This window comes from Bos indicus x Bos taurus, chromosome 7 (assembly GCF_003369695.1).
Source record: "Bos indicus x Bos taurus breed Angus x Brahman F1 hybrid chromosome 7, Bos_hybrid_MaternalHap_v2.0, whole genome shotgun sequence".
NCBI classification, from domain to species: domain Eukaryota; kingdom Metazoa; phylum Chordata; class Mammalia; order Artiodactyla; family Bovidae; genus Bos; species Bos indicus x Bos taurus.
The window spans coordinates 107,186,134-107,305,837 of record NC_040082.1 but is presented as its reverse complement, the minus strand read 5'-3'; the positions used below and the strand labels follow the sequence as shown (position 1 = coordinate 107,305,837).

Here is a 119,704-nt window from a genome sequence, read left to right as displayed (position 1 = left end):
GGTACATACTGCAGGCTGCAAGCGAGGGGGGCTCTAGAGGGGAGAAGGGCCAGTCAGGATAGGATAGGCTGTCCCTACGCACAGCCTCCTGCCAGAGCAATCTCCTCCTGCCTCACGCAGGCCCCTGCAGAGTATCCTTGTCTGGACACCCAGGTCTCCCCTCGAGCCTAGGTTCCATATGCTGTGGATAAGCTTGTGGCTAATCTTGGGTGTGTGTGTGTGTGTGTGTGTGTGTGTGCATGTGTGCAAACGTGGCACGTGGGGGCGCTTGGTCCACGGGTCTGTGCACGTGCATGCATGTGTTTGTGTGCCTGAGTGTCTGCCTGCATGTGTGTGCATGCCCATGCAAACGTGTACATGCTGGTGCATGCATGTGCATGCCTGTGCACACTGTGAGGACAAAGTTATCCCTCTCCTTTCCTGCCACCTGCTCTGCCCAGTGACCACAGTCTCTCCTGCCCCGTCTCTGGCATCCTTCAACGGAGGCAGGGGAAGGCCTGTCCTGTCAGACCACATCCTGGGGAGGCAGCCCAGGACCACAGGTGGCCAGAGGCAAGTCTGGGCTCGAGCCCAGGTTGGCCTGCTGGGTTTGGGGCAAGCGCAGGAGGCAGGAGATGGCTGGGGGATTAGGTAAGGAGGTGCGGTTAGGTAACGTCTCAGACGGGCCTGCACATTGGGAAGGTATTCAGCTGGGTCCCACCTGCCTTCCAGGATGACTTCAGAGACAGCTTGAGCGGGGGAGGCAGATGAAGTGGGGGGAAGGGAGGAAGGGGGAAGAGGGGAGGAGAGGAGGAAGAAAGGGGAGGAGGCAGAGGAAGATGAAGGGGAGGAGGCAGAGGAAGAAGAGGGGGAGGGAAAGGGTGGAGAAAGTGAGGCCGATTTACCGTGGCCAGAGAGCCCAGACAGGCCATGGTGGGGCCCTGTTTCATCTTGCTGTGAGACCCTGGAGGCCCCGGGACCACAGGGGCCGCAGGAAATCATGCTCGCTCCCTGTCGGGGTTGGGCTGGGCCACACAGAGCAGGTGCTCAGGGCGCAGCCCAAGTGAGAAGGAGGCCCCCAGGAGGGCTGAAGGCCCAGAGCACTGAGGTACTGCAGGCTGGAGCCTGTGGGTGGGTCAGGGTGGGTGGGTCTGGACCCCAGCCCAGTGAGCACACAGCCCCCATTCCTGCCTGGCCTGAGCCTACCCTGCCCCTCCTGGGCCTGCCCCCAGCTACGGAGGCTCTTGGCTGCTGCAGAGACCACTGGACAGATGGATGGGGGACAGGGTGCGCTGGGCTTGTGTGCTGGTGCCTGGACACACGCCTCGCTTGACTCCTGCTTCTCAGTGCTCCCCCCAGTCTCCTGTCTCCACATCCCTCCTCTCAGAGCCACCTGAACCTGTGACTGGCCTCCCCGCCTCCTCCCTCCCCACCTGGGCTCCCCGCAGTTTCCTCCCCAGTGCCAGGCCACTGTGTCTTTTCTGGAAGCAACCTTCCCCTCTGAACCCCTCCTTGATCACTGCCCAAGGCCTCTTCTCTTGGGACAGGACCCTCTCAGCCCCCTGTCAGCACTGAGGTCAGGGGCCTGATCCCCAGGCAGGACAGATGCTGGACAGAGCCAGAGCCCCTGCTCTGGGCAGTGGGCTGCACGCTGGGGGCCCATTTGACCTGTATTCACCTGAGCTCCCAGGCAAAGGGAGACCTTGGTCTGGGAACAAGTGTCCTGACGCTGCGTGGTCTTGCCTCTGCCTGGTTCTTGAGCCTGTTTCCCTTGGAGATGGAGCTGGGGGCTCAGGGGCAGCTTCATCCCTTACACCAGCAAACACCTCAGTGGATGGAATGAAGGAGGTCTAGCAGGTTGCCACAGAAACAAGGCCAAACAAATAGTCCCCCCAACAAGCCTGCAGGGCCCCTGTGGCAATGACCTCATCTGCCACCAACCCTGTGCTGTGGGGGGTCCTGGGCTGGCAGTGGGGGAGCTTCAGCATCCTGTGTTTGTGTGGGCCCTCGTCCATGGAAACGGCTGGAGCTGGGGAGCAGAGCCGGGAGGCTCCTGCTGTGGTTATTAGCTGGGCAGCCAGAGGCCCACCTCCCAGAGCAGGGAGAGAAGAGGAGGGGACAGAGGGGAAGGGAGGGGAGGGGAGAAGGGAGAGGAGATGGGTGGGAAGCAGGGGGAGGGAGGAGAGGGAAGAAGGCAGAGGAGGAGGAGGCTGGGGGAAGGGTAGGGGAGGAGAGGGTGGGAGGCAGAGTAGGAGAGCAGGGGTGGGGAGGGCAGAGGAGGGAGAACACGAGGGCGGTTGGGATTGATGATTCTGGAGTGGGTAGCAGCAGGCCCTGCTGCCGTGGAGGGTGAGAAGACAAGAGCAGTACACTGGGCAGGTGGGGCAGCCTCACAGCCTGCGTGGGGAGAGCTGGGATGCCCAAGGCCTAGCATGCGCCTGGGACCTGGGGGCAGGGCGGGCTGGAACCAGCCGGCCACGTCTCAGCGTGGGTTCTCTCCAGCTTGGAAAGAGAATCTGCGACCCTCCTACAAAGTGCGGCTGTCATCTACTGCTACAGAGTAAGTTATTGGGAGCTGTGATTTAAAGCCCCGGGCCAGGGGTCACAGGGATGTCTGGGAGTCTACCTGCCGCATTCCCGTGTGTCTTGCACTGGTTCAACAACTGTTAATTCAGTCACGTTTGACTTTGATTACTCTCAAGAAACATAACACACCTATTTTTACCTTTTGAGAATATGTTGGTGACACCCCGACACTTAGCCCGTGTAATTCTCCAGTGTATCTACCCGCAACAGGGACACTTACCCACGTACCTCCCTCCTGCCTTCACACTGACCATTCAACATTAGTGGGACAACATCGTTGCATAGCTGTGTTTGGTTTGTTTATCCAGGCTGTGCTGGGTCTTTGTTGCTGCTCCGGCTTTTCTCTACTTGTGTCCAGCACGGGCTACTCTCTATTTGCAGAGTGCTGGCTTCTCACTGCAGTGGCTTCTTTCGTTGTGGGGCAAGGGCTCTGGGCACGCGGGCTCAGTAGTTCTGTCCGTGGACTCTGGAGCACAGGCTCAACAGTTGTGGCACACGAGCTGAGTTGCTCCAAGGCATGTGGGATCTTCTCAGACCAGGGATTAAACCCGTCTCCTGCACTGGCAGGTAGATCCTTTACCGCTGAGCCACCGGGGAAGCCCTGCTTTTGTTTTCTAATCCAGGGCCAATCAAGGATGTAGCTGTGCGCCCCTATGGGGACACTGAGGGCGTCCCTGTGTGAAGCAGTGACTGCTCTTTCTCTGCCTGTGTAGGCATGTGGTCTCCCTGTGACTGGTGAGCAATGCAGTCCATCAGTGGTCCTGGGACTCGTGGATACTCTGCTCTGAGTACTGATTGCTCTAGTGCCTGTGAAAAGGCAATTTACAAATTCCATTATTCCTGCTACATTTATTACATGGCACTGTTCTGTGAAGAAAATTTCCCTCCCCAGCTTTTGTTTGCCTTCCCATTGTCAAGAACATACAGATTTTTATTTTTTGGTCCAAAACCTCACAGTGCAGTGACAGTGCTCCTCTTCTACTATTCACACTTTTCCAAATTTAGCTAGAACCCTCCCGCCGCAATCCCCCCCCACCCCCGCCACCACACTGTCTTCTTTCCTATCCGTCTATGCAGACGTCCTTGCTTTCTGGACTCCAGAACTTTTAAACAGAAGTGAAAGTGTTCAGAGAGTCACTCTGGGGACTCAAGAGACATATTTCTAAAAAATGTTATCAGAAAAAACAGAAATAATTGGGCACAGAAAGGAGTTGTCAATTAACTCATCAGTAGCATTAGAAAGATTTGTGAAGGAATTACATAAAACAAGAATAGAATCTATTGGAAAAGGAGCACTAAAGATGAAAGTGAACTATTGGAAATGAAAATATGGCTAGTGGAATAAAAAAGCTTTTAAAATTAAAAATGGAAGATAAAGCTCAAGAAATCTAGTGAGGGAAGGTCAACTTCTCGTTGAATATCTTTCAGCCAGGGTGGTCAGCTGTTCTGGCCAAGGAGATGTGGTGACAAGTTCCTGTGGAGAGGGCTCTTTCTCTAATGAAAAGGAAATGCTTGCTTAAGAAAATGCCCGTTTTTCTCATCACCTGTATATCCTTCCATCCTTTTCCTTGCTCACACACAGGCTGTGATGGAGGAGTCGCAACAGTCATAATGGAATCATGAGTATGGAAGCCACACAGGAAGGATGAAAGGACAAAAGTAGAAGAGGCTTAGGTCCCCAGTGACCTGGCAAATCTCTTACTCTAAACCTGCTCTGCCTCTGCTATTTCTGTTGCATGTACATGATTTAAATCAAATGAACTTGGGAGGGTAGGACTCTCTGCTTCTACTGTAGACGGCATGGGTTCAATCCCTGGTCAGGGAACTAAGATTCTACATGCCATGCGGTGCAGCCAAAAGAAAAAACGAGTAAAAATAAACAGACAAATAAATAAGTAAAATAAAACAAATGAACGTCTGTTTGCTTAAGCTCCTGCTGATTGGGTTTTCTTATCTGCTACCCAGGTCATTCCTAACTCACGCGCACGTAGAGCCCAGAGGATTAAACAGATAGGGGATATCATCAGCAATGGAGGGTGTTAGATTAAAATGGAGCCGTGGCTTCCAAGTTCTGAGGGATAGTCGTCTCCAACCTAGATGTCCACGGCTAGCCAAGCTTATATAAAAAACCAGACCAGAGGCATTTGGGGCGGGCCAGTTCTCAGAAAGTGCACTTCTGTTACACACCCTTTCTAGTAAACTATTTGATGTGCTGCACAGAGCAACTAAAGGGATGTAGAGAACAAGGCTCCACCCAAAGAGGGGGAGGAGACCTTGGGATGGCTGGGGCTGGGGCGGGGACCCAAGAGGCGTGAGCTGGGTGGGGTGCAAAGAAGATGGCAGGTGTCCCAGGACTGATGAAATTCAGGATGTGTGGGTCCTCATGAAAAACAATGCAAAACAGGTCCGTCCCTCTGCTTAGGTCCAGCCACTGGAAAGACAGCTTCCCTGGTGGCTTAGCAGTAAAGAACCTGCCTGCACTGCAGGAGACACAGGAGATGCAGGCTCGATCCCTGGGTCGGGGAGATCCCTGGTGGAGGAAATGACAATGCACTCCAGTATTCTTGCCCCAAAAATCCCATGGACAGAGGAGCCTGGTGAGCTACATTCCCCGAGAGTCACAAAGAGTTGGACACGACTGGAGACTGAACACACACACTGGAAAGACAAACCAAAGTATAGAGCTTAGAATGGGAGATTGTTGGTCAAAAGCATGGGTTGAGGGGAAGGTGTGAGTTTTGAGCCCATTGAAATGTAAACAAGGAAGTGGGCAAACTGTAGAAAGCTGGCAGAGTCAGGACACCATGGCGGGTACACGAGTACTGGGCCAGGCTGGCAGAGTCAGGAGACTGTGGCGGGTACATGAGGAGTGGGCCAGGCTGGCAGAGTCTGGAAACTGTGGCGGGTACATGAAGAGTGGGCCAGGCTGGCAGAGTCAGGAGACTGTGGTGGGTACATGAGGAGTGGGCCAGGCTGGCAGTCAGGAGACTATGGCAGGTACAAGTGGAGTGGGCCGGGCACAGGGACAGACCCTGCTCAGACACCGGAGCTGGCGAAACGGAAACCAGCCCAGTGCCCTCATCTCGCATACTCTCTCTCTTAATCCTAGAGGGATTATTTGGAAACATGCACATATCTCATGTGTTGAAGAGACATTTATCCCAAGTTCAGCAAGTAAATCTTTGCATCTCATTGGCTCCCCCTTCCTCCTTCCTCCCTCCTTCTCTTTGCCTTCTCCCTCCTCCTTCCCTCTCCCTCCTTTCCTTTCTTCCTTCCTCTTTTCTTCATTTACATGGAAAATAATTTTCACCGTTAACACTATTAATCCAATTAGGCTATAGATAGTTCTGCCTCTGTGTTGATACCTGGACCATGTGTGATGCCTGGAACTCTACTTTCTGTTAACAAGGTTTACTGCTGAATGAGAGTCTGGGGTCATGATTTACTTTCACAGTTCACTTTAGTTTTGTTTGTTTAAAGAAGATACATTGCTTTAACCAATCTCATCTCTTTAAAAAGACATGGTGAAAGTGAAGGAGGTGTGGACAGTCTCACCGATGCTCTGAGGTGACAAGAGATGAAAGGAAGGACAGGCAGGTGGATTTGGCCCCAGCAAGTAAGTGGCCAGGCCACAGAGGGCTTCCTGGGAAAGGCTGAGGGCCAGCGGGGCAGGAATGCAGTCCCCTCATGGAGCCAGGCTGGGAAGAGACGGGGAAGAGGGTCGTGGAGTCCAGAAGACTTTTCTTTAAAGAATCTTCACTCACTCACTCACTCATTGCACAAATGCCTTTCAAGCGCCTGATATGTGCAGATGCTGACATTAAGGATGCAAACAGTAGAACCCAAGCTATCAGCTTAATGGAGGAAAACGTGTGTGTGAAAGCTTTATGGACACACCACAAGAGCACAAACCATAAGGAAAAAAACAGATGGCTGATTGTATTTGGAGAAGGATTTCTGCTGGCCACTGTGAAGAGAGTAATGGGAAAAGATGTCTCCAGTTTCTGTTCACAGAGGAGCCCCTGCCAGTGCCTGAAGAAACATACCACCCAACGGGAAACAGGCTTGGAGTGCGAGGTGTGAAGATGCTCGGAGGGCCTGGCAGAGTGAGCTCCCCAGCACTGCTCACCATACGGAAGGACTCACACCCGAGTGCTGGTCACAACTCAGGTGAGCGGGGAGTTGCAGGGGCAGAGAGCGTTGTCTCTCTGGTCTGCACTCTGCCAAGCAGGTCCTCAGAGAGCGCGCCCCACGGAGCCCAGTAGCCTAGACCAGAGGAAAAGGTCAGGTGTAGAGCAAGATCTGAACTGCAGTACACAAGTGGGCACAGGATACCGTATCCATTACCACGTGCGGGGCACATTCCGCACAACAGCAGCCTCGAGACAAGAGCACAGGGAGAGAGTGCCCCCGTGACCGCACCACGTTCTGGATGAGAAGGAAGAAGAACGCAAGAGAGAGCAGCTGACCATGCAGGAGAGAAGCCATTCTTACAGACTCAGCTGTGGGGAGGGCAGTGGGGAATAGGAGAGGGAAGTTGAGGAGGAGCGGAGGTGAAAAGGGCTGCTGCGTGAACTTGTGAATGCGTGTGAGTGTGTGTCAGAATATGTGCGACTGTGCATATCACACACATATGTGTGAGAGTGTGTGAGTGAGTTGCAACTGCTCAAAGGGACACAGGGACACAGGGCAGTGGGGCTGAGAGGGACAGGGCATGTGGGTCTAGGGCTGCTGTTAAGTCAGTGTTTCTTAGCAGATCACCAGGGTCTGGGCCTGGAAGCTTCCGATATGTGGAGCTGGGTAGCCTCCCTCCTGTGGGCCATACACTCAGGTTTACCCAGGGGCTGGATGGTGTGGACCAGCGTGGGAGAGCAATGAAGACCCAGCCTTGCCAGCTCAGAGTCCGGGCCCTCAACCCACAAAGTCTCTGAAGAGTCCTTGCCCAGGGAAGGGCGCTGGTCCTGGAAGGGTGTGGCCTTGAGTATCAACTGGACCAGTTTTTCTCTGTGGCTGTGATTTAGCATCGTATCCACAATCCTGGTGCTGCTACCTGCCCCGTGTGTGTTTCAGAGCTCGCTTCTGGGGTGTGGGTAGATGTGTGTGTGTGCTAAGTCGCCCAGTCATGTCCAGCTCTTTGCGACCCCACTGACTGTAGCCTGCCAGGGTCCTCTGTCCATGGGGATTCTCCAGGCAAGAATATTGGAATGGGTTGCCATGCCCTCCTCCAGGGGATCTTCCCCACCCAGGGACTGAACCCACATGTCTTGCATCTCTTACGCTCCCCAAAGTTCACACAGCAGATGAGGGGAATGGATAAGCCCCTGCTCTAACCAGCAGGCGGCTGCGACGGGAGCGCTAAAGCGCCGGCAGCTGTGACCCGAGCGCTAAAGCGCAGGCGGCTGCGACCGGCGTGCTAAGCGCGGCCGAGAGGAGCCACCCCACGTCCGAGGTCAGGGGCAGAAGCCGGGAGGACCCCATGCCCGAAGGGCGGCGGCCAAGAGGAGTTACCCCACATCCGAGGTCAGGGGCAGCGGCCGAGAGTACCAGACTGCGACGGCGCAGGAACGGTGGAGAGGAGCTACCCCGCATCCGAGGTTAGGGGGAGCGGCCAAGAGGAGTTACCCCGTGTCCGAGGTCAGGGGCGGCGGCCGGGAGGAGATACCCCACGTGGGCCCCTAGGCCCGAGGCCAAGGGCGGGAGGCGGTAGGAGCTACCTCACGCCCCCACGCCCAGGCCAGGGGCAGCGGCCGCGAGGAGCAACCCCACGTCCAAGGAGCCGTGGCTGCACGGGCGCAGGAGGGCCTAGAGGAGCTATCCCACGTTGAAGGTCAGGAAGGGCGGCGGTGAGGAGATACCCCTAGTCCAAGGTAAGGAGCAATGGCTGCGCTTTGCTGGAGCAGCCCTGAAGAGATATCCCACGCCCAAGGTAAGAGAAACCCAAGTAAGACGGTAGGTGTTGCAAGAGGGCATCAGAGGGCAGACACACTGAAACCATACTCACAGAAAACTAGTCAATCTAATCACACTAGGATCACAGCCTTGTCTAACTCAATGAAACTAAGCCATGCCCGTGGGGCAACCCAAGACGGGTGGGTCATGGTGGAGAGGGCTGACAGAATGTGGTCCACTGGAGAAGGGAATGGCAAACCACTTCAGTATTCTTGCCTTGAGAACCCCATGAACAGTATTAAAAGGCAAAATGATAGGATACTGAAAGAGGAACTCCCCAGGTCAGTAGGTGCCCAACATGCTACTGGAGATCAGTGGAGAAATAACTCCAGAAAGAATGAAGGGATGGAGCCAAAGCAAAAAGAATACCCAGCTGTGGATGTGACTGGTGATAGAAGCAAGGTCCAATGCTGTAAAGAGCAATATTGCATAGGAACCTGGAATGTCAGGTCCACGAATCAAGGCAAATTGGAAGTGGTCAAACAAGAGATGGCAAGAGTGAATGTCGACATTCTAGGAATCAGCGAACTGAAATGGACTGGAATGGGTGAATTTAACTCAGATGACCATTATATCTACTACTGCAGGCAGGAATCCCTCAGAAGAAATGGAGTAGCCATCATGGTAAACAAAAGAGTCCGAAATGCAGTACTTGGATGCAATCTCAAAAACGACAGAATGATCTCTGTTCGTTTCCAAGGCAAACCATTCAATATCACAGTAATCCAAGTCTATGCCCCAACCAGTAACACTGAAGAAGCTGAAGTTGAACGGTTCTATGAAGACCTACAAGACCTTTTAGAACTAACACCCAAAAAAGATGTCCTTTTCATTATAGGGGACTGGAATGCAAAAGTAGGAAGTCAAGAAACACCTGGGGTAACAGGCAAATTTGGCCTTGGACTATGGAATGAAGCAGGGCAAAGACTAATAGAGTTTTGCCAAGAAAATGCACTGGTCATAGCAAACACCCTCTTCCAACAACACAAGAGAAGACTCTACACATGGACATCACCAGATGGTCAACACTGAAATCAGATTGATTATATTCTTTGCAGCCAAAGATGGAGAAGCTCTATACAGTCAGCAAAAACAAGACCAGGAGCTGACTGTGGCTCAGACCATGAACTCCTTATTGCCAAATTCAGACTTAAATTGAAGAAAGTAGGGAAAAGCACTAGACCATTCAGGTATGACCTAAATCAAATTCGTTATGATTATACAGTGGAAGTGAGAAATAGATTTAAGGGCCTAGATCTGATAGATAGAGTGCCTGATGAACTATGGAATGAGGTTCGTGACATTGTACAGGAGACAGGAATCAATACCATCCCCATGGAAAAGAAATGCAAAAGGGCAAAATGGCTGTCTGGGGAGGCCTTACAAATAGCTGTGGAAAGAAGAGAAGAGAAAAGCAAAGGAGAAAAGGAAAGATATAAGCATCTGAATGCAGCATTCCAAAGAATAGCAAGAAGAGATAAGAAAGCCTTCCTCAGCGATCAATGCAAAGAAATAGAGGAAAACAACAGAATGGAAAAGACTAGAGATCTCTTCAAGAACATTAGAGCTACCAAGGGAACATGTCATGCAAAGATGGGCTCGATAAAGGACAGAAATGGTATGGACCTAACAGAAGCAGAAGATATTAAGAAGAGATGGCAAGAATACACAGAACTGTACAAAAAAGAGCTTCATGACCCAGATAATCATGATGGTGTGATCACTGACCTAGAGCCAGATATCCTGGAATGTGAAGTCAAATGGGCCTTAGAAAGCATCACTATGAACAAAGCTAGTGGATGTGATGGAATTCCAGTTGAGCTATTCTAAATCCTGAAAGATGATGCTGTGAAAGTGCTGCACTCAATATGCCAGCAAATTTGGAAAACTCAGCAGTGGCCACAGGACTGGAAAAGGTCAGTTTTCATTCCAATCTCAAAGAAAGGCAATGCCAAAGAATGCTCAAACTACTGCACAATTGCACTCATCTCACACACTAGTAAGGTAATGCTCAAAATTCTCCAAGCCAGGCTTCAGCATATGTGAACCGTGAACTTCCTGATGTGCAAGCTGGTTTTAGAAAAGGCAGAGGAACCAGAGATCAAATTGCCAACATCTGCTGGATCATGGAAAAAGCAAGAGAGTTCCAGAAAAACATGTATTTCTGCTTTATTGACTATGCCAAAGCCTTTGACTGTGTGGATCACAATAAACTGTGGAAAATTCTTCAAGAGATGGGAATACCAGACCACCTGATCTGCCTCTTGAGAAATTTGTATGCAGGTCAGGAAGCAACAGTTAGAACTGGACATGGAACAACAGACTGATTCCAAATAGGAAAAGGAGTTCATCAAGACTGTGTATTGTCACCCTGTTTATTTAACTTATATGCAAAGTACATCATGAGAAACGCTGGGCTAGAAGAAACACAAGCTGGAATCAAGATTGCAGGGAGAAATATCAATAACCTCAGATATGCAGATGACACCACCCTTATGGCAGAAAGTGAAGAGGAACTCAAAAGCCTCTTGATGAAAGTGAAAGTGGAGAGTGAAAAAGTTGGCTTAAAGCTCAACATTCAGAAAACTAAGATCATGGCATCCAGTCCCATCACTTCATGGGAAATAGATGGGGAAACGGTGGAAACAGTGTCAGACTTTATTTTTTGGGGCTCCAAAATCACTGCAGATGGTGACTGCAGCCATGAAATTAAAAGATGCTTACTCCTTGGAAGGAAAGTTATGACCAACCTAGATAGCATATTCAAAAGCAGAGACATTACTTTGCCAACAAAGGTTCGTCTAGTCAAGGCTATGGTTTTTCCTGTGGTCCTATATGGATGTGAGAGTTGGACTGTGAAGAAGGCTGAGCGCCAAAGAATTGATGCTTTTGAACTGTGGTGTTGGAGAAGACTCTTGAGAGTCCCTTGGACTGCAAGGAGATCCAACCAGTCCGTTCTGAAGGAGATCAGCCCTGGGATTTCTTTGGAAGGAATGATGCTGAAGCTGAAACTCCAATACTTTGGCCACCTCATGCGAAGAGTTGACTCATTGGAAAAGACTCTGATGCTGGGAGGGATTGAGGGCAGGAGGAGAAGGGGACGACAGAGGATGAGATGGCTGGATGGCATCACCGACTCGATAGACGTGAGTCTCAGTGAACTCCAGGAGTTGGTGATGGACAGGGAGGCCTGGCGTGCTGCAATTCATGGAGTCGCAAAGAGTTAGACACAACTGAGTGACTGATCTGATCTGATCTGATCTGATCTAACCAGCAGAGGCAGTGGTGGTCACAGCCAGTGACATCTCTGTGGCCCTAAGGGGAAGGGCGATTTTCACGCCAAATAGCTTACCGTGGTCTCACCGGATGAACAGTGACTGAGGACGACACGGAGGCCGTAAAGGCTTTATTACTGGGCACCTGGGCCTGTGTGCTCTCCCGCTGCGGCCTGGGTCTGATTTCTGCCAAGTATGTGATTTGTCGTGCTGGGGAATGTCTCAGCGGCTGAGGCTGAGCTGGATTCCTGTATCCCCTCAGGGCTGGGAGGGAGCTGGGGCCTTGCTTCTGTTCCCCTAACCCTGCTGAGAGGGGCTGATAGAGTCAGTACCAGCGGTGGAGCATGCAAGCTCAAACCCTGAAGAGAGTAAACTCGGATGCCAGGCAGGCCCCATGGAAGCTGGTTCTCCTATCGGGAGGCAGCTGTGAGGGTCCCCCAGCCCTCCACCCTCTGCATGTTCCTGAAGGGAGAGCTGAAGGTGGCTGGGAGAGTGCCAGGAGGGGCACACTTTGGGGGCCCCTTTTGGGGGCCCCCGAGGAGCCTGGCCTGCCCTGTCACACAGATGGGGGAATCCTGGTGCCCCCTGTGCTGGCAGTGATGCAGCTTTCCAGGCTGGGTCTCTGTGTATGCGTAGGGGCGTGCTGGCAGGGGCTGTCCCCTAAAGCACCCCACAGTTCCTCCCCGCTCTGTGCTATGGCCCAGGTGGCAGGGCCCTCCAGGGCAGCAGCTCAGGCGAGGGCCCAGCTTTGGAAACTCTGGGGCCCAGAGCGTGGGGAGGGTGGGTCCTAGCCTTCTGTGGGAAGTTCTGGAGTAGCTGAGGCTTGGACGGCAGCGGGGACATGCTCCAGTGCGTGCTGGGAATGCAGGGCCTTGCAGACCAGCCCACAGTGCACTTGTTGAATCTAGCCCCTCTCTGGGCCCTGAGGCTAGGAGCCACCCAGGTCATGGCCAGGAAAGGGCTTGGCTTCTGGCTCAGCTGGCTCTCTGGACCAGTCTGCCATTAGGATCATCGCCGGGGCCACAGACCAGATGCCAGTGCAGGGAGGGCTGTGTCCCCAGACCCAGGGCAGGGCTGTGTCCCCTAAATCAGTCCCCAAGGCGGAGCTCCATCTCGCACATCCCCATCCTCAGGTGCTATATTCTCTCAGGCTAGTTTTTCCTGAATTTGTAGCTCTCCCAGGTGGTATCTGAGACCCCAGAGGTCTTGGAGAGGTGAAGGGCAGGTGGCGTTGATGGACACTCCACAATGCCTTGAGTCTCCTAGTCCCTCAGCCTGGTACAGCTATAGCTGTCAGGAGGCTTTTCTTGCTCACTTAGGGCAGCCCCAGCCCCTTCTGGGGGCTCACACGCTCCTGAGATGGCGCTCCTGACTTGGCCCATGTAGCTGCAGCAAGGAGTTCTGGGTACGGCCCAGGGCGGCTCCTCCTGCTGGGGGCCTCTACCCACTGGGAGTATCGGCCAGTGAGCACTTGAGGCCACCTGAGCCCCCTTGCCCCTCTCTGCTCTTCTCCCACCATATCTCCATCCAGGGATCATAGCTGCCCTGGTCTCTGAGGGCCCTGGGGGGACTCTTGCCCCCTGCAGTGGCTCCAGTAATGGGCTCTCTTCTGTGTTGGCCCAAGACTCTTGTCTTGAAGCAGTTCTGATGGTTCCAGGATGAACAGAACCCTGTCTAGTTGTCTGGCTTTGGGACCTGCTGGAGGGTCCTTCCAAATCTTGCATCGGGGAGAAACTCAGGCCCAGAGGACTGGAGCCCTCCCAGGTTTAAGACCAGGGATGCCTCAGCATTTTGGGCCCCAGGCCCAGACAGGCCCTCATCTCTTTGAACTCTGGGTGAGTGGTGTCAGCAAAGAGCACTCAGAGCTGACCCCTCAAGCATCCACAGCAAATGTCATGGCAACCAGGGAGAAGAGGAACCAAGGAACTGATGGAAAACAAGCTCTGAGATCCAAGGGGGATCCTGGTCTGGATGAGGGCTAGGAAAAGTCAACAGAGGGAAGCAACCACAGAGCAGGGGGTTCCACCCACCATGACTCTCTTCTTCCTTTCCTTGCGGATGCTGGAGAGAGGGTTAGTCAGCTGGGCTCAGAGGCAGCAGGGTGCCCTCATCTGCAACCCACACTGGACTTCTCTTCTGGACAACCCCTTCCATGCCACATGTCCCTGGTCATCCGCACCTGTGAGGTGGTTGCTGTGGTTGTTCAGTCGCTAAGTCGGGTCCAACTCTTTGAGACCCCATGGACTATAGCCCACCAGGTTCCTCTGTCCATGGCAAGAATACTGGAGTGGGTTGTCACTTCCTTCTCCATGGGATCTTCCTGGATCAGGGATTGAACTCGTGTCTCCTGCATTGACAGGTGGATTCTTTACCGCTGAACCACCAGGGAAGCCCAGTTCCCACCATCTCTCCCCACCACGTCTTCTCCTCCAGGCCTCAGGTGCAGAAAGCTCGAGGCTGTCACTTCCCTTGTGGGTCAGCCCAGGGCCACACCCGGCTGGAGCCTCAGGCCTGCCCTGATACTCTGGTCCTGGTGGCCAGGGTCCCCTCCTTTCCTGTGGCCTGCTCCCCTTCAAGGCTTCTGAATTCTGCCTGGACCTCCCAGCTTCTCATCCCACAAGACTGAAGGCTGCTGCTGCCTCCTCCAGACTCTTCTTGACGGCCTGCCTCAGGCCGAGGTGCCTCCCTGGGCAAGAATGTTTCTTTTCTTAGTGGGATGGGCCCATCCTTCAAGCCCACAGGCAGAAGGGGACTTTCTGGGATCAGGGTGAGTTGACCTTAAAAGAGAATGGTGCTGGGGTCGACAGAAATCCTGGCATTCCGCCCATCAGAAGCAGTGCCTCTCCAGTTGGACTTGTGCACAGGGTGAAGCCTAGTTGGCCCCATTTGCAGCCCGAGAAGCAGCTTCAGAGAGGGACAGAGGTTTGGGCTGGCTGTCTGGAACTCAGAGTGGGTGGGTGGGGGGTTGAACAGCCCCACAGATTGCCTGCCTGCCGTTCTGCACTCCAGTTCCAGGAGTGGGGGAATATTTATGTAAATACTGCATGCTGCTGGATTCTGGCAGGGTGAAGTCATCCTTCTCTAGCTGGGGGGAGCAGAGCTGGCCAGGCGGGCTGGGAGGGGCCGGGATTGCACCAGACCCACCCTGAGTGGGGTCCAGTAAGGGAAGTGTTGGCGCACCTGGAGTGGCAGAGACAGACCCTGGAGAAGGAAACACAGAGACGCAGGCTGCAATGAGTGTGTCACGACAGAGAGGAACTTGGAGGCTTCTCCCACAGCCTGTAGGGTTACTCGCCAGGGTGACCGGGGCCCTGCTGCCAGCCCTGTGCCCAGTCGGACGCCTGGGTGACTTGGTCCTTTTCTAGGATACTGTGAATCCAGAAGTAGGGACCCGTATGTTGTTGGCGCTCCATAACTGCACGAGGATGAATGAGTGAACCGCCGACCTAACGCCCAGAGTCAGCTGGTGAAGAGCCTTAACGCTGATGCAGTGGGAAGACTGGGGATGTGAGTGACAAGGCTGTGGTGCTGGGGAGGGGTCAAGAGGGGCCCGGGGCCTGAGGGCACCCACAACCTGGCCACACCCTGCAGGGCACACATTTCTTACTGCCTGGCTGCTGACTGGCCTTTTCAAAGCTGCATTCTGTAGATGTGAAAACTGAGGCCCAAGGCCATGATATGCATGCCACTGGACAAAGAAGGCAGCTCAGAGGAGAGAAGAACAGACAGCTATCTTCATGCCAGACCCAGTCATGGGTACCAACCAACCTCGGGGGAGAATGTTCTAGACAGTGACTGGGACTCAGGAGCAAAGGAATAAGTAGTTCAAGAAATGGGTCAGGGAGGGGGAAGGCTGGCCGCCTCGCATCACCTGGACACAAGTATGTGTGGTTGCCCAGGTGTGCTCCATGGACACAGCTGTTAGGTTCGTGCTCTCTGGTGGCGTGGAACCCAGAGGGGCTCCCCTCTCCACAGCGCTGGGCAGATTACTGCCCCTCCTGCCCAGGGTGGAATTCGGGTTTCTCACATCCGAGGCTGGGGAGCAGACAGTGTCCTCGTCCTAGGCTAAATGCCTGGGGTTTGGACCTTGCATGCGGGGAAGTTTGCCACAACAATGGAGCATCATGTGGGATCAGCTAGCCCCGACACTGCAGCCCTCCCCATAGTCCCTCAGCAGAGAGAGAGGGAGAGACAGACAGACAGAGTCAGACAGACATAGCAAGAGAGCAAGCAATGTGTCAGGTGTTGCCGACCCAGGAAGCATAACCAGGAGAAGCCGAGGTGATAGGGTGGTGACAAAGGTCTGGTCCTCATTGTGATGCTGGCAGGGGGCCCTAGGAGGTGGGTTGGAGAGAGTTGAGTTGGGTGAGGGTCTGTGCATCGCTCATGGCCTAGTGGGCCTAGTGGGAGCTTCTGTGTGTAGAGGGGTGTCTGGGAGACCTGGGGCTCTGTGCTCTGGCCTCCCACCCAGGCCTGGGTCCTCGTATTCCCTAGCCTACCTCCCTGCATCAGCAGCTCAGGTAAGGATGTTACTGTCCTGGGACCCAGATGTTCACGCAGCATGTGGGAGCTGAAGACGGGCAGCTTCTCCTGCCTGGGCCCAACCCCTGCGGGTCTCTGTGTCCCCCTCCCCTGCTCCCCCAGCCTCCCTCTACTAGAGTCAGGGATGTGAGGACTCGCACAGAAGTTAGCATAATAGATGCTCATAGAGTTTGCTTGGTGGGTGAAGGGTGGTCTAAGGCAAGCAGAAGGGGTGGGAGGCGAAGAGGCTGAGTCTGGGAGCAGTGTGCTGAGCTGAGACAGACTGGGAGCATGTGTGTGAGCATGTGCTACAGGAGCCACGCACACACAGCAGTGTGTGTGCATGTCCGTGTGCAGGAGTACCGCAGTGTGAGTCAGATGCCGATGGCGAACTGGAGGCAAACGAAGTGGGAGATGCCAAGCACGTCGTGTCCCTTGGGGAAGACAAGGATGGGCCTCTGTGCCCACGCCCACCAGCCTCCCGTGGAAGCTTTGATGCTCTGGTTTCCCAGAGAGTGGGGACCTCCAGTAGTCCATATCTGTGCACTTCCTAGCCCACCATCCCTCCCCATCCCTTCTCCCACTCCCTACCCAGCTCCCACCCCCAGCCATCTCACCTCACACTTCACCCCCACTCACTTGTCTCTCACCCTCTGCCCATCCCCACCCACCTTACTCATTTATACTCGGCCATACAGAAACTAAGCCTTCATCACCCACTAGTCCTTCTGACAGTCCATCTATCGTCTACTCAGCTCCCAGGTCTGGCTTGCTGTGGGCCCTAGGATGTGGTCAGTGGGTTCAGGCCGACTGTACACCCGGGCTTCCATCGCAGGTGTCTGTCTCCAGGCAGGCTGGCGCTCGATGCTGGTCCTGAGCTTCTTGCTGGAAGGATTTTTTGTTTGTTTGTTTCGTTGGGTCTTCGTTGCTGCATGTGGTCTCTCTAGCTGCAGAGAGCAGGGGTTCCTCTCTAGTGGGGTGGATGGGCTTCTCCCGTTGCAGAGCATGGAGTCTAGGTGCATGGGCTTTAGTAAATGTGGTGCACGGGCTTGGCCATTCCACGGCAGGTGGGATCCTCCTGAACCAGAGATTGAACCTGTGTCTCCTGCATTGGCAGACAGATTCTTATCCACCAGCCAAGTCCAGAAGGGTCTTGCTCCTAATGTTTTCACGAGGCCCACCTCCTCCTTTCTCCGCAATGTGGCAGCCTCAGTATCTCTGCTGTCACCTCAGGGCTCTCCCTCCCTCAGATGATAGGTTCCCCAGATAAGCTGGGCCTCTGCTCACCCGGTATCCGCCTTAGCCTGGTGGCCTTCTATAATGCTCCTGGCAGAGAGTACTAGAGGTGGGAGGGGTCCCAGGAGAGGCTAAAATCTCGGCATGCCCTGTCTCCCAGGCTGTGGACCCAGAAGTTGTGGAGGGCTCTTTGAGAGGACCTCAAATCTCCAGATTCTAGGGGAGCAGGCCATGAAGTCTGAGCTCTTGGTTTGCTTCGGAGAGCAAGTGGCCACATGCTGCCTGGTCCAGCGTCCTGGCCCTGGGGCACCAGGCAGTTCTGCACATCTGGGGCAGAGCCATGAGCTGTGGGTGTCAGGGAAATTTGGTGAGTGTTTTCACAGCCCAATGTGCACCCAGGACAAGCAAGCTCAGAGGGCCGTGTTCACTGCCCCAGTCCCCTTGCAACTTACTGCCACCATCTACATCAGGGGGCCCAGATCTATTTTCTCTTGAGCCATCAGAGAGTGCTTCCTGGAGGAGGGATCACGGAGAACTGAACAGCCTTACAGAGGGGTGAACCCTAGAAAGGTGTGACAGAGGGAACAGGCTGGGCCAGGCTAGATTTGAGGACAGCGTGGGAGGCCGGACCACTCTCTCTGGGACCTGTTGAGTCCCTGACCTGGGGGCTTCAGAAGAAGCCCTGAGTTCCCTGATGTGTGTGCATGTGAGTGTGTAGTTTTTGTGCAAGCTTCTTGTGACTGACAAAAGGTGTGGTCATGTGCAATGTCGTGGTTTTGTATGTAGATTCCTGGTGCCATGCGTGGTTTCTGCATGTGGCTTTGTGGTTCCATGATTGGCTTTGTAGCTTTGTGTATAGCTTCACGATTCTATGTATGGCCACATGACTGTGTGTATATGTACCATCCCCTTTAGGCAACCCTGTATGTGTGAGTGTGAAGTCGCCCAGTCATGTCCAACTCTTTGTGACCCCGTGGATGTAGCCTGCCAGGCTCCTCTATCTATGGGATTCTCCAGGCAAGAGTACTGAAGTGGATTGCCATTTCCTTCTCCAGGGGATCTTCCCGACCCAGGGATCAAACCCACGTCTCCTGCACTGCAGGCAGACACTTTACCCTCTGAGCCACCAGGGAAGCCCTAGGCAACCCTAGTGGAGGACAATTACTTGGGCCCACTTTACAGGTTGGTAAACTAAGGCAACAGGAGGTTTATGATGCATGAAATCCCAGGGGTTTTGATGGTCGGCTCTGCTACCTCCTGCCGCCCCACTTCAGGGTTGACAGGTGAGGAAGGAGACCCATGGGCATGCATGTGTGTCCAGGGCTGGCAGGAGGGTGGGCTGGCCTGCAGATGGAGCCTTGGATCTCCTTTAGGACATGTACCTGGCTGCTCCTCAGGCAGGAAGCTGGGCGTTTCACTGGCGCCCACCTGTTAGCCACCCTGACCCCTTGTGCCAGGAAGTATTTGCTGAGGAACAGATGTTTCGTTCCTTCAGTCAATGGTTCATCCAATCACCCATACATCCATCCATTCATCTACTAATTTTTTTATTTGTCCATCCATCCATGGATCCATCCATCCATTCATTCATTTGTTCACCCATTCATTTATTCATCCAATCATTTGTTCGTTGTCTAGCTTGCTATGAGGCTGACACTGACCCTTGGGAACAGCCAGGCTGGGGGTCACTCAGCCTGGAGAAAGGACGTGATTTCCACCCGAGGCTCACAATGTGGGTCTAGTCCTGGCAGACCTGAAGTGGGAGACGGTGCCCCCAGAACTGTGGGCTGCTCTGGGACGTAGGGAGCTCCCCATGGTGGGGGACATTGCAGGGATCTCTGGGTAAGGGTCAGCTGGACACAGAGTCCTAGGCTGAGCCCACATCCCAATCATCTATGCGTCCCCACTCAAGGGCCCCCACTTTCTCTCCTTGCTTTCAGCCCCTCACTCCTTAGCTCAGGAAGTGAGGGATTTCCCACCACATGGCAGATGGTTTGGAATCTGTCAGTGGTTGGCAGGCCCTCACCCCCAGGACTCACTGAGCCTGAGGGGCAGCATGGGGACGTGCGTCATCTCTGGCCTCCAAGCCTGGCTGGGGAAACCTGTGGAGGGGATCTGTGTGGCCAGGGCTCCCCCGTAAAACACAGGTCCTGCACTGTGCCCCTCTCTCCCTTGCACACTGGGGTGAGGGCTCTGTGGGCATCTACTGCCCTGACCCTTGCAGCAACCCCAGCGGCTCGCCTGCTCCAGCCTTGGGCCTCTGAGCCTGCAGAAGGATGTCTGCACTAGCGTTGCCCTGCATGGTCAGACCGCGGCTTGCTTCCCTCACTCCTCCTAGGTCCTGGTTCCAGCCACTTGGGACTCAACAGGTGCCTCAGGGCCCAGACAGGGCCTGGTTTCCTGCTGCATGTACCCCTGAAGCCCAGAGTCCAGCCTCCTGTGCAGCATATTGGCAGATGAAGTGCATGTTCCCACTAGAGGTGTCCTGGCATGGCCACAGGCACACAATGGGTGATTTTGCGGACTCTTGTTCACGTGGACCCCCACCTGCCCACTCTGGAATGCCCCTTCCCCTTGGCCCCTTGAAGCACCCCACCCCCACTCGCTGCACCGCTCAGACCCAGTTCATCACGTCCTCCCACAGCTCCCACCCCGGACTGCAGTGCTCTGCCGGTCTGTGGCCCCAACGGGCCTGGTGTGACTCTCCCTCAGCACCCCCGGGATCCTTCTGTCAAGTGTCATCTTCTCAGGGACATTTTCCCGAGCCCCAGTGCCATTCTGAGTCCTGGCCTGCCTGCCCTGGGCCTCAGTGAGGAGTGGCAGTGTCCCATCCATCCTACCTTGGGTTGAGGCTCCTGGTGGAGTCCCTGTGGCCAGAGATGAAGGCAGGGGTTGGGAGGAGGCCTGTCCCCCTGCCTGGGAGAAACTTCTATGGGAGAAGAAAGGCCCTCTCTGTGGCCCATTCTGTCTCTTGTCCGCATTCCCTTCTTCTGACCTGCGGTAGAGACATGAGACTCAGCGTGCAGCAGCCGTCTCTGGACCACAAGGAGAGAGCTCAGCCACTGCATTGACCTGGGCCTTGCCTGGCCTGGCTTAGCCGCCTCTGGCCCCTCTAGCAAGACTGGATGCATGTTGCTGTGGTCCCTGCTGTTCAGAGTGTGGGCTGCACACTGGCCTCACCAGGCTCTCAGCAGCCCCCACACCTGGCAGTCAGAATCTGCCTTTCGACACAGGCCCAGGGTGGGGTGGCAGAGAGTTCTGCATTCTGTCTTCTATGTCATTCCTAGCCTGCGGAGGAGGGGTGCTCTATTGGTTTTCCATGGGGGATGTACTGCCTCAGGACTTTCTGCCTCCTTCTAGGCCCATGCAAGGGAGATTTTAAGAATCAAATTTCAATGTTTTTAAAGAAAAACAAATGTAGTTCATTAATACTTGAAAGTTGGAGGTGTTCTGAGTGGTAAAATGAATCCAAAGGGAATAAATGAAAAAGGAGTGTGAGCTCAGGGCCGGCTCTGCTTCTTCTTAACTTTGAGCAGTTTAGGGCCCCCACTTGTGCATCCACTCTCCTAGGAGGGCTCGGGCCCCTGACAGAGGGTGGACATGGACATCACATCCAGTGCCTTGGGTGGCCCTTGCCACAGTCCTGTGTGGTGGCATTGGTTTGCCCATTTCCTGGGTGCATGCATGCATGCTAAATCACTTCAGTCATGCCCAACTCTGCGACCCTATGGACTGTATAGCCTGCCAGACTTCTCTCTCCATGGGATTCTCCAGGCAAGAATACTGGAGTGGGTTGCCATGCCCATCTCAGTGGATCTCCCGAGCAATGGACTGAACCCACGCCTCTTATGTCTCCTGCGTTGGCAGCCAGGTTCTTTCCCACTAGTGCCACCTGGGACGTATTTCCTGGGTGAAGACATTAACACTGTCAGAGTGAGAGAGGCTACAAGGAACAGGCCCTGCAGCTGGGACTCAGAACTCTGCTTGGCCTCCTCAAGTGCAGTAAGGGGATCTGTGGACAACTGGGATCCCTGCAGCTGCCCCAAAGGCCAAGAAGGACTCTCTGAACTCCAGTGGTCCCAGATCTGTCCCTGAGTAGAAGGCCTCGTCCTCTTGAAAGGGTGATGAGGTGGGAGCCCTTGGGACAGGCTGCGTGGGGCAGGGCCAAGACACTGGGTGGCGTCTTTGTGTCCTCCATGGGCTTTGGTGAGGCCTGCACGTGTGGGAGGTATGGGTGGATGGGCCAGGGGCCACGGCTCTGGAGAAGGGGGAGGCATTATTGTTAATGCCCTTCCTACCACCCTCAGGAGCTGCCCGGACCCTTCTGACCCTCATTCTGCCCTGTTCATTTCTCCCAGGTTCAGACTAAAGCCCCTGACCTCGAAGAACCACCCTCCTTCAAGTCCCCCACTACCCAGAGGATCCTTCCAGCTTTGTGAACTCCTATTTGCACTGCGAAGCCCATCTCAAATGCCTTTGGTCCGGGCTTCCTTCCCTGACTATACTCCCTGAAGGGAGGACAGACTCTCACCCCCAGATGAGCGTCTAGGCCCCCAGATGCTGTTCTATCCTGGTCTGCCCCCTCTGCTTCCTGCTGGTGTGCCCCAGGGGCTTGGCAGGGACAGAGTAAATGAACCATTTAGTGACTGAAAGAATGACTGAACTGATGGATGTCAGGAGGACATCCAGGTAGGGAAACGGAGGCTTGGAGAGGGGAGGGAGCAGGCTAAGGCTCCACAGAATGCTTCCATGCACTTCCTGTCCGCTCAGCCCACAGACAAACGTACTTCATCCTCTCCTTTGTGCTGGCTGACAGCTCAGACACTGCTCTTGGGGTACTTGGCTTACAGGGGCAACCAGACACCAGACAGCAATTTCCTTTGCCCAGTGAGGCTCCCAGTGAGGACTGGGGGGCCAGCCCAGAGGCACTCAGTGAGAAGAATCCTGCCTGTTAGATCTAGCCCTTGCACAGAACACAAGAAATTAAGCCTTGGGGACCCAGATGGACTTTGCCCTCCAGGCCAGCCTCATTCGACAGCTGAGACTTGGAGGAAACAGAGGCTTGGACTGGTTCTTCATGCCCACCACTGCCCATGGAGTTCCTGCTGGAAAAGGAAGCTGAGATTGGAGTTAGTTGAGATCCAGGAATCCAGGGGACTGTGGGGGTGAGCATCAGGCCCTGCCTGGGATGCCTAGGGTCCTGGGCTGCTGCCCTTGGGACTGAGAGTGGTCACAGTGAGGATGGCCAGGTCCACCTGGATTTGGGAGAGGGGAGGCAGATCCAGGGAACTGCCTGTGTCCCTGTGCAGTGGTCCATCCAAACGGAATGTGCCCCTCGTGGTTGCACAGTACCACAGGGGGATGAGAGGTGTGAATGCCTGAACACTGGTCACCCACTGGACTCTGGGCCTCTGGGCCATGTGGGCTCCAGGGTGGGTGGGCATGTAATTCATGAGAAGCCTGGCCGGGGGCTCTGCCCCATATCTCCTCCTCCTCCTCCTATCAGGCCTTCTCTCCTTGGGTCCCCAAGGTTCTCCTGCCCTCCAAGCTCCCAGGGGCCCCCATGTCACTGAGGTGGCTGGCATAGGCTCCTGAATGGGCGTTCCTGTGCATTTAGACCTCTGTGTGCCCACACGCCATGAGCATGAGAATGTGCTCCCTTCCCGACTGGCAGAGAGAAGGGCCCCACAGGAGGGCATGCAGCTGCAGGCTCTATGACCCACGGGAGCAGACGGCACGTGGGTGCAATGTGTCCTGAATGGACCATGGGCACCGTGCCCCCTGGGGGTGTCCTGGGTGCAGGCCGCATCTGTGCTGCCAGGCAGTCCGATCTGTGTTCTGTTCTGAGCCTGCAGGCTGCAGCCACCCTGCCCAACCTTCACCAGAGAAAACTCATTCTTCAAGCCGTGTTTCCAACACATAGGTTTATTTTTTTAATGTCCAAGAGAAACATGTCCAAGGTGCTCCAGGGGATAAGTGGTTTCCTTCGCCTTGTTTCTGTTTTATCTTTGCTGTTTCCAGATTGTTTGAGAACTGGGGATGGGTGGGCAGAGAGGCTGGGGGCGGGGACCAGCACCAGCAATCCCCACGCTAGAGGACCCCTGGACTGGGTCTGGAAGGGTGGGCATTTGGGGACCCCCTACATGCCCCAACATGGTCTAGATCCTAGACTGGCCTCCCCCTGCCCCTAGGACTCCATACTGTGGACTCGTCCTGCACCCCCAGTGGTCTCTCCCCACCTCTGGGTGGCTGCTCCAAGGAGGAAGTGGTCAGGGAAGTTCCTGCAGGAGGAGGTGCCTGCTGCGCCAGCACGGTGCCCTCTGGGTTTGCAGAGGTTAGCATTACCAGGAAGAGGGACCCTTGGAAAGCCCTAAATGCCAGGCTGGAGTACTCAAGGCTCAACCCCCTCTGCCCCCGTGTTACTCCCCACAGGCTCTTTACACACCTTCCTCAGGGCTCACCCGCCTGCGGCAGCTCCTGCTCCTCCTGGGGGTTTCTGTGGCTGAGGCTGCAGTGCTTGCTCTGGCCAAGGTCACCTCTGCTCAGGCTCTCACACTAAACCTGCATGTGCTCAGGGAGGCTTATCTGGCAGCAAGGCTTCCTCCCTTCTCCCAGCTTTCTGGGCTAACCACTTGATGGTCATCCACTTTAAATATGTCCATCCCAAACTCCCGAACTAAAGGAGTGAGTTATCTCTTCCCCTACAGTTTTCCCTGGCAACCATAAGTTCGTTCTCTTAAGTCTGTGAGTCTCTTTCTGTTTTGTAAGTAAGCTCATTTGTATCGTTTCTTTTCAGATTCCACATATAAGGGATGTCATACGACCTTTCTCCTTCTCTGTCTGACTTACTTCACTCAGTTTGACAATCTCTAGATTCGTCCACGTTGCTGCAAATGATGTTATTTCATTCTTTTTAATGAGACATAGCCCTGAGACTTCTGACGGCCCTTGGCCCCTCTGCCCTTTCCAGAGCCTTGGAGTAGCTTGTTGAGCTAGTCATTGAGAGTCCCTGGCCCTGGCTGTGGGTCCTGGCTCCATAGACTTGCCCTGGGACTCTGAGATGTGGCCTTGAGGGGTTTATCTGTCTCCCCTTTGCTCCAGGATGCTGGCTGTATGCCTGATGTGTGAGGCTCACCTCTTCTGGGGTAAGCCTCCTCCCTCCCTAGGCCACTGTGAGGGCCCTAAGCCATTCTTCTCCCTCCCTGTGAGCCTGGGCGGGGCCACTGCCTGAAGGCCAGTGTGGGGAGGCCTTGGGGAGGAGGGGGAAGACCTGAGTAAGGACGGAGAGCAAGCCTGGTGCAGCAGCAGACACAGTACTCTGGGAGCCGGACTTGGAGTCTGGCCTTATCCTGAGGGCAGGAAGCCACTTAGAGGTTAAAAAAAATTTTTTTTTTCCTGTTCATAAATGTGATACAAGCTCTTGTGGACTTCAGAAAAGCAGAAAAAAAGGCAAGCCCTGCACAGCTCCCTTGGAGAACCTGGAGTGCCTGGAAAAGCCATGCAAGGGTCCTGGGGTGCCCTCTGCCTCCTTGCTCCCCTGCCTTCAGTTGGACTCCCTCTCCCCGTGAACTCCCAGAATTCCCTCCCAATCTCCTTTTTGGCTGGGTGTGATCCAGAACCACAGCGTTTCCCTCCCAGTCCTTGCCCTGTGGCCTGCAGGCTCGGGTCCAGGCCAGCTCGCTAAGTGGTGCCCACAGTCTTAGAGCCAGCACCTGCTGTCGGCCATCTGGTTCAGGATGGGGGCTGTGTGAGCCCCGCTCCGGAGACGCAGCTGTCCCAGCAGCAGCGCTTGCCCTACTCTGGGTTCTCAACTGGGCAGGAATTGGCGGACAGCTAATCCCTGCACCATGCGGCCACAGGGACCGGAACCCGTGGGGCGCAACCACTCCTGAGCTTCCTCACAGCATGGCGGGGTGGGGAGGGGTCCCGGCAAAGGGAGAGTGAGAGAGCACAGGTCCCAGCCGAAGGCTGCGTCCCCTTCTTGGAGGTCACCCTGAGCGCCCTTCCGTGTCTGAGAGCACTCACACGGTCCTCACTCTCACAGGAGAGCCCCCATTTCCTGGCAGGGAAATGCAAGGGTCTAGTCCAGTACGCAGAGCTTAAGATACCAAGGTGCTATTGTGGAAAACTCGACGGGCCCGCGTGTACAAGGGCGCATGGCACCGGCCTCTTAGTGTCCACACCACAAGAGCCTATTGCCGGCAGCTGCCCTGGCAGTAGAGACCCCGCCCCCAGGGTGAGCTCTGCCAGCTTTCCTTGGCCTTTGTGCCCTTCATACTTGTCTTTTCTGTCCCATTCTGTAGCAGGGGCCTTGCAGGCAGTTCTGTTCCCTTGTCCTTCGAGGGTCCTGTCCCAGTATCTTCTTTTGAAGTCCTGGTTCTTTCTTCTTGGCCGTTGTTAGATGTCCTGTGAAAATTCCATCCTTGGTCTGCTGTCTGACTCTCCACCTGGCCCAGCCCCACACTGCCTTGGCTGAAGTTCCGGTTGGCTTTGTTGCCTCTGCCATCCTAGGACCCCAACAGGACTTGGCATGTGTGAAGGGCTGGTGAGCATCTATGGGGCCCACAGCAGCCCAAGTTGCCAAAGTGAGGGGCCCTCCCGGGGGGTGGCATTTACTGTGTATGTTTCTGTGGACTCCCTCCAATGCCCTCCCATCGCCACTTTCTCCTGCCCTCGTGTGCAGGCTTCTGGATTATAGCTGCCTTGCTCACAGACTCCCCTACTCCTGGCCTCCTGAGCCCTGGTGTGCTCAGGAACCTCACAGAGCACCCCCGCCCAAAGTCCGAAGTAGCCTGGGGCAGGCTGACCCCACCTCCCACCCCAGCCTCCTTAATGATGCCTCACACTCAGAGAGGGTCCTCCACCCTGGGCCCCTAACAGGCAGAGGTTGAAGGACACCAGGGTTGGAAGACAGGGCTGCCACGGCCCCAGGGACTGGACTTGTGTCAGGGACATCTCACGAAGGGCTCTATCAGCCTCTAAGCCCCAGGGTCACACCAAGCTAGAGCCTTCTCAGCTCGGGGCCTGAGCCTGGACTCTGCCCATCTATAGCCAGCCCCAGTGGGGAGGCCTGGGGCCCTAGGGGGCAGCCTCTTGAGTCCCACCTGCCCCTGATGGCCACATTCTCCTGCCAGCCTGGCCTGTGTGATTCAGGCCAACTCCCTAACCCTGTTGGGACCCTCAAAGTATGTGAGACCCCAATGTGGGTAGCACCCCAAATTCAGGTTCTGCTGGCCATTGATTGGGAACTCAGGACAACTGGCTGAAACTGACCAGACTGTGCTTGAGGCTCTAGAAGCTGGAGCCTGGTACATATGGGGCCCGTTCAGGAAGGCTTCAGAGGAGGGGTCCCCCGCCTGGAGAGGCACAGCGTGTACATGGGTGAGTGGAATCAGGAGCGTGTGCTCTGGGCACACGGGGTGGCTGCCCTGTAAACTGGTGGTTCGGGTCTTCACGTTCTCCCAGCCCTAGAGGGAAAGGGCAATCCCTGTTGACTCCAGGGCCTGGCTGGCCTGCGTGTCAAGACAGATGATGCTGTGAGATTTGTCCAGGTGTTTTACAGGGCTTTGCTCACAGACTCTGCAACTTCCTTCCTCGCAGACAAGGGAGCTGTCCCAGGGGGATGCCATGGGGAGGATGTCTGCAGCTTCCCCAGCACTCACGTCGCCCTGTCTCCCTGCTGCAGCCAGCAGTTGTCGTGAGTTCAAGGGCCATGTCTCCCTGTGACAAGGCTACCTGCATTGGTTTGGCCTCCTCTGGTTCCCACAGTGGCTGCAAGCCTTCCTCTGCTGCTCGCCCACAGGGCAGCCCCACCTGCAGCATACCCCGGCACCACCCTGGTCCAAGCTGCAGATTCTCTGGAGTTCAGGGGCATGCCTGACACCACCCTGGTTCTGCTTCCTCAAGAAGGCTCAGCGTCCTGGCTGCCCAGGCTCCCCGTGCACTCAGCACAGCATAGGCGCTGACATGTGTGTTATTTCACCTGCTGGATCCCGGCATTCCAGTGCAGGGCCGGGGAAGGTCATAAAAACGTTGCGGTAACCTATATATTATTTTTATGCTGGTGCTTAACATGGTGACTTTGACACATGTGCGGGAGCGCTGTTGTAAATCAGGCCCCTGGGCCCACGGTGTGCACATGCAGGGCCACCCGCACCTCTCTCGTGTGCTCTGACCTGGCGGCTGCCCCTGAGTCTTTGGGCTGACACTTGAGGTCCTTGGGTCGGTCTGGGGTCCATATGCCCGCTGCCTCCACCTTGTCTCTAATAAAGCTTCCCTGAGTTCAGGAGCAGGGAGGGGGGCTCAGCTGGTGACAGACTCCACCAGCTCCAAGCCAGAAATTGAGGGAACGCCCATGCTGCACTTGGCAGCCATGCACACACGTGGGTGCTGGTGTGCATTCTCCTGGGTGTATATGTGAGTGTGTGTGTTCTCCTGGGGGCTGTGCATTCTCCTGGGTGTATATGCGAGTGTGTGTGTTCTCCTGGGGGCTGTGCATTCTCCTGGGTGTATATGTGAGTGTGTGTGTTCTCCTGGGAGCTGTGCATTCTCCTGGGTGTATATGTGAGTGTGTGTGTTCTCCTGGGAGCTGTGCATTCTCCTGGGTGTATATGTGAGTGTGTGTGTTCTCCTGGGAGCTGTGCATTCTCCTGGGTGTATATGTGAGTGTGTGTGTTCTCTTGGGGGGTGTTCATTCTCCTGGGTGTATATGTGAATGTGTGTGTTCTCCTGGAGGGGGGAGTGTATTCTTCTGGGTGTATATGTGAGTGTGTGTGTTCTCCTGGAGAGGGGAGTGCATTCTCCTGGGTGTATATGTGAGTGTGTGTGTTCTCCTGGGGGGTGTTCATTCTCCTGGATGTGTATGTGAATGTGTGTGTTCTCCTGGAGGGGGAGTGTATTCTTCTGGGTGTATATGTGAATGTGTGTGTTCTCCTGGGGGGCATGTGTTCTCCTGGGTGTTTGTGCATGCATAAAGAGTGTACACACTCTACGTGCATGAGTGTGTGTGCATTCTCCTGGAGGTGTGTGCAAAAGTGTGTGAGTGTGCAAGTGTGTGTGTGCAAGGGTAGTTGAGCAAAGGCATAGCACTTCCATTCACTCTAGGCCAGACTTCACAGTTCTGCATGAGTTGCCCTCTGCCCAGATGGGCCAGGACTACCTCTCCAAGCCTTATGTGGACAAGGCCCCCAGACCCTCAGGCATCCCCTAGCTCCCAGGGTAATGGCTGCAGGCTTTCCCCTGGACAGACAGATGCGCAGCTGCTCCCCAGAGCTCTGGGGCACTGTATGGAGTCAGGGTCTCCTCACTAGCTCTCTGGGCCTCAGTTTCCCCATCTGCGCACAGGACTGGTGCTGGCATTGGTAGGTGAGGTAAGGGGGATGGGGAGAGAATACCACTCCATTTCTGAGCAAGGAGCCTGGAGAAGCCACGGTGGAGAGGTGGACAGGGCTGGATGTGCAGCTCTGTCAGGAAAAAGGCCCTGAGAATGATTTGGCCTTCCTCATGGGTGGTACATATGGCAGGTCAGGGCCTCGGGCCTTCCTTACCTGGCCCCTGACTGTGGACTCTGTATGCTGCCCTATGATTCACTGCACTGGGCTGAGGCCCCAGGCCCTGAGTGCTGTGGCCCTTCCTGCCCTGGCACCTCCTGTAGGCTCCTGGGAGCCATGGCATCCAGCGTTGCGTCCTGAGCCCACTGCCCTGGTTGGGTGTGCCCTCGTCCTCTCTTCCCTCTGCCTGGGAACCAGCTCTCTTGCACCTTTTAGGGGTCCTCATATCACACCGTGGCTATGGTACAGGTGGACAGATATCCCTACCGGCTTTCTGGGGGGTGATCGGGCATAGGACTGGGAGCTCTAGGACCTAGCCGCTCTGTGAGCTGCGTGCCTTGGTGGGCCTGGCACGACCCACCCTGAGGGTGGCAGATCACGCCCATGGACACCTGGAAAACCACCTGGCCGTGGCTTTAGGGCAAATGTGTTCTGGGTGAGCAAGAAACAGCCCCAGACTGAGGGGCCAGCACAATGGCCAACAGTCATCTACTGCCTGTTTTTGGAGTCTGGTCAGCAGTTCTGGCTTGAGCCTCTCACTAGCAGCTGTCTTCCGAGAGGTCTGACTTGTGACTGCTGGGCTGGAGGGCTGGTGGCCAAGGCCTTGGTGTCTCTCCACAGCAGTGATTGAGCAACAGAGTGGCGGTTGTCCCCCGGGCAGGTGTCCAGGGGCCTCGGCAGTGTTCATGTCACCTAGGAGTCGGTTGGTTGCACGACCACCCCTAGCTCAGGTTAAAATAACCCCCAAGGGCATGAGGGCTAGGAGGCCCATCTTGGAGAATGGCTGCTTTCATGAGAGAAAGCTCTTCATTGACTGCTTAGTAAAAGTATCTGGCAACTGACACTGAAGGGATGCCAAGCAGGGTCTGTGACTCGGGGCTAGGCAAGCAGCGGTCTCCTAGAAAAGGTTTCATTCCTTCCTGAGCCCAGGAAGGATGGTTGGAAATCCCAGGCCCAATACTGAGGACAACATGGAGGGGCTGGGCCCAGGGTAGGAAATGCTGCTGATGCCTCCCATCGAGAGAGCCCCCGGCTGCACCACAGGGGCCAGGATCTGCCTGTGTCCCCTCTGTGCCCTCACCCTTGGTAGGTCCTTCCTTTTCCTGCCCTCTCTCCCTTCTGGAGTCACTGACCTTCAACTGGAATGCAAGGGAGGCACCCTGGGGCCTTTGGCCTTGGAAACCAGTCCACAGATTAGGGTGTCCTTGGAGGATTCTTGCCAAGAGGCTCTGAGGACCCTGGGAGGCTTGGGGGAGGGCCCAGGGACAGCCTGGTCCCAGATATTCTCTGAAGGATAGGGGTGAGATCAGAGGTCCTTCTGGAAAATGAAAAGGAGGCGGACAGAAGCCATTCTGGGTAGCAGAATAGCCAGCTCTCTCCGTCTCCACCCAGGGGGCAGCAGAGTGGTTGGGATGACGTTTCCAGGAAACCTTAGGTGAGTGTGGCTGAGCCTGCGGCAGGGCAGGAGCTTGCTAGAGCTGAGCTTGGAGGTAATAGAGGGAAGGCAGCTTGCCAGTGCCTTGGGGAGGAGAGTCCAGAGGCAAACAAAGCAGGATGGAGGCGGGGCTCTGAGATCCAGAAGGCAGGCCGAGGCAGGGGCTGTAGGGGGCTTGCTGGTTGGAGGGAGGTGGGAGGCAGGTAGTTCTGGCTTGGAAGCGACCACCTAGGAAGGACCTTTCCTGAGTGGGGGTCCTGGGGAGGGCGTGCTGGCCCTGAGTGTTTGTGGCTTAGGGGGAAAAGGGGGAGAGAAGTGGCTTCTCCCCAGCTGGCAGGAGAGTGGCCAGGACACAGCTGGCCTCAGGGATGCTTGGCTGGGTCCCAGGGTGGCTGGGTGGGTACAGAGAGGAGGAGGTGAGAACAGGCCTCCCGTAGGGGTGCTGAGTGCAGCTCCTTGGGATGTGGGGACACGCAGGTGGTGGGGGGTGCTGAAATGACAAGCTGCTTGCGCAGAGTGCTGGAGAGGAGGCCCTCCGTGCCGGCAGAAGGACAGGACCCCGGGGAGACAGACACACCTGTCAATGCGGGCCTGCTGCTGGGCTGAGGTGGATGGAGAGCTGGCCCTGACCCTCCACCCTCCTGTGCTCTGGTGTGTGGGCATCTAGGTCACGGACATCAGGGCTCTGGACACCTGGGGCCTGGTACCTCTGGGCCTAAGGCAATCTCATCTGTCTAGTTAGTCCAGGCAGAGCTGTGGTTTGGTGGAGGTGACATGTCTCCTGTGCCAGACCCAGTGGGCTGGGCTGGGTCTATTCACACAGGATTGGCTGAGGATGTTTGTGTGGTGGGCATTGGGGGCAGCAGAGATTAGGTCTGCAGAAAAAGCAGAAAACATTATGAAACAAATTGACAGTAATTTGGAGCAAATGTCTGATGCTGAGGCTCAGATGGGGGGCCCTCCCCAATCTGAGGGAGGCCTCACATTCCCACCACGCCCCACACTACCCTGCAGCAGCCAAGCATCGTCCCATACACCACTATCACCCCACACGGCAAGCCCTGGGCTAGGGGATGGAGACCAGCCTCCTGCTCCACCTAGTCACCCCCACGGGATGCAGGAATGATCCCTGAGCCCCAGTGCCCAAGTGTGACTTGGTGCTCCCGGGCCCCAGGGGGCATCTTGTCAGGGCCCAGGACGGTGGCCCCACCTTGCTTCTGGATTCCCGGGGCTGTCCTTCACTTTGCCCAAAGTGGAGGGGACCGTGCCACCCCGCCCGGCCTACTCAGGCCTGCTCTCCAGCTGACCCAGGCTCTGTGTGCATGCGTCTGGGGGCTTCCAAGGCCGGATGTGAGATCCAAGGGGACCCAGGAGAGTCGGGGCAGCTTGTGGCACCGGTGGCCTGGTGAGGGAGCTGGCCGAGAGCTGTGGCACACACTCACGCATTTTAAAAGGAGACAGGAAGTGGTATCTGCCTCCACGCCACTTCATTTTATTAGAAAGAAAGAGGAGAAAGACAAACCGTGGCTTCTGCAAGGGCCACACAGGTGGCAGGAGGCAGCTGGTGGAAGGGGGATACAGACTGCTCACTGAAAGTAGCCCCCCTGATGATGCTGGCTCCCACCCCTCACAGGGTGGCCCAAGCGTGCGATGAGCACCAATGAGTCCACCGGCCTCAGGCCAGGTCGCCACGCTTACTGTCTACCTGCCGCCCCGGGTTTTGGGACTAAAGCCCAGGGGTCTTTGGGGGTGAGTCTTGCCTGCCCTTACCTTCCTGGCATAGTTGTGGTTGAAACCTGACTTGTCATGAGATCTCTTTAAGCCACCACATACCCTCAGTGAAGGCTCTGCTGTAGCCATGGGGCCTGTCAAATAGTGGTTTTGGGGTGCTGCTGACCTCTTCAGGGACCTGCCTCTGACCTCTCACCTCCAGGTCTACCCAGGGGTCAGTTTGCCCCTGGTGTCCAGCTCTCTCCTGTCACCACCTCAGACAGACCTTGGTGTACTTTGCCCTGTCTCTTTGGAGTCTACCTACAGGGACCCCAGAAGCCACAGGTCCGGGTGTGTGTGTGAGCGGTTGGAGGCAGTCACAGTGGGAAAGAGCTGGAGGGGGCCACAGCCCAGCCCAGCCTAAGCAGTGGAGGCTTGCAGCTCCCTCCCTGCCACCCCCACCCTCCCCAGGTGGCACACCCATGGGCCTGATGGCAGGCAAAAAGGGACTGCTCTCCTGGACTGCTGGGAGGAGGAAGGAGGCAGAGACGAGGGGGAAGAATCAGACTTGATGTCCTTCCCTGGGCTGGGCCTGGATTCTGGCTCCCATTCCAGGGACTGTCTGCTCCCGGGTAAGGGATGGGCTCAGGCCACGGCAGTGGGTGGCAACCCAGAGACCCCAGTGGGGCCCAGGGAAAGAGACGGGCTGAGGACCTGGAAAAAACACTCTCACTGAGAACACAAACAGGGCTCACCCTCTGCCAGATGTTCCTGGAAAACGTTTAGGACCTGTATCAACATATGAAATTCCTATCAAACTTTCATTAATCGGAGCCCTTTGCTGTCAGTCCCCACCTGATCCCTCTGGACGTTCCTGGGAGGGGCCTGAGCCTGGGTTACTGGGAGGGCTTGAGGTAGGGCAGGGCTGCCGCTGTCCCACAGTCAAGGCCAGGTTGGCTGCGGCTCCCCCGGCTGCAGCAGCCAGAACCAGGCCCGCTGAGTGACCGAGACCGGAGATGGAGTAACTGTCGTGCTTCCGTGGGTCATGAGCCCACACTTCCCATGCTCAGAGCAGCTCCTCTCCCACCCACCCAACCCAGGACTGCTGTCGGCTGCTTCCAGAGGTTCTGGACTTTGCACAGTGGGGATGCTTTAATGGAGTAGGAGACTCATAAAGAACCAAAAGCCCCACTTAGGACACTTAGGAGCTGAGAGCTGGGCTGGCTCCACAGTTAGGGAGAGGGAGGCTTAGGCAGGACTTCTGGAGGGAGGAGGTCCTCAGGAGGGAGTTTCTGGGGAAGGGCTTCCTGGGGAGAAGGGTCCCGTGGGGGCTCTAGTCAGCCCCTCCTCTCTAGGACTAAGCCACTGGGACCCCTCAGACCTGGCTATCCACCGGTCTCCACCCCACTTCTTCCCATCCTGCACATGATCCCTCCCTTTCCAGGCCATCACAGGATCGAAGTTCTATCCTGTTCCTGGAGGGAGAGGGGCTGGGCTCATTTTGTCCTAGGAGAGCATCCCAGAGATCTTCATGGGGTGGGAGGAGATGGGAACCAATGCCGTTATTCCACACGGAAAGATTGGCTGCTTTCTCTTTTTTTTTTAGTTAACTTATTTTTTATTGAAGGATAATTGCTTTACAGAATTTTGCTGTTTTTGAAGACTGTTTTCTTAAAGACTGTATGTATGTATGTATGTATGTATGTGTTTTTGCCAGCTCTGGCCAGGGCCAGGGAGATTGTGTTGCAGGAGAACAGCCCCCGCCCCATCAGGGTCACCCCAGCTGACTCAGAGCTCTCTGAGATGGAGACGGAGGGAAGGAACACTGTGTGGTCCCCTCAGGTTCTGTCCTGGCCCCAGCCTCCAAGTTCCTGAGGCTGGGTCTGTTTTGGGCATTAAGGTAAGTGGAGAGTTGCAGCGGATGGGGAGCATGGGGCGGGTGCAGTGCTGTTTTTGTGATCGGCAGGGCCTGTGTGTGCCTGGGCCCCTGGGGAGGAGAAGCCTGAGAGAGTCCCTCTCACTGAGACCTTGCTGGGTGGGGTGGGGGCACAGAGCAGCCCACGTTTCCTTAACCCCCACAGTGCCTCTCCCTACTTGGGTCTTTTCTTCTGCTCTGGGGGATGTGGGCCAGGCAGAAAGGTAGAGTGCAGCCAGGATTCAAGTTGGGGGCTGGGGGTTATTCAACTGATGCCCCGCTCCCCCCCTCCACATCCGTGCTTTGGGAGTTCCTGAGACTCAGTGGTCAGTGAGACCTTGGACTGTGGATTAGAGGGCCGGCATGACCAGGACAGAGCTGGGGGTGCAGGACTTAAACTGGGCGTTTAAGTTTGAACTTAAGAAGTTCAAAGAAGTTCTGGGACAGTTAAGGGTAGAAGACTCCCCTGCCCCCCGCCCCCCCCCGCACCCTGCAAACTCCACACACACAGGGGTGGTCGGGGAGTACAGACACAGTATGTTGGTGAAGGGCTCCTGTTGCCCTTTCCACCCATTTCTCTGGGATCAAAGTCTTTCCTCTCACCCTTCTGAAGGCCACAGTAGGGTGTCAGTCCCCAGCACTTATTAAGCACTGACAGTAGGCAGCACCCCAGCAACGATGACCAGGAGGAAGGAGAGTCCTGGTGAGAGAGGTCCTTGCGTGGACCGGTGGGGTCCAAGCCAGCATCCTGGTCTGCATTCCACCTTGTTACTCATTTACAGACGGGGAGAGGGTGCATGCCTTGGGGTGTACAGGCGTTTTTCTGGGACAGACTCCTTCAGCATAAGGGCTGGCAGGACAGCACACCCACAGCAGCAGGCACTGTGCCTGCGGTCTGCACAGAGACTTACATTAAACTTAAATCTGCAGCTCCAGGCCCACCCTGCTCACAGCAACCTCATCCTCTTTGTCCAACATCCCTGGAGCAGGGAGAGCCCGAAACGGAAGGAACCAGAGGAAGACCAGGTGGTGGGGAGGCTCCCAGAGCGGCAGGGAGAGATGAGGGCCTTTGGGATACGGAGAGTCCGCAGAAGAGGGAGGGGTGGGACAAGGGGAGGGGCTTGCGGGGAGTCCTGGGAAGGGGGCCGGGCCAGGAGACCCAGTTTCAGGGGCTGGGGGGAGGGAGGGGGCGTCCCAAGAAGGGATGGGGCGGAGGATCCCGCAAGCCTGGCGGCAATCCCAGCCGCATCGGTGGTCACAGCAGCTGGCCAGGGGCGGGAGTGGGGCTGGCCGCCAGGGTTCAGATGTTCTCTGCGGTACACTGGGATGTGGTGTAGGGGTGGGGCCAAGGACAGTGCCGACCGCCAGCTCAGCCCAGAGCTGCAGACAGGGGCCCTTTGCCTCACAGATCAGGAGGTCCTGGAGACCCTGGGAGGGGAGGGGCTTGCCTGGGACTGGGAGGGCGTGTTCCAGACCCTAAACCCAGCGTCCTGCTTAATCCAGACGGAAAGGGATCCCTCGTTATCGAGGCTGCCGTCCCACACTTCAGATCCTGCCTGGGTGCCGGGAGAACCGGAGACCTTGGTCACTTTCAGGAACTTCAGCTGAACTGGCCTGAGGAACCATCCACTCAGAAGTGATGGGCCCTGCAGGAGATCCAAGTGACCCTTGTCCCAGGAGGGAACTGCCATCCTAGACCGGAAGCACAACCAAAGGGACAGACTGGGGTCTAGGCTGGCTCTCTATGACCCTCCTGTCTCCAGCCAGGGGCAGGAGCAGGCCTGGCCTGGACATTTGTCTCACTGAGTAGGCAGGGAGGGGGGGATGCCTCCCTGTGAAGTGAAAGGCTTGGTCCTGAGCTTGACGGAGCACAGCCTTCTCCCTGACCCAGGTACAGCTGGCCTTCCTAACCCTTGGGCCTGACGGAGGGTCTTCTCAGGCTGTTCTGTGAAGAGGGCTTGTGCTGGACCAGAGGAGACCTTTCTGCTTTTGTCTCCTGCTCTGTCCCCACGCTTTCTTGTCCATCTGTGCAATGGCCCTCCCCAAAGGACACACCTGCCCCAGGGACCTTCCAAACTCTGCCTGGTGCGGACAGGGTCCTCGGCGGACAGGGTCTGGGGAGGGGCCCCAGACGTGGACACTGGCTTTGAACACTGTTCGTAACGCTGAACGTGCTATGGTCTTTCTCACAGGTAAGGATGCCACTTCAGAGAGGATCAAGTAGTTCGTTACACCCAGGTCCTGACAAAACCAGCTTCAGGCTCCCTCTGGGTCCTCTCACCTGTGAGGTACAGGGAGGTGGCCGGCAGAGCCACGGCTGTGAGAATGCAGGTGTGTGCAGGTGTGGGGAGAGAGCAAATCTGCCAAGTTGGCGTGTTCAGGCTCTCGCCACATGTTTTGTAAATAATGACTATGTGACAGCTGAGCTCATTGTAGCACTGTGCATGCAGGTCACGGGGTACTCGCTCCGTCACGGCCTACTTTGTGCTGTAGAGATATGTGAACTCCACCTAGAAAGTGGTGGCACTCTACTGCTTCAGCACAGCTATGTCCATTGGGTCAACCAGGAGAAGAGAGACTATAGCGTGTCTGCAGCTATGGCTACTGCGTCAGCCAGGAGAGAATGAATGTGTCTGCAATTCCTAGGGCTCCTCAAGTCTCCTTCCAGCCTCTTAGCTCAGGCCTTGCCTACCCTGGGTTCAGCAAGCAGTGCATACAGTGTGAACAGCAAGACAATTGGAGTCACGAGCAGGATCAGCAATACAGCAGGTAAGGCTGGCATGTGGGGCTGTGTTACCCCTCAAGCTAAATGCTGAGACACCGGCTAGGTCTTGGGGTGGGGGGTGGAGGGGCTATCTGACTCTGGGGATTTAAGGGCCTGAGAGCCTTCTGTTGAGCTGTGAGAATTTCTGACGAGCACAAGTCTTGTTGACCCCTGCCCTGACCCACCCTTGACACTCCTGTGAGGGATTCAGAACCTGGAGGGGAGTGAGGAGTCAGCAGGTCTCACCACCCCATGACTCAAGTGCTCTGCACATGTCCCCATCAGACAGAGAGACAAACAGAGGTTCAGAGGCCGAGCTACCAGCCTGGGCTACAGTGGAGGTGGTGCTGGATAGTGAGGCAAGGCTGGCCTTGGATGCCCTCCCTCTCCTCCCACCTCATAATCCTCCCTGACCCCACTCCTCTGTCAGCATCGCATGCAGCCTTGCAGAGGAGCCTTTAGCCTGCAGTTCTCCTACCCCATCAGTGCAAGGGAAGCCTGCATTTGTCCTGGCATCTGCATGGGTGTTAAACACTTAGACACTATGTGTCCCGCTGGAATTGGACAAGCTTCTGGCCACACCCGAGTGGCCCACCCACCCACAGCTTGGTACCCCTGAGCTGGTCTAGAACCCAGAACTTTCCCAGTGGCTGTATCTAGAAGGTGTGAGGATGGTGGCCAAGTAGTATTCTGCCTGCAGTGTGCCCAGGACCCTCATCCTGCTCAGGAAGTGTGAGCAGGACACAAGACTACCTGGCCCTTTGGTTTGTCTGGTTTCACTTTTTGGGGTTGGTATGTCTCATGAGGACTCAGATCCTTGATTTTGCTGGATCTGAGTGGAAGAGGTAGCCTAACTTAGCCATCAGGGACCAGACAGTCCTGGAGAGACCTGTGTCGCTCCACTTTGAGACTGAGGCCAGGCCCTCCACCCATGCTGTCCCAGCAGCTCCCAACCCTGAGTTGGCCCCTGACCTCCGACCTCTCCAATCTGGACCTGGGCAGCCTCTGCTTCCCCTAGTCCCTAGACACCGCACAGGGACGGGAGCTTGTTCCGATGACCCTCCTCCCTGCCCCATTCTGTCTTCTGACCCCCTGCTCCATACTACCCCTGATCCCCCTCCTCTCTCTTCTTTTCTTCCTCTCTCTGTTTCTTCCTTCCTCCCTTTCCCCTCTCCTCACCATTTTTCTCCTGCCATTCTTTTTTCTTCTGCCCCGCCTCCCTCCTTCCTCACCTCCCTCTTCCTCCCTTCTCCTCTTGTCCTATTTTCTGTGCCCTTCTCTTGCCCTGGCCCAGGGCCTAGGACCCTCTTGCATGGTTGAGGGCTCAGACAACAGAGTCCCTCACCCTCACTGTGGAGTGCCCCCACCGACCCTAAGTCTTACTGCACACCTACACGTGGGGTGCACAGATGCCTGCTGCAGAGAAGCAAGTTGATGTGGGAGACTCGGGGGATGTCCCTCATCCCAGCATGCCCAGGCACGGGAGGATAGCCCACTGTCGGCCCAGACTCTCATGTCCCTTGGAGACTGGGGATAAATCAACTTCCATGGCTCATCCTTGAGTAGCCTTCAGAATCTTTGGCTAATGTTAGAAACTACTTTATATACAGTATGTTTTGAAAATGTCCAGGAAAAGGGATGTTTGTCAGTGTTTAAAGGCCACGTGACAAGCCCCTGCTTCATGAGCCTCTATTTCTCCCCACGGCTGAGCCCGCCCCAGGATCTGACAGCGGCGCTGCCTCCCTGAGGGGCGTGGCCACCCACCCAGGGCCCCCACTGACAGGTGTCCTGCCCTCTCTCCTGGACGCAGGCCTGCCAGACCACCTCCAGCTTCAGGACTGGGAAGGGCCAGGAGTGCACACTGGCTCCGCCCACTTTGGCCCCGCCCACACCATGGAAGCGCCCGGCCCCAAGCCTAGTCCTGTCGGCAATTCAGAGAGAGCCCGCCCACCAGGGCCCCATCCTTGACCTGGCCCCTCCCCAGCCTGGCCAGCCCGCAGAGAGCCCTGTAGACTCACTGCAAACTCCCTGGAAGCAGGAGTGGATGTTGTGAGCACCAGCTGTGGGTGAGGACGGAGCTGCTGTACATGGCAGGTACGGGGGTCCACTTACTGCCTCGGTGACGTGGTCTTGAGTCTGTGGGGCACACAAGTGCTGATGTTGGGGCGCACATGGGGTAGGGGAGGCGTTTTTCGTAAGCATGCAGCATTCATGAATGTCCGCCTTATAAAGAGACCTCAGCGTCCTAGGCCCCTCGGGTCTTCAGAGACCTGTGTGCGTCTGCTCTCACTGGGATTGGCAAGGAGGCCGAGGGGATGACAGGCGGACAGGCTGCACCTGCTCCTCGTACACTTGCTTGTCGAGCCCGTCGGAGCCTCCAGGACGGCTGCCCATCGCCTGGGGACTCCTAGGCTGGGGTGGGTGGGTAAGATGGACAGGATGCGGAAATACCAAGCTCACCAGCAGGCAGCCAGCAGACGAGGAGCAGGGGCCCAAGAGAGGCTCACACCCAGGAGGACGGTGCCGCGGCCACGGGGGAAGGTCCCTGAGGGGCCCCTGCTCCTGGGAAGGCTCCGGCCGTGCGTCCTAACCGTCTTGGCCGTGTGCGTGATTTATGACATGATTTTGTGATATGCAGGTTTTGCACGTTTTGATTCCTGGCTACATTTTTTTTGTGATGGTTGTAGCTGCTGCTGTAAATAGTGTTTCTCTAGTATTTTCTGTTTGCTCCTGTATAAAATCCAAATGACTTCTTATATGGTCTCAAATCCATGCACCTTACTAAATTTCTTTAGAAACTCTCCAAAGACATAGGGACTGAAAAAATTATCTTGTGATATTACCTTCTGATTGAATTGTTTTGCAGAGACCTTGGCCTATATGACACATGGTGTTGGAAATTGTTTCTTATGGCTTAAGAGATGGGGAATTTTTATGGAGGCTGCCAGCACCTGGGAAGTTTTGCTGCTGCTGCAGCAAGAGGGCATCTGCTCCCCGGGCAAGCTTACGTGATGCCTTTTCCATCAGTATTGGCCTTCTCTGCTATGAGTTCTCTCAGAGTCAGATATTCCTTTTTCTTGGACATCTGGCCAATATTTGCCTGATATATCTCTCCCTGTGTTCTTGCTTTCAACTTCTCTGCGTTCCATTGTTATATTGTTTTGCCTGAAAACAGCATAGAACTGGGAGTTATAGTTTTTTGTTTTAACCCAATATGATCCTGTCTTTTAGATGTTAAGAACGGCCCAGTATTTACGTGACTATTGATATATCTGGATTTGTTTCTTTCAATTTGTCTTCATTTCCACTTTAATTAGTTCTTTTCTACTTTCTTGCCTTAAATGGAGATTTTTGTTTTGATACTCCCTCCCACCTTTATTGATTTTTGTCTATACAGGCTTGAAATTTATACATGCTGATTCTAGTCCTTTGGTGCTGCCTCTTGAGCTGTTTAACCTGACTATTAAGTTAACAGAGACTTAAATATTTGATTACCTCCAAGGCAATAAAAGTACATTACAATGTTTTAGCTCCAATCATAGTTTTTCCAACTTAGTATTACTGAGTGTTTTAGTTCTTTAACCTCACAAATTAGATGTTGTTTTATTGTCTTATGGACAGAGGTTGTTTGGATTCGTCCACGTATTACTGTTGCGTTTGTTGATCATTTCTTCTTACACACTGGACTGTCCTTCCAGGATTATTTTCCTTCTTCTCAAAGCACATACTTGAATTCCTTGAGAGCCAACTCTGGTGTTAAATTCCCTCCATTTCCCTGAAGTCATTTTATTTTCCCTTTGTCCTTGAGGAGTAGATTTGCTCAATACACAATTCTGTGTTTGCATTAATTTTCTTTCAAAACTTTGTAGCTCTTATTCTCATGAGCTGAACCTATTGCTGCAAAACCAATTACGTCAAAACTTAGCTGTGCCACGTCGTGGTAGGTCGCTTCAGTCGTGTCCAACTCTGTATGACGCTATGGACCAGGCTTCTCTGTTCACGGGATTCTCTAGGCAAGAATACTGCAGTGGGTGGCCATGCCCTCCTCTAGGGGATCTTCCTGACCCAGGAATCGAACCCGAGTCTCTTATGTCTCCTGCATTGGCAGGCCGGGGTCTTTACCACTAGCACCATCTGGGAAGCCCTAAAACTTAGTTGCTTAACACAAAAATAATTTTCCATGGTTTCTGTAGATCAGGAATCTGGGAGTAGCTTAGCTGTTCTGTTCTGCCTTAAGATCTGTTGTGAAGTTGGATATTGTTTGAAGGCCTGGAGATCTGCTAGAAGCATGGCTGTTGGTTAAAGGCCTCAGTTTCTCTCCATAAGAACCTCTCCATAGGTCTTCTAAGTGTTCTCCTTCCAGGGTGGTTGACTTTCTCCAGAAGTTGCAGTCCAAGAGACTGAGGTGGAAGTACGAATGCTCTTCAAGTTTTAGCTTTGGAAGTCACACATCATCACTTCCTCAATATCCTTTTGGTCACAGAGCCAACCCTATTCAGTGTGGCTGCTGCAGGCAAAGTCGCTTCAGTCACTGCGACTCTTTGCAACCCTATGGGTCATAGCTCTCCAGGCTCCTCTGTCCATGGGATTCTCCAGGCAAGAATACTGGAGTGGGTTGCCATTTCCTCCTCCAGGGGATCTTCCCGACCCAGGGATGGAACCCGAATCTTTTACATCTCCTGCATTACGGGTGGGTTCATTACCCTAGTGCCGCCTGGGAAGCCATTCAGTGTGGGAGGGGCTACAGAAAGGCACAAGTGAAGTGAGGGCTCAGTTCAGTTCAGTCACTCAGTCGTGTCCGACTCTTTTCGACCCCATGAATCGCAACACGCCAGGCCTCCCTGTCCATCACCAACTCCAAGAGTTCATCGAGACTCACGTCCATCGAGTCAGTGATGCCATCCAGCCATCTCATCCTCTGTCATCCCCTTCTCCTCCTGCCCTCAATCCCTCCCAGCATCAGAGTCTTTTCCAATGAGTCAACTCTTCGCATGAGGTGGCCAAAGTACTGGAGTTTCAGCTTGAGCATCATTCCTTCCAAAGAACACCCAGGGCTGATCTCCTTCAGAATGGACTGGTTGGATCTCCTTGCAGTCCAAGGGACTCTCAAGAGTCTTCTCCAACACCACAGTTCAAAAGCATCAGTTCTTCGGCGCTCAGCTGTCTTCACAGATTCCCAAATGAATCCTTAATCACTTTCTCTTAAGAGATTCCAGGTAGACACAGATTAGATCCTCCCACTGTATCCCCTTGTGCCGCTTAATCTCTTTTTTGTGTGTTTTCCACCTTCTCTTCTCTGCTGCATTCTGGGTAAATTCACTGAATACGCCTTCTGCTTCCTGACTTCTCTCTTCAGTTGCGTTTAATCTGCTGCTGAACCCAGCTACTGTGTGCACATTTCTTTAAAATTTCAGTGATTATATTTAACTTTTCAGAAGTTACATTAAAATATTCTTTTTAATATAAATTTATTTATTTTAATTGAAGGTTAATTACTTTACAGTATTGTATTGGTTTTGCCATACATCAACATGAATCCGCCACAGGTTTACACGTGTTCCCCATCCTGAACCTCCCCTCACCTCCCTCCCCGTACTGTTAATTCCTGAAGGTTTGCTTTTATACTGTGCAATTGCATCCTTTATTTTTCATTTAAAAAAAACATTTCACTTGAAAAAATAACATCCGTACAGAAAATTTCACAAAACGAGATTGTACAGCTGAAAGTTATCATAAAATAAATGCCTTTATGGTGAGAACATCACCCAGATCAAGAAATAGAATGCATCTTGCAGCCCAAAAGTATCCTTATGCTTCTAATAAGTCTCTCTTTCTTCCTCCTTGTAACTTTCTGTAGGCAACCACTATTCCAACTTTATAATTTTATTTGCTTTTTTAAACACCTACATTCTTAAACACCATAGTTTTATGCCTGTTTTCTGAACTTCATGTAACTGGAACTACACAGTACATGTTTTGTTGTGTTCAGCTTCTTTTATCTAATATTAGAGCTGTGAGAGTCATGCGTATTGTTGCTTGTTGTAATTTATTTTCATTGCTGCATCGTATTGTATTGTGTGAATACACCACTCTTAAAAATACCTTCTTCTGTTGCTGAATGTGTTTTTTTCCCTGTTTGGGTCGACTGTGAATAATGAGGCTATGTTTTGCCAAATGTTTTACTTTCATTTCAGGTTCAAAGGATTCATTAACCAAAAAAATAACTCATTACAAACAAACAATTTCAATATTTAATATACAATCATGTAACTTAATTTTAGTATACAGTCATTAAAAGAAAAGAGAAATAGAATCAATAGAGAAGAGTAATAGCACATACATCACCGAATTGGGCAGATCAACACCCAGACTTAAACAGCATGCTGGGAGTTGTGTGTGTGTGTGTGTGTGTGTGCACGTGTGCATGTGCTCAGTCAGTCGTGTCTGACTCTTTTGTGACCCCATGGACTATAGGCTGCCAGGCTTCTCTTTCCATGGAATTTTCCAGACAAGAATACTGGAATTGGTTGTCATTTCCTTCTCCAAGGGATCATCCTGAACCAGGGACCCAACCCACATCTCTTGTGTCTCCTGCAATGGCAGGCAGATTTTTACCACTGTGCCTCATGGGAAATCCAGCACGCTGGGAAGTCCCTCAGTAACAGCACTCTGGAGTCCTGATTGGGAGAAGGCCCTGGGTAGTGTGTCCACTCCATGGGTGAGACTTCAAATTGCAGTGCTGGGGGCTCCCACTTATAATCCCAAGCTGCAAACTGACACCAGTAGTTTGTGTGCAAAAGTGCAGCTCTGGTTTTACTAACATTTTACAAGGCTGTCTGTTTTTATGTTGTGAGTCATATGATTTTGCTAAACCCTGGGTGCAGTTGGCCAGACCTCCAGGGGCTCAAGAATGCCAAGACCCACACCTGAATAGGTGTGCTTGTGCGCAGACACGGAATCCGGGCAATGTCCACACAGGCCAGAAGCAAGATCAGAGGTCTGCTCTTCTGCTTCTGAAGCCTGAACAAGACTTTCTCCATTTTAATTTCCCTAACCGGCCATGAACATAATTTATTTGTATTTCTTGTTGTACGTGTGCATGCATTTCTTTGGGGGTATTAACCTAAAAATGGATTGCTGAGTCAAAGGATGGAGGCATATTCAACTTTAGCAGATAGTGCCAAACAATTGAACCAATTTAAATTTTTTCTAGAGTGCACAAGAATTTTCATTGTTCCACGTGGCTAGTTTTTTTTTTTTAATATTAGGTATTGTGGTGGATATGGAGTTGTATCTCATTATTATTTAAGCTTGTATTTCCCTTATGAGTAATGAATTGGTTATTTAAATATCCTCTTTCAAGAAGTGTCTATTCAAGTATTACCCATTTCTCTATTGGGTTATCTTTTTCTTGATTTTTTGGAAGCTCTTCATATTTGTCAGTTTTGTGAGTAATATTTTCTTAAACTTGATGGTCTCTCACTGATTCAATGTGTGGGTGCTCAGTTGCATCCAACTCTTTTCAGCCTCGTGGACTGTAGCCTGCCAGGCTCCTCTGTCCATGGGCCTTCCCAGGCAAGAATACTGGAGTGGACTGCATTTCCTTCTCCAGGGGATCTTCCCAACCCAGGGATTGAGTCTCTTGTGTCTCCTGCACTGGCAGGTAGATTCTTTACCACTGGGCCACCTGAGAAGTCCTGGGCCACCTGAAGAGTGTCTTCTGATGTCTTCAGTAGCGTCTTCTGATGAAAAGAACATTTTAATTACAATGTTCAAAATTTCATATTTTCCCTCATGGTTAATGCTTTGTGTGTGTGCATGTGGGTGTGTGTGCTTAGTCACTCAGATGTGTCTAACTCTTTGTGACCCCATGGACTGTATTCTGCCAGATTCCTCTGTCCATGGGATTTCCTAGCCAAGTATACTGGAGTGGGTTGCCATTCCCTTCTCCAGGGGATCTTCCTGACCCAGGGATTGACCTCGGGTCTCCTGCATTGCAGGCAGATCTTCACTGTCTGAGCCACCAGAGAAGCAGTAGTAGTATAGGAGGAGGAGAAAGCTAAGCCAGGATATGTTCTGCACTGAAGCCCAGAGAGAAGTCCTTGTACGAGAACTGGTGGCAGAGTTGCTGCAACCTTAAGACAAAGGGCTGGCCATCCTGGTCAGATCCTCCATGGTCCCAGGTTCAGGTCAGCCTTGTAATGGGGGTGGTGCTAGCTTCCCAGACCAGGCACTCCCACTTGGACAAGGATAACCGTCTTGAGAAGAGCAGCTGTTAACTGCTCCAGCCAACACTCACAGCAGCTGGCTGTGGGCACACCAGCTGCTACAGAGGATCTGGGAGAAAACCAAGGGAATCTACCACATCCTCACTGCTCTTATTAAATCCGCTCTATCTGGCTAGCTTCCTTGAGATTTTGTTGGTCACACGTTCTTAGGAAATGTTGAAAAGGACAGTTAGTGGGATACATCATGCTCCTGCTGCTGCAGTAGGTCCTAAGCCTGATGATACTCCTCATCCTCACCCTCCCCATTCGATGTCCTACTGACATTTGCTGGCCTTTGTGGTTTGCCTGGGGGCAAGGGATAACTCAGATTCTCATCCTTAAAGAGTATGAGACACTCCTCAGGCTATAGTGACTTCATTTGCCACTTACAATCACAAATAGGCATTTGAAGAGCAAAGGACACCCCTGGGGATTGCCTGGGTCTAAAACATATTCTTTCTGACCCTGTTTCCATTATGTAGCCCCAGCCCAACTCCTCAGGATGACCAAGGTTCATTAGCCCTGTCAGCAGAGGTACTCAATTTGGTAGAAGCTATCACTTGAAATCTAGTGGGACTCTTACTGCACTCCCTGGTAGAATTCTCTTTTTTCAAAACCTAAGATCTCTGCACCATAGAGCAGACATTGATTTAAAGTACATGCCACATGTAAAAGAGTCGGTGGGAATTTGCTGTATGGCTCTGGGAACTCAAACTGGGGCTCTATGACAACCTAGAGATGCGGGATGGGGTAGGAGGTGGGAGGGAGTTTCAAGAGGGAGGGGACATATGTACACCAGTGGCTGATTCATGTTGATGAATGGCAGAGACCAATACAATGTTGTAAAACATTATACGTATATATATAATTATATATATATATATACATTATACATATACATTATATATATACATATATATATACAACATTATATATATAATGTAAAAAATTATCCTTCAATTAAAAAAAATAAATTTTAAAAAATAAAGTACATGCCACATTCTGAGACATAATGCCCCGTCCTTGCAGAGTTTTTACATCTAAGCTGGTACCTCATCTGTATCTTTTGGAGGCCAGTCAAAGACAGCTTCTGACTGGTGGGAGAGGTGGTGGGTTCTTTGGTCATGTTTTAAAGGGGACACTTTGGTGAGAGTCTGTGGGATCCTGTGGAGGTAAATCAGACATTGGTGAGCTGAGATTTGTGTTGGCTGAACCACTGCAAGTTGGAAAGGCAAAGTCAGTCCCGGTCAGAATGAAACCTGTCCAGCTGCGGGCAGTGTGGGCCTGAGTTGGCTGGCTGGTTTCTTTAGGAGGTTGTGCAGGGTCTCAGCTTTGGTCTCCCGCTGGCCTCCATGAGCTCCCTGCCCAGCACTTGATGGTGGTTGACTCTTCTGCAGTGGCTGCGCTCAGGTGGCTTCAGCATGTGACAAAAAACTCACAGTTTTGTGCCCTTTCCCCAGAACTCCTGCTTCCTACACTCCCAATTTGCTCCTTACCTAACTTAACCATTTGCTGCTCATATTTAGCTGGATTTCCTGCTGCCTCCATGGGTCCCTTATACTTTTATCTTGGGCCGCAAGGTAGATGGTCTTAGGAGGAGGTCCATGCATTAGGAGGTACCCATCACCACTGTTTTCAGGGTTTTCTCTGGGTGCAGTAGCCAACCCATCTTGATTTTCCCTTCTTTGTCAGCTAGTCTTAAGGGCCCCCAGCAGGCCAGGAGGGCTGAGGAAATGCTTCTGTATGACAGCCGGACGTGGCTTAAAGAACCCAGTTAACTGTTCTTTCAGCTTTCTGCCCCCTCTGGACCTGCCTGATGGTGATTAGCAGGGCCCATCTAACCTTATGACTTGGAGGGCTGGCAGTACTCAGCTTGTCATGGACAGTCCGGGCCACGTGGCCACTCAGATTCCATGGTCGGATGCTTGCTTTCTGCTAGTGTCTGGTGCGTGTCAGGAACTGCAAAATCGGTGGATGGGAAGAGTGTGCCCTGAACCTCCCAACTGGAGCTGATCAGATGTTCCTCACAGTGTCTTTCTGCACCTCATACCTCTCTGGTGCCATGGGATCTGGTGAGCTCCATGATCCAATTGGTAAGCCTGGTCATACTACAGCTGGGACCTGACATAAAACCATTTCCTGTCTGGGCTTCATGTGGTGTAGTCTCCCCAAGTGCAGAGCGTGCTGCCTCCAACAACCAGAGGGACATTGTGTTTCCTTCTTGGTGGGAGGAGGTGTGAGGTGCAGTGTTTTACCCTTCAGTTTGGAAGAGAAACACCAGTAAGTCCCAGTGGGGCCTTATATCCCATTCCAATGGGGAAAGTGTCTGAATCTCTTTAGGATTTACTGCCCGCCCCACCCCTGCAGAGTGTCTTTCCAAGGATCCAATATGCTTGGCTTTAGGGAACTTGAAGAGTGACCACCAGCTGGACATGGAGAAGAACCTGACTTGTTATTGGTCCCTATACACTCCTTCTCCATAGGGAAGGCTGCATGGCACTTCAGGTCTCTAGCTCTCAGAGCGAACTTGGACCCTGTGTTCCACATCCTTGAAAGATCTGGGTGTTCTCCTTTTCCCAAGATATAACTACTCTGTAAATGGTCATACATCCTGTTGGGAAAGACTGGAGGAGTCACTACTGTACACGCTTGTCAAAGTATGCAAGGGCCTTCATAGGACACACGTTCTGGGTCTGAACACTGGCTTAGACCTGGAAGCAAGGGCAGAGATTAAGCTTTCCACTGGGATAGCTGCCTCATCCTTCTTCTCATTCTGATTTTTTTTTTTTTTTTTGGTGTGTAAGCTATCTATAGTGCCTCAGAAACACCAAGTTCTTACCAAGTTCATCTCCATAGACACCTGAGGGTCAGAGCCCCTAGGCTGCCATTCTGACCTTGCTGCCCATGATGGTACTTGTTCATCCTGCTTCTGATAGTCATGCATTGCCCTGACCTCCTTTTCCCAGGGCCCAACATCCCCATGGTTACCAGAGAGCCCAGTTTGGGAACAGAATCTCCTACATTTGGCTCTGCCCACAGAGGAGGGGGCTTTCTGGGTGGCTTTAGTGGTAAAGAATCCACCTGCCAGTGCAGGAGACATAAGAGACATGGGTTCGATCCCTGGGTTAAGATCTCCTGGAGGAGGGTATGGCAACCTACTCCAGTGTTCTTGCCTGGAGAACCCCATGGACAGAGGAGCCTGGCGGGCTACAGTCCACGGGGTCACAAAGAGCTGGACACAAGTACAGTAATTTAGCACGCACACATGTGTGCCACAGTGGAGAGCTCTCTGAGACACACCCTAGGCCCTGGATACATGCCCTGTTTTCGAAGTCCTCCTGTAGAATGTGGCAGCTAGTGGTTTCTCATTTCATATAACTGACATATTCTAGCATGCCCACTTCTGTAAAAAGGACATTGGAATTTTGATGGGCATTTCATTTAATCTGTAGATCACTTCGGGTAGTTTTGGATTCTCCTGGGAATATTTTCTTAATAAGCTGCCTGTGCAACAATTCTCATCTCAGGGTCTACTCCTGGGGAGACTGGCCTAAAACAAGCTATTTCACTGATTTTATTCATTTTTATTGAGGTAGAATTCACATAACATAAAATTAACCAGTAACCATTTTGAAGTGTACAATTAGTGGCATTAATGGCAACCCACTCTAGTACTCTTGCCTGGAAAATCTCATGGGCAGAGGAGCCTGGTAGGCTGCAGTCCATGGGGTCGCTAAGAGTCAGACATGACTGAGCGACTTCACTTTCACTTTTCACTTCCATGCATTGGAGAAGGAAATGGCAACCCACTTCAGTGCTCTTGCCTGGAGAATCCCAGGGACGGGGGGGCCTGGTGGGCTGCCGTCTATGGGGTCACACAGAGTCGGACATGACTGAAGTGACTTAGCAGCAGCTTAGCAGCAGTACATGCATACAAACTACATCCTTTATACATTCGTGTGCCCATTATAATAGATTTATAATTACTGTTTTATGCACATGTCTTTTCAATCACATAGGAAAATAAGAGGAGTCACAGCTGTAAGCCAGTAATGATGGCCTCTATGTTCACCTGTGCGGTTACAATGGACAGTGCCCTTGTTTCCTGCACAGCCTCAAACGACTGTCCAGCGTCCTTCCGTTGTGACTTCAAGTGGAGCATTTCTTATAGGCCAAGTCTACTCATAACAGACTTCCTCACCTTTAGCTAATCTGGGAATATCTTTTTTCCTTCATTTTGAAGGATAATTTTGCCTCTATGGAATATTTTGTTGACACTATTGGTATTTAAATTTCAGTGACTATATATGTTTAATTCCCCAAATTATATTTTCTGCCATCTGTGTTTACTTCAGAATATCCTGTCCTTGCAGCCTAGGTTGCTTCTTCATCCTCTTATCTCTCTGAATATATTAAATATACTAATGAAAGTCCTTCTAGGAACTGCTCTATTAAAAATTTCTATTGGAGTATAGTTGACTTACGATGTTGCACTAGTTTCAGCTGCACAGCAAAATGAATCAGTTACATGTACATATGCATTTACACACATCCACTGTGTTTTAGACTCTTTTCTCATATAGGCCATTATAGGATACTGAGTAGAGTTCCCTGTGCTGTAGAGTAGGTCCTTCAGTTCAGTTCAGTTCAGTCCAGTCGCTCAGTCGTGTCCGACTCTTTGCGACCCCATGAATTGCAGCACGCCAGGCCTCCCTGTCCATCACCAACTCCCGGAGTTCACCCAGACTCACGTCCATTGAGTCGTTGATGCCATCCAGCCATCTCATCCTCTGTCATCCCCTTCTCCTCCTGCCCCCAATCCCTCCCAGCATCAGAGTCTTTTCCAATGAGTCAACTCTTCGCATGAGGTGGCCAAAGTACTGGAGTTTCAGCTTTAGCATCATTCCTTCCAAAGAACACCCAGGGCTGATCTCCTTCAGAATGGACTGGTTGGATCTCCTTGCAGTCCAAAGGAGTAGGTCCTTACTAGCTATATATTTTATATATAGTAGTATGTATGTATATCAATCCCAGTCTCCCAATTTACCCGTCCCCCCCACCCCCTGGTAATCATAACTTTGTATTTTACATCTGTAACTCTATTTCTGTTTTATAGGCAAGTTAATTTGTAGTCTTTTAAATATTTTACATATAAGTGATATGATATTTGTCTTTCTATGTCTGACCTCACTTAGTGTAACAATCTCTAGTGCGTGCCATGGGTGTGTGCTAAGTTGTTTCAGTCGTGTCCAACTCTGTGCAACCCTATGGACTGTATGTAGCCCGCCAGGCTCCTCTGTCCATGGGATTCTCCAGGCAAGAATACTGGAGTGGGCTGCCATGTCCTCCTCCAGGAGATCTTCCCGACCCAGGGTTCGAACCCATATCTCTAATATCTCCTGCATTTGCAGGTGGGTTCTTGACCACTAGCGCCACCTGGGAAGGCCCTAGGCCCATTCATGTTGCTGCAAATGGTGTTATTTTTGAATTTTTTATTGCTGAGTAATATTCCATTGTATATACATACCGTATCTTCTTTATCCAAGGAGTCGGTCTATTATTCCTTTTCTTTCAACCTAAGTTCTGTTAGATTTACCTTCTTTATGCTATTTCCCAACTGATTTTTGTTTGCATACATATCAAGTTTGTTTTTCTTATTATGTCTGTCTCTGTGTGTTGAATAGTAAAGAGTGGTTTCCACCTATACTCTAGCTACCATCTCGAGGCAGAGGGTTCTCCAAGCTCATTCCTCTGCTCTCCCAGGAAGCCATGGTCTGAGTTGCTTAGCTGCCCGCCCATCTTGGTCTCCTCAGGTCTTTCCATTGTGTTCAATGGAAGCGTTGAATACAAACAGACCCTAAGTAGCAAGACTACAGGTATGACCAAGGAGCCCAGACTGGTGAACAAAAAAGGGTGGTGGTTAGGCGTCCCCTGGGAGCTGACCAAAGGCGGGATGGGGCAGACCAGGCTGTGGGGAGCAGCTCACTGTCCACTGTGCATTCAGCTGCCTACTAACTCACAAAGGCTCCAGAAGCCAGAGTTGAAATCCTCCTACATGCAGGTGTGTGGTATCCCTGACACTGGTCTGCAGAACAGGGGGCTCAGAGTGTCGCCCTTGAGGGTCCCCTCCCACAACCCTTGCTGGGACAGGTGTGCACACACGCAGGACCCCTACCCAAAGGGGCCGGCAGGGAGCGGCCCTGCACGCAGTCTGAGATCTGCACGTGCTGCCACTCATGGATGCCAGGTACTCTGCTCACCAGTCCTTGTCCCACAAGCACCCCTGCAGCTGCTCCTGCAGGGCCTGTCTGGGCATGAAGCTGTGCCCTGGAGTCCCTAGAGCCAGGCCTTCTAGGCCCCTGTGATCTGTGCACACTTGGACTCCCTCTGAAAGCTTCCCATGCTCAAACAAGTGAAATGTTGGAAACTGCTGGATTCAATGTTTTTGCCACTGGAGTTCAGCAACTCCAAGTCAGGTGTTTCTCACTTCGTAACTGCCTGCAGAAGGTCGTTCTCACACAGACAAATTGGGAGGTAGGAGCTTACTCCCAGGCTGACTGTGAAAGGCCCCCTGGGCAGTGGGATTGCTCAGTGGGTTGTGACCGAGAAAGCAGCCTCTTATCTTACACTGTTGGTTCTTGGAGGAAGCCTGAGGTGTGAGCTGAGCTGGCAGGGGACTGGCCGGTGTTGGGCCGATGCCCGGCCCCTGCAGCCAGGCCTCCCTGAGTGCACGGTGTGGTTTAGGTGGATGCACTGTGATGTCTGAATCATGATTTCCTGTTAAATTTTATCAAAGGTGTTCACAATGCTCCTATGTCTTTTCTTTTTTGTTCTTTCGATGTTAATTAATAGTTATGGTTTTTCTACTGTACAACTATCATTGCCTTTGAAGAAGTAATAACAAAATGAACAGCAAACAAAGGAAATAAAGTCCCTTTATTTTCAGAGAATTGATGACCTAACTCAGAAACCTAAGAAGAATCTACAGACAAATGTTGCAACAGTTGGAGTTAATCAGATTTAATAGTTTGGAGATCAATATACAGAGTAATTGGGACTTCCCAGATGGTGCTCGGAGAAGGCAATGGCACCCCACTCCAGTGCTCCTGCCTGGAAAATCCCACGGATGGAGGAGCCTGGTAGGCTGCAGTCCATAGGGTCATGAAGAGTCGGATACGACTGAGTGACTTGACTTTCACTTTTCACTTTCACGCATTGGAGAAGGAAATGGCAACCCACTCCAGTGTTCTTGCCTGGAGAATCCCAGAGACGGGGGAGCCTGGTGGGCTGCCGTCCATTGGGTCGCATAGAGTCAGACATGAATGAAGTGACTTAGCAGCAGCAGCAGCAGCAGCAGGTGGTGGGGCTAGTGGTAAGAAACCCATCTGGCAATGCAGGAGAACTAAGTGACATGGGTTTGATCCCTGGGTCAGGAAGGTCCTCTAGAGGGCATGGCAACCCACTCCATTATTCTTGCCTGGAGAATCTCATGGACAGAGGAGCCTAGAGGGCTACAGTCCATAGGGTCGCAAAGAGTCAGACACGACTGAAGAGACTTAGCATGCATGCATACATACAGAATAATTACACTTCTCTCTTAAAGAGCAAGCAGCTAGCTGAGACTTTCAAAGGCAGCCACTGAGGGACTTTGTGCTCTTCAGAGGCCTTGTCAGACCAGGGGTCAAAAGTTGATTCCAAAGCCCACCGAAGGATGGCCCTACTTGGGTAGGGGGTGTGCCTGGCAACTGCACACCCAGGAGCTGGTGGCAGTGTGGTGCTATGGCATCACTATGAGCACAAGAGGCAGGAGCACAAAAAAGCCACAGCCCATGTGCCTGCCTTCCCTGCACTCTCATTTGTAAGAAAATTGCATGATCAGTACCTAATATGGCCTATAACAATTAAAAATGGCCTGTCCTGGAACAGACGCACAGGCAACCTGACATGAAACCACACACCAAGACAGGCACCCAGGGAACAGCAGAAATTTAGGGTAGATGCAGGGAGGAAGCTGCTGGCCCACGCCACCATGGCCCCTGCCCGTTCATGGTGAGAAGCAGCAGAGCTCTGGATGGACGCGTTGGGCCTGAATACCACTGAGACCAAGGAGGTCTCCACAGGAGGGAGTCTCCCTGCCAGGCCTCTCGGGACTGCAGCTGTGCAGGCAGCAGGCTTAGTGGACAGCTGAGATGCTCTGCAAAAAGAATAAATGTTTCACAGTCTTTTGGTGTTGGGGAAACAAAGGCCAGTCAGTGGGAGGGGTACTGGAGAGAGCCCTGGTGGGGTGAGTTGAGGACCAGGAAGAACTTTCCAAGGGCCTTTGCCAGTTCTGGGCACCCTATCAGCCAGGCTGTGGCTTGGCTGCAAGTGGCTGGAAAAGAGGGCCCAGCAGAGTCCTGGCAATTTGTTGGGTTGGGTGAGAAGCTAGAAGAGCTGCGAAGACAGTTCCCTGAATAGGAGAAATTCTGAAACTTCAGACAGCAGATTAAGGTCCAAGACAAAAATCTCAAGACTAACTAATTTTCCAGCTGTAGGCCTTTGGGGGAACATAGGATTTCTCTGAAGTTCCTGGAGCTGTGACCAGACTGCATAGAGCTTTGATCCCGGTAGCTCCCCATGGTCATCAAACCATGCCTGCTGTTGCCCAGAAGAGCAGACCAAAAGACCTGTAGCTTCCAACGTGCTTATGCAGAGGAATCTGGCATTCAAGCAAAATTTACTAGGCAGTGAGAGAGAGGATCAAGTACCCTCACTTCAGAGGGAAAACAGACAGTGGATAGTCTTGCCTTTGCAAAGCATTCCAGAGTGTGAGGAAGAAGCCTGTGTTGCTAGAAGCTTCTCATTTCTCCTGCCCCCGAGGTCTGGGTGTCTCTTTTGCCTGAGCGCTTCCCAGGGGCCCCTAGTGCCAGGGAATGTGTCCATTTATGGGGGGCTGTGCTTACAGGTCCAGTTGCCAAATACTGGGAGACTCAGACATCAGCCATCCCCTTGAACACTGGGAGGATGTCCCTGCTTCATTCCTTTTCTCTTTAGGACTTCTGTCCTGTAGGGTGGGCAGGCCCACCTCATCTTGGTCATTTATCTATGCATTTCTTTATGGCCATTTATTGCCACACCAGTCCCCTTAACCCACTCCTGAAGCAATTATTTTCATATTTTCAAGGTACATTTTTATTGAAATGTAACAATGTGTAAATTGTTATTCTGTGATGATGATAAAGTTAGATGTGATTCACATATAAAATTAACCATTAACCATTTAAAAGTGAACAATTCAGGGGCATTAAGTACATTCACACTATTGTACAAAACCCAAATAATTGCAGCTGTTTTCATCACTTCAAAAGCAAAACCATACCCATCACCAGTTGCACTGGGATGCCACCTCATCCCCGCCCTAGGCAACCACTAATTTGCCTTGTCTATTTGGATTTAGCTCATGTGGCCATTTCACATAAAAGATATCACACAGTATGCATCCTCTTGTGGACTGTCTTCTCTCACTTCACATGGTTTTATTTTAAATTTATTTATTTTTGATTGAAGGATTATTGCTTTACAGTGTTGTGTTGGTTTCTACCACACATAGACATGAATCATCCATAGGTATCTATCAGTTCAGTTCAGTTCAGTTGCTCAGTCGTGTCCGACACTATGTGACCCATGAGTTGCAGCACGCCAGGCCTCCCTGTCCATCACCAAGTTCCAGAGTTCACTCAAACTCATGTCTGTTGAGTTAGTGATGCCATCCAGCCATCTCATCCTCTGTCGTCCCCTTCTCCTCCTGCCCCGAATCCCTCCCAGCATCAGAGTCTTTTCCAATGAGTCAACTCTTCGCATGAGGTGGCCAAAGTCCTGGAGTTTCAGCTTTAGCATCATTCCTTCCAAAGAAATCCCAGGGCTGATCTTCAATATGGACTGGTTGGATCTCCTTGCAGTCCAAAGGACTTTCAAGAGTCTTCTCCAACACCACAGTTCAAAAGCATCAATTCTTCGGTGCTCAGCTTTCTTCACAGTCCAACTCTCACATCCATACATGACCACTGGAAAAACTATAGCCTTGACGAGACAGACCTTTGCTGGCAAAGTAATGTCTCTGCTTTTTAATATGCTGTCTAGGTTGGTCATAACTTTCCTTCCAAGGAGTAAGCATCTTTTAATTTCATGGCTGCAGTCACCATCTGCAGTAATTCTGGAGCCCAAAAAAATAAAGTCTGACACTGTTTCTACTCTTTCCCCATCTATTTCCCATGAAGTGATGGGACCAGATGCCATGATCTTCGTTTTCTGAATGTTGAGCTTTAGGCCAACTTTTTCACTCTCCTCTTTCACTTTCATCAAGAGGCTCTTTAGTTCCTCTTCACTTTCTGCCATAAGGGTGGTGTCATCTGCCTATCTGAGGTTACTGATACTTCTCCCAGCAATCTTGATTCCAACTTGTGCTTCTTCCAGCCCAGCGTTTCTCATGATGCACTCTGCATATAAGTTAAATAAGCAGGGTGACAATATACAGCCTTGATGTACTCCTTTTCCTATTGAACCAGTCTGTTGTTCCATGTCCAGTTCTAACTATTGCTTCCTGACCTGCATATAGGTTTCTCAAGAGGCAGGTCAGGTGGTCTGCTATTCCCATCTCTTTCAGAATTTTCCACAGTTTATTGTGATCCACACAGTCAAAGGCTTTGGCATAGTCAATAAAGCAGAAATAGATGTTTTTCTGGAACTCTCTTGCTTTTTTGATGATGCAGCAGATGTTGGCAATTTGATCTCTGGTTCCTCTGCCTTTTCTAAAACCAGCTTGAACATCAGGAAGTTCACAGTTCATGTATTACTGAAGCCTGGCTTGAAGAGTTTTAAGCATTACTTTGTAGTGTGTGAGATGAGTGCAATTGTGTGGTAGTTTGAGCATTCTTTGGCATTGGAATGAAATCTGACCTTTTCCAGTCCTGTGGCCACTGCTGACTTTTCCAAATTTGTTTGCATATTGAGTGCAGCACTTTTACAGCATCATCTTTCAGGATTTGAAATAGCTCCACTGGAATTCCATCACCTCCACTAGCTTTCTTCGTAGTGATGCTTTCTAAGGCCCACTTGACTTCACATTCCAGGATGTCTGGCTCTAGGTCAGTGATCACACCATCGTGATTATCTGGGTCGTGAAGATCTTTTTTGTACAGTTCTTCTGTGTATTCTTGCCACCTCTTCTTAATATCTTCTGCTTCTGTTATGTCCATACCATTTCTGTCCTTTATTGAGTCCATCTTTGCATGAAATGTTCCCTAGGTATCTCTAATTTTCTTGAAGAGATCTCTAGTCTTTCCCATTCTGTTGTTTTCCTCTATTTCTTTCCACTGATAGCTGAGGAAAGCTTTCTTATCTCTCCTTGCTAGTCTTTGGAACTCTGCATTCAGATGCTTATATCTTTCCTTTTCTCCTTTGCTTTTCGCTTCTCTTCTTTTCACAGCTATTTGTAAGGCCTCCTGAGACGACCATTTTGCTTTTTTGCATTTCTTTTTCTTGGGGATGGTCTTAATCCCTGTCTCCTGTACAATGTCACAAACCTCTGTCTGTAGTTCATCAGGCACTCTATCTATCAGATCTAGTCCCTTAAATCTATTTCTCACTTCCACTGTATAATCATAAGGGATTTGATTTAGGTCATACCTGAATGGTCTAGTGCTTTTCCCTACTTTCTTCAATTTAAGTCTGAATGTGGCAATAAGGAGCTCATGATCTGAGCCACAGTCAGCTCCCGGTCTTGTTTTTGTTGACTGTATAGAGCTTCTACATCTTTGGCTGCAAAGAATATAATCAATCTGATTTCGGTGTTGACCATCTGGTGATGTCCATGTGTAGAGTCGTCTCTTGTGTTGTTGGAAGAGGGTGTTTCCTATGATCAATGCGTTATCTTGGCAAAACTCTATTAGCCTTTGCCCTGCTTCATTCCATACTCCAGGGCCAAATTTGCCTGTTACCCCAGGTGTTTCCTGACTTCCTACTTTTGCATTCCAGTCCCCTATAATGAAAAGGACATCTTTTTTGGATGTTAGTTCTAAAAGGTCTTGTAGGTCTTCATAGAACCGTTCAACTTCAGCTTCTTCAGCATTACTGATTGGGGCATAGGCTTGCATAGGCTTGCATTACTGTGATGTTGAATGGTTTGCCTTGGAAACGAGCAGAGATCATTCTGTCGTTTTTGAGATTGCATCCAAGTACTGCATTTCGGACTCTTTTGTTGACCATGATGGCTACTCCATTTCTTCTAAGGGATTCCTGCCCACAGTAATAGATATAATGGTCATCGGAGTTAAATTCACCCATTCAGACCATTTTAGTTCGCTGATTCCTAGAATGTTGATGTTCACTCTTGCCATCTCCTGTTTGACCACTTCCAATTTGCTTTGTTTCATGGACCTAATATTCCAGATTCCTATGCAATATTGCTCTTTACAGCATCAGCCCTTACTTCTATCACCAGTCACATCCACAACTGGGTATTGTTTTTGCTTTGGCTCCATCCCTTCATTCTTTCTGGAGTTATTTCTCCACTGATCTCCAGTAGCATATTGGGTACCTACCAACCTGGGGAGTTCGTCTTTCAGTATCCTATCATTTTGCCTTTTCATACTGTTCATGGGGTTCTCAAGGCAAGAATACTGAAGTAGTTTGTCATTCCCTCCTCCAGTGGACCACATTCTGTCAGATCTCTCCACCATGACCCGTCCATCTTGGGTGTCCCCACATGGCATGGCTTATTTCATTGAGTTTCATTGAGTCAGACAAGGCTGTGGTCCATGTGATCAGATTGGCTAGTTGTCTGTGATTGTAGTTTCAGTCTGTCTGTCCTGTGATGCCCTCTCACAACACCTACCATCTTACTTGGGTTTCTCTTACCTTAGTCATGGGGTATCTCTTCACGGCTGCTCCAGCAAAGCACAGCCACTGCTCCTTACCTTGGACGAGGGATATCTCCTCAGGGCCTCCCCTCCTGACCTTGAACATGGAGTAGTTCCTCTGGGCCCTCCTGTGCCCGCACAGCCACCGCCCCTTGGACGTGTGGTCGCTCCTCTCGGCTGCCACCCCTGAACTCAGGCGTGTGGTAGCTCCTCTCGGCCGCCACCCCTGGCCTTGGACGTGGAGTAGCTCGTCTTGGCCGCTCCTGTGCCGTCGCAGCCTGGCACTCTGTGTCACCACCCCTGACCTTGGGCAAGGGGTAGCTCCTCTTGGCCACGCTTCTGCGCAGTCCGTCACAGCTGGCATTCCATCGCCATAGGTATCTATATCTATCTATCTATCTAGATGTTACCCCACCTTGAACCTCCCTCCCACCTCTCCCCATCCCACCCCTCTAGGTTGTCACAGAGCACTGGATTTGAGCTCCCTGCATCATATGGCAAATTCCCACTGGCTATCTATTTTTCATATGGTAATAGATATGCTTCAGTGCTACTTTCCTAATTCATCCCGTCCTCTCCTTCCCTCATTGTATCCACAAATTTGCTCACTATGTCTGCATTTCCATTGCTGCCCTGCATATAGGCTCATCAATACTATCTTTCTAGATTCCATATATATGTGTTAATATATGATATTTATTTTCTCTTTCCAACTTACTTCACTCTGTATAATAGGCTCATCCACTTCATTAGAAGTGACTCAAATGTGTTCCCTTTTATGGCTGAGTAATATTCCATTGTATGTATGTACCATAGCTTTTTTATCCATTCATCTGTTGATGGACATCTAGGTCACTTCCACGTCCTAGTTATTGTAAATAGTACTGCAGTGAACCTTGGGTACATGTGTGTCTTTCAATTATGGTTTCCTCAGGGGATATGCCCAGTGCTGGGATTGCTGGATAATATGGTAGTTATATTGTTAGTTGCTCATAATAGTCTTATGATCCTTTGTATTTCTTTATAGTAATAACTTCTCCTCTTTCATTTCTAAATTTATTGATTTGAGTCTCCTCCCTTTTTTCTTGATGAGTCTGGCTAGTGAGTGGTCTATTGATTTTGTTTATCTTATCAAAGAACCAGCTTTTAGTTTTATTGATCTTTTCTATTGTTTTATTCATTTCTTCTTCATTTATTTCTGCTCTGATCATTATGATTTTTTTCCTTCTACAAACTTTGGGGTTTTTTGTTCTTCTTTTTCTAGTTGCTTTAGGCATAAGGGTAGGTTGTTTATATGATTTATTTCTCATTTCTTCAGATAGGATTGTATTGATATAAGCTTCCCTCTTAGAACCACTTTTGCCACATCCCAAAAGTTTTGGGTCATGTTTTCATTGTCATTTGTTTTTACATATTTTTTAATTTCCTTTTTGATGTCTTCACTGACCTGTTGGTTATTTAGAAATGTATTATTTAGCCACATGTGTTTGTGCTTATTACAATTTTTTCCCCTGTAGTTGATATTTAGTCTCATAGCATTGTGCTCAGAAAAGATGCTTGATATGATTTCAATATTCTTAATTCAATATTCTGTGGCTTGATTTGTGATCCAAGATGTGGTCTATCCTGGAGAATTTTCTGTGTGCAGGTTTGGAAAGGTATATTCTGCTGTTTGGGGATGGAATATCCTGAAGATATCAGTTAGGTCTCTCTGGCCTAATGTGTGATTTAAGGCCTGTGTTTCCTTATTAATTTTCTGTCCAAATGATCTTTCTGTTGGTGTAAGTGGGGTGTTAAAGACCCATACTATTATTGTGTAACTGTTAATTTCCCCTTTTATGGTTGTTGTTGTTCAGTTGCTCAGTTGTGTCTGACTCTTTGTGATCCTATGGACTGAAGCATGCCAGGCCTCCCTGTCCTTCACCATCTCCCGCAGCTTGCTAAAACTCATGTCCATTGAATCAGTGATGCTATCCAATCATCTCATCCTCTGTCGTCCCCTTCTCCTCCTGCCTTCAATCTTTCCCAGGATCAGGATCTTTTCAGAGTTGCCTCTTTGTATCAGGTGGCCAAAGTATTGGAGTTTCAGCTTCAGCATCAGTCCTTCCAATGAATATTCAGGATTGATTTCTTTTAGGATTTACTGGCTTGATTTCCTTGCCATCCAAGGGATTCTCAAGAGTCTCCTCCAACACCACAGCTCAAAAGCATCAGTACTTTGGTGTTCAGCCTTCTTTATGGTCCAACTCTCACATCCATACATGACAAGTGGAAAAACCACAGCTTTGACTAGATGGACCTTTGACAGTAAAGTAAATGTCTCTGCTTTTTAATATGCTGTCTAGGTTTGTCCTAGTTTTTCTTCAAAGGAGTAAGTGTATTTTAATTTTATGGCTGCAGTCACCATCTGCAATGATTTTGGAACCCAAGAAAATAAAGTCTGTCACTGTTTCTATTGTTTCCCCATCTATTTGCCGTGAAGTGATGGGACCGGATGCCATGATCTTCCTTATTTGAATGTTGAGTTTTAAGCCAGCTTTTTCACTTTCCTTTTCACCTTAATCAAGAGGTTCTTTAGTTCCTCTACACTTTCTGCCATAAGGGTGGCTTCATTTGCATATCTGAGGTTATCGATATTTCTCCCAGCAATCTTGATTCTAGCTTGTGTTTTAGCCAGCCCGGCATTTTATGTGATATATTCAGCATATAAGTTATATAAGCAGGGTGACAATATACAGCCTTGATGTACTCTTTTCCCAATTTTCAACCAGTCCATTGTTCAATGTCCAGTTCTAACTGTTGCTTCTTGACCTGCATACAGGTTTCTCAGGAGACAGGTAAGGTGGTCTGCTATTCCCATCTCTTTAAGAATTTTCCACAGTTTATTGTGATCCACACAGTCAAAGGCTTTAGTTTAGTCAATGAAGCAAAGTGGATATTTTTCTGGTATTCTCTTGCTTTTTCTATGATCCAATGGATGTTGGCAATTTGATCTCTGGTTCCTCTGCTTTTTCTAAATCCAGCTTGAACATCTGGAAGTTCTTGGTTCACATACTGTTGAAGCCTGGCTTGGAGAATTTTGAGCATTTCTTTATGGTTGTTAGCATTTGCATTATGTATTTAGGTGCTCCTATGTTGGGAGCATATAATTGCTATACCTTTTTCTTGGATTGTTCCTTTGATCATTAGGTAGTGCCATTCTTTATTTCTCATAACATTTTTTATTTTAAAGTCTATTTTGTCTGTATCTGTCTTGCTTTCTTTTGATTTCCATTTGCATTGCATATCTTTTTTCACCCCCTGACTTTCAATCTGTTTGTGCCCTTAGGTCCAAAGTAGGTCCTTTGTGGGCGGTACATACATGGGTCTTGTTTCTGTATCTGTTTAGCCAGTCTGTGTCTTATGGTCGTGGCATTTAATCCATTTGCATTTAAGGTAATTATTGATATGTATGTTCCTATCACCATTAATTGTTTAGGTGTGTGTGTGTGTGTGTGTGTGTGTCTGTGTGTATCTACCTTATATGCAGAGTACATCATGAGAAACGCTGGGCTGGAGGAAGCACAAGCTGGAATCAAGATTGCCAGGAGAAATATCAATAACCTCAGATATGCAGATGATACCACCCTTATGGCAGAAAGTGAGGAAGAACTAAAGAGCCTCTTGATAAAAGTGAAATAGGAGAGTGAAAAAGTTGGCTTAAAGCTCAACATTCAGAAAACAAAGATCATGGCATCTGGTCCCATCACTTCATGGGAAGTAGATGGGGAAACAGTGGACACAGTGGCTGACTTTATTGTTTTGGCTCCAAAATCACTGCAGATGGTGACCGCAGCCATGAAATTAAAAGATGCTTGCTCCTTGGAAGGAAAGTTATGACCAGCCTAGACAGCATATTAAAAAGCAGAGACATTATTTTGACAACAAAGGTCCATCTAGTCAAGGCTATGGTTTTTCCAGTAGTCATGTATGGATGTGAGAGTTGGACTATAAAGAAAGCTGAGTGCTGAAGAATTGATGCTTTTGAACTGTGGTGTTGGAGAAGACTCTTGAGAGTCCCATGGCCTGCAAGGAGATCCAACCAGTCCATTCTAAAGGAGATCAGTCCTGGGTGTTCATTGGAAGGACTGATGTTGAAGCTGAAACTCCAATACTTTGGCCACCTGATGAGACGAGCTGACTCATTTGAAAAGACCCTGATGCTGGGAAAGATTGAGGACAGGAGGAGAAGGGGACGACAGAGGATGAGATGGTTGGATGGCATCACCGAATCGATGGACATGGATTTGGGTGGACTCCAGGGGTTGGTGATGGACAGGGAGGCCTGGCGTCCTGCGGTTCATGGAGTTGCAAGGAGTCAGACACGACTGAGCAACTGAACTGAACTGAACTCATGTGGGTCTTTTCTTCTCTTGTGTTTCTTGCTAGAGAATTTCCTTCAGCATGTGTTGTAAGCCTGGTTTGGTGGTGCTGAATTCCCTTACTTTTGTTTGCCTATAAAGCTTTTGATTTCAACATCAAATCTGAATGAGATCCTAGCTGGGTAGAGTAATCTTGGTTGTAGATTTTTATCTTTCATCTCTTTAAGTATATCCTGCCACTCCGTTCTGGCCTGCAGAGTTTCTGTTGAAAAGTCAGCTGTTAATCTTACAGGGATTCCTTTGTATGTTATTTTTTGCTTTTCCCTTTCTGCTTTTAATATTTTTTCTTTGTGTTTAATTTTTTTAGTTCGATTAATATGCGTCTTGCTGTATTTCTCTTTGGGTTTATCCTGTATGGAACTCTCTGGGATTCCTGGACTTGGGTGGCTATTTCCTTTCCCATGTTAGGGAAGTAATCCCCTCAAATATTTTCCTCACAGTCTTTCTTTTACTATTCTTCTCCTGGACCCCTATAATTCAAATATTGGTGCATTTACTATTGTCCCACATGTCTCTGAGAGTGTCCTCAATTTTTTTCATTCTTTTTTCTCTATTTTGCTTCTCAGCAATTATTTCTGTCATTCTATCTTCCAGCTCAATTATCCATCCTTCTGCCTCAGTTATTCTGCTATTTGTTCCTTCTAGAGCATTTTTAATTTCAGTGATTGTGTTGTTCTTCAGTTTGTTTTTTATTTATTTCTAACAGGTCTTTGTTAAATGTGTTAAGTTTCTTGCATTTTCTCCACTCTATTTTTGATATTTTGAAACTTCTTTACTATCATTACTGTAAATTTTTTCCAATAGGTTGCCTATTTCCTCTTCATTTAGCTGGTCTTGTAGTTTTTTACCTTACTCCTTCATCTGTAACATAATTTTTGTCATTTCACTTTTGTCTGGATGGACTGTGTTCCTGTCTTGTTAGTTGTTTGGCCTGAGGATTCCAAGAGTGGAATTTGTGGGAAGTTGGGTAGAGCTGTGTTTTGGTGTTGCAGTGTGGACTTCTGGGATACCATACTTTGATTAACATTCCTTGGGACCTGACATTCTCTGTTACTCCAGCAGTTTGGATTCAGTGCTCCTGCCTCAGGGGCTCAGACCTGATCTCTGGCTCATGAACTGGGATCCCACATGCCATGGGTTGTAGGGGAAAAAAAGAAAAAATAGAGAAGAAAAAAGAAAAGGAGAATAATAGCAGAGAATAAAAAATAACCCCTGGCCACCCCCAGGGCTTCTCCTGTCAGCCTGTCCACAGGATAATGCCCACCAGCACCTTGTGAGCATCCTAGGTGTGAGGAGACAGACTCTGTGGCCTCCCTCACCACCGTCTTGGTTCTGCCCCCTTAACATGTGTTTAAAGCCCATCCATGTTACAGCGTGTATTAGAGTTCTGTTCCTTTTTATGGCTGAATGATATTTCATTGTGTGAATGAACCACATTTTGTTTACTCATAGTTAATGGACATTTGGATTGTTTCCACCTTTTGGCTATTTCTCAACGCTGTTGTGAACATTTTTGTACAAACATTTGAATAGCTGTTTTAATTTCTCTTGGGTACATACCCAGGAGTGCAATGCTGGTCATATGGTATAACTGCATGCTTAACTCTTTACGAATGAACAGACTGTTCACCTCAGCCACTGAGCTTGTGCACATGCATTTTTAGTTTATATAAACAGTTTATGCTTTAGCTTTCTTTCTGTTTTATTGATACTTTTTTCTCCAAAGTTGCAATGTGAAAGGTCACCTGTGGTGTTACATGTATCCCCTAGATCCCGATTTCTTTTGCCTCACAGCTCTCTCCATGGTAAAGTCACCACATTTCACCTACCTAATGGTGGGCAGCCAGCAGTTGCCACCCCCATGTCCTAGCTCCCAAACTGCAGTGATTCAGATACTCCTCTGTCTCTTTCAGGATCTGTGGGGGAAGGAGATACAAAAAGAAATTTGTTGGGTCCTGGGATGTGTATATATCCACCTCAAGGAGCAGTGCTTGTGTGAATTGGCAGGCCAGTGACAGTGAACATTCCTGACAGCAGTGGTTGGTGAGCATCTGAGCATCTGCCGGTATACTGCACCTTGTCAGGCTCCTTTATAGGTAAATTGAGCCTTCAGGCCTCAGTCCATTTTCTACTGGAGTTGTTGCCTTTTCCAGTTTGCAAGATTTCACTACGTATTTATTCACCTGCTTGTTTTAGAAATTTAAGACTTCTTACAGCCTTCCAGCTGTCCATTAACCCTGTCCAGGTCACTGAAAGACATTCTTTAACTTGCTGGAATTAAGTGATTATTTTTTCCCAATGGGTTTGTGCTTTGAAGCTTTTGTATCTCCATACAGATTTTAAAAATATTTGTTATAACTCTTTTTAAAAAGCCATTGGTAGTTTGAGAGGGAAGGCACTGATTCTGTAGATTGTCTTGGATAGTATGGTCATTTTAACAGCATTAATTCTTCTAATGCAAAAACATGATTTATATTTATATTTCTTTGTGTTATTTTCAATTTCTTTCATCAGCATCTTAAACTTTTAAAGTACAGGTCTTTTGCTTCCGTTGGTTCAGTTCAGTCGCTCAGTCATGTCCGACTCTTTGCGACCCCATGAATCGCAGCACGCCAGGCCTCCCTGTCCATCACCAACTCCCGGAGTTCACTGAGACTCATGTCCATCGAGTCAGTGATGCCATCCAGCCATCTCATCCTCTGTCGTCCCCTTCTCCTCTTGCCCCCAATCCCTTCCAGCATCAGAGTCTTTTCCAATGAGTCAACTCTTCGCATGAGGTGGCCAAAGTACTGGAGTTTCAGCTTTAGCATCAATCCTTCCAATGAACACCTAGGACTGATCTCCTTTAGAAAGGACTGGTTGGATCTCCTTGCAGTCCAAGGGACTCTCAAGAGTCTTCTCCAACACCACAGTTCAAAAGCATCAATTCTTCAGTGCTCAGCTTTCTTCACAGTCCAACTCTCACATCCATACATGACCACAGGAAAAACCATAGCCTTGACTAGACGAACATTTGTTGGCAAAGTAACGTCTCTGCTTTTGAATATGCTATCTAGGTTGGTCATAACTTTCCCTCCAAGGAGTAAGCGTCTTTTAATTTCATGGCTGCAATCACCGTCTGTAGTGATTTTGGAGCCTCAAAATATAAAGTCTGACACTGTTTCCACTGTTTTCCCATCTATTTCCCATGAAGTGATGGGACCAGATGCCATGATCTTCCTTTTCTGAATGGTGAGCTTTAAGCCAGCTTTTTCACGCTCTTCTTTCACTTTCATCAACAGGCTTTTTAGTTCCTTTTCACTTTCTGCCATAAGGGTGGTGTCATCTGCATATCTGAGGTTATTGATATTTCTCCCGACAATCTTGATTCCACCTTGTGCTTCTTCCAGCCCACCATTTCTCATGATGTACTCTGCATATAAGTTTAATAAGCAGGGTGACAATATACAGCCTTGACGTACTCCTTTTGCTATTTGGAAGCAGTCTGTCATTCTATTTCCAGTTCTAACTGTTGCTTCCAGACCTGAATATAGGTTTCTCAAGAGGCAGATCATGTGGTCTGCTTTCCCATCTCTTTCAGAATTTTCCACAGTTTATTTGATCCACACAGTCAAAGGCTTTGGCATAGTCAATAAAGCAGAAATAGATGTTTTTCTGGAACTCTCTTGCTTTTTTGATGATCCAGCAGATGTAGGCAATTTGATCTCTGGTTCCTCTGTATTTTCTAAAACCAGCTTGAACATCTGGAAGTTCACGGTTCACGTATTGCTGAAGCCTGGCTTGGAGAATTTTGAGCATTACTTTACTAGCGTGTGAGATGAGTGCAATTGTGTGGTAGTTTGAGCATTCTTTGGCATTGCCTTTTTTGGGATTGGAATGAAAACTGACCTTTTCCAGTCCTGTGGCCACTGCTGATTTTTCCAAATTTGCTGGCATATTGGGTGCAGCACTTTCACAGCATCATCTTTCAGGTTTTGGAATAGCTCAACTGGATTTCCGTCACCTCCACTAGCTTTGTTCGTAGTGATGCTTTCTAAGGCCCACTTAGAACCATTCAACTTCAGCTTTTTCAGTGTTACTGGCTGGGGCATAGGCTTGCGATTACTGTGATACTGAATGGTTTGCCTTGGTAATGAACAGAGATCATTCTGTCGTTTTTGAGATTGCATCCATGTGCTGCATTTTGGACTCTTTTGTTGACCATGATGGCTACTCCATTTCTTCTAAGGGATTCCTGCCCATAGTAGTAGGTATAATGGTCATCTGAGTTAAATTCACCCATTCCAGTCCATCTTGTTTGCCGATTCCTAGAATGTCGATGTTCACTCTTGCCATCTCCTGTTTGACCACTTCCAATTTGCCTTGATTCATGGACCTAACATTCCAGGTTCCTATGCAATATTGCTCTTTACAGCATTGGACCTCGCTTCTGTCACCAGTCACATCCACAACTGGGTATTGTTTTTGCTTTGGCTCCATCCCTTCATTCTTTCTGGAGTTATTTCTCCACTGATCTCCAGTAGCATATTGGGCACTTACCGACCTGGGGAGTTCCTCTTTCAGTATCCTATCATTTTGCCTTTTCATACTGTTCATAGGGTTCTCAAGGCAAGAATACTGAAGTAGTTTGCCATTCCCTTCTCCAGTGGACCACATTCTGTCAGACCTCTCCACCATCACCCGTCTGTCTTGCTGGCCCCACATGGCAGGGCTTACTTTCATTGAGTTAGACAAGGCTTTGGTCCATGTGATCAGATTCGCTAGTTTTCTGCGATTATGGATTCAGTGTGTCTGCCCTCTGATGCCCTCTCACAACACCTACCATCTTACTTGGGTTTCTCCTTCCTTGGTTGTGGTGTCTCTCTTCACAGCTGTTCCAGCAAAGCGCAGCTGCTGCTCCTTACCTTGGACAAGATGTATCTCCTCACGGCTGCCCCTCCTTTTTTTTTTTTTTAATTTATTAATTTTTTGGAAGCTAATTACAATATTGTATTGGTTTTGCCATACACTGACATGAATCTGCCACGGGTGTACATGTGTTCCCCGTCCTGAACCCCCCTCCCACCTCCCTCCCTATCCCATCCCTCTGGGTCATCCCAGTGCACCAGCCCCAAGTACCCTGTATCATGCATTGAATCTAGACTGGCTATCTGTTTCACATATGATAATATACATGTTTCAATGCCATTCTCCCAAACCATCCCACCCTCGCCCTTTCCCATAGAGTCCAAAAGACTGTTCTATACATCTGTGTCTCTTTTGCTGTCTCGCTTACAGGGTTATCGTTACCACCTTTCTAAATTCCATATATATGCGTTAGTATACTATATTGGTGTTTTTCTTTCTGGCGTACTTCACTCTGTATAAAAGGCTCCAGTTTCATCCACCTCATTAGAACTGTTTCAAATGTATTCTTTTTAATGGCTGACTAATATTCCATTGTGTATATGTACCACTGCTTTCTTATCCATTCGTCTGCTGATGGACATCTAGGTTGCTTCCAATTGGCTATTCCAATTGGTTGCTTCCATCTGGGCTATTATAAACAGTGCTGTGATGAACATTGGGGTACACGTGTCTCTTTCAATTCTGGTTTCCTCGGTGTGTATGCCCAGCAGTGGGTTGCTGGGTCATATGACGGCCGCCCCTCCTGACCTTGAACTTTGAGTAGCTCCTCTCAGCCTTCCTGTGCCTGTGTAGCCACTACTCTTGGACATGGGGTAGCTCCTCTTGGCCGCTGCCCTTGACCTCGGACGTGGGGTAGGTGGCTCAGACAGTAAAGCGTCTGCCTACAATGCAAGAGACCTGGGTTCGATCCCTGTGTTGGGAAGATCCCCTGGAGAAGGAAATGGCAATCCACACCAGCATTCTTGCCTCAAAAATCCCACGGACAGAGGAGCCTAGTAGGCTACAGTCCATGGGGTCGCAAAGAGTTGGACACAACTGAGCAACTTCATTTCACTTTTAAATTCAGACACTTGTTTTTCTCTCCAGTGTGCATTCTGGTGTGATGTACTTTTCTTTTTCCAGACAAATTCTTTACTATGAAATAGATTTCATTTTCTATGTTTTCCTTAACATGATACAACATAGCATGTTCATGGGAAACTGCCTTTGAATCCAAGATATCTGTGCTCTATTTTACTGTTTTATAAGCTGTTTCACTCTCCTACAGGCAGGCTCTGTGAGACCAGATATATCTACTTACAATTTTACCAGATAGTCTCAACTTTAAGATGAGGGGAATTGACCTCATCCTAAATATCATCCAAATTCTTCCTGCTCTGTGAAAATTTTCCTAGTAATGGTATTCAAAACTTTTTTCTCTTTTACTTTTACCAGAGTCTTTATTGTAATTAATACACATTTTAAATTACCTATAATTGGGTTAATTACATGAACGTATATTTTCCTTCAGCAATTTATGAAATTTGGGTAGCTCATACTCCCAATAGGTAGCATTAGAGTTACGCAACACATATGTGATAAATCTGTGGAATGTTCATTCATTCTGGGTATGAATGCACTACGTAAAAATAAAATTAAAATTAAACATATCTTTAAAGAAGAATTTAACACTCAAATGATTGACAATTTTTCAAAAATATTTGTTGTTTTGTTGTTTGGTCATTAAGTCATGTCTGATTCTTTTTCGACTCCATGGCCTATAGCCTGAGAGGTTTCTCTGTCCATAGGATTTCCCAGGCAAGAATACTGGAGTGGGTTGCCATTTCCTTCTCCAAGGTGTGATGTACTCTTAAGAGCTGCCTTATGCTTTCAATTTTTCACCATTAAGGATAATGTTTGCCATGGGTTTGTCATACATAGCTTTTATTATGTTGAGGTATGTTCCTTCTATTCCTGCTTTCTGGAGGGTTTTTATAAAATTGAAAGCATTTCCCCTAAAGTCAGGAACAAGAAAAGGGTGCGCACTCTCACCACTACTATTCAACATAGTTTTGGAAGTTTTGGCCGCAGCAGTCAGAGCAGAAAAAGGAATCCAGATTGGAAAAGAAAAAGCAAAACTCTCACTGTTTGCAGATGACATGATCCTCTACATAGAAAACCCTAAAGACTCCACCAGAAGATTACTAGAGCTAATCAATGAATATAGTAAAGTTGCAGGATATAAAATTAACACACAGAAATCCCTCGCATTACAATACACTAATAATGAGAAAACAGAAAGAGAAATAAAGGAAACAAGCCCATTCACCATTGCAATGAAAAGAATAAAATACTTAGGAATAGATCTACCTAAAGAAACAAAAAGATCTATATATAGAAAACTAGAAAACACTGGTGAAAGAAATCAAAGAGAACACAAATAGATGGAGAAATATACCATGTTTATGGATTGAAAGAATCAATATAGTGAAAATGAGTATACTACCCAAAGCAAGCTATAGATTCAATGCAATTCCTATCAAGACACCAATGGTATTTTTCACAGAACTAGAACAAATAATTTCTCAATTTGTATGGAAATACAAAAAACCGAATAGCCAAAGCAATCTTGAGAAAGAAGAATGGAACTGGAGGAATCAACCTGCTTGACTTCAGTCTCTACTACAAAGCTACAGTCATCAAGACAGTATGGTACTGGCACGAAGACAGAAATATAGATCATTGGAACAAAATAGAAAGCCAAGAGATAAATCCATGCACCTATGGACACCTTATCTTTAACAAAGGAGGCAATAATATACAATGGAGAAAAGACAATCTCTTTAACAAGTGGTGCTGGGAAAACTGGTCAACCACTTGTAAAAGAATGAAACTAGAACACTTTCTAATACCATACACAAAAATAAACTCAAAATGGATTAAAGATCTAAATGTAAGACCAGAAACTATAAAACTCCTAGAGGAAAACATAGGCAAAGTACTCTCTGACATAAATCACAGCAGGATCCTCTATGACCCACCTCCTAGAATATTGGAAATAAAAGCAAAAATAAATAAATGGGACCTAATTAAACTTAAAAGGTTTTGCACAACAAAGGAAACTGTAAGCAAGGTGAAAAGACAGCCTTCAGAATGGGAGAAAATAATAGCAAACGAAGCAACAGACAAAGAACTAATCTCAAAAATATATAAGCAACTCCTGCAGCTCAATTCCAGAAAAATAAATGACCCAATCAAAAAATGGGCCAAAGAACTAAACAGACATTTCTCCAAAGACATATAGATGGCTAACAAACACATGAAAATATGCTCAACATCACTCATTATCAGAGAAATGCAAGTCAAAACCACAATTAGGTACCATTTCATGCCAGCCAGAACAGCTGGTATCCAAAAGTTTACAAGCAATAAATGCTGGAGAGGGTGTGGAGAAAAAGGAACCCTCTTACACTGTTGGTGGGAATGCAAACTAGTACAGCCACTATGGAGAACAGTGTAGAGATTCCTTAAAAAAAACTGGAAATAGAACTGCCTTATGACCCAGCAATCCCACTGCTGGGCATACACACCGAGGAAACCAGAATTGAAAGAGACACGTGTATCCCAATGTTTATTGCAGCACTGTTTATAATAGCCAGGACATGGAAGCAACCTAGATGTCCATCAGCAGACGAGTGGATAAGAAAGCAGTGGTACATATACACAATGGAATATTACTCAGCCATTAAAAAGAATGCATTTGAATCAGAATGCACTTCATCAGTTCTAATGAGGTGGATGAAACTGGAGCCTATTATACAGAGTGAAGGAAGCCAGAAAGAAAAACACCAGTACAGTATACTAATGCATATATGTGGAATTTAGAAAGATGGTGATGATAACCCTATATGCAAGACAGCAAAAGAGACACAGATGTATAGAACAGTCTTTTGGACTCTGTGAGAGACTGTGAGGGTGGGATGGTTTGGGAGAATGGCATTGAAACATGTATATTATCATATGTGAGATGAATCACTAGTCCAGGTTTGATACATGAGACAGGGTGCTCGGAGCTGGTGCACTGGGATGACCCAGAGGGATGGCATGGGGAGGAAGGTGGGAGGGGGGTTCAGGATGGGGAACACATGTACACCCGTGGCGGATTCATGTCAATGTTTGGCAAAACCAATACAATATTCTAAAGTAATTAGCCTCCAATTAAAAGAAATAAATATATATATATATATATATATATATATTTTTTTTTTTTTTTTTAAAGAGCTGCCTTATGGACAAAGGTTTTCCCACATTCATATCATTCATAAGGTCTCTCCCCTGTATGAATTCTCAGGTATACTCCAAGAGTTGAATTTTGGGCAAAAGCTTTCCCACATTCATTACACTCATAGGGTTTCTCTTCTGTGTGAATTCTCTGGTGTGCACTAAAGTGTGACTTCTTGGAGAAAGTCTTCCCACACTCACTACATTTGTAGGATTTTACACCTGTGTGAATTCTCTGATGTAATCTGAGGGTTGAATTATGTGCAAAAGTTTTCCTCCATATATTACATTAATAAGATTTCTCCCCATGTGACTTCTCTGATGTGCACTAACATATGACTTTTGAGAAAAAGATTTGCCACATTCATTACATTCGTAAGATTTCTCCTCTGTATGAGTCCTCAGATGTACTCTGAGGTGGATGTCTTGGAGAAAGTTTTTCCAAATATATTACATTCATACAATTACTCCATTTTGTGAATTCTCTGATGTGCCCTGAGGGCTTAATTATCTGCAAAGTTTTCCCACATTCCTCACATTTATAAAGTTTCTTTCCTGTGTGAGTTTTCTGATGTGCACAGAGGAATGCTTTCTCCTCTGGGAGAAAGTTTTCCCACATTCATGACATTCATAAGGTTTTGCCCTTGTAAATTCTCTCATGTCCACTGAGGTATGATTTCTGAGAGAAGGTTTCCCACATTCACAACATTCATAGGGCTTCTCACCTGTGTTAATCCTCTGATGCGTACTGAGGTGTGTCTTCTGGGCAAAAGTTTTCTGAAATTCATTACATTTGTAGAGTTTCACCTCAGTGTGAATTTTCTGAAGTGCTCTTATTAGGGGAAGCACACTGATGGAAGGGCTTCCATGGTGGCTCAGATGGTAAAGAATCTGCCTGCAATGCAGGAGACCCGGGTTTGATCCCTGGGTTAGGAAGATCCTCTGGAGGAGGGTATGGCTACCCACTCCAATATTCTTGAATGGAGAATTCCATGGACAGAGTAGCCTGATGGGCTACAATCCATAGGGTTGTATAGAGTTGGACACGACTGAAGTGCCTTAGCACAGCACAGCACAGCACTGACTGAAACCATCCACCCTGGCCAGACACCATAGTAACCATTTGTGTGAGTTATTTTATGACAGGAGGTCCTAGTAAGGAACATGGAACTAACAAGCCACCACCAACCAGAAAAATTTGGGAAAGATCAAAAGGAGATGCCACGTGTCCTACCACCTCCCAGAATCCTTCTCATTGGCATCCATCTTGGCTGCACAATGCATGCGCCACCAGGAAGGACTCTGAGTCAGAGTGATTGGCCAAAGAAAGCCCAGAAACGAATCCCATCACCATAAAACCTGAAACTGTGAGCCACGTGCAGAGCAGTTCTCCTGAGTTCCTTACCCTCCTGCTCTCTGCCTGGCCGCCCCTTTCTAATAAAGTCTCTTGCTTTGTCAGCACGTGTGTCTCCTTGGACCATTCATTTCTGAGTGTTAGAAAAGAGCCCATCCTTGGCCCCTGGAAGGGGGTCTCCCCTCCTGCAACACTCTGAAGTTTGAATTATGGGCAAAAGTTTTCTTAAATTCACTACATTCATATGGTTTCTCACCTGTGTGAATTCTCTGATGTGCTTTGAGGACTGAGTTATCAGCAAAAGTTTTACCACCTTCATTACATTTATAGAGATTGACCCCCATATGGGTTCTGGAATAATGAATAGGATGTGAATTTGAACAAAAGGATTTCCCATATTTCTCACATTCAGAAGGTTTTACACCTGAGTGGGTCCTCTGATGTTGAATGAGGTGTTCTTTCTGATAAATGAATTTCCCACATTCGATAAGTTCAAATGACTTCTCTCCTATGGCAAATTGCTGATGTACATTGAGGGATGAGTTTTGATGGGAGGATTTCTCATATTTATCACTTTGGTAGAATTTCTCTTCTTTGTGAGTTCTCTGATGTATTGTAGGGTCTAATTTCTGGTAGAAGGCATTTGTAAATCTATTATAAACACAGAATTTATCTTTAGTTTGTGTCTTCTGGTGTACTGTATGGGCTGAACTCTGGCTCAAGTTCTTCACACTTAGTGCTTTCAAAAGCATTTTGTTCTATAACAGTTCTCTGAGGGTGAGTGAGGGGTAAATTCCTACTGAAGTTATTCCCATTTTCATTACATTAATAGTGTGTCATAACCATGTGATCTTCATTGTATTCCACAATGGAGGTTTTGTCATAGGATTTACCACATTCGTTAAGATCAAAACATTTCTCCTTTGTGCCAGTTCTCATGCAGTTAAAAAGAGTTGCTGTACCAGTCCTCTGTGACAACCTAGAGGGGTGGGATGGGAAGGTATGTGGGAGGGGGATTCAAGAGGGATGTGACATACATATATACCTAATGCTAATTCATGTTGATGTATGGTAAAAACCATCACAATATTGTAAAGTAATTATCCTCTAATTTTTAAAACAGTTGCTTTATCACAGTTTTCCCTAAATTCATTATCCTTACAGGATTCCTCTCCTGTTAGCAACCTCTTAGCTGTAACACAGACAATCTTATTATGTAAAACTTTTCCATATTCATTACATTCAAAAGATTGCTTCAGGGTTTGAAATTTATGATCATCTTTCACATATCTGAGAGCTTTCACATTTTTATCATATCTGTAAGAGCTCTCCCATATGAGTTTTCTCATGCTGAATATCCAGCTGCAAATTTTCACATACATTTATGTTGTCAGTCTTCTGTCATGAATAGTTCCTATTACCAATAATTCAGAAACAACTGGAAAGTTCATATTACATGTGCCACTTTTTGTTGTTGTTGTTCAGTTGCTTAGCCATGTCCAGCTCTTTGCGATCCCATGGACTGCAGCACACCAGACTTCCCTGTCCTTCACTATCCCACGGAGTTTGCTCAAACTCAAGTCCTTTGAGTCGATGATGCCATCCAACCATCTCATCCTCTGTTATCCCCTTCTCCTGCCCTCAATCTTCACCAGCATCAGGGTTTTCTAAAGAGTCAGCTCTTCACATCAGGTGGCCAAAGTTTTGGAGCTTGTTTTAGCATCAGTCCTTCCAATGAATGTTCAGGGTTGATTTCCTTTAGGATTGACTGTTTTGATCTCTTTGCAGTCCAAGGGACTCGCAAGAGTCTTCTCCAGCACCACAATTCAAAGGCATTCATTCTTCAGCATTCAGCCTTCTTAATTGTCCAACTCTCACGTCCATACATGACTACTGGAAAAACCATAGCTTGGACTATACAGATCTTTTTTTTTTTTTCTAATTTTATTTTATTTTTAAACTTTACATAATTGTATTAGTTTAGCCAAATATCAAAATGAATCCGCCACAGGTATACATGTGTTCCCCATCCCGAACCCTCCTCCCTCCTCCCTCCCCATACCATCCCTCTGGGCCGTCCCAGTGCACCAGCCCCAAGCATCCAGCATCGTGCATCGAACCTGGACTGGCAACTCGTTTCCTACATGATATTTTACATGTTTCATTGCCATTCTCCCAAATCTTCCCACCCTCTCCCTCTCCCACAGAGTCCATAAGACTGTTCTATACATCAGTGTCTCTTTTGCTATCTCGTACACGGGGTTATGTTACCATCTTTCTAAATTCCATATATATGCGTTAGTATACTGTATTTATGTTTTTCCTTCTGGCTTACTTCACTCTGTATAATAGGCTCCAGTTTCATCCACCTCATTAGAACTGATTCAAATGTATTCTTTTTAATGGCTGAGTACTCAGCCATTAAAAAGAATACATTTGAATCCTATACAGATCTTTGTCAGCAAAATGATGCCTCTGATTCTTAATACACTGTCGAGGTTTGTCATAGCTTTTCTTCCATGGAGCAAGCATATTTTAATTTCATGGCTGTAGTCACTGTCTGTAGTGATTTTGGAGCCCAAGAAAATAAAATCTATCACTGTTTCCATCTTTTCCCATATATTTGCCATAAAGTGATGAAACTGGATGCCATGATCTTAGTTTTTTGAATGTTGAGTTTTAAGCCAGCTTTTCCACTCTCCTCTTTCATCTTCATCAAGAGGCTCTTTAGTTACTCTTGGATTTCTGCCATTAGGGTGGTATTATCTACCAACCTAGATAGTATTTTGAAAAGCAGAGATATTACTTTGCCAACAAAGGTCCATCTAGTCAAGGCTATGGTTTTTCCAGTGGTCATGTATGGATGTGAGTGTTGGACTGTGAAGAAAGCTGAGTGCCGCAGAATTGATGCTTTTGAACTGTGGTGTTGGAGAAGACTCTTGAGAGTCCCTTGGACTGCAAGGAGATCCAACCAATCCATACTAAAGGAGATCAGTCCTCGGTGTTCATTGGAAGGACTGATGCTGAAGCTGAAACTCCAATACTTTGGCCACCTGATGCGAAGAGTTGACTCATTGGAAAAGACCCTGATGCTGGGAGGTATTGGGGGGCAGGAGGAGAAGGGGATGACAGAGGATGAGATGGCTGGCTGGCATCACCGACTCGATGGACATGAGTTTGAGTGAACTGCAGGACTTGGTGATGAACAGGGAGGCCTGACATGCTGTGATTCATGGGGTCGCAAGGAGTTGGAGACAACTGAGCAACTGAACTGAACTGAACTGATTTGCTTATTTACATACTTTGGCCACCTGAAGCAAAGAGCTGACTCATTAGAAAATACCCTGATGCTGGCAAAGATTGAAGGCAGGAGGAGAAAGAGATGACAGGGGATGAGATGATTGGATGGCATCACTGACTCAATGGATGTGAATTTGAGCAAGCTCTGGGAGATGGTGGAGGACAGGAGAGCCTGATGTGCTGCCATCCATGGGGTTGCAAAGAGTTGGACATGACTGAGCGACTGAACAATAAAACCTTAATACCTGAGGTTACTGATATTTCTCCTGGCAATCTTGATTCCAGCTTGTGTTTCACCCAGCCTGACGTTTCACATGATATATATTGCATATAAGTTAAATAAGCAGCGTGATAATTATATAGCCTTGATGTACTCCTTTCCAAATTTTGAAGTAGTCCATTGTTCCATGTACGGTTTTGACTATTGCTTTTTTGACCTGAATGCAGGTTTCTCAGGGGGCAGGCAAGGTGGTCTGGTATTCTCATCTCTTTAAAAATTTTCCGACCCAGAGGGATGGTACGGGGAGGGAGAAGGGAGGGCAGTTAGGGATGGGGAACACGTGTATACCTGTGGCAGATTCATGTTGATGTATGGCAAAACCAATACAATATTGTAAAGTAATTAACCTCCAATTAAAATAAATAAATTTATTAAAAAAATTTTTTCCACAGTTTGTTTTGATCCACACAGTCAAAGGCTTCAGTGTAGTCAATGAAGCAGAAATATATATATTTTTGGAATTCCTTTGATTTTTTTATGATCCAGTGGATGTTAGTAATTTGATCTTTGGTTCCTCTGCCTTTTCTAAACCCAGCTGTACATCTGGAAGTTCTTGGTTTACATACTGTTGAAGCCTAGCTTGAAGGATTTTGAGCATTACCTTGCTAGTATGGAAATGAGCACAATTGTATGGTAGTTTCAACATTATTTGCCATTGCCCTTCTTTGGACTTGGAATGAAACTGACCTTTCCCAGTCCTCTGGCCACTGCTGAGTTTTCCAAATTTGCTGGCATGTTGAGTGCAGCACTTTCATAGCATCATCTTTTAGGGTTTGAAATAGCTCAGCTGAAATTCCATCACCTTCAAGAATTGTTGGTTGTAATGCTTCCTAAGGCCCACCTGACTTCACACTCCAGGATGTCTGGCTGTAAGTGAGTGATCACATCATTGTGGTTATCTGGGTCATTAAGATCTTTTTTGTATAGTTTTTCTGTGTATTCTTGATATCTGTTTTTAATATCTGCTTCTGTTAGATACTGCTTCTTTAATACCGTTTCTGTCCTTTATTGTGCCCACCTTTGCATGAAATGTTCCCTTGGTATCTCTAATTTTCTTGAAGAGATTTCTAGTCTTTCCTGTTCTATTGTTTTCCTCTGTTTCTTTCCATTGTACACTTAAGAAGGCATTCTTATCTCTCCTTGCTATTCTTTGGAATTCTGCATTCAAATGGGTATATCTTTTCTTTTCTCCTTCGCCTTTAGCTTCTCTTCTTTTCTCAGCTATTTGTAAGGCTTCATCAGACAACCATTTTGCCTTTTTGCATTTTTTTTCCATTGGGGATGGTCTTGATCCCTGCCTCCTGTACAATGTCACAAACCTCTGTCCATAGTTCTTCAGGCATTCTGTCTATCAGGTCTAATACCTTGAATCTATTTGTCATTTCCACTGTATAATCGTAAGGGATTTGATTTAGGTCATACCTGAATGGTCTAGTGGTTTTCCGTACTTTCTTCAATTTAAGTCTGAGTTTGGCAATAAGGAGCCTATGGTCTGAGCCACAGTCAGTGCCAGGTCTTGTTTTTGCTGACTGTATAGAGCTTCTCCATCTTTGGCTGCAACAAATATAATCAGTCTGATTTTGGTGTTGACCATCTGGTGATGTCTGTGTGTAGAGTCATCGCCTGTGTTGTTGGAAGAGGGTATTTGATATGATCAGCACGTTCATTGGCAAAACTCTGTTAGCCTTTGCTCTGCTTAATTTTGTAATCCAAGGTCAGACTTGCCTGTTACTCCAAGTATATCTTGACTTTCTACTTTTGCCTTCCAGTCCCCTATGATGAAAAGGACATCTTTTTTTTCTTTCTTTCTTTCTTTTGGTGTTATTTCTAGAAGGTCTTGTAGGTCTTCATAGAACCATTCAACTTCATCTTCTTCAGCATTAGTGGTTGGGGCATAGACTTGGATTACTGTGATATTGAATGGTTTGCCTTGGAAACAAACCGAGATCATTCTGTTGTTTTTGAGATTGCACCCAAGTACTACATTTTGGACTCTTGTTGACTATGAGGGCTATTCCATTTAAGGGATTCTTGCCCACAGTAATAGATACAGTTATCTACTAATATCTATATAATTATCTACTACTGTGGGCAAGAATCCCTTAAAGAAATGGTCATCTTAATTAAATTCACCCATTCCTGTCTTATTTTAGTTCACTGATTCCTAAAATGTCGATGTTCACTCTTACCATCCCCTGTTTGACGACTTTCAATTTACCTTGATTCATGGACATACCATTTCAGGTTCCTATTCAATATTCTTCTTTACAGCATTGGACTTTACTTTCACCACTAGACACATCTGGGCATCATTTCTGCTTTGGCTCAGCCTCTTCATTCCTTCTGGAGCTATTTCTCTGCTCTTCTCTAGTAGCATAACCTACTGACCTTGGGAGGTTCATATTTCAGTGTCATATCTTTTTGCCTTTTCATACAGTTCATGGCATTCTCAAGGCAAGAATACTAAAGTGGTTTTCCATTCCCTTCTCCAATGAACCACATTTTGTTAGAACTCTTCGCCATGACCCATCTGTCTTGGGTGGCCCTACACGGCATGGCTCATAGCCTTACACAAGGCTGTGATCCATGTGATCATTTGGGTTAGTTTTCTGTAAATGTGGTTTTCATTCTGTCTTCCCTCTGATTGATGAGGATAAGAGGCTTGTGCAAGCTTCCAGATGGGAGGGACTGGCTGTGGGGAAAACTGGGTCTTACTCTGGAGGGCAGAACTATGCTCAGTAAATCTTTAATCCAATTAAAGCTTTTAGCAGCTAGTTGCAATTTTAGTGTTCTTGCAGGAGAAGATGAGCGCACATCCTTCTACTCCACCATCTTGCTGGTAGTATGGAGCTCCCCAAAGCCATTTTTAAACACTGGTTGAAACTTCTAGATGTATGTTCTGTTTGATTCTCTGTAAATATTATTGAGATCATGCCTGAAAAACAAATTCTCTCACATTAACTGTGTTGATGAACTTGTACTCACAGCGTAAGAACGTGGGACTTACCCAAGGTCAACAAATTCATCAAAACAGCCCGCTGTGCCCACCCTGCTGGCCCTTTCCCTACGCATTGTCACCTTCACTTCTGCTTCTTCAGTTGGTTATTAGAGTGTCCTGGTTCTCATAAACTGCTTCATCTTTTCTGTTGTTATTTTCATTCTTTGTCAATTGGTTCTCATAACTGTTACCCTTATTTCCTTCATGATTTTGACATGAGTTTTGTTTTCATTTGGATATAGTAAGACAAGTTTTGTCTCTAAGAACTTTTGTGTGTGTGTGATTTGCAGTTTTGGCTTCTTTTTTTTTTCTTGGTTATTGTTTGACTGGGTTACTCCCTGCTGTCATTATTTGAATTTTAGTTTGATCAATAATACTGAGAAATGTATAAATTAATCTGCTATTAAGGCCTCCATAAGAGCAATTCAAAATGCAGTTTAAGTTGCCACTTTGTTCTCCTGAGTGGTGGTCTCTGATGCACTGATATATGTGTGCGGGGGTTGTGTCATTGGAGCACTTACTTTTCCAGGCAGTTTGGTTGCATCTGCAGCCATCATGTGTGCTGTTTCACCAGGAACCAGAAAACTTTGCTAAGGCAGATTAGGAAGAGGAACTGAGGCATGAAGATCAGCTTGGATGCATGAAGCACTCAGCTTCCATTGGCCACTTTACCATGTAAGCTTTCTGCCTGATTGACACAGAGACTTGAGTAAGTTGTATTTCATCAATTTCCATTCCAACAGAAGATGTTTGGTATGTTTACTACTGCACATGCTGCATTATTAACTCTATTCCTGACAGGGTAGAGCTTCCATCTTGACCTGTGTAGTGAAAACTTAACTCTCACTTGCAGACTAGCTTGTGTCCTACATACAGGGCCTGAGTATTCCTGGCAGCATTGCTGTACCCAGATGGCTAGCAATTACTTACCTCTTTACAGAAGGATGTATACAATGTAAATAAGAATACATCCTTAGCTGAATCCCCAGTGGCCCCGGATGAGAATGAAGGAGACACAGGGAAAGATATCAAATGAAGTTAAGAGTTTATCTTAACCTATTGCTGTTAAAATACTCGTGTTACAGATCGTAATGATGGGAATGCATCACTCTGGCCCTGAGTGCAGCTTTGTCTCAGCTTCATGCCAAAACACAAGGCCAATGACAGCAGAGACTAATTGCTTTGGTGCCTCTTGTCACTCCAAGGCCCTGACAGTGCTTGGTTCACAGCAGTGCCCAACAAATACTTTGTGACTGGTACCTGGAATGAATACGGGTATGTTTTGTACTAAAGAATTCTGGTGTTCAGCTGTGTGAAGACAGCAAACTGGTCAAGATGGAGTGTTCAGGCTCTCTTGCCCCACGTTTTGTAAATAATGACTATGTAACAGCTGAGATCATTTGTAGCACTGCACATGCGCGTCAGGAGGTGCTCACTAGATCACGAGCTACTTTGTGTTGTGGGGATATATGAGCTTCACTTAGAAAGTGGTGGCACTTTATTGCTGCCTCACGGCTGTGTCTGCTGGATTAGCCACAAGAGGAGAGAATATAGCACATATACTGCGATGGCTGCTGCGTCAGCCAGGAGAGAATAAACACGTCTGCAGTTCCTATGGTTCCTCGACTCTTCTTCCTGCCTCTTAGCTAGCGCCTTGCCTACCCTAGGTTCAGTGAACAGTGCAAACTGGATGATAAGCAATATAATTGGTGTAGTGGGCAGGATACCCAGCAGGTAGGGGAGCCTGAGGCTCCACTCGATGGAGGAAGCCAGTGGCCACCATATAGCATGTGGTACCATGTGGCTGCGATTCTCTCAGCCTGGGATCTGGTGGAAGACTGGGAGGTGGTGGACGGTTCACTGGACAGCATTGAAAAGGCGTTACAGGCGGTGAGTTCCCATTTGCCAAACAAGGCTGCACAGACTGCCTGGTACTGTGGGGTGGATTTTCCTGACCGCCCTGAAGGCGAATATGGACAGTGCTCTCAGTGATGCTGTGCTGGTGCGCGATGTGTGGAGATGCTCGGCAGGACTAGAGCAATGTATATTGGCGTTAGAGCAAGAACCCCGTGGCTCTGATGAATCCAGCATCTCTGACAGCGAGGCGGTAAGTGACACTGATGATGAAAGTTAATGAGACTGTGGGTTCCCACTTGGCAGTGAGGCCCATTCATGTACAGCAGAAAGTGAAGCATGAGCACCTCATGTGGCCTGGGGGAGGCATCCTCAAGGGGCCCCCAGGGTGACTGAGTTCACGACAGTTAAACCATATACTCAGGCAGAGTTGGTCCACTTGGGTAAGCAGTTTTGACAAGAGCCAGAGGAACCTTGGCAGCTTGGCTTTTGTGACTCTGGGACACAGGGGTGGGCCCGGTACCTGTCGGGGGTTTTGTGGGTCCTTACTGAGAGAAGTAGAGGGATGGCTTGCAAGATGCCATTTTGAAAATGTAAAGACCCTGAAGGGGGCTTGAGCTGGCAGGGGTCCCAAATGGGTTATGCGGATGCAAATATGGGCTGATTTGTGTGAAGGCATAGTGTAAAGGCTGTGTCCTGGGATGTAGGTTTAGAGTACTGTAACGGCTGTGTCCTGTGATGTAGGTTTAGTAGAACAGTACACTGTAAAGGCTGTGTTCTAAGATGTGGTACTAATTCTGATTCTCTTGCAGATTTAGAACAGTGTGAAAGCATTTGGAATCATGTGGGTGGGCTGTGATTGCCACAAAGATCCCCTCCTTGAAGGGGTGGGCCCAGTGCCTGTGGGCGATTTTGTGGGTCCTTAATATAAAAGCCCCACAGAGGCAGAGTTGTCCCTGTGGAGGCGTTCCTGAAGTCTCACATAGACAGACAGTGGACTGGACTTGGCCGTGGAAGATAAAGGCACTGCACATGTGGTGGGTGGCTCTTCTAGCCCCGTGAGGGCAAGAGCTGCAACACGAGTTCCAGGTGATACCTGGCGTTGGGTTTTGCTATGTCTTGGGGATGCAACTGTTTGTTGTTGTAGCTACTGCTGTTGCAAGATATAAACCCAAGGGTCAGTGTTACTCTGCAAGGGAGTATCACAGAAGATGGACTGGGCACTGAATGTGAAGCAAGAGACCCTGAGGGGGAGACAGCAAATTGGTATATTCAGGCTCTCTCACCCCATGTTTTGTAAATATTGACTATGTAACAGCTGAGATGATTTTTAGTGCCGCGCATGCGCGTAAGGAGGTGCTAACTTGGTCGTGAGCTACTTTGTGTTGTAGGGATATATGAGCTTCACTTAGAAAGTGGCGGCACCTTACTGCTGTCTCACGGCTGGCTGTTGGATCAGCCACAACAGGAGAGAATATAGTGTGTGTACTGTTATGACTGCTACATCAGCCAGGAGAGAATAAATCTGTCTACAGTTCTGTGGCTCCTTGAGTCCTCTTCCTTCCTCTTAGCTTGTGCCTTACCTACCCTGGGTTCAATGAACGTGTGTACAGTGAGATACAGTGAGACAACTGGCATCACCAGCAGAATCAGCAATACATCAGCTCTTCCAAAATTGCTGGGAAAAAGTCTACTTGGTCAGGGTGTATACTGTTTCTAAGACCAACTTTATATGACCATGTCAAATCGCACTTTTGAATATTTAAACATCTTCAGTGATTTAAAGTGACACATTTCCCATACACTGATTTTGCAACATGTTATTGTTGTTTAGTCACTAAGTCGTGTCCAGCTCTTTGTGACCCATGGACTGCAGCAGCATATATTTGGGCTCAATTCTGAGTGTTTTATCCACTGTGTGTATGCACAGACACAAATTGTCAAGTGTATGGAATGTTATTATTGTAGCATCTTTTCAGTTCAGTTCAGTCGCTCAGTCGTGTCTGACTCTTTGCGACCCCATGAATTGCAGCACACCAGGCCTCCCTGTCCATCACCAACTCCTGGAGTTCACTCAAACTCACGTCCATTGAGTCAGTGATGCCATCTAGCCATCTCATCCTCTGTCATCCCCTTCTCCTCCTGCCCCCAATCCCTCCCAGCATCAGGGTCTTTTCCAATGAGTCAACTCTTCACATGAGGTGGCCAAGGTACTGGAGTTTCAGCTTTAGCATCAGTCCTTCCAAAGAACACCCAGGGCTGATCTCCTTTAGAATGGACTGGCTGGATCTCCTTGCAGTCCAAGGGACTCTCAAGAGTCTTCTCCATCACCACAGTTCAAAAGCATCAATTCTTCGGTGCTCAGCTTTCTTCACAGTCCAACTCTCACATCCATACATGACCACAGGAAAAACCATAGCCTTGACTAGATGGACCTTTGTTGGCAAAGTAATGTCTCTGCTTTTGAATATGCTATCTAGGTTGGTCATAACTTTTCTTCCAAGGAGTAAGCATCTTTTAATTTCATGGCTGCAGTCACCATCTGCAGTGATTTTGGAGCCCCCAAAAATAAAGTCTGACACTGTTTCCACTGTTTCCCCATCTATTTCCCATGAAGTGATGGGACCAGATGCCATGATCTTAGTTTTCTGAATGTTGAGCTTTAAGCCAACTTTTTCACTCTCATCTTCCACTTTCATCAAGAGGCTCTTTAATTCCTCTTCATTTTCTGCCATAAGGGTGGTGTCATCTGCATATCTGAGCATCTTTGGGGGATAGTTTAATTTCTGCTGGCTTAGTCCCCACCATGACTTGAATTTAGTTTTATTCCTGGGTTTTCTCACCTATCTGTGTTTTGCTATAAACTTTGAAATCAATTTATCTAACTCCAGAAAAGAAAAACACATTTTGAGTTGTCTGTTCAAGAATCTAGGATATCTTATCATTCATCCAAATCTACTTTTTATTTTTGTGTATGATATTTTGGTTTTTATTCCCTCCCCCCGTCCCCAGGAATATTTTAAGGATTTCCTCATATGAATTTTCACATTTTTTTGTTAAGGTCATAGTTATCTTATCTCTTTCATTGTTATTATAATTGGTGTTTTGTCTTTCATCATGTATCTTAAAATGGGAATATAGACTGATTTTGTCATGTTTTATCTAATGACCTTACTGAACTTTCTATTTGTGGTAGTTTCATAGTTTTCTCTTGGGTGTTCCAGATATCCTCTAAGTCTTCTTTTTAAAGAAATTCAGTTTTATATCATTTTTAATTTTTATTTATTTTTTTAAAAATGTATTTATTTTTGCTGCATGGCATGTGGAATCTTTGTTCCCAACCAGAGACTGAACTCCCGCCCCCTGCATTGAAAGAACAGAGTCTTAACCACTGGACCACCAGGGAAGTCCTTCTAAGTTTTAAAATAGGAGATAGATTAAAAGGCCCTTTTCCATTTCCCTGGATGATTCTCTAGTGTGGCTGTGGTGGCCAATCTTCCAATATGGTATTAAGGAGCAAGGGATAAAGGAACAACCTTTCTGTGACCCTAATTTCAGCATAAAGGCACTCATTCCCTCACTAAGGAAAGTGCTAGCTTTTAGGCTGATGTGTATATATATATATATATGTATATCTTACTGAACTTCCCTGGTGGCTCAGACACTAAACAATCTGCTTGTAATGCAGGAGACCTGTGTTCAATCCCTGGGTCAGGATGAATCCTTGGAGTAGGAAATGGCGACCTACTCCAGTATTCTTGCCTGGAAAATTCCATGGACATAGAAGCCTGTTGGGCTACAGTCCATGGGGGCACAAAGAGTTAGACACGACTGAGCGACTAATACACTATATATCTTATTATCCATCGGTTCCTTTTTTAAAAGTTGGAAATGGATTTTGAATGTGTTAAACATTTTTTCATTAATTTTATTCTCCTTAGAAAAGCAATAATATTGTGAATTATATCTATGGGTTTTCTAATAATTATCTTTGCATTACTGGAATAATTCCTACATGATTATAATGAATTACTTAAAAAATAATGTTGAATTCTGTTAATATTTCATCAGGATTTTTGTTAATTGATAGGTTGGATTGTCTTAGTTTTTTTGTGTGTGATTAGTTTTTGTCTTCACAACACTCTCCTCCTTTGTCTGTGTCTGGAACAGAATGGACAGCACTGGGACAATCCTGTGGTTAAAGGCCTGATGTGATTCCCAAGGAAGCCATCTCAGCTAAGGCCTTTCACTAGGATAGAGTTTTTTTTTTTTTTTTTCTTAAATTTCCCCATTTCTTCTTTGGAATTTGATCTCTAGCCTTCAGTCTGTACTGGGATCAGTTTCAGTAAATTAGTTATTTCCTAAAAAGTGATACCTTTCATTTGACTTTATTTACATAGAGTTGTATAATATCTCTTAGGATTTCTTAAATTTTTTATGTTCAGTGGATATATCCCTCTTGTCATTTCTTATTTTGTGTATTTTTAGTTTCACATCATATCTTGATTAAATTCATGATGTCCTTTCCTACTTTTTGATTTTTTGTTAAAATTGGTATTTCTAAAATGTTAATTTTAGTGTTTTCTGTTGTTTGGCTTTTTCTGTTGTTTGGCTTTTGATTTCTGCTTTTACCTTTTTAAGTTTCCTTTGTATGCCTACTCTCAGCTCATGTTTTCCATTTTCCAAATTAGATGTTTAAGTATTTAATACTCTGATATTGATAGGTCTGTTTTTAAGATGATGACTTACCCTCTGCCCCAGCTTTGGTCACACCCTGGATTCTATATCCAGACACCAGTGTTTACATGGTTGTCCTTTCTAGACATGCTGTAGTTTGGTTTATCCTTCTCTCACCCTTCTGCCCATCATTCTGACAGGGCAGGGTGATGAACATACTCTGCATGTGAAAGGGAGGCTGTACTCTGTGTCGAAAGATAAATATAGGATTTCTGGGACACTTGCTTTGTAAACATTTAATATCTTCTCAAATCTTAGGTGCCCGGGGCACTCAACAAATGTACTCTGCCCTCCCGTGAACCGCCACCCTTCTGTGATGAGACCAGTCTCTGCCCTCCTGGGCGTGGCCCTCGTCAGTCTCCTCCCAGACCTTGCATGTGAGCTTGGCTGATGGCCCTCAGTTTGCTCAGGTGGGTGAGGGCTTGAGGGGCTGGAGCTGGGCAGGGATGGAGGCATGCAGCCGCGAGGAAGCTGGGTGAGGGTTTTGGTTCTTACAGCATTGACGGGGCAGCCAATGAGGTCATAAGGACACTGATGATGGCCCCCAGAGTAGAGGAGAGGGCAGGGAGTGGCTGAAGAGGTAGGGGTGTGTTTTCTATGTGATGATGAATCCATTTTGAGAAAAAGGAGACTCGGGCAAAAACTGTCGGATACATAGGGTACGCGCAACCCTGCCCCCAGCTCACTACTCCAATTTGCACCCAGGTGCGGTCGAATTCACAGACAAGCGGGCCCCCAGAATCACCCTGGAAAAAAGAGGAGTTTCTTGTGAACTGGGAGTTTGGGGCCTCCTGCATGCGGGCGGCCCAATGCCAACACTGTGGGATAGACCCAGGCTCCCGCCACTCATGCAGCCCCACCTTGTCAGTGGGAAGGCCCTGCTGCAGGCAAGCAGTGTTCACTACACTGTCCCGCAAGTAGAGGGTAGGTGCTGTGCGATGACAGTCAGCATGGCCCCTGGGAAAACGTGGAGCCCTGGGCTGCTCTGGCCAGCACTGGGGTTCACAGGGCCTGACTGAGGCCTGCGCTGCATTTGCACATAAGCCACCCTGTGGTCTCCCGCTCAACCCATGGCTGGATGGAGATGTACTTCTGAGCCCCATAGGAACAAGGCTGTTGGGGACCATTGACCCACCCAGCAGAAGTGCTCCTGGCTTAAAGTATATAGAACATCTAAAATCCCTGGGCTTAGCCTCCCATTCCCACAGTGGGTCGCACCTCACATGCAGTCTTCATGTCCTTGAAGTTTCCGGCACACAGCATGTCCGGCAGAATGTCTGTTTGTCCATAGAGCAGTCGGCACAAGTGGAATGGGACCAGAGGCAGCTGTACCTCCTGCAGCTTGTTTGAAGTGTCGCCTGTCAAAAGCAGTGCAGGCCCAGTGAACGGTCTTCTCACTCCTTTTCCCCAGGGCACACACTGGAGCTCCCCCAAGGCTTAGTGGGCTCACACCAGAACTCCTTCTCTTGCTCCCACCCTCCATGTGGCTCCCTTTTCTGCAATGGAGACCGAGGCTTTTGTCAGTAGAGTTTAAATATGTGCCACGTGACACTTCTGAGAGAGATGTAAGAGCCAAGACTTGGTTCATCCCATTACATCCCCATTGTCGCAGCTCAAGTGCAAACAGCTCCATCAGCTGAGAGTGAATGGATGACAGAATGTGAGCAAGAAGTGAAGTGAAGTCGCTCAGTCGTGCCCGACTCTCTGCGACCCCATGGATAGTAGCCTGCCCCAAGCTCCTCCATCCATGGGATTTTCACGGCAAGAGTACTGGAGTGGGTTGCTATTTCCTTCTCCAGGGAATCTTCCCAACCCAGGGATTGAACCCAGGTCTCTCACATTGTAGACAGACGCTTTACCATCTGAGTCACCAGGGAAGTAAGTTTTGTGGATTGTTATTCCATGTGTCCTTGTCTCTGCCAATGGATATGGTAATTGGTCCTAGGAAACCTGTACTTGCCTGACCAATGCATAAGTGATCCTGTTCTGCCTAGAAAGGGGTCATTCTCACAGGTTAAAGACAGGTCTGAGTGGGTATTGGGGGGGGAGGGGCATCTATCTGGGGATAGTGTAGTCTGTGCCAGAGGGGAATTAGTTTTAGAGTAAACAAATGTGTACCTCAAAGGAAGATGATGGGAAGTAGAATGTCAGCAGTGTTTGTGGTTTCTATTGAGTGCACTGGCAAGGCAGTATCAGGAGAGAAGCCATGGAAAAATTAGATGGTTAATAGAAGGAATAAAAAAACCCAAGGTTGGTGATCCTGGAGAAGCAATGTAGTAAAATACAGTTGGAAAATACTTTTAACTACTAAGCCAGCTAAAAATCTATCTGAGGCCTTTCGCTGTGCCCACATTGGGGTAACTGGGAGTGAACTTGCCTCTACCATCAGCTAGCAGTAAACATATTTACGTAGGAGGCAATTATTTCCCATTCAACATGAGGCAGGGCACAGCTGTGGCCCCTGAGAAAACAGAACAGATGACATAAGGTCTGTAAGGGCCTCATCATCCTTCTTGGAGCACATTCCAGGCTGTAACATGAAGAGGCGCACAGGCAGCTGGAGTCTGCAAAGGTGGATGGCAGAATCAGGGTATGCCAGAGCGAAAGACCCCTGGGGGAGCACAGGAGGCCTTAGTGCCTGCAGTCTGCCATTGGACCCTGAGTCATGGGTACACAGTACACAATTCTACAGGAAGGGCAGAGTAGCCAGACAAGACTTCATAGTTCCCAGAGCTCACACGGGTCTAGAAGGCTGAGTTGTAACCAGTTAAGAGTGAAAAGCCTTGTGGAGCACCTGAGACATTGAATAAAGACAGTGTAGAGGTAGAAAAAAACATCCTAGTCATGTTTACACAGACACCAAGGCCCACGTGGAACCAGGTGGACAGAGATCCAGAATGATGAGCTCTGAAAATGACTAGCACAGTACAGAGGAAGAGGTGTAACACAAAGTGGAAGGGAGAAGTCAGCCAGCTATAATTTCAGTAAGCTATTCAATTGTGGGCCAGGATGCCAGTTCAGAATGCTGAGAAATCAGACAAGAGGAGGACTGCACTCACTGGTAGGTCTTTCTCCTAGGCCTTCACTAGCAGCTCATGCAATATACTTGGGGCAGAGCAAGGGACCACAGAGAGAACATCTCAGTGTAGGTGTTCAGAAGATTACCACCTACCACTGGGGACCTGAAAGAACACATTTTGCTTACCTCTCACATATGGAGCAAAGGCCTCCTACCAGTAGTGTGTGGTGGGAGGCACCACATACTCCTGTCCTCAGGGCCTGGTACAGGTGCACTATTCTGGAGGAAAAGCAGAACAGTCCCACGTCCCTGGAAAATCCCAGATGCCAAGACCAACAGCAGAAGCCACAACCCAGTTCAAGTTCTCACTAGCCTGAATCAGACCTTCCACATCCTAACGGTTTAGCAGAAGAGGAATGCCTGTTTTGGGGTACAGAGACTTTAGTCTTAAGTGTTCTTCTTTAATATCTGGCATTCAACCAAAAATGAAAAGATACACGCACACACATACACACACAGGTATGGGGGGAGGGGAAATAAAACACTGGACCCACTGTCAAGAGATGTAACATTGAACAGAATCAGACCCAGAGATGATTGAAACATTGAAAGTATCTGAAAGGAACTTTAAAGTAGCTATGATTAATACGTTAAAGAAATTAAGAAGTAATCAAGCATGAAAAACATGAAGAATTTTAAAGCAGAGATATGGAAACTATTAAAAAACAATCAATTGGGAATGCCAGAAATACACACTATCAGAAATTTTAAAATTTCTTCAACAGGTGTTTCAGCAGACTGGACAAAAATGAGGAAAGAATCAGCAAATGTGAAGATAGGTCAATAGCTATTATCCATGCTAAAATACAAAAGAAAAAGAGTGGAGAATAAAGCAAAACCTTAAGAGATGTAGGAAAATAGCAGTGTAACATATGTGGAATTAGTCCCAGAAGAAGAGAGTGTAGGGCATAAGAAATATGTGGAGATATAAAGGACAAGAATTTTCCAAGATTAAAGACTATAATAATCACAGATTCAAGAATTTCAGAGAACCCCACACCAGAATAAAACAAGCAAACATCATAGTCAGTGGAATTCCCTGATGGTCCAGTGGTTGAGACACCTCCACCGCAGGGGGCATGGGTTCGATCCTTGGTTAGGAAACTAGGATCCCGCTGGCCATATAGTGCAGCAAAAGAAAAGGGAGGAAGGAGGAATGATCACAGTCAAATGGCTGCAAAATGAAGTCAAGGAAAATCCTAAGGCAGTGAGAGTGGGAAATATTTAACACAGAGGATCAAGGATAAGAGTTACAAGTTTTTCATTAAAAACTATGCAAGTCAGAAGACAATGAATCAGACTATTGCAAAACAAAATTAAACTAGAAAACTGTCTACCCAGAAGTCTATATCTAGGGAAATTATCTGTAAAAATGAAGGTAAAATAAAGACTTGTAGTCCAACAAACAGACCTGTAGCTCATAGTCGTGCTGAAGAGAGTGTCAAATTGTACACACACTTTGGAAAATCCTTTGCAGTTTCTCAAAACTACATGAATAAGTAATCTCACTGTCATGTAAGCACCCAAGAGCAATGAGAGCACATGTGCATACAGACAGTTGTAAAAGAATGTTCATAAGAGTTTTATTCACAAACCCCAAAATTGAAACAACACAAATGTCAGTCAACAGAAGAATAGACAAATAAACTTTGGTATTTATGTGATGAAAAGGCAAAAAGATATGACACTGAAAATGAACTCCCCAGGTCGATAAGGTGCCCAAGGGAGGTTCAAAAGGGAGAGGATATATGTATACCTATGGCTGATTCATGTTGAGGTTTGACAGAAAACAGCAGAATTCTGTAAAGCAATTAATCTTCAATAAAATAATAAAATTTTAAAAAGATTTCCTTTTCATCATAGGGAACTGGAATGCAAAAGTAGGAAGTCAAGGTAAATTTGGAGTAACAGCCAAATTTGACCTTGGAGAACAAAATCAAGCAGAGCAAAGGCTAACAGAGTATTGCCAAGAGAACATGCTGGTCACAGCAAAAACCCTCTTCCAACAACACAAGGGATGACTATACACATGGATATCACCAGATGGTCAATACCAAAATCAGATGGATTACATCCTTTGCAGCCGAAGATAGAGAAGCTATATACAGTCAGCAAAAACAAGACCAGGAGCTAACTGTGGCTCAGATCATGAACTCCTTATTGCAAATTTCAGGCGAAATTGAAGAAAGTAGGGAAAACCACTAAGCCATTCAGGTATGAACTAAATCAAATGCTTTACAATTATACAGGGGAAATGACAAGTAGATTCAAGGGATTAGATCTGATAGACAGAATGCCTGAAGAACTATGGACAGGGGTTTGTAAATTTATACAGGAGGTGGTGATCAAACCGAGGAAAAGGCAAAAAAGCCAAAATGGTTGTCTGAGGAGGCCTTACAAACAGTTGAGAAAAGAAGAGAAGCTAAAGGCAAAGGAGAAAAGGAAAGATATACCCATTTGAATACAGAATTCCAAAGAATAGCAAGGAGAGATAAGAAAGCCTTCTCAGTGATCAATGCAAAGAAAGAGAAAAACAATAGAATGGGAAGACGAGAGCTCTCTTCAAGAAAATTAGAGATACCAAGGGAACATTTCATGCAAAGATGGGCACAATAAAGGACAGAAATGGTATAGACCTAACAGAATCAGAAGATATTAAGAAGAGGTGGCAAGAATACACAGAAGAACTATACAAAAAAGATCTTCATGACCCAGATAACCATGATGGTGTGATCACTCACCTAGAGCCAGACATCCTGGAATGTGAAGTCAAGTGGGCCTTAGGAAGCATCACTATGAACAAAGCTAGTGGAGGTGATGGAATTCCAGTTGAGCTATTTCAGTCCTAAAAGATGATGTTGTGAAAGTGCTGCACTCAATATGCCAGCAAATTTGGAAAACTCAGCAGTGGCCACAGGACTGGAAAAGGTCAGTTTTCATTCCAATCCCAAAGAAAAGCAGTGCCAAAGAATGCTCAAACTACCGCACAATTGCACTCATCTCATATTCAAAAGCAGAGACATTACTTTGCCAACAAAGGTTCGTCTAGTCAAGGCTGTGGTTTTTCCTCTGGTCATGTATGGATGTGAGAGTTGGACTGTAAAGAAGGCTGAGTGCTGAAGAATTGATGCTTTTGAACTGTAGTGATGGAGAAGACTCTTGAGAGTCCCTTGGACTGCAAGGAGATCCAACCAGTCCATTCTGAAGGAGATCAGCCCTGGGATTTCTTTGGAAGGAATGATGCTAAAGCTGAAACTCCAGTACTTTGGCCACCTCATGTGAAGAGTTGACTCACTGGAAAAGACTCTGATGCTGGGAGGGATTGGGGGCAAGAGGAGAAGGGAACAACCCAGGATGAGATGGCTGGATGGCATCACTGACTCGATGGACATGAGTCTCAGTGAACTCCGGGAGTTGGTGATGGACATGGAGGCCTGGAGTGCTGCGATTCATGGGGTCACAAAGAGTTGGACATGACTGAGTGACTGATCTGATCTGATCACACACTAGTGAAGTAATGCTCAAATTCTTGAAGCTAGGCTTCAACAGTATGTGAACTTCCAGATGGTCAAGCTGGTTTTAGAAAAGGCAGAGGAACCAGAGATCAAATTGCCAAGATTCATTGGATCATTGAAAAAGCAAGAGAATTCCAGAAAAATATCTGCTTCATTGACTAGCAAAAGCTTTTTACTGTGAATCACAATAAACTGGAAAATTCTTACAGAGATGGGAATACCAGACCACCTTACTTGCCTCCTGAGAAATTTGTATGCAGGTCAAGAAGCAATAGTTAGAACTGGACATGGAACAACAGACTGGTTCCAAATTGGAAAAGAGTATGTCAAGGCTATATATTGTCATCCTGCTTATTTAACTTATATGCAGAGTACATCATGCAAAATGCCAGGCTGGATTACACACAAGCTGGAATCAAGATTTCCAGTAGAGATATAATTAACTTTAGATATTCAGATGACACCACCCTCATGGCAGAAAGCAAAAAGGAGATAAAGAGCCTCTTCATGAAAGTGAAAGAAGAGAGTGAAAAAGTTGGCTTAAAACTAAACATTCAAAGAACTACGATCATGGCATCCAGTCCCATCACTTCATGGCAAATAGATGAGGAAACAATGGAAATAATGACTGACTTTATCTTCTTGGGCTCCAAAATCACTGCAGATGGTGACTGCAGCCATGAAATTAAAAGATGCTTGCTCCTTGGAAGAAAAACTATGACAAACATACTATATTAAAAACAGGAACATTACTTTGCTGACAAAGGTCCGTCTAGTCAAAGCTATGGTTTTTCCAGTAGTCATGTATGGATGTGAGAGTTGGACTATAAAGAAAGCTAAGCGCTAAAGAATTGATGCTTTTGAACTGTGATGTTGGAGAAGACTCTTGAGAATCCCTTGGATTGCAAGGAGATCAAACCAGTCAATCCTAAAGGAAATCAATCCTGAATATTCATTGGAAGGACTGATGCTGAAGCTGTAATACTTTCCAATACTTTGGCCACCTGATGGGAAGAACTGACTCTTTGGAAAAGACCCTGATGCTGGGAAAGATTGAAGGCAGGAGTAGAAGGGGATGACAGAGGACAAGATGGTTGGATGGTATCTCTGACTAAATGGACACGAGTTTGAGCAAGCTCTGGGAGATGGTGAAGGACACGGAAGCCTGGCATGCTGTAGTCCACAGGGTTGCAAATAGTTGGACATGACTGAGTGACTGAACTGAACTGAATATTCCTCAAAATAAAAAGGAACTGAAGATACAAGCAAAACACGAATAATTCTTACAGACTATATTAAGTAAAAGAGTATTCCATTTATATATAAAGTCCAAAAACATAAAACTAATGGGTAAATCACAGAAATCACAACAAAAGCTACCCTAGAAGAAAGAGCTTGGCTGCAAAGCAGTAAGAGAGCTTTTTGAGGTGATAAAAATGTTAAATGTATTGATTTGATAGTCTCAAGAATGTTTTATATAGAAACAAATAATTTTAAAAGTTAGAAAAATGATCAGAGAAGCTCTCTGAAGAATATTCAGTGATGAGCTGAGTAAGTGGAAACAGTGTGGTCTTATGAGCTGAGTGTCGGAGACATCTTTCTTGGGTAATGTTCAGGAATTTGCTGGTGTGGAATATAAGAGGGAAATAACTAAGAAATATGCTCAAACTACCGCACAATTGCACTCATCTCACATGCTAGTAAAGTAATACTCAAAATTCTCCAAGCCAGGCTTCAGCAATACATGAACCGTGAACTTCCAGATATTCAAGCTGGTTTTAGAAAAGGCAGAGTTACCAGAGATCAAATTGCCAACATCCGCTGCATCATCGCAAAAGCAAGAGAGTTCCAGAAAAACATCTATTTCTGCTTTATTGACTATGCCAAAGCCTTTGACTGTGTGGACCACAATAAACTGTAGAAAATTCTGAAAGAGATGGGAATACCAGACCACCTGACCTGCCTCTTGAGAAACCTATATGCAGGTCAGGAAGCAACAGTTAGAACTGGACATGGAACAACAGACTGGTTCCAAATAGGAAAAGGAGTATGTCAAGGCTGTATACTGTCACCCTGCTTATTTAACTTCTACGCAGAGTACATCATGAGAAACGCTGGGCTGGAAGAAGCACAAGCTGGAATCAAGATTGCCGGGAGAAATATCAACAATCTCAGATATGCAGATGCCACCACCCTTATGGCAGAAAATGAAGAGGAATTAAAGAGCCTCTTGATGAAAGTGAAAGAGGAGAATGAAAAAGTTGGCTTAAAGCTCACCATTCAGAAAACTAAGATCATGGCATCTGGTCCCATCACTTCATGGGAAATAGATGGGGAAACAGTGGAAACAGTGTCAGACTTTATTTTTGGGGGCTCCAAAATCACTGCAGATGGTGATTGCAGCCATGAAATTAAAAGATGCTTACTCCTTGGAAGGAAAGTTATGACCAACCTAGATAGCATATTCAAAAGCAGAGACATTACTTTGCCAACAAAGGTCTGTCTCGTCAAGGCTATGGTTTTTCCAGTAGTCATGTATGGATATGAGAGTTGGACTGTGAAGAAAGCTGAGCACCAAAGAATTGATGCTTTTGAACTGTGGTGTTGGAGAAGACTCTTGAGAGTCCCTTGGACTGCTAGGAGATCCAACCAGTCCATTCTAAAGGAGATCAGTCCTGGGTGTTCTTTGGAAGGACTGATGCTAAAGCTGAAACTCCAATACTTTGGCCACATCATGTGAAGAGTTGACTCATTGGAAAAGATTCTGATGCTGGGAGGGATTGGGGGCAGGAGGAGAAGGGAACAACAGAGGATGAGATGGCTGGATGGCATCACTGACTCGATGGACTTGAGTCTGGGTGAACTCCAGGAGTTGGTGATGGACAGGGAGGCCTGGCGTGCTACGATTCATGGGGTCGCAAAGAGTTGGACACGACTGAGCAACTGAACTGATCTGAATGGAGTTGTACTATGTTAAGTGTTTATCTGCTTAACAATAAAGTATAAATTGAAGGGAAATGAATTGCATTAATGAATTCAATTTTCCATACTCTCCTACATATACATCCTTCGCTCTGTGTCTTTGCAGTTACTCCCATCAGGAGGTGTAATGTATATTCTCAGTCCTTGGATCTGAATTTTGCCACATGACATGCTTTGTCAATGGGATTCGAGCAGACTTGCTGCAAGCAGAGACTTCAAAAGATGTGTTTCTCCACCACTGCCTGTGAATGTTTCCTAGTCAACCTGCTGGACAGTGAAAGATGCATGAATCAGAGTTCAGCACTCCAGCTCCATCTGTCACACGTCAGCCCACAGAGACAGTTATCAGATACACAGGCATGCTCAGCCGCAACCAGCAGGACCACACAGCTCAAGACTTGTACTTGTCAAAGTGTTGCCAGTCTGGACTAAAAGGTAGCATGATGTTAAAAATGTCAAAGACTCTGGGCCCCAGGAGAGATTGGTAAATTTTCTCAATGTGGCATTTTTCAAGGCCCTTTTAAGAAGTAGCCAAGGTGGAGAAGGATGTCTCAGAGAACAGTTTCAAAGAACAGTGCCATGGAAATTCAAAATCTTAGCAGTTTTATTGTAGAAGTCAGGGAGCTAATTCTAAAATTCATATGAAAGTGCAAAGGACTCAGCATTCCCATGATAATTTTGAAGAAGAGAAACACTGTGGAAGATGTGTAAGACCAGACTCATCATAAAGCTCTGGTAAGTAAGGCCTGTTGTACTGGAGAGATCCACGTGGCAGAAGAGTAAGTCTGGAAGTAGGCCCCACACATGGGCACAAGATGTTTGACAAAGCTGCCAATATAGGTCAGTGGGGAAAGGAGATGATTCTTTACAAATGGTGCTAGAGCAAGATGCAGAAGCAGAAGATATTCAGAAGAGGTGGCAAGAATACACAGAAGAACTATACAAAAAAGATCTTAGTGACCCAAATGACCAGGATGCTGTGATCGTTGACCTAGAGCCAGACATTCTGGAGTGCAAAGTCAAGTGGGCCTTAGGAAGCATCACTAAGAACAAAGCTAGTAGAGATAAAGGAATTCCAGCTGAGCTATTTCAAATCCTAAAAGATGATGCTGTGAAAGTGCTGCACTCAATATGCCAGCAAATTTGGAAAACTCAGCAGTGACCAGGCCACAGGACTGGAAGAGATCAGTTTTCATTCCAATCCCAAAGAAAGGCAATGCCAAAGAATTTTGAAACTACCATGCAATTGCACTCATTTCACATGCTAGCAAAGTAATGCTCAAACTTCTCCAAGCTAGGCTTCAGCAGTACATGAATTGAGAACTTTCAGATGTATAAGCTGGATTTAGAAAAGGAAGAGGAACCAGAGATCAAATTACCAACATCCGTTGGATCATCAACAAAGCAAGAGAGTCCAGAAAAACATCTTCTTCTGCTTTATTGACTATGCCAAAGCCTTTGACTGTGTGGATCACAACAAGCTGTGGAAAATTCTTCAAGAGATGGGAATACCAGACCACCTGACCTGCCTCCTGAGAAATCTGTATACAGGTCAAGAAGCAACAGTTAGAACTGGACATGGAACAACAGACTGGTTCCAAATTGGGAAAGGAGTATGTCGAGGCTGTATATTGTCATCCTGCTTATTTAACTTATATGCAAAGTACATCATGAGAAATGCTGGGCTGGATGAAACACAAGCTGGAATCAAGTTCCTGGCAGAAATATCAGTAACTTCAGATATGCAGATGACACCACCCTTATGGCAGAAAGTGAAGAGGAACTGAAGAGCCTCTTGAAAGTGAAAGAAGAGTGAAAAAGCTGGCTTAAAACTCAGCATTCAAAAAACTAAGATCGTGGCATCTGGTCCCATCACTTCATGGCAAATAGATGGGGAAACGATGGAAACAGTGACAGACTTTATTTTCTTGGGTTCCAAAGTCACTGCAGATGATGACTGCAGTCATGAAATTAAAAAACGCATGCTCTGTGGAAGAAAAGCTGTGACCAACCTAGGCAACATATTAAAAAGCAGAGATATTACTTTGTTGACAAAGGTCTGTCTAGTCAAAGCTATGGTTTTTCCAGTAGTCATGTATGGATGTGAGAGTAGGACTATAAAGAAAGCTGAGCACCAAAGAATTGATATTTTGAATTGTGGTGTTTTAGAAGACTTTTGAGAGACCCTTGGACTACAAGGAAATCAAACTAGTCAGTCCTAAAGGAAATTAGTCATGAATATTCATTGGAAGGACTGATGCTGAAGCTGAAGCTCCAATACTTTGACCACCTGATGGGAAGAACTAATTCATTGGAAGATACACTGGGAAATATTTTAGGCAGGAGGAGAAGGGACGACAGAGGTTGAGATGGCTGGATGGCATCACCGACTCAATGGACATGAGTTTGAGCAAGCTTCAGGAGTTGGTGATGGACAGGGAAGCCTGGCATGCTGCAATCCGTAGGGTCGCAAAGAGTCTGACACAACTGAGCAACTGAACTGAACTGAATCCTAGATGACTTCACTAATGAATTATATCAAACATTTAAAGAAGAAACAATAGGAATACTACAAAACCCAATATTACCCCAATACCACAGGCAGACAAAAATCACAGTACAGCCAATATCTTTCATAAATATACATGTAAAAATCTTAAACAAATTATTGGTAAGTTGATTCTGCTGCTGCTAAGTCACTTCAGTCGTGTCCGACTCTTTGCGACCCCACAGACGGCAGCCCACCAGGCTCCCCCGTCCCTGGGATTCTCCAGGCAAGAACACTGGAGTGGGTTGCCATTTCCTTCTCCAATGCATGAAAGTGAAAAGTGAAAGTGAAGTCGCTCAGTCGTGTCTGACTCTTAGCGACCCCATGGACTGCAGCCCACCAGGCTCCTCCATCCATGGGATTTTCCAGGCAAGAGTACTGGAGTGGGGGGCCATTGCCTTCTCCAAGTTGATTCTAATGACCTATAAAAATGATTATACACAATGACCGAAAGGAATTAATCATAGGAATGCAAAGTTCATTTAACATACCCAAATTAATACATACAGTAACCTTATTAATAAAAGGCAAAAGCCACATGAGCATAGATAATAAAAGGCATTTAAAAAAATCTGCCATCTGTTCATGATAAACTCTCAACAAACCAGGGATAAAAGGAACTTTACTCATTGGTAAAGAGCATCTACAAAAATTCCACATCTAATATCATTCTTAATGATAAAAGACTAAATATTTTCCCCCTTAAGATCAGAAACAAGGCAAAGATAGTCACTTTTACCACGTTTAACATTGTATTGCAGGTTGTAGCCAGTGCGATGAGTAAAAAATTCTTACTTCCTTCTGGAAAGTTAGAATTAAAACATCTTTGTTAAAGACAAAATAACAATTGTATGAAGGAACTAATAATGTCCAAAAACTATTAAAACTAGTTTTCAGGATACAAGATAAATATACAAATGTCAAGTATATTTCAATATATTAATAATAGCAATGAACAATTTAAAACAAAATTACTAAAACAGTTCCATTCACAATAGTTTCAAAAAGAATGAAAATTTTAAGAATAAATTTATCAAAGAATGGGTAACATCTATACAACCAAACACTGTAAAATACTACAGAGCTTAAGACAATCTAAATCAATAGCGATCCACTCAATGTTCATGGATTAGAGGATTCAATATTATTAAGATGGAATTAGTTCCCAAATTTATTTATAGATTTAATGTCATCCCTATCAAAATCTCAGGAGATAAGAAACATTGAAAAACAAGCAGAAAGAGTCAGAACCAACTTAATGAGAAATACGGGAAAACAAAAAGTTCACAGCAATCAAGCAAACCCTGATGCAAGAGAAAGGCAACTTCAAACTCAGGAAAGTTTTGTGGCATTTTTACTTGTCCTTTTCCTACCCCCTTCCCAGTACAGTGGCACCTTTTTACAAAAATTCATTTTATTTTGTCTTTTTAAAACATTTTTAGAGCATATTATTGTCTTGGTTTCTTCTGTACAATAATGTGAATCAGCTATAAAACTATATATCTATAGTTTATATATAGTATAGTTTATATATATAGTTGTACATATAGTTTATATAGTATAAATAAGCTCCCAGAGTTTGCTCAAATTCATATCATTGAGCCAGTGTTGCTATCTAATCATCTCATCCTCTGCCACCCCTTTTCCTTTTGCCTTCAATCTTCCCCAGCATTAGGTCTTTTCCAATGAGTTGGTGCTTCACATCAGGTGGCCAAAATATTGGAGCTTCATGTATACTATAAAATGAAAAAGAACCCCAAAAAACAAATAAAAGAAGACACAGAACAACAGAAAGCCAAAGTAGAAGAAGCAATACATAAAAGAAATTAAAAATATGATTTGAAAATCCCCAAAGCCTAAACAGAAATAATAACAAAAACAGTAACCACAACAACAGGGACGAAAGAAGAAAGCAAAACAAAATAGAACAAACACCCCAGAACCAACAATGAACTAATCAAAACATAAACATAATAAACGTTTTCTTAGGGTCTCAGCTGCCACTGTCTTTGGCCACACTGTGAGTCACAGTCCACCTCAGCCTCCCTAGGAGGCACTCCAGTACTGATGAAGGCTGGTCTCAGTGTCTTTGTCCTGGAATTGCTCTCCAATCCCCACACTCCAGCTCCCAGCACCCGTGCACACCAGTGGACATGCATCCCAGCCTGGGGTACAGGGTACAGGGCCATGGCATGGATTATCTGTGTGTTTCTCAGTCTGTTCAGACTGTCATAGATCAGCTGGTTCACCCTATGATAGCCTCAAATGCTTCCCTTCTGTCCCAACCAATTTCTCTGGATGCGGGAGTCTCTTCTTTGCTTCAGCTCCCCCACCCCTGGGTGCTGGTCCTGTCCTGCTTGCCCTCCTCCTCCTTCTCCCTTCTTCCTTTCATCCCTACCAAATCATGCATGGATCCACATGATCCTTTCTGGTTGTCAAGGACTCCTTCTGGTATTCAGTCAGTGTTCTGTGACAGTTGTTCTATCTGTAGATGTATTCCTGATGCATCTGTGGACAGAGATGCATTCCATGTCCACCTACTTCTCCACCATCTTGGTTCCTCCACAGTGGCACCTTTGAGTAGGGAAACCCACATTCCAAGTACAGGACCCTGGTACTTGATTCCAGAAGGAGCAAAGCAGATCTTTCTTACAAATTATTGTCTGTCTGTCTGAATCTGTCTGAGGGCTACCTGAAGAACTGACATAGACACTCATCCCTGTTTCACCTAGTTCAGAATGCAGGCTGTAAAAGTGGTGGGCACTGCTCAAATACTCTGTAAGCCAAGCGAAACAGTCTATGGAGGTCCAGGGGGAAAGATTATTGTCAAAATATCCAATAAACTGACTAAAATTTGGGAGTAACAGCTCAGGAGAATTTCTTAGAGAAATTAAGACATTCAAAAGCATCCCTGAAGACAAATATATTTATTATTGGAGGCTTGTGGCTAGTTCAAACAGAATGACCTCAATAGAAAGAAAAACTATAGATTTATGAGGTAATATGCCATGAAAAGCTATAGATGTGTTTGTATGTGAAGAAGCAAAGGAGAGACTGAATTTGCAGCAGATGACAATGAGCAAATCATTCATGACGTGAGAGCCTCAGAGACCAACTGTCCACAAAGATTCAGGGCTCTTCTTTAGACAGCAATGACAACAGCAGGAGGGCAATCTCAAAGAGATTTCCAGAGGAAACAGGGCAGCTTGCTCTGTAAGACACGAACTATGAGAAAACAGGTAAACTTATATGGTGGATTTTTAAGTGATAACTTCTGGTAAAAGAAAAAAAATACGTATCGTACCCATCTTGGACTGACTAAACAGTGCTCTGGACTTGGGCCCTGCCAGCCAGACTCAGCATTGCCCAAAGTGTGGGGTTTGGGATGGCCTCACCCTGATTCCCCTGTGTCTTCACACAGTGTGCCAATTAGGAAAACACCATTCTTTTCCTTTGAGCCTATATACCTGTTTACAAATATACTATTATATAAAATAATTTTAGAGGGCAAATATTACATCCTTTTTAAAAAATTGCTGTGATGTTGCTGTCCTTTATTTTCTTCTTTTTTCCATCCTTATCAAGATATAATTGACAAACCATATATATCTTTTTTCATGATGAGACGTCAACAGAAAGTCTTTTTTTTTAATTTATTTATTTTAATTGGAGGCTAATTACTTTACAATATTGTAGTGGTTTGCCCATACATTGACATGAATCAGCCATGGGTGTACATATATATCTTAAAGTGTAAAATGTGATAAAATAAAAACAGCCCTGTATTTGATGGAATTTAGAAGGCCACACACACACCCAGGGTAAGGCATATGCTAAGAAAAGACATGAGACAGGCCCTTGGGTTTCACAATGAGCTGATCTCTAGGTTCAGTGCAAGCCCGTCTAAGTGTTGAAAAAGTACCATAGTAGAGAGCAAAAACAAGAAGAAGAGATTTGTTTGCTTTATTGGTTTGTTTTAATTACTGGCATTGAGTAAAACATCTGTCACAGAAGTAGCTGCACAGATTCTAAGGAATGGATACATTAGTGAAGATACATGACAAGGAATACAGCCTTAGCAGAAATTTGGGAAAATCATTAAACAAGCTACTACAGCCTTTGACAGTTATAAGAAGAAAGAAAGGAAAAGGAAAACCTTGAGAGAGAGAATTTTATCTTCAGAGTTACATTAAAATACTCAATACCCAACCACACATAATATTTATTATATACTCAAAAGTATAAAACTCAATATTCCAGTTTTCAGCAACAACAAAAATCATACAGAGAAACAGAAATGTATAGCTTATTCAAGGAAACAAAACCAATGGAGAAACTGTCCCTGAGGGCTTAAAACTTTCTTAAAAATTCTCAAAGAACTAATGGAAAACATACAAAAAGAATTAAAGTAAATCAGGAAAATGACCAATAAACAAAATGAAACTATCAAAACCATACATTATTGAAAGGTGCCAAACAGAAAAGTCGGCACTGAAACGTCTAACAATTTAAATAAAACTTCACTAGAAGTAGAAAACAGCAAATCTTAGCAAGCAGAAGAGAAAATTAGTTAACCTAAATATAGGACAATTGAAATTATTAAAAAATTTAAGGAACAGAAGAAAAAAAAACTGAATAGATGCTAAAGGACCTGTGGAACAGTATAAAATCCATCACTACATGTTATTATTGGAGACACAGAAGGAGAAGACAGAGAGAAAAAGGCAGAAAGGTAATAGCCTGAAACTTCCCAACTTGGTAGAAGATTTGAATCTACTAATCCAAGAAGTTTAACAAACTCCAAGTAGAATAAAATCAAAGAGGGCCCTTCTGTAGACATACTATAATTAAACTTCCAAAAACTAAAGAGAAACAGAATTTTGAAAGGAGCAAAACAGAAGCAACTTGTCCTCAATAAGAACAATAGATGCTTCTCATTAAAAACAAGAACTACTAAGACTAACTCAGAGGACAATGGGATAACACAAAGAGCTAACATAAAAAACTGTCCACTGAGACTTCTATCTCTGGCAGCAATGTCCTTAAAAAATGAGAACTTAGATATTCTCAGATAATTAAAAGATAACAGTTTGATACTATTAAATCTTCCCTAAGAGAAATGCTATAAGGAGTTCTGGTGAAAATGAAAGTACAAAGACAGTAACTCAAAACCACATGAAGAAATTTTTAAAAATCCTGGTAAAGGCAAATATTGGGGCAAGTATAAAAATCCTACTGTCATCTTTTTGGTTTGTAATTCCACTTTTTATTTTCTACAGAATTTTAAAGACAAATTCATAAAGTAATTTAAAATACATGTTTGAGGCACACAGTGTACAAAGGTGTGTACAGTTTCTGTATGCTATTGGGGTTAAACTGGTATCAGTTCAAACTAGCTTGTTATAAACGTGGAATATTAAATGTAATCTCCATGGTAAAAACAAACAAAAACGTCTGAAAATATACACATTAAATGTGAAGGGTTTAAAACAGCTCACTATAAAAAATTAAGCACAAAAGAAATCAGTAATGGAGGAAATAAGGGACAAAAAGATTTAAAACTGAAAAGAGATAGCAAATGATGGAAGTAAGTTCTTACTATAAGTAATTAGTTTAAATGTAAATGAGTTAAACTCTCCAAAGGACAGAGAGTGGCAGACTTAGTTTTGAAAAATCCAGCTCTATGCTGTCTATGAGACTCATTTTAGAGTCAAGGAACAAAAGGATGGAAAATGAAAGGATTAAAAAAAGGATATTTTACACAAATACTAATACCAAAGAAAGTGGGAAGGCTATACCACTTTCAGACAAAATAGACTTCAAGTCAAAACTGTTGTAAGAAACAAATAAAGGCATTATATATTGATAAAAGAATCATTTCATTAAGTTTTCTTTATAATTAATATAGTCATCAAACAAAATATAAAGCAAACATTGGCCGAATTGAAGTGGGGGAACAGACAGTTCCATACTAGTAACTGTAGATCCAATACCACACTTTCAATAACATGTGGAACAAGAACATTATAAGGAAATAGAGGACTTGAACAACATTATAAACCAATTAGACCTGACAGACATTTATATAATGCTTCACCCAACAACAGTGGAATATACATTTTTCTCAAGTAGCCATGGGACAAAGTCCAGAGCAGAATAGTCATGAAACAAGTCAATACATTTTAAAATATTAAAATCATGTAAACTGTGTTATCTGAACACAGTGGAATGAAGCTGTAAATCAATAACAGAAAGATAACTTTTTAAAAATTGAAATTAAACAATACATTCTGGAAAAACCAATAAGTCGAAGAAATCACAAGAGCAAATGCTTAGAGAAGAATGAATAAAAACACAGCATATGAAACTTATAAGATGCAACAAACACAGTGCTCAGAGGGGAATTTAAAAATATAACTCCTGTATTACAAAAGAAGAAAAATCTTCTATCAATAACCTAACCTTGCCCCCTTGTGAAGCTGAGAGAAAGAAAGGCATGATAAACTCAAAGCTAGCAGAGGAAAGAAGTAACAAATAGAAAGAAAAAAAGTACAATCAATCAAACTGAAGTTCCACTGAAAATATAAACAAAACTGGCAAGCCTTTAGCTAGAGTGATAAAAAAAAGAGAAGATACAAATCATCTAAATCAGAAGTCTAAATCAGAAGTGGAGGAATTTACTATTGGTCTCAGAAAAATAAAAATGAATTATAAGAGAATACTATGAGGAATTATACTTCAACAAATAAGACAACTTCAATGAAAGACAATTCCTAGAAACATGCAAATAGTCTAATCTGACAGAAGAAATAGAAAATTTCAGCAGATTCTTAACAGAAAGATTAGTTCAGTAAAAATGTTTAACAATGAAAATCTAGTACCATATGGATTCATTGGTGAATTCTATCTAACATTTAAAGAATTAACACCCTTCTTATCAAACTTCCCAAAAAGTGCAAGATAAGGGAACACTTTTTAACTCATCCTATAAAGCTGGCATTGCTGCTGTTGCTGCTGCTAAGTCGCTTCAGTCGTGTCCGACTCTGTGCGACCCCATAGATGGCAGCCCACCAGGCTCCCCCGTCTCTGGGATTCTCCAGGCAAGAACACTGGAGTGGGCTGCCATTTCCTTCTTATCCTGATACCAAATCCAAAGACATTATAAGAAAAGAAAAAAAAAGATTATATACTTGAAAGTACAGATTTCTGGGCACCTACTCCAGCTCCTCTTACTCTAGTGCTGCTCTCCGCTAATACAGTGCTGTGACTGTCAAAGAAATGCACACACAAGGAATGGAGCCATCTTGGACCCAACCTTGGGGCTCTGCTCCAGCACCTTGGGCCCTGACCCTGCTCCTCATGGGGTAATGACTGCCACTGAGGTCAGGAGAATTCCAGGCTCACACCTGGCTCTGATTTGAGCCCCTCCATCTCCAGCCATACTCCCAGCAAGGTGGTAGCCACCAGCACACCCTGCGTGACTCATGCATAATTCAGATCCAAATCCCCTACCAAAGACACTGGACACGTGCAAATTGAATAGGGATGATCTCATAAGAGGATACCCCTTTAAGATGGAAATAGATAAGTGTTTACACCTAATTTCATAGAAACAAAAAAGTTAAAATGAGAAACATAGGAATACATTTCAAATGACAACCGAGGACTAAGACCCTAGAAAAATGCTAATGAAACAGAGATAAATAATTCATCAAATGAGTTCAAAGTAACAGTAATAAGCTAAGTGAACTTGGGAAAAGAATAAACAGAGTGAGAATTTTAACAAGGAACTAGAAAATTTAAAAAGGACCAGTTAGAGCTGAAGAAAACAATAACTAAAATGAAAAATACATGAGAAGGGAATAACATCAGACTAGGTAATACAGAAGAATGTAAGATAGAACTAATGAAATCATCTAATCAGAACAGAAAAATGTTTCAATGCCATTCTCCCAAATCATCCCACCCTCTCCCTCTCATAAATTTTAATGAGGATAGTTTAAGGGACCTCTAAAATAATGTCAAGTACACTAATATTTGCATTTAGGGGTTCCAAAACAAGAAGAGAGAGAAAAGGTTAGAAAGCGAAGCTGATGAAATTACAGCTGAAAAATTCCTGAGGCTGAAGAAGGAAACATTTTTCAGGTATAGGAAGCACAGAGTCCCATATAAGATGAACCCAAAGAGATTCACACTAAGCATACCATAACTAAACTGGCAAAAGTTAAAGATAATGAGAGAATCTTAAAGGCAGCAAAAGAAATACAAATAGTCACATATAAAGGAATTCCCTATAAGGCTAAATGCGGTTGTCTCACACAAATTTTGCAAACCAGAAGGGAGTGGCATGATATATTTATTTAAAGTACTGAAAGTAAGACTTCCCTGGTGGTCCAGTGGCTAAGATTCTGCACTCTGAATGCAGGGGGCTCAGGTTCAGTCCCTGGTCAGGGAACTAGGTCCCACGTGCTGCAACCAAGACTTCTCATGCTACAACTAAGAGTTAGCATACCACGACTAAAAGATCCCACATGCCACAACCGAAGATCCCACATGCTGCAACTAAGACCTGGCACAGCCAAGTAAAAAAGTAAATTAAAACAAATATTCAAAAAAGTACTGAAAGGGAAAACCTTACAACCTAGGATAATCTACCCATCAAGGTGATCACTCAGAACTAAAGAAGAGCTGAAGACTTTTTCAGACAAGCAAAAACTAGAAGAGTTCATCGATACTAAACTGATCTTACAAGAAATGCTAAAGGGTATTTAAATGGAAAAGACTACAAGAAGTAAGAATTTATATGAAAGGGGAAAATATCCCACTAGTAAAGGCAAATATATATTAATAGCAAAGGCTGTGATCAACCACTTAAGCTAATAGGAAGGTTTAGAAACGAAATTTTTTAAATCAACTATAACGACAGAGCATGAGATGGTTGGATGGCATCACTGACTCGATGGGCATGAGTTTGAGCAAGCTCCTGGAGTTGGTGATGGACAAGGAAGCCTGGCACACCTCGGTCCATGCAGTCACAAACAGTTGGACACAACTGAGTGACTGAACTGAATTGATAACTATAATAAACAAGGAATAGACATGAAGATGTGAAAAACACAAAACACAGGTGAAAGTAGCACAAAAAAAAAAAGTTTATCTTTTAGAATGTGCTTGAATTGAATTGACTGTGAGTTTGAACCAGTAAATATAGTCATAGGTCAAAATAAACGGTAACCACAAATCAAAAACCTACAATAGACACACAAAAACTAAAGAGAAAAGAATACTAAAGAAAACCATCAAACCACAAGGGAAGAGACCAAAAAAAATAATAACAGAGAAGAACTAAAAAACAATAAAACAAGTAAGAAAATGACAAAAAGTACATACCTATCAATAATCACTTTAATTATCAATACACTAATGTTCCTATCAAAAGACAGAAAGGGGCTAATTGGATGAAAAACAAGACTCATCTATATTTAGCCTACAAGAAAGTCACTTCAGAGCTAAAGACACACAGAGACTGAAAGTGAGGGGATGGAAAAAGTTCTTCCACACAAATGGAACCAAAAAGAATGCTGGGGTGGTAGTACTGACAACAGAAAAAGAAGATTTTAAATAAAAGTCTATGACAAAAGACCAAGAAGTCTTTGACAAGAAGACCATTATACAATAAAGGGATCAATACAAGAAGAGGATATACTGTTTGTTAACATTCATACACCTAATATGTGTGTATATCAGTTGCTCAATTGTGTCTAACTCTGTGACCCCATAGACTGTAGCCCCTCAGGCTCTTCTGTCCACGGAATTATCCAGGCAAGAAAACTGGAGTAGGTACCCATTCTCTTCTCCAGGGGATCTTCCCAAACCAGGAATCGAACCTGGGTCTCCGGCATCACAGGTGGACTCTACTGTCTGAGCCACCAGGGAAGCCCATGCACCCAATATAGTACTGTGCTGTTTCTGGATGGAATGTTCTATAGACAGCCATTATGTCCATCTGGTCTAATGTGTCATTTAAAGGCCATTGTTTCTTTATTGATATCTGTCTGATTGTAACTGGGGTATTATAGTCCCCTACTATTATTTTATCATTGCCAATTTCTCCCTTTCAGTCTGTTAGTATTTGTTTTATAGATTTAGTTTAACAAATTTAAGAGGATAGAAATTATATCAAACCTCTTTTCTGACCATAAAGATATGAAACTAGAAATCAATTACAGGAAGAAAAATAGTAAAAACACAAACGCATGGAGACTAAACAACATGCAATTAAAAAGCAATGGGTAAATGAAGAAAGCAAAGGTGAAATCAGAAAATACCTCAGAACGACTAAAAATAAAAACAGTTTTTCAAGATCTATGGTATGCAGCAGAAGTAAATATAAGAGGGAAATTTATACCTGTAGAAACAAGAAAAATCTCAAACTACACATCATCTAAAGGAATTAGAAAAAGAAGAAAAACAAAACCCAAAGTCATCAGAAGAAAGGAAATAATAAAGGCCAGAATAGAAAATAATAAAATATAGACAAAAATAGAAAAGATCAATGAAACCAAGAGCTATTTCTTTGAAATGATAAAGAAAATTAATAAGTGTTTAACCAGGTTCAACAGGGAAAAAAAGAAAGAGGACCCAAATAAACAAAATGAAAGAGGAAAAATTACAAATGCTATCACAGAGATACAAAAAAATTAAAACAGAACACTATGAAAGTTATATGCCAACAAATTGGACACCCTAGGAAAAAAATGGACAATTTACAAAAAACATGCAACCTTCCAAGACTGAATCAGGAAGAAATAGAAAATCTGAAGAGACTGATCACTAGTAGCGAAACTGAATTCCCAGTGAAACTGGGAGTGAAAACTCCCAGAAGGCAAAAGTCAAAAACTGAACAGTTTCACAGCTGAAAAGTTAATACCTATTGTTCTCCAACTATTCAAAAAAATTGAAGAGGAGGAAACACTATTGAATTCATTCTACAAGGCCACCATTTTCCTTATATCAAAACCAAAGACATTATAAAAATGAAAATTACTGGACAATATCCTGATGAATATAGATACAAAAATCCTCAGTGTGTTAGCCAACTGAATTTAACAGTATATAAAACATGTCAAACCATGATCAAAAGAAATTAATTACAGGGATGCAAGGATGGTTCAATATCTGCACTTCAATCATGTCCGACTGTTTGCAACCCCATGGACTGTAGCCTGCCAGGTTCCTCTGTCCATGGGAATTCTCCAGGCAAGAATACTGGAGTAGGTTGCCATGTCCTCCTACCACATTAACAAAAGGAAGGATAAAAATCACAAGATCACCTCAACAGACACAGAAAAAGCATTTTACAAAATTCAAATTCCATTTATGATAAAAACTCCCTTCAAAGTTAGTATACAGAGGACATATCTCAATATAATAAAGGCTAGTTATGAGAAACCAACAGCTAATGCCATGCTCAATGCTGAAAAGCTGAAAGTTTCACCTCTAAAATCAGGAATAGTCTTATGGATGCCCAATCTTTCCTCTTTTGTTTGACATAGTATAGGAAGTCCTATGGAAAAGATTTAAGGCAGGAGGAGAAGGGGATGACAGAGGACGAGATGGTTGGATGGCATCACCGACTTGATGGACATGAGTTTGAGCAAGCTCGGGGAGTTGGTGATGGACAGGGAAGCCTGGCATGCTGCAGTCCATGGGGTCACAAAGAGTCTGATGCGACTGAACTGACTGACCGGAAGTCCTAGTCACAGAGGCCAACAAGAAAAAGAAATAAAAAGTATCCAAACTGGAAGGGAAGAAGTAAAACTGTCACTATTTCAGATGACATGATATATACAAAACCCTAATGTCTCTGGGGAAACAGTGTCAGACTTTATTTTTGGGGGCTCCAAAATCACTGTAGATGGTGATTGCAGCCATGAAATTAAAAGACGCTTACTCCTTGGAAGGAAAGTTATGACCAACCTAGATAGCATATTCAAAAGCAGAGACATTACTTTGCCAACAAAGGTCCATCTAGTCAAGGCTATGGTTTTGCCAGTGGTCATGTATGGATGTGAAAGTTGGACTGTGAAGAAAGCTGAGTGCCGAAGAATTGATGCTTTTGAACTGTGGTGTTGAAGAAGACTCTTGAGAGTCCCTTGGACTGCAAGGAGATCCAACCAGTCCATTCTAAAGGAGATAAGTCCTGGGTGTTCATTGGAAGTACTGTTGTTGAAGCTGAAACTCCAATCCTCTGGCCACCTCATGCGAACGGTTGACTCATTGGAAAAGACCCTAATGCTGGGAAAGATTGAAGGCAGGAGGAGAAGGGGATGACAGAGAAAGAGATGGTTGGATGGCATCACCAAGACAATGGACATGGGTTTGGGTGAAAACTGGGAGTTGGTGATGGACAGGGAGGCCTGGCATGCTGCGATTCATGGGGTCGCAAAGAGTCGGACATGACTGAGAGGCTGAACTGAACTGAAGTGAACTGAATGTAAGTTTCCATGTTACTCTCTCCATACATCTCACCCTCTCCTCCCCTCTAAAAGAATTCAGAATAATGATAGTAAAGATGATCAAAAACCTTGAAAATAGAATGGAGAACATGTAAGAATCAATTAACAAAGACCTAGTGGACGGAGGAGCCTGGTAGGCTGCAGTCCATGGGGTCGCTGAGGGTCAGACACGACTGAGCGACTTCACTTTCACTTTTCACTTTCATGCATTGGAGAAGGAAATGGCAACCCACTCCAGTGTTCTTGCCTGGAGAATCCCAGGGACGGGGGAGCCTGGTGGGCTGCCATCCATTGGGTTGCACAGAGTCAGACACAACTGAAGCGACTTAGCAGCAGCAGCAGAAGAATTAAAGAATAAACATACAAACAACACAATTACTGAAATTAAAAACACTCTAGAAGGAATCAATAGCAGAATATCTGAAGCAGAAGAATGGATCAGTGAGCTGGAAGATAAAATGGTGGAAATAACTGCTGAAGAGCAGAATAAAGTAAAAAGAATGAAAATAACTGAGGATGGCCTCAGAGATCCCTGGGACAAGATTAAACGCACCAGCATGACAGGGAACCCACAATGAGAAGAGACAGAAAAGGGGGCAGAGCACATATCTGAAGATATAATCACTGAAAAATTTCCTAACCTGGGAAAGGAAAGAGACATCAAGTCCAGGGGGCACAGAGAGTTGGCCCACAAAGGATCAACCAAAAAGGACCACACCAAGACACACTGTGATTAAAATGGCAAAAATTAAAGATAAAGAGAGAATATTGAAAGCATCAAGGGAAAAGCAACAAGGTACATACAGGGAACTCCCATAAGGTTATCAGTTGACTTTTCAGCAGAAACTCTGCAGGCCAGAAGGGAATGGCATGATTAACTTAAAGGGATGCAAAGGAAAAACCTACAACCAAGAATAATCTACCTAGCAAGGTTTTCATTCAGATTTGATGGAGAGATTGAAAGTTTTACAGATGAGAAAAAAAAAAAAGAGTTCAGCACCACCAAACCAGCTTTACAAGAAATATTAAAGGGACTTCTCTAAATGAAAAAAAGCCACAACTAGAACATGAGAATTATGAAAGGAAGAAGCTCATTGGTAAAAGCAAATACATAGTGAAGACAGTAAATCAAACACATACAAAGCCAATAAGAAGGTTAAAAGACAAAATGCCAAAATTATATCCACAATAAGTAGTTAAGAAATACACAATCAAAAAGAAGTAAAATATATAAAAACAATAATCTTGAAGAAAGGGGAGTAAATATGCAGTGTTGTTCTATTTCCAGTTTTTTAAGGAATCTCCACACTGTTCTCCATAGTGGCTGTACTAGTTTGCATTCCCACCAACAGTGTAAGAGGGTTCCCTTTTCTCCACACCCTCTCCAGCATTTATTGTTTGTAGACTTTTGGATCGCAGCCATTCTGACTGGTGTGAAATGGTACCTCATAGTGGTTTTGATTTGCATTTCTCTGATAATGAGTGATGTTGAGCATCTTTTCATGGGTATGTTAGCCATCTGTATGTCTTCTTTGGAGAAATGTCTATTTAGTTCTTTGGCCCATTTTTTGATTGGGTCATCTATTTTTCTGGAGTTGAGCTGTAGGAGTTGCTTGTATATTTTTGAGATTAGTTGTTTGTCAGTTGCTTCATTTGCTATTATTTTCTCCCATTCTGAAGGCTGCCTTTTCACCTTGCTAATAGTTTCCTTTGATGTGCAGAAGCTTTTAAGTTTAGTTAGGTCCCATTTGTTTATTTTTACAATAACCCTGTGTACAAGACAGCAAAAGAGACACTGATGTATAGAACAGTCTTATGGACTCTGTTGCAGAGGGAGAGGGTGGGAAGATTTGGGAGAATGGCATTGAAACATGTATAATATCATGTATGAAACGAGTTGCCAGTCCAGGTTCGATGCATGATACTGGATGCTTGGGGCTAGTGCACTGGGACGACCCAGAGGGATGGTATGTGGAGGGAGGAGGGAGGAGGGTTCAGGATGGGGAACACATGTATACCTGTGGCGGATTCATTTTGATATTTGGCAAAACTAATATAATTTGTAAAGTTTAAAAATAAAATAAAATTTAAAAAATATGCAGTGTTGTTAAAATACATTTGAAAATAAAAGATCAGCAATGTAAAATAATCATGGGTATTATAGAAGAATTATATAAACCTCATGGTAACCACAAAGAAAATCTATAACAGATATACACACAGGAAAAGAAAGGAATCTAAGCATAATGCTACATATAGTCATCAAATCATGGGGAAATAGAACAAAGGAAGAAGAAAGGAACAAAAAAGAGCTATAAAAGCAATCCCAAACCAATGAACAAAATAGCAGTAGTTAATACCTACTTTAATATAAATGAACTTAATTATCCAATCAAATGACATAAAATGGATGCAAATATAAGACCCATATATATGTTGCCTACAAAAGACTCACTTCAGATCTAAACTAACCTAAGTGCCCATTAATACATGAGTGGTTGAAGAAGATGTGGTACGTATATATAATGGAATATTAACCAGCCGCAAAAAAGAATGGAATCTTACCATTTGCAACAACATGGATGGATCTAGAGGATATTGTGCTAAATGAAATAAGTCAGACAGAAAGAGACAAATATTGTGTGTGTGTGTGTGTGTGTTAGTCATGTCTGAGTCTTTGCAACTCCATGGACTGTAGCCTGCCAGGCTCCTCTGTCCATGGAATTCTCCAGGCAAGAATACTGGAGTAGGGTGCCATTTCCATCTCCAGGGAATCTTTCCAACCCAGTGACTGAACCCAGGTATCCCACATTGCAGGCAGATTCTTTACCATCTGAGCCACCAAGGAAGCCCAAACATTGTATGATTTCACTTATTTGTGGAATCTAAAGAAAACAAATGAACAGAACAGAGTTATAGATACAGAGAAAAAACAGGTGGTTGCCAGAGGTGAGGGGTTTGGGTAAGGAAAGTAAGGAAAGAAATGGGTGAAGAAGATTAAGAGGTACAAACTTCCAGTTGTAAAATAAATGAGTCACAGGTATGAAATGTACAGTGTGTGGAATAAAATAAAAAATTATGTAATATATTTGTATGGTGACATGTTGTAATTAGACTTATTATGGTGATAATTTTGAGCTGTAGAGAAATACCAAATCACTATGTCATGTAACCGGAACTAACTTATCAATTAGACTTCAAAGACAGACTCATAGAAAAAGAGATTAGTTTTGTGATTGCCAGTGGCAGGGGAGTGTTGAGGGAGGATGGAATTGGTTGAAGGCGGTCAAAAGTTATAAACTTCCAGCAGTTACAAGATAAATAAGTACTAGGCATGTAATGTGGGCTTCCCAGGTGGGTCAGGGGTGAACTGAGTCGTGTCTGACTCTTTGCAATCCCACGGACTGTAGCCCGTCAGGCTCCTCTGTCCATGGAATTCTCCAGGCAAGAATACTAGAGTGTGTAATCATTCCCTTCCCCAGGGGATCTTCCTGACCTAGGGATTGAACCTGGGTCTCCTACATTGCAGGCAGATCCTTTACACTGCAGATCCTTCACTTTACACTGAAGTGAAGATCCATCACTTCAGTCATGTCCAACTCTGTGCAACCCCATAGACGGCAGCCCACCAGGCTCCCCCATCCCTGGGATTCTCCAGGCAAGAACACTGGAGTAGGTTGCCATTTCCTTCTCCAATGCATGAAAGTGAAAAGTGAAAAGTGAAAGTGAAGTCGCTCAGTCGTGTCCAACTCTTATCGATCCCATGGACTGCAGCCTACCATGGGATTTTCCAGGCAAGAGTACTGGAGTGGGGTGCCATTGCCTTCTCTGTCCTTTACACTAGGGAAGCCCAATTAACTAGATAGAGGGTTTTAAAATAGTGCTTGTCAACACCAGTGTCCATGTGATAGAATGAGCTCCCTTAAATGGTCATGTCTGACTCTTTGCAACCCCATGGACTGTAGCCTGCCAGGCTCCTCCGTCCATGGGATTTTTCAGGCAAGAGTACTGGAGTGGGTTGCCATTTCCTTCTCCAGGGGATCTTCCCAAACCAGGGATCAAATCCAGGTCTCCCACATTGTAGGCAGACACTTTACCATCTGAAGCACCAGGGAAGTCCTCTCTAAATGGTGCCACCAGTGTCTAGGTCTGTGGGGTGAGCTCCAGTTGCTTCCTACCTCTCAGGGAGACTCTCCAAGATAAGTAGGTGGATCTGACCCAGGCTCCTTTTAAATTACTACTCTGCTCTAGGTCCTGGAGCATGTGAAATTTTATATGGGCCTTTTAAGGGTGGAGTCTTTATTTCTCACAGCTTTCTGGGTGTCCCAAAAGTAAGGCCTGTTGGCCTCCAAAACCAAATATTCCTGGTATAGGACCCCAGGACAGGGGAGCCCAATGTGAGGTTCAGACCCTTTATTCCTTGGGGAGAAGCTCCATATTTATCATTATCCTCCTATTTGTGGGTCATCCACCCAAGCGTATAGGTCTTAACTATACTATGATTTTGCCCTTCCTACCCATGGTTCCCATCTTTAGTTGTAGAAAATCTTCTCTGGTGGATTCCAGTCTTTCTCATCAATATTTGTTTTATCAATGACTGTAATTTATATGTTCCAGTGAGAGAAGGTGTACTCTGCCATCTTGGCTTTATCTCCTTAATTCCAGTCTCTGTCTTTTGATTTGAGAGTTCAACCATTTACATTCAAAGTAATTATTGGTAAGGAGCAACTTGCTTCTGTCATTTTACTACTTACTTTCTACATGCCTTATAGCTTCCTCCTTGCCTCATTTTCTTGCATTCCTGTCTTCTTTGCATTTAGTTGAGTTTTTGCAGTGAAATATTTAAATTCCCTTTTAATTTCCTTTCATGTTTACCATGGGGATTACATTTAACATTCTAAAGTTTTAACATTCTAATTTGAATTTATATCAGTTTAACTTCAATAAGAGTTTTTTTAATTAAGTAAAGCAGATGTTAAACTTTCTTAAACTGATATAAGATATCAATTTGAAATCTCCAAATCAAGTCACAGATGCAATAGTAAGCTATTAGAAGCATTTCAATTAAAATAAAAAACAAGAAAAAGAGACCTAGCAACATTTCTACTAGAGGTTCTAGTCATTGCAATAAGACAAGAAAAATTAATTAAGGATAAGATATAGAAAAGGAAGTGATTAAACAAGCTTTATCTGAAGAAAATATATTAAAAAATCTAGAACAATTAAATAATCAACTGACAAACTATTAAAAATTAGTCCTATATGGTGGGTGGAAATATTACCAATACACAGAAATCAACAGCTGTGTCTGATTAGCAAATGCAATTAAAAATAATCTTTTATATAACTGTAGAAATCCTGAAATACAAAGATTTGAACCTAGAAAGAAAGTACAAGGCCTTTATAGATAACTAGAATAACTACTATGTTTTTTCATAGGTTAAAAAAGATTATAAATTGAATTTAAAATTTTAAGAACAACTATGCTGGAAATTTGTGCTCTTGGTATACAAAATATAAGTTTCACACTCAAAGTAGATGTAAGTACTTCTCTGTATACAACAAAGCCAGCCAGGAATAAAGCACAACTCCACACTGACAGAAACATATAGTGATTGATGTATAAAGATTCCAGTCCTCAGATACTTACAACCCCTTAATGGACAGAACATTCTCTCTGGTAATGTTATAAAGCCATCATCCCTTCCACAAGCTCCAATAAAGGGTTCCACCCTGCACTTTGTTTTCTTACCTTTTCGGGAGATGGATCCCCATCCTGTAGCCCAGCAAGAAAGGTTCCAAAGAGTCAAGTCTGGGGGTGCAATACAGATGGGAAGCACAGAGTCGGAAAAAACAATGCGGGTTTTCAGCTGCACCAGAGCGATGTCACCTCCAACAGGGTGATACAATTCATATGTGGGGTGTATGATCACCCTATTCACCTCAAACCACTGTGTGTGATTGCCTGCAACATTGAGGTCCACAAGACCCACATACATATCAAAGGCCTCAGTGTTCCTATTCCTGTAGAGACAGAGAACAAAGGTACAGTGGTTCAAGCACCTGACCCATGGGAAGAGGAGCTTCCATGAGCTCACAGGCCCATGGAGTCCTGGAACATGGGGGCCTGGGTATCCAAGCTCTCAGCCAGGATGTGGGAAGTGAGCCGTTCCAGCACAGTAGGGACCTGACTGGCAGAACTGCTCCCAAAGAAGTCCTGACCTGAGTACATGGAGGATTCAAGGACTCACCACTATCTGCTGGATGGTGAGTTTGTCAGACGTACAGTGAGCTGCCAATGAGGATAAGTCTTTCATCACTTCTCACCTTATCATCCTAAGATATGACTCCTCACCTCACCTCTCATCCTATTATTTTGTTCCACACCTATCTGGAAGAGCTGATGGCCCTAAAGGAGTCCTCAGTCCTGTGCAAGAAGCTGTAGTGAATGGAGCTGTGTGCTGGGTCCAACTCTCTCCCTAACTCCAAGAAGTCCCAGTCGTATGTGGTTCATCTTGCAGCCCTAGGCCTCCATGGGAAGGGTACCCGTCACCGCCCACTCACCTGTCAAAGCAGTGGGCAGCCGACAGGATCCAGTACTCATCAATGATGGACCCACCACAGATGTGGAAACCTACAAAGTGCACACTGGCCTGCCACGGCCACTTTCCCTCAAGGGCATCCACGCCTCCCAGTATCTTCCCTTGCACATGACGCTGGCCACAGGCTGAAGGAAGAATGACAAAGGGTGTGAGTAGCAGCAGCACCAGGGTGGGCCTGGCCACGTGCAAAGTGAAGGGAGGGAGAGTAGGAGGCCTGGAAAAAGGAAAGGAACGCGGAAAGCTGGGTCTCCACCCTTGGGAGTCGGAAGCCCGGGATTCACCGGATTCACTGCCAGGACCACCACCAACCTGGGCTTGGAGAGGTCCTACCCACATCACGGCTAAACGCGACCTCCTCACTAGCAGGGTGCCTGTGGGCTGTGGCTTCAACCTGGGTGGGAGGCAGGAGAAACAGGAGCAGGAAGAGGCTCGGGGTCGTGGGCCAGGACTCTACAGGCCCAGGGTGAGGGCCAGTCAGTGCGGCGGCCATGTGGGTGTGTCTCAAGGACGTCAGGGCTGGCGCGCACAAGCTGTGACGCCATAAACACGCGACAGTGCCCAGGCACACGATAGTACGAAGCTGCCACAGCACAAACACCAGCTGTCTCGCTCCTCAGCCGGGAGCCAGCTCTCAGTGGTCCCCCCTCCACACCCCACCTCCCCCACCCCCACCATGGCTGGCTCTCTGTGGTTTCACTCCCTGGAGGGTGCTCAGTTAGACTCTGGGTGGTCTTGCTCCCTGGATGGTGGTGGTCTCTCTCCCTACTTAGCTGCCTGGCTGTTGGTTGATGCAATGGGAATAGTTTCATCCTGAGTCTCCCAACATCCAGCCAGCAAGCTTAGATTTGGTCACGTCTCAGTTGCAGCATTTCAGAAATGTACAAGCACTTTTCACACCTCTACTTGATCGTATTTGCTAATGTACCATTGAATAAAGCAAGTTATACAGATGTTGGGGAAAAAAGGGTTGGAAAAATGCACTATAGTATTTAAGCCCCCTCTCTGGAAACTTCAGAACTCTGTTGTTGTGACAATACATACACAAATGAACAGGACTATATTCCAACAAACTGTATTTACAGACACTGAAATTGGAATTTTACTTAATTTTTGCATCTCATAAAATATTTTCTTGTTTTAACCCCAAGCAATAAAAGTGTATAAACTGTTCTTAGTTAAGAATGTACAAATGTACATTAGTTCAGATGTACAGAAGTAGGTAGTTTGCCAACCTCTGCTCTGTTTCTTATATTTCTTTTTTTATTTTTTATAGCAGTTTTAGGTTCACAGCCAAAGTAGACAGAAGGTACAGAGGTTGTTAATGGGGAGTCAATGCATGTATCAGCATATAAGGTATTGCGAAATCTCTGTACACTCTATTTCTTGATATTAATCCCTTGTCTTTATATGTATTGCCAGAAATTTCTATTTTTTCAGTGTTTCTTGTTCTTTAATATGTTTCAAGTGTGTTCATAATTGTTCAATGGAGAACTTTTATAATGGCTTCTTTAAAATCCTTGCCCAGTAATTCAATAGCTATGTGAGCTTGATGTTGGTGCTCATTAATAGTCTTTTCTTTTTTTAAATTTATTTATTCTAATTGGACACTAATTACTTTACAATATTGTAATGGTTTTTGCCATACATTGACATGAATCAGCCATGGGTGTACATGTGTTCCCCATCCTGACCCCTCCTCCCACCTCCCTCCCCATCCCATCACCCTGGGTCTTCCCAGTGCACCAGCCCTGAGTACCCTGTCTCATGCATCGAACCTGGGCTGGCAATCCAATTCACATATGATAATATACATGTTTCAATGCTATTCTCTCAAATCATCCCACCCTTGCCTTCTCCCACAGAGTCCAAAAGACAGTTCTTTACATCTGTGTCTCTTTTGCTGTCTTGCATATAGGGTTATCATTACCATCTTTCTAAATTCCTATATCCATTAATATACTGTATTGGTGTTTTTCTTTCTGACTTACTTCACTCTGTATAATAGGCTCCAGTTTCATCCACCTCATTAGAACTGATTCAAATGCATTCTTTTTAATGGCTGAGTAATATTCCATTGTCTATATGTACCACAGCTTTCTTATCCATTCATCTGCCAATGGACATCTAGGTTGCTTCCATGTCCTGGCTATTATAAACAGTGCTGCAATGAACATTGGCGTACACGTGTCTCTTTCAGTTCTGGTTTCCTTGGTGTGTATGCCCAGCAGTGGGATTGCTGGATCATATGGCAGTTCTATTTCCAGTT

General features: G+C 46.4%; 1 protein-coding gene and 1 long non-coding RNA gene across 9 annotated transcripts; one reads left to right on the top strand and one right to left on the bottom strand.

Annotated features, from left to right (window-relative positions):
* Nucleotides 1-30,354: 30,354 nt before the first annotated feature.
* LOC113896539 lies at nucleotides 30,355-96,424 on the top strand. Of its 7 annotated transcripts, none has more exons than XR_003512045.1 (6): nucleotides 30,355-30,530; nucleotides 33,958-34,140; nucleotides 36,348-36,924; nucleotides 38,730-39,013; nucleotides 86,453-86,604; nucleotides 87,606-87,933. It is a non-coding gene; the product is annotated as an uncharacterized LOC113896539 (long non-coding RNA). The 7 variants fall into 7 exon arrangements; XR_003512046.1 differs by having other exon boundaries at nucleotides 30,355-34,140; nucleotides 36,348-36,486; nucleotides 36,606-36,924; XR_003512041.1 differs by adding an exon at nucleotides 80,178-80,278 and having other exon boundaries at nucleotides 30,355-34,140.
* Nucleotides 86,545-119,038, bottom strand: PRSS38 (serine protease 38). Of its 2 annotated transcripts, XM_027548762.1 has the most exons (5): nucleotides 117,748-119,038; nucleotides 117,401-117,563; nucleotides 116,589-116,860; nucleotides 87,413-87,552; nucleotides 86,545-86,940 (listed from the first exon to the last, which is right to left on the bottom strand). In XM_027548762.1, the coding sequence occupies exons 1-5, from the start codon at nucleotides 117,926-117,928 to the stop codon at nucleotides 86,686-86,688; spliced, it is 1,011 nt and encodes a 336-aa protein (XP_027404563.1). In that variant the 5' UTR covers nucleotides 117,929-119,038; the 3' UTR covers nucleotides 86,545-86,685. The 2 variants fall into 2 exon arrangements, with proteins under 2 accessions (XP_027404563.1, XP_027404562.1); XM_027548761.1 differs by having other exon boundaries at nucleotides 117,401-117,873.
* Nucleotides 119,039-119,704: the final 666 nt, after the last annotated feature.

What these genes read in the sequence shown, in the direction of transcription:
- PRSS38 (XM_027548761.1), bottom strand. Translation starts at nt 117,774, where the DNA reads ATGTGGGTAGGACCTCTCCAAGCCCAGGTTGGTGGTGGTCCTGGCAGT. An exon ending in GCTGCCCACTGCTTTGACAG is followed by an intron (nt 116,861 to 117,400) that starts GTGAGTGGGCGG and finishes CTGTCTCTACAG; the next exon opens with GAATAGGAACACTGAGGCCT. An exon ending in GGGATCCATCTCCCGAAAAG is followed by an intron (nt 87,553 to 116,588) that starts GTAAGAAAACAA and finishes TGCTTTTGACAG; the next exon opens with GCGACACTTCAAACAAGCTG.